At 46.1% G+C, this 144,179-nt stretch overlaps 1 protein-coding gene across 1 annotated transcript in view; it reads right to left on the bottom strand.

Moving 5' to 3' along the window:
- Window positions 1–135,036: 135,036 nt before the first annotated feature.
- Window positions 135,037–144,179, bottom strand: part of NUP133 (nucleoporin 133) — a 1,231,428-nt gene continuing 1,222,285 nt past the window's right edge. Inside the window, exon 26 of the mRNA XM_078648729.1 lies at window positions 135,037–135,278. Within this exon, the coding sequence (XP_078504855.1) occupies window positions 135,142–135,278 (137 nt within the window). The 3' untranslated portion in view covers window positions 135,037–135,141. The remainder of the gene's footprint in view (window positions 135,279–144,179) is intronic.

Genomic DNA, 144,179 nt, shown 5'->3' with positions numbered 1-144,179 from the left:
TGAGCCGCTTGCGGGACCGCTCCCGCCTAGCCGTCGACGTCAGGGCCCGGCAGTCGGAGCAGGTGCGGTCGTCGTGGTCGAGGTCTAAGCACTTCAGGCACCGGCGATGGGGGTCCGTGACCGACATCAGTCGGTCGCACTTCGAACAGGGCTTGAACCCGGGCATCCCTACCGGCACCGTTGGAGTCGAAGACTCGAGTAGATAAATGATCAAAAAGATCAAAAGTTTTAGTCAAAAAATGACTAGGGGTAGAGCTTCTCCGGATCTGCGCCAGCTGGCGCGGAAAAAAGAAGAACTGACGTCAGCGCGCATGGGCGGCGTTTAAGTACTCCGACGGCATCATTCCGGCGCTAACGACGACGGACGCGGAGCCGTAGACGACGCCTACCGACGCGCAGGGGTATTGCTATGCAAAAAAATTCCGGATCCAGTCTGACGCCTGGGGATATTCTAAGGTAAGGAATCTATCACTAACGTGCCTCTTTCAGATGGATGAAATAGAGACCATCTGGGACACTAAAAAGAATGACTACTGTAATCTTTCTAGACAAGAAAATCGGGCATTACTAGTGTTGTCACAGGATCCTTCTATAGTGATAAAATCTGCTGATAAAGGGGGAGCCATTGTGGTACAGGATGCAGATGTCTATAGAACTGAATGCCTACGCCAGCTAAACGACAGGAGGGCTTACCAACCTCTGACAACTGATCCCACGAAAAGGCTGATGAGTGAGATTCAATCACTAGTAGAAGAAGCCCTTACAGAAGGATGGATCACCTCATCAGAATCACAATTTTTACAGGCCAAGAACCTAGTGGTACCTTATTTTTATACCTTACCTAAGGTACATAAAGTTCAGAGACCTCCTCATGGTAGGCCCATTATCTCTGGGCAAGGGTCAGTCCTAGAGCCACTGTCTGAGTTTGTCGATCATTTTCTGAGACCGATAGTGCATACTATGCCCACCTACCTTAAAGACACTAAAGATGTTTTACGACTAATCCCAGAGATTGAATACAACCAGGAGACAGATATGCTTGTCTCCCTGGATGTTGAATCTCTATACACTTCTATCCCCCAGGATGAGACTTTAGACACCATTTGTTCCATCCTGGGTGAGACTGATTTGGATACCATCACTCCTGTTCCCTTCATTATGGCGTTAGCAAGAATGGCTATGAAGGAGAACTTCTTTAGGAATGAGGACAATCTGTACTTACAGATCTCGGGCACGAGTATGGGCAGCATTTTTGCGCCGAGGTTGGCGAACCTGTACGTTCATTCATTTGAACAAGAACAAATACTAGCAGCCAGTAATCCTTTTTTGTCATCAATAATTTGTTATAAACGATATATTGATGATATTTTAATGGTATGGCGTGGAAAGGAGGATTCGTTAACACTCTTCCATGAATGGCTTAACACCTGAAACAGGTTCTTACGCTTCACAATTGAAATGAATAAAGAGAGAATAACCTTTCTGGATCTCTCTATTTTTGTTACACCTAATGGACTACAAAATGAATTATTCCGCAAGCCTATGGCTAGGAATTCACTCCTGCTGTACGAGAGCCAACACCCCAAGTCACTTCGCGAGAACTTACCTTACGGTCAGTTCCTTCGCGTTCGAAGGAATTGTTCTACCACTGAGACCTATATGAGACACGCGGCTAATCTCACCAGCCAACTGCAAGCCAGACATTATCCAAAGTCTTTAATCAGACGTTCCCTGAAACGTGCAAGTAATAATAATCGTGATGCCCTTTTGGAGCCTACTATTGTGAAGCCACCTCTCACAAGACTGACTTTTGTAAGCACTTTCAGTACCAAATCCAATCTAATTCAGAAGATCATAAGACGCCACTGGCGTATTCTCAATTGTACCAATGAGAAAATAGAGCAACCATTGTTCGCTTTCAAGCGCTCGAGGGATTTGCGCGACTGCTTAGTACACACCCGTCCCCGAGGGAAACTAATAGACTCCAATGATACCCTATGGGACCGCCCACGAGTACAGGGACACCACCCATGTGGGGGCTGTTCCATGTGCGCACAAACATGTAAGACAACTCAAATCGACATAGGGACAGGTCGCCCATGGTTGCTCAAACATTTCTCGAACTGCAATAGTTCAAATGTTATCTATCTAATGACCTGCCCGTGCAATGAGAGGTATATCGGGATGACAACCCGTAAAGTACGGACACGTATGTTCGAACACAAGAGCTCTTTTAAGTGCAAAAAAAGTGTGTCTAAATTGACTAAACATTTTCTAGAACAAAAACACAGAGAAACAGAGTTTAGGTGGACAGTTTTGGAAAAGCCATACATCCCAGATCATATTGGAGATGTGACCAAGTTCCTTTTTATAAAGGAACAAAAATGGATTTACCGATTACGTTTGGATAGCCATGGGCTTAATGATGAAATACCCTGGACTGTCCTTTAAGTTCACACTAACATCTGCATTTACCTGCTTTGATTCTATACGAGTAACATTTTCATTTGATGATAAGATATCCATTATTTACACTTAGTGCATTACCATGGCCCTTCCCTCTAAACATGAGTCTGTGTGTTTGTTTTTGCAAATCTAATATTTTATTAACGGGTCTTTAAAAATCTGGGGTTATTTATTTCCCACTATTATTCTGGACTTAAGATATTTTCTTAGGGTGCCAAGAATTCTAGTAAGAGCACTCTATTTAATACTCGCTTTACGTTCATAGAAATATGAAGTGAATACATAGAGCTGCTTAAAACTAACACACGCGGGTTGTACGTCCTGATTCCATACAGAACTACAGTTAACATGACTTCGACGTCATACTGTAGTCCTTGGTTATCGCGTGACTACGTGCTAGCGCGATAGCTACGAGCGGGCTATTGCCCTTCCCGAATACATGGCGAGAAAATGGGAGGTAAGACGCCGAGTTAAAAAGTATGAATTAGTTCTGTTCTAAAGTGGAAATCACTAATGGCTAATTAAGTATCACTTCTTTAGTAACAAATAGGTTCTCCGTTTGTTACGCCCCACTCCACGTAACTGGTGAATGCTGATAGGCGGGGTCTCGTTTGAGGCATAAAAACATCTCAGCCTCCCCGAGCATTGCCTCCCCCTAACTTGGGATCTGCTCGAGGCAACGACGGAGAGGTGAGGTTCAGTAACTAAACAGCCCTCAGACAGCCCGCTTCTGCTAAAACTTGCCTGACTTCGTAATTGAAAGTCCTTCGAAGTGACTTTGTTGCTGAAAAGCCTGCTCGTATTTCCGCAATATTACTAGACAAGCATATTTTTGAGATTATCTTTTAAGGTTGAACCGTTTGTGATTTGGAAATGCACGGGTAGCAAAGATATTTGAAGCAAGGATCACAATAATACTAGTTGATAGAATGCCAGTTGGAGTAGAATAGGTTTATTTACCCGCTGCCATTCAAGAATGTGTTTCCTTATTTCTCCTAGAGCGTGGCCTCATTTAATCCTGAGTTTGAGTCCAGGCGAGGTGAGGTCCTTTCCCCGGTATAGCTGGGTGAGTGAGTTATTACATTCAAGTTAAAAAGCATGGAGTGGTATATTTAACCCCCTCCTTTCTTTCTGAACAGAGGTTTCATGTTATTGTTTGTGTTGTTGTAGATCACGTTTAGGATCCACTTACACGGAGGAGCAGTAACTAATCTATTGTATCCTTTTATTTATGTTACGCGTTATTATATGTTTCATTTATTGGTAATTTGAATTGACACTTTGCAGTAGCAATGTTTTGAACAGAGGCCCTGAAGAAAGCCTTGGGTCTTCCCCATTGAGGCTGAAACATGCTGGCCATAATGCAGTAAATTGTTCCACACTGCACTCTTGCACTGTTCTAATTGTTTTTAATTAGGAAGAGGGCATGTTCTCAATAAAATTGTTCTTTTTTCTGTCCTCTATCCTATTTTAAACTCACCACATTTCTTCTTTTTGCACTGCACCTTTACCCATCTGCTCATATTCAACTGGTCAAAAAGTGCTTGTGGGTAGTGACCCCGCTCTCTTACAGGGTAAAACTTGGTCTCAATGATCTAGAGACTTATTACCACTGTGGGGTGACCAGATGATAAAATTGATCATGCAATACTTTTATGGGTATCCTATGAACTGAGCGGGTTCTATTCACAATCACTGATATTTCTTCTGTTCAGTACTGTTTATCCCACTCCTATCATCGCTATATCCATTTAGTTCCCAATGGATTGAGGTTTCCGTGTATCCCTCAGTGTGAGACCCCTAGGTTTCTCTGTGATTAAAGTTATTGATAGGGGGTATAACCTAGGCAGGTCTTTAAACACCCCTTTGACCCTTTCTCCACTATTTTGCTATAATCTATGAAAGATACCCTAATACTGGATAACAGAGGGTCTCCATCGAGCTTGTAAGTGGTAGCAAATATTTGTTTGGCTTCTAGGGCCAGATTTAATAAGAAGTCAGTAGTGTACTTGATGCACTTAAGGTTGACTGTATGGTCATCGAACCCTGGGTCTGCTGCGCCATTGTACACATCCAAAGCAATTTTGAAAGTTAACTCTTGAGGTTGATGACCACTGTCCATTTTTTCTCCAAAGACAAGGGTGGTGATGATGTTCAATAGGGGAAGTTTGACAAAGGTATAATTAATTGAAGAAGCCCCATCATTTGTTAGACATGAGAGACCAGGCAGCTTATTCGGTAGTGTTCGTCCATTTACGGCTCTAAGGCCAAGATGTTCAAGATTCCCTTTGTAGAGATCGCCCTCTTGTCATCTTTATGCCATCCAGGGGACTCTTGAGATGGTGTGTCTGAGTCTGCATCTTGCGGGCTCTATGATCTAATTTGCAGGTAGTGCGCTCATTAGCCATATGTTGAAATCTCCTGATATCATGATGTCCTTGCTGGACTTCTCCAATCTGAGCCCTATTATGATGTGGATCAACTTATTAAAGACCTCTGTCCTTGAACTGGAATTTTGGTGGAAATAGACATTTACCAAGGTGATTCTTTTAAATTGGCCATTAGTAATTTCAAGAGATAGTTCTACTATTTGTAGTGATGGAGCAAGTAGGAGAAACAAAATGTTGTGTACCCCTTGTGAAATCATACTTCAATAACAATAATGTGAACTAATGGAATGATGTGTGGAACTAATCAATCTAGAGTAAAAATTGCACCTACACATATACACGTGGGAATTAACTTTGCTTATGTGTTGCAATCATAATGAACTAATCGTGTGATTTTGTCGTGTCCTAAATAAGCAGCTTTGAAATAATAAAATGCAGCATAAATGTGCTTTTGTTTATGTATTTGTGGCAGAAACCAAGGGATAAGTAAGTATATTACGCTTAAGTGTTGCTTATCTGCTAGGTAACTACTAATAGGGAAAACCTTAGTAAGGGGGAGGTAAACATAAGGGCTAAAATTCTAAAATTAACGCTAGTTTGTGTTTGTTTCTATGATAGTTCCCATTCTGGCCCGTGAGGCCTACGAGAAAATGGCTGCCTTAATAAACTGCGAAAGAAAGATGAACTGAGCATGTGCAGCCCAAGCCCGAGTCTGAATGCGAGCTGCCTGTGCCGGAATGAAGTTAGTTCAAGGACAGGCTGCCCTGGAAGTCCAGATGACTGCCAAGTATGATGAATGCTTAAGCTACTGAACGTAGGAAAAGACTCTGAAGTTGCGAACTGAGAACAAGACTAGGCCGGACATTTCGGTAAAACAATAAGCCCTTTGGATTTTAGCTGACTGAACAGGAACTACATTTTGTAATGATGAGGTGATGCTCATCCCCCCAAAAATTGTCCAATCAGAATTCGAATTTCTGTTGAAAGTTACACTTTTAGATAGATAGAGCTAGTGAAAAGGGTATAAAAAGTGCTGATTTTAATGAGGAAAAAACTCCTTTTCGATTTCCTCTCGAGATGCTGTCCGAATGCTGATTTTTCCTGAGATGTAAGACTTTGAATATTTTTTTTATTTCTTTAGAATGAGATTTGAACTTTAGGTGAAGTTATTAGTTAGGGAAGTTAGGAGAAAGAATGAATTTTGGGAACTATCTGTCTTTTGCTAAAATACTTGCATTTCTGCAATCTAAATAAATGTCTATTTCTGAATTTTCTGAAATAAATGAAATTAACGGTTTTGAAATAAAATCCTTATTTTCCTTTCAATATCATTTTGAATAAGGAAATAAATAAAGTGAATAAACTTTAGACATGTTAAATTTGCTTTTAATAAAAATTAGATACATGGAGAATTAAGCTGGTCTTGAGTTTTCCTACGCCTAATTTTTTTACTAGCAGATTCGTCGACCACAGTGGTGGCGTGTCTAAATAAATGTTATGTTAATGAAAACCATGGTAAAACTCATTTAAACTGCAGGTGTAAATAGTATAAATATTCAGTTATAGTTTAGACACTCCACTATGATACAGCAGCTCTCCTTTGAAACTCACCGATCCATGAAGTAGGGTGTAAGTGTTTTGTAAGTGACTCGCGGTGTCATGGGCCCCACTGTCGAGTATATGTATTGATTTTGTACTTCAGAGAAAGGTGTCATGGGTTTAGAAATTATTTCTGGAGAACCGCTGCATCAGTAGCCCAGAACAATTTCTGTCGTATTCCCTGGACTCAATTTCACTGGTAGTTGATACATATATGGCCAAACCGCCCCTACTTTACCCATACTTTTGTTGTTTGTTTGCGGGATCAAGTGGTTTAGTAGCCCTCCAGATGAGAAGCCTCATGTACCAGGGTCTCTTATAATAAAACATTTTGAAAGGAACTGAGATATACAATGGTTTATCAGTTTCCCCGGTTTATTTATGAATCTGTTAATATTCCAGGAACATATCTTGAGTCCCTGATCTGAGGGAACTATTGAGGGGCTATTTTGTCAGCATAACAGTCTAGTTTAGGTGAGGGATCCCGACAACCAGCCCCAATTGTCTCCCAACTCAGAGCCAGCTCCTGGCTTTTCATGAGGACTGCTGATTTGCTCAGTTCCAGGGGTAGGAGTTTTGCCTGGTGCACAGCTAAGGACCGAATAAACAAATCTAGTGTGAGTAGATGTTTTAAACTCTTTGGACAGGTTTTCAAGGACATACGGATGTCCTGGTTGGCATGATCCCTCGCTCTTTAAAGGTATCAGTATATGTCAAGACTTTCAGGGCTAACTAGCTGGACCTCCAGGTTACCTTGGTCTTTTCGTTGTCCTGGCTAGGCCCTGGAGCAATAAATTCAACAGAAATGATATCTTGCAATGTGACGTCTCCGAGGGTGCCCATAGATTGAAGTAGCTTGAGAATATTACCATGATTTAAAATGTCAAAAGAACCTCTGGATTTGTATTTCGGATAGAATAGTATAGTAGTTTGAGTTTGCCTAGTACCTTGGCAGCCTGCATGTGATTTAGTGAGTGATTGTACCTCTTTGTCCAAATGGACGGAGGTTACATAGTTGGTTTTGTCAAATGCGGATGGGGCAGGATGCTCGTTTCTCATGAAACCACAACATTTGACAGTTGCCCCATTTTTATTACAAGGCACCTTGTTGAGATAAATAAGGGTCCCCTCCAAAGGGATTAAGGTCAAGGCTCGGAATGCCCATTCCAGGTGGCAGGAGGGAAGATGTCTGGAATGCGTTGAGCTCGTTATGGCTGGTCTGTATGGGATCCCATTTCTCTATAGTATCCAACTCAGCAGCATCTTGTAGGGCACTTAATTTGAAATATTCCATAAAATTGATCTTCTGAAAAACAGAAATGTGTTCTGAGATTGGGTCTGCAGTTTGAGGCTCCTCTTCCAAGTCTCTTGGGGGGTTTTGTTCATTAGCCTGGGCAGCAAGAGCTGACCTTTTGCTAGTATGAAAGATTGGATAGGGCACCAGGTTATGTTTCAGAGTGAGATTTTAATTTTGGCCTTTCTATTTTTTTTATCTCCAAGATTTGGGCTCTCTATCTGCTGCAGGGTTTTCCTTGCCATGATCGCTAGGTTCAGCTGAAGAGGCAGATATGTCCTCAGGAATAATGTCCTGGGTTGATGTACTCAGACAATTACCTTCAGTGACGCTGTGCATTGAGTTTGCTTGCTGCATGATCCCAACCTCAGCTGGTGTGGCCGCATGTATGCCATCCCCTCGCCCAGCCATTTTTCCAAAATGTGGCTTTTATATCAGTTTCTTCTTGCAGCCATCCTTTGTTCTTTTGGGATTTCTCTTTAGCTACCTCCTTCAAATCTCCCACTAACTTGGTCATCGTCTCAGGAAGTGTACATAGATTATCAAGAACTGAGGAGCAACTGCAAGCCTGGCGGAAATCCTCTGCATCCGCCGGAGCCCTTTTTAATCAAATTGTTTAGGTTTGAAATCTTTTTGTCGATTCCAGCCACCTACAAAACGAAAGTGTTCAGGAGGCTGGTCTGTATGTCCATTTTGTTGGCTTGAAAGAACATTGCCTTCACAGAACTGAGCAAGATGCCAAGTGCGGTAGCCCAAAGCAACCCTTGGGGTCCTCTTCACAAGCGCCAGTGAGGCATGAATTTTTAAGAGCTTCATTACCATATGAGGTCAGCATGTTCTCTGACTCTCTTAAATGGAGATAAGATAGGTCTTTTACAATGTGAATTTTCCTCAGTGTGGGCCAGTTTTGTTTTTTTTGAGTTTGAGTTTATTGAAGAAATAAAAAATCAGAAACAGAAAATGAAGAAACAGAGAAAATCATATGCCATTAAATTACACAATAAGAAGAAGAAAACATTTTATAGTCATAAATTCAAATAGATAAATAATAAATAATAGGCAATCAATATCTCACAGAGAGAGAAACAAAGCAAGCATAATAATTTACAGATAAAAGTACAATTAAACAATGTATTAAAAGTATAATAAAACAAGCAATAATTGGTATTAAGTAAAAAGGCAATGGGAAAATCATGGGGTTTTTGTACTTCGACAGAACTAGCATCAGGGGTGGTGACTGAGGGAGTAGATGAGGAGAGGTAATTCACCAAAGGAAGCCAAAGAGGATCTCTTTTAATTGCTAAGGGAATGGGGGAGACATAGTTAGTGTCTAAGCGATGGTGAAAATAGACTGCATTCCACCACGAACGGAATGAAACGTTGGTGGCTTGTTTCCAATTGGTGGTAATGAGATGAAAGGCAATAGCTATCAAAAGGTCAATGAGTAAGTAATGTTGGTGGGATTGGGGAAGGCCAGGGGATAAGGAACCCAGAAAAATGTGGTAGGGAGAAAAGGGGATTTGAAAGTGGAAAATCTTTTGAATTTGAAGCCAAACTAGTTTCCAAAACTGGGATATGGGAGGACAATCAAATAACATATGTTTTAAATCTGCAGAAAGACAGGGACATGACCAGCAATTAGAGGGAGTGTCTGAGGAGAAAGTTGATACAACTAGTGGAATAAAGCGAATTCTATTATAAATAAAATAAAGAGTTTGGGTGGTGTTAGCAGCTCTAGAGGCTCTATGAACCTTAGACCAAATCTTATCCCAGAGGGGAATAGGCCAAACAAGTGAAAAATCATCTTCCCAGGCCAGCTCAGTCTTAGATTTAGATCTATCTGCAAGGAAACGAAAAGAGTTGTAAAGAAATGATGCAGAGGGAGAGGAATCTATTGCCGAAGATATGGATTGATGAGCGGCAGGAATGTCAGTAGAAAGCGGTAGAGATTGGGCCAGTTGGTTTGATCCATTTTCCTGTGATGTGGTGCAGCCTTTATGAGCCAAGATGTCCGGTGGTAAGAAGGCACCCTTTAGTTGTTCCGATGTCATTGAAGTGAGTCGTGACTCATATCCAGGAGCTTTCTGCAGGTTCTCCTCTTTCTCCATCTAAGTAATTAGATGAGACAAGTCTCTCCCCCAAACCGTGAAGAGTTGAAGGATGGTTGCACTGAGCCCCCGTCTTGGTTTTTAGGGCAGCCTCTCCAAGCATTCTCTCTGGCTTCTCTTGGTCAGCTAGATGCCAAGAGCTATGAGAGTGTTTTACGCCAAGATATACAGACTGTTCCTCTTCCCTGCCTGAGGCACCAAGGGCAGCAAAGGCGCATTCTTTGTGGGAGGAAGCCTACTATGAACCATGTCTGTTCCTATGATCAATTCCAGATGGGAGGCTGCTGGGGCAGGGCCCCCCTTATGAATTATCGCAGTAGGGCTCAGGGGAATGGGCAGCACTTTCAATTTGTATTACTGGAAAAAAATGACTGCCTTAGCGTCTTTACATTTTTTAAATTTGGCAGTGATTTTTGACTAACAACAGATAGTACTTGCTCCACCTGAGGTGCTGGTTGCATGCAATGTTGAGTCAGGCTGGCGACCCCTTATTGGTGGGGTGTGGGGGTGATTGGCCGCTGCTATCCTGCCACCTGAGGTCTCTTCAAAAGATTCTCGCCAGCAGCAACAACCACAGGCTGCTGGGCTGCTCAACGGTAGGACACCTCCATCACCTGTGTCTCAGTCCCAAGTGTTAGTGGGTATTAGGAGTCACTGGAAACAGTCCCTCAGCTCATTCCACTGTAAAAATCAAAGTCCAAAGTGTGCCGTCTTACCCCTCCCTCACGTTAGTGGTTGATTGCTTAGGGAGGAGAGCACGAGCACGCACAGATCCTGTTATGAAGTGGTACCCCACCACTGACCCTCTTTGGTCGACTGTGTCTCCTGCGTCTGATCTGGCAGTGGGCCTGCTACCTCAGCCTCAGAAGCCTGAGTCTCAATCTACTTGAGTGTTTAATCTCCTTGAATGCTGATGCAGAATACAGCACAATTACAAGATTACAGGTAATTTATCTGGGGGGCTTAATGTTTCTTTTCTCTCAGCCTGGGGCAGCTGATCACTAAGGGCATGTTTGTGGGGGGGGGGGGTATTGCGCTGAGGACTCCAATCACACCAGCCTAATGACGGCCACCTCGGTGTACCACAGCTAACTAAAACTCCTTCTACGCCTCCCCGCAGTCGGCTGGAGCTAGGAAAGTAAAAACTCGTGCTCACCGCCATGAAAGACTCAGAGGACTCGCGCCGGGGACGCAAGTCACCTCGATGGTGAGTGGCGGTTGGAGCCTTCAGTCCTTGACACGTGGCTACTGTCTGCCTGCCTCCCTGGATGTCGCCTTATGGTCAAAACAGGCGACTTTGGTACTTGGGAACTAGATTCGAGTTTCGGCATCACCGCATGTGTTTCTGGGCAGATCACTTAATTCTCCTTGTGCCTACAAACAATGGTGACCTTTTGGAATGTAACTGGTGCTTTGGGTCGAGTAAGTGCTATATAAAAACTACAGAAAAATGCAGACCAGTAAAAACAAAGCCTTAACATGAGGAATGACAACTAGATAGCCATTTAGTGGCTAATCGTGCAAATGACACCAGAAATACTTGTAAAGACTTTGTGATCTTAGGCAAATATTTTCCTTCATCAACACTCATTGTCTTTATTATTGAGTGCTTTTTTCAATTTTGAAGAGATTTTATCATATTGTAGTCATGTTTGCTGTATGATTCGCATAGCAAACATTTTCATGGCTCAGCTCCTCCACGGGCTCTAACAGGCACATGCATCAATATTGCTTTTTGCGATTCCTTAATTGCGAAAAATAAGGAATCGCAATTAAGGAATTGCAAAATGCAATGCATCAAGAAATCGCTAAATAAATTGCGATTTCTTAATATTCCTTAATTGCGAGTCGCAATTAAGGAATACCTCCCCATTCATTCCTATGGGCCTAGAGGCCCATAGGAATGAATGGGAAGACATTCTCAATTTGCGGTTCGCAATTAGCGAGTCGCAAATTGAGAATGCGATTTCAAGGGTGCAGGGATGTCCAAAGGACACCCTGTTGCACCCCTGAAATCAATCTGTGCACATATGTTGTGCACACACATGCCCCAAGGGCATGTGAGTGCACAACATGAAACTTTGAAAGATGCACAAAAGTGCATTTTTCAGAGTTTTCGCAAATTACCATGAGGTTCAACCTCATGGTAATTTGCTCCCCCTAATTGCGAAATCGCAATTTTTTAAAGTTTCTTGCATTGCATTTAAGGAATCGCAAAATGCGATTCCTTAAATGCAATCGCAATTTGAGAATTCACAAATATTTGCGAATTCTTAAATTGCTAGGGCCTTCACCCTTCATGCATTCCAAAAGCAGATTTTGCGATCGCAAACGGATGATTTTTGCGATTCGCACCGTTTGCGATCGCAAAATCCTTTGATGCATGTGCCTGAAAGATCCAAGCCAGAGCATTGGCTCAACTCTCCCTGTTAATTTGCTGGCTTGCCCACCTTTATTACATTTATTTTTTTATATTTCATTTACTCATTTTTTATAACAACCACAGGATAGCACATAGCTAAACATATCACTTTGCATAATAGTACAGTTCATATTATCACAAGGCCCTTGCAAACACTTTTCAAGAGAATACAATGAATAACAGATATATAACAATATGGGGGTGATGTGAAACCGTGAGCTTATAAATGTCTTGGTAGGCATGGTCTTTGACGGTAGCAGGTTATTTGACGTGGGAGTCCGGCAGCACAATGGGTGTGTGACTGCGCTAGTGTGCACACAAGTAGGTGGTGGGGATGTGGTTGTGACTTGTGCAATAGTGCATAGATAATCGCGCAGGGGTTGCCAGAAGTCGATGGGGCTTGAAGTCGGGGGTTGAAGAGTAGCATAGTCTTCACTAGTGGTGTCGCAATAGGACATGTGTTCTCTTAGCCAATAGGAAGGACATGGAGGCAAGTCTGCGCACATACCTGGGGAGCTGGGCAGCATAGCCTTGGAGTACCACTGCTGGGTCCGGCTGTATATCAACTCGGAACATAGTTTAGACATGTGAGTACACAGTAGTCCAATATAGGGATATGGTGGGGCAGTCCATGTAAGGTGCAGAAAGTCCGCTGCAGAAGCGCGGCCAAAACGTTCACCTCCATTTTGTGAGCTGCAGTTTCTCTGTGCCCAACATTGCAGTGAAACAAAGACCAGGAGGTGATAAGGAGGCAGACTAGTGGTGTCTCTTTCCTAAACTTTAAAAAGCGATTTTTCCTACCCGCAATCGCATCACTTTTTTTCCCTCTTAATTCTCTTTGCTTATGGTTGTTACAGTTTAAATATTGTAGTTTTAACCTGCACGTGATTCCATAATTTTTCACCTGTTTTGTGTTTAAACTTGTGGTTTTTACTTGGCTGTGACTGTTTTCATTTAACCTGTTGAATCGTGGTATTTGCAGTCCAAAATCTGTTGTTTTTCCCCCTCTCATTCCCCATGACTATCTGTTTTTCTCTTCTAATTTCTCCCTTGCTCTGTGCTAAGACCTGTATATTAAGCAGTCTACCCCCAGCACCCATTTTGTGTTAGCAAGTGAGTGAAACCAGCCCCCCGTTCCTCCACTAGCAACAGGTATATTCTACATCAGAGAGAGAACAGAGGGTGCTCTGGGACAGCAGTAATCTGCTGTGAGATGTTTAAGTTGTGTTTTATAGGGATTGTGCACTTGTTTTTGGCTAGGAAAGTGAGTAAAGTTTTATACAAACAGTATTGTTAGAGGACAAAGTTTGTTAGGCCCTTACCTGCAGAGGGTTAAAGTGTGGATTGAGCCCGTCTGTCTCCTAGGAGATTCTAAAAAGAGGAACAGCTTCCAACTCCCTAGCCAGCAAACCTTTTCTGGATGCTGGGACCTTATATAGTCTGCTATTGGATGGTACATGTGTGCACTGATTGATTGTTATATATGGAGTTTCGATTGGATTAGGGTTAGTGTTCTCATTGGTTGGTTTGAAAACGAGTTACTTACCTGTAACTTCAGTCATCCAGCTGGTAACTTTCATAGATTCACATGCTTAGAATCATCCCCGCCAACGAGGTGGGAGTCTCGCGGTACAATGAAACATATACATTACAGTCATAATAACATGATAGTATAGGCTACAGTAGATAGCAAAGTCAGTACATTAGCCTATCTTAGTCCTTTTACAAAAAGAACCAAACTTGGAAACCAGCCAATCAGGCAGCAGCACCCTTTTAGAACCTTCCCCACAGAGAGGCAAACCCTCAGATTTTTGTAGCACAAGTGACAGTAAGTATGCCATAATGATTAGGTAAGCCTCTCCGGGGAGGAAGGTGGGTCGTATGTGAATCTATGAAAGATACCAATACTGGATAACTGAAGTTACAGGTAAGTAACTCGTTTTCTTATCCAGTATTGGGGTATCTCTCATAAATTCACATGCTTAGAATCAGAATAGCTAGCAGTAAATACTACTCAGATGCATAGTGGATGGTGGGTATCATAAGAAAATCCAAAATATACCATGACAAACCAATGCAAAATATACATACATATCTGTATTGTATTAAAGAGTAAGTCATACACATATGCAATAAAGGTTATATGCTATAAAGAACTCTTTACAATAGCAGAAATAATATACTCGTATCATATAGGCTTACCTTATCTAAAAAGGTTTCGTAGTACTTCTTGACAAACTGCTGACTCAGCCTCTGTTGCCAGATCCAGGCAATAATGCCAAGTAAACGTGTGCACACTTTTCCAGGTTGCCGCACGGCAAATGTTTTCTAAGGACACACCAGCGAACAGTGCCGTTGATGAGGACACTACCCTGGTAGAATGAGCTTTAGGCTTATTTGACAATGGATGTCCGGCCTTGCAATGGCAGAATTGAATAGTGGATGCAATCCACCTAGACATAGTAGCTTTTGTTACTGCTGATCCTGGCTTATGACCACCATAAGAAAGAAATAACTGGTCTGATTTTCTGATGGACACAGTCTGAGATATGTAGAACTTCAAGCATCTTTTGACATCCAAGGTATCCAAAGATTTTTCTGCCGAGGAAGACGGATTAGGAAAGAAAGTCCGCAATATCACAGGTTCGTTGAGATGGAATGAAGTAGGAACCTTAGGTATGAATGTGGGATTAGTTCTTAAAAGGACATAATCATTGGTAAACTTCAAATACGGTTGTCTTATAGTGAATGCCTGTATTTCACTCACTCGTCGGTAAGAGGTGAGTGCCAAAAGGAGAGCTGTCTTCCATGAGAGATTTGTTTAATCTGCTTTGTTGAATGGGTTCAAATGGATGTTTCATCAGTTACTGTAACACCAAATTCAGTCTCCATCCGGAGGAGGAGCTTAAATAGGTGGGAAAATTCTGGAAAGGCCTTTCAGGAACTGTTTAATGAGACGATTGGAACAAAGTGATGCCGCTCCTGAAGATCGTCTGTATGTAGAAATTGCGGCCAGATGCAATTTAACAGAAGCAAACATGAGACCGGACTTAGACAATGACAATAAATAAGGTAGAACCGTATCAGGAGAACATTCCAGTGGATGTAAATTGTTGTTGCTGCACTAGCAACAGAATCTCTTCCATTTAAAGGCATAGGTCCGTAATGTAGAAGGGGCCCTTGCTCTATTCAGAATGTCTCTGCAGTCTTGAGGCAAATCTATCTCCTTGAACTCCGAGTATCCTGAAACCAAGCATGGAGCTGCAGTTGGGCTGGATGAGGATGAAGAATCTGACCTTTGCTCATTGACAACAGATTCGGTATTTTTGGAAGGCAAAATAGCTTGCACTTGGAGAGAAGGAGAAGTTCTGTGACACAGTGCTGACGTGACCATTTCGGTGCGATTAGAATCATGCCGCATGGTTCCCTTTTGATCTTGCGCAGAAGTCTCAGGATCAGGGGAAAGGGAGGGAATGCGTAAGCAAAAATTCCCGTCCATCTCATCATGAAAGCGTTTCCCCAAGAGCCCTTCTCCGGTTCCCAACTCGCAAAGGAAGGGCACTTCCGATTGTTCCTGGAGGCAAAGAGATCCAGCTTAAGCTTGCCCCGCTTCCGAAAGACGTTTTTCAGAATCATTTGATTGACTTCCCATTCGTGGCAGGATTTTGTTGTCCTGCTTAGAGTGTCGGCTAAGGTGTTCTGGATTCCTGGAAGATGTTCCCCCTTGATCACAATATCGTTCAAGAGAAGTCATTTCCAGATGCTTTGAGCTTCTTGGGACAGAATGTGAGATCTGGTACCCCCTTGCTTGTTTAAATAATGCATGCAAGTGGTGTTGTTGTTTCTGATGAGAACTGTACACCCTTGAAGTCTTGGCAGAAAACACTGTAGAGCCAGAAAAATGTCTGGAAGCTCCGGAAAGTTGATGTGTATCTTTGCCATTGCTGCAGACCATTTTCCCCTTATGCAGAGATCCTGAAGATGCGCACCCCAACCTTCTAGGGAGGCATCTGTTGTGAGGATGAAATCCAGTACTGGAGGTTGAAAAGTGAGCACTACTGAGACATTTGTGGAAACCTCCACCAAGAAAGAGTTCCTTTCATAACTGGAGTTACTTGGACTAGGTCGTCAAACGAACCCGAGATTCGAAGCCACTGTTTGTCCAGCTCCTCTTGAATTGGTCTCATTCTTTTTAAAAAAAAAATATTTTTATTAACATTTTCTGTAATACATCACAGAGACATTGATTAATAGCAGCACACAGTGGCACCTTCAGAGCGACTTCAGGGTCATATAAGAACAACAGTGGTGAATAATTTAGTAACTGTTCCATAGTCTTACACATTTGGTGGGAGCATCTTTCAGCTGCATGACCCACAAATCCAGTGCAGGAGATCACTGTGAGGCAGAGAGCGACAACCCACAGTGTGCCAACCATGGCTTCCATATTTTCCAGAACTTTTTGGGGCAGCCCCGTGCTTTATAAGTTGTCTTTTCCCCCAACATATACATATCCATACTTTTTTCCCACTCCATCAGGGACGGGATCGCCACCGCCCCCCATTCCTTGGCCAAGTCACGTTTCGCCACCACCAATCCCAATTGAAGTAAGGTTAACTTTGGTTTAGGGAGATCAATGTCGGTGGATATCCCCAGCAATATGAACTGCGGACTGAGTGGTATTGTCTCCTCCAGGACTGGAATTGGTCTCATTCTTAGCCGCGTATGAGGCACTAGCAGAATCGCTGATGACAAAATCCCCAGAAAAGATTTGATGGGGGGGCGGAGCTAGCAGGCGCTGAGAATGGCCGCGTAGTTCCCGAGCTCCGCCGGCGCCACCACCAAAATCCTGCATTATCCTGCATTGACCACATTTGATCGACACCCTTGACACCCCCAAAGTTGCCGGTACCACAGGTGACGGTCCGATCCGTCTGAGGGGAGCCTACATCGGTCCAGACGTCAGCTGAAGACTCGCTCTCCGGAGCGCTGAGTGGGCCCGCAGACCGTGGCCTCTAGTGGGACCGCCGCCCGGAATATGTAAGGGGGCGTGCGCCTGGTGAGAGCACGTCCCCCGCCGGTGGGCCCTTATTCCACAACGGGCCGCTGCGGATGCAACGAGAGGAGGCGGGCGCCACGTCGAGCGCACAGTGGCCGCTGCCCGCCGCCGCAACGCGACCGCAAAGCAAACGGTGGGCCCGAACCGCCGGGGTACAGAGAGCCCTACGGCGCCATTTTGTCGCGATCGCGGCTGTGCACAGGGAAGGCTGAAGCAACATCGCCTGGAGCGGGAGTCCTACACTGCAGGAGGGCGGAGGAGCGGTGGGTCCCTGAGACTGGGGTGGCCCGTCCTCCCCCCCTACATTACATCTACCAGGGTGGTGCGACGGTTCTGGCCGCGCGGCGCCTGTGGACTCCGCGGCCGGGACGGGGGTGACACCCGAGGCGACCCGCTCCACTACCCGACCTGCTGAGTGCCCACACCAGCTGCACTCTTGGGGGGTCGGTCAGTGTGGCCCCAACGTTCGGAGAAGGACAGCGCTACCGATGAGTGGGGCACACCTCGATCTGGAAAGGACAAACGGGCTTCTTCTCCACACTATCAGGAGGGTGAGCGGGTGATTTGGCCCATAATTTTTACTCGCTGGGGAGCCTGAGAAGCCCATGGGTGAAGGGACGATTGTTTGCACTACGACAGTCCCCTTGACACTTGCGCATCATCGCCAGCGAAGCGAGGTGGCCACAGGACACTGCCAAACATGGGGAAAGGAGACAGGACTCAGAGTAAGCTCCCCTTCTCACAGCGGCGGTTACCCGTGCAGAGTCCCCTGGCACAGCGCGACGAGGAGACGCGTACAGGGGAAACGCAAGAAGAAGACTCAGACATAAAGACTATGCTCCGCTCCATGAGCAGAATATCCAGACGAATATAGCGGCGCTGGGATCCAAGATGGACGCCATGTCCTACAGAATGGACCGCATGGCGGAACGTCTCGATAAGCACGCAGAGCGGCACAACATGGCTGAACGGCGGATCACAGAGGTAGAGGAGGCCCAGACGGAGCTGGACACGGCAAGACGGCGGGCGGAGACGCTCATCAGAACACTCCAGGATAAAACGGAAGATTTGGAGGCGAGGTCCCGTCGCTGCAATCTACGCATCATCGGCCTTCCGGAGACCACTCAGACGGGGAAGATGGAACTATTCATAGAATGATTGCACACCACCCTGCTAGGTGACGGAGTGTTCTCGGCAATGTTTGTCATGGAACGCGCACATCGCACGCTTGGCCCACAGCCCAAACCGGGGTTCCCTCTCCGTCCAGTCATAGCGAAGTTGCTAAACTACCGAGACAGAGACACGGCACTTAGGCTGGCACGAACCAAGGGGGACCTACAATACGAGGGGTCGGCGATTTCCATTTTTCCGGACTTTACGGCACGGGTGTAGGAGGCACAGAAACATTTCGCCCCCCACAAGAAACGCCTCAGAGACATGGGCCTCGATTATGCAATGTTGTACCCGGCCAATTTGCGAGTGAATAGGCAGGGCCACTCACATTTTTTCACGGACCCGGCAGAGTTGCAGAAGGCCTTGAAAACATGGGCCAGGGAGAAGAAAGATGGACATCCCGATAATCAGAAGGAGGCGGATAATAGTCGATTGGATGAACAGGAGTGAAGTGGGGAACCGACGCCTGGAGCAAAGTGGACTCATGATGAAGACTTTACAATCCTAGAGATGGGAAGGATCTGGTCTCGGGGAGGAGGCCCACAGGGACGATGTGACAGATAAGTGGGGCTGGGGTCCCGGGATGAGGATGGACTACTCTGGGTTTTGAACTCTCCTGAACAAATGCTCTGAGTGCCCATGACACATTTGCAAGCTGGCGGGTTGTGGGTGTCGCCTGTGGGGTGGTGGGGGTAGGAGGGACAGGTACGATAAAGCAGGCAGAAATACTGCAATGGTGTACAGGTTGATGTTTTGATGCATTGCTGGTGGTGTGGGGCGGGGGGAGGGGGGCTGGGCACTGGAGTTGAGAGTTGGGCGCAGAGGACGAGTTACCTTGCTACCTTTGCCCCCGAGCGTCATGCACATGGGGTTGTTGAATTTGTTGCCGGGGCGGGCTGGGTGGGATGGGGACCTGCAAGGCCAAATTGGGGTGGGTCTGCTGTGGGTGGCGGGTGGCCTGTTGGGGACTGTGACTGGGTACATGTTGTTGCTTTGTTTGACTGCCGTTGTGCTAATTGATGTCTATTGGTTTGGTTCCGCTGTGTACACTACTGCCACTTACACACCGCACCGCCTGTTCGACTACATCCCACCGGGACACTCGAGACTCTTTCGCAATTGCTGCAGCACTCTTACCGAACGACAAGGTCATGGCTGAAGCTACTATGACACAGATGGGCACTGCTCCAGATCACCTGCGGGTACTGACATGGAATGTTAGGGGCCTTAACGACTTTAGAAAACTGCGTAAGGTCCTCAGTTACTTGCGTAGACATCACATAGATCTTGCTCTCCTACAGGAGACCCATTTACCTCTTAACAGCAAAATGTTGACACACAAAGGCATAGCGGGCTGTAGTGTGGCGGCGGGCTTCACTACCCACTCAAGGGGAACACTCACATGGGCCAATCCGCGTTCCAAACTCACATTGACGTTCCTAGAGGCAGACCCTGAGGGTCGCTACGTACTATGTAGGTGTCGGGGAAAGGGGCATGACCTATTGGTGGTGAATGTATATGGCCCGAACTACGATTACCCTGATTTTTACACAGAGTTAGCCCAGAAATGCCAATCATATGACTACTCGAACATGCTCTGGGGAGGGGATTTCAACTTAGTACTCGATCCGAACCTGGATAGGTCGGCGGGACCCCCCCCCGGGGCCTATCGGCTGCCGCCACGGTAGTCCGGACTGCACTGTTGCAGTTAGATCTCCTGGATGTGTGGCGTAGTCGGCATCACTCTAGAGGGGGATACACCCACTACTCCGCTTATCATGCACTCCACACCCGAATAAATTACTGGCTAGCATCACAACAGCTCTCCAATAGTGTAAGGGACTGCCTGATACTGCCGCACACCCTGTCTGATCACTCTCCTCTCCTCCTGATTCTGGAGACGCCGGTGCACAGGATCTGCCCCTTTACGTGGCGCTTCCCCCCGTACTCCCTACTGGATGAGGTTTTTCGAGGCGAAATCGCAAACGAAATTGATAGTTTTTTTGAGAATAATGTGGGCACTGTGGAGAGCTTCCAGACACTGTGGGAGGTATTCAAGGTCTACGTGCGCGGGATAGCCATGGCCAAACACTCCAGTGTCCTGAAATCGATTAGGCAGAGACTCAAACATCTTGAAAATCAGCTCTCTGAACTGGAAGAGAGGCAGCGGGTGGAACCTGAGGGTGAAGCCTTGGAACAAATTAAACAGCTGGTGACGGAATATAACGCAGAAGCAGACTGGCCGCACGTATGGCGAAGGTGAGAGACCTGGCTCCCTCCTGGCCAAAATAGTCCGCAGCGAAAGGCGTCAATTGAGAGTGGGCGAGCTGGTGTCGAGTTCGGGGGAGGTCCTCACCGAAGAAGAGCAGATACTCGGGGAATTCAGGCAGTACTACTCCACTCTTTATAAGTCTAGGTCAACAGGAATGGAGGAGGCAATTGATGACTACTTGAGCTATATCCAAATGCCACAGCTGTCCAACTCACAGAGAGAATTCCTCATGATGCCCATTCAAAAGGAAGAAATAGTGGAAGCGCTCGAGAGCATGCGGTCCGGTAGTGCCCCAGGTGCTGACGGGCTAACTGTTGGCTTCTACAAGGCCTTTAAAGAACAATTGGTGCCCTTCCTCTCCACACTCTTTGACGACATATGCATGGAAGGCAGCATGCCTGCTACTATGCGAGAGGCTCTCATTATAACGCTCCTGAAGCCCGGGAAGCCCTCCACTGAGTGCGGCTCATACAGACCACTGTCCGTGATAAATGTTGACGCGAAGCTATATGCCAAAGTACTTGCGACACGTCTCGCATTACTCGCTCCGGAACTGGTGGCCCCGGAACAGGCCGGTTTTATCCCTTCTAGGAACCTCACATACAACATACGCACGGTACTAGGGACGATGCAGCATGTGAAGCCAGAGAATAAGGCGTTGGCAGTCTTCCTCGATATGGAGAAGGCATTCGACTCCGTAGAGTGGCCCTTCATGTCGAGAGTGCTCAGAAAGCTCGGGTTGGGCGAACCCTTCCTACAAATGATAGGTGCCTTGTACTACAAACCAACGGCCAGGCTGCGAATAGGTGATAGAGTCACGGAAGCATTTGAAATTTGCAGAGGCACCAGACAGGGCTGCCCCCTTTCACCGTTATTATACGCCCTGGTGGCAGAACCCCTAGCGTGTGCACTGAGGGAATACCATAGCCATGAAGGCGTTAGTTTCCCTACTTACAAGATATGTATCTCCACGTACGCAGATGATACGCTCTTGTACGTTAGAGACCCGGAGCTCAACCTTTCCTCCGTACTGAGGGAAGTAGTTCAGTTCGGCGCACAGCTACATCCGGATCCAGACATCTTGGTGAGGGAAAACTATGTAGTCGCCTACACTAAGTTAACTGAGGATGTGGACAGATGGTGTAAACTGCCGTTGTCCCTGTCGGGCTGCATCGCGCTAATAAAAATGATTGTACTCCCGAGGTTTTTGTTTCTCTTCAACAATATCCCGGTGATCCTCTCTAAGGCCTTCTTCAGAACGTTGACTCAGACTCTCACGCGGTTGGCCTGGGGAGGTAAGCAACCACGGGTCGAGTGGCAAGTTCCGATGCTCCCGTATGAACAAGGCGGCCTAGGGGCCCCGGACATGGAGAGGTATTACAGGGTCGCGCAAGCAACTCACTTGCACACATGGATACATGGGGATCATGATATCCCACATGTGGTCCTAGAGACCCTGTTCACAGACCCCCTCCCCCCACTGGCTACAGTATTTGAGCCGGCCACGCGTAGGGTAGGATTTCTGGATTCAATCACAACGACGAACCATGCATGGCATTCTTTGGCCAAGAGACAGGAATATGCACTACTATACTCCCCACTAGTTCCGATTGAGTGGGCCGTGTGGCTGGCGCCGCTACGGGAGAAAGGGGTCATGCGCGCCCTTAAACAACTGGGTATACTGAAGCTGGGAGACCTGTTCAGGGATGGGACGGTAGTTACTTGGGAACAGGTTGCCTCTTCCCTGACCTCAGTGTCGTTGCTGCACCGTTTTCACCTACACAGGGTCCTTGCTGCGCTTCAAGAGCTGCTGGGTCCGACCATGGCGGAGCCCCCCAAACTTCCAGAGCTGACATATGTAATAAAAACGCCCTCACCCAGCCACTTGATTTCGCGTTTATACAAGGCAGGACAACATCATAGGGAGCAGCCACTCTCGAAAGCCCGATTGGCATGGCAACGGGACCTAAACACACAGATAGACGACTCAATGTGGAAATACTGTTGCCAAAATACTAAAAAAGTGTCGCTCAATGCCAGGCACAGACTTATCCATTTTAAATTTCTGCAACGTGTGTACTACACTCCGGAACGTCTACACAGATACGGGCTCCGACAGACGTCGGAATGTGAACGCTGCCATGCACCGGTGGCGGATTTCATGCATCTGGCATGGTCCTGCCCGGGAATTAACAAATTCTGGGAAGACATTTTTCTAGATCTAGGACTAATACTTGAGCTGGAGCTCCCGGTCGACCCAGCTCTGGCGTTGCTGGGTCACACCAGGATCCTGCCACCGGCGAAACGTCGCCTGGCAGATATGGGGTTACTTATTGCTCGACGTGCGGTGGCGCAATGCTGGATGCATGGTCCGCTTCCAACCAAACACAGATGGGCCAGGGATATGCTGTACAGCTGCACCCAGTCGCAGCTCTATAGCGAGCTCCTACCCCCTATTAGCAGACCAAAAAATGTTTGGGACCTGTATCTGACTTACAGATCCACCAAGGACACCGCGGATGCAGTTCAGGAGGAGACTGAGGAGAGGCAGGAAAGGGAAGAGGGCCCAGAGGAATAGTTACACAGTACCGTATAGCCCAAGCGGGACAGTAGGCAAGATATATGGAACCCGGGGGACGCTGGAGGGGCACAAGACATATAGCTAACACTTGCATGGGGTGCATACAGAGCGGGGGGGCCTAGCGGGAGAGGGTGGACGGCGGGTGGAGAGGATTCAGAGTGGGCATAGTGGTGGGTGGGGTGGCACACGGAACTGAGGTGGCAGAGTAATAGCGGTGGTAGGCACATAGGCAGTCAGGGGGGGAGGGGAAGAGTTGGGCGGGGAGTGAAGTTAGACTCTGCTTAAGTTGGCAGACACACACACTTCACCGTATGATCCCCTACATCACTGCACCCATCCAATCCACACTTACCCAGGGAGGAGGGAGCGGGGTGGTGGGTGTCGGCATGCTTGGAAGACAGACTGGGTTGTGCACTCTAGGACACGACTCGCCGGACCTTTGGGTTGACGGTGCATGGACCTTATCTATTGTTTTTGATCTCGGTATTGCAATTGCCCTAGTTTGCTGCCGGCCCCAGGGTTGTAGGCAGGAAGCTGTGTGTGTGTACTGATGTCAAATAAAAGTTTATTAAAAAAAAAAAAAAAAAGATTTGATCATTCTCACTGAAGCGAACTTTCTTTTAAGGAGGTCTGATGCTAGAGAGACGAGGCGAGATAGTCTTTGTTAGGACAAGAATGCTTTGTCTTGAACAGTATCCAGTTTTGCCCCAGAAATTGAATTGCTTGGGAAGGATAGAGGCTTCAATTCTGGACGTTTAGGGAGAGTCCTAGAGAGTGAAAAACTTGCAAGCATTTTGCTGTTACGAGAGAAGCCTAATGAAAAGACAGAGCCTTAATCAGCCAGTCGTCCAGATACGGGAATAATTGGATGCCTTGTAGCCTGAGATGAGCTGCTACCGGAGCTAGAAATTTGGTGAAGACCCTTGGAGCTGAGAGTAGGCCAAATGGGAGAACTTTGAATTGGAAATGTGCACCTGCCACAGTAAATCTTAGGAACTTTCAATGTTTGGGATGACTTGGGATGTGGAAATACGCATCTTAAAGATCTAAAGTTGTCATGAAGTCCGCATGATCCAGAAGCTGGATGATTTCCTGGAGTGTTACCATGCGGAAGGACGATTTCTGAAGGTATTTGTTCAGCATCCTCAAATCCAAGATTGGTCTCCATTCTCCAAATTTTTTCTTTAACAGAAAAAAGCGAGAATAAAATCCCTTTCCCGTTTGAGAGTGTGGCACCTTCTCTATTGCTCCGTTCGAGAACATGGCTCTCACCTCCTTTCTGAGCAGAGCAAGATGCAGTGGGTTTTTCCTCAGAGGTGGATGAGGAGGGGGAAAATTGGTGAATTCCAGGGTGTGACCAAATCTGATTATATCCAAAATCCACCTGTCTGTGGTGATTCTTCTCCAATTTTCGAGATGCTGGGAAATTCTCGGAATTTTTTAAACTTGTGCCATATCTGGTGCAGGTCATGAGATTGTCGCTGTTTCCTAGCAGAATCTCTGCCTTGAGGTTGACGTCTTCTGCCCTGATGTCTATAAGCGGCCGCTGGGGGATATCTATAGGACTGTTGTTGCTGTTGTTGATGGTATCAAAATGACCCTGGCCACCTTGTTGCTGGTACTTCTGGTATCCTTCACAAAAGGAGTATGAGCCTCTGCCCCTTTCTCCTCGAAAAGGTGTTTTTCTATTCTGTAAGGTACCCAACGCCCTAGCAGTATCGGTGTACTTTTTTATTTCCTGCAATGCCTTGTCTATGTGTTTGCCGAATAACAAATCCCCATTAAAGGGCATGTCCAGAATTTTTGTTTGGACCTCAGGGCAAAAGTAAGTGGATTTTCGCCAGCCCTGGCGTCTAAGGGTAGCTGCTCCGGCAAGTTAGCGAAAACCCAAAGAAGCCATATCCATAGAGGTATCAATAATCTCAGAAGCAGCTCTTTCACCCTCCAGGAGAATTTTTCTCGCTTCTATTTTCTTATCATCAGGCAGATACTCTATATTAGGTGAAATGTCCGACCATAATTGCCGATCGCATCTGCCTAAAATTGCTAAACAATTCGTGGCCCGAACAGGAGCATCCGCCATGGTGGTAAAGCGTTTGCCAATGTTGTCTAAGTGCCTACCATCTTTGTCTGGTGGAGCCGTGAGTGGGGCAGAAGGATTCCGAGACTTCCTTTGCGCCGCCTGAGAATTGATGGAGTCTGGTCTAGGGTGACCTGAGAGGCAGGCAGGAGGCAGGCAGGAGCATCATCTGGTGCCTTGTATTTCTTGTCGATCCTAAGAGGATCGCAGGAATTGAAAACGGAGTCTTCATTATTTTCACCCCTTCTCGAAGTAGACGTCGACGTGATAGGCATCGTCGACAGCGATGTAATACTCGTCGACGGCGCCGTCGACGGAGTTCTCGTCGACGGTGGGATTTTCTTCGTCGACGCTGAAGATTCACTCACCTTCTGAGGAGATTTTTATCATCGACTGAGCTGTTTTCGACGTCGATGGAGGCTCAGAAAGGGATTTAGAGACAGTTTTCAATGACATCTTTACCTTTCCTCCAGATTTCACCTCAGAAGAGAAAGAGGACTTCTCTTTTTTCGAGGAAGAGTGACCAGTCTCAGAGTGAAACTTCTTCAGGGTCTTATTCCGTCTCTCAGGTGGATCTCCAGATCTAGCCATCTTCTTGGCCAGAGGGGTGGACACCTGAGGACTCACACTGTCTTCATCTCCAGATATCACATCGGATGAAGCCTTCAACTTCTCCAGACAAACCAAAAGCCGTCCTTCTCTGTCCTTCAAGGTCTTGGCAGGAAAGGTTCTACAGATCCTGTAATCCTTGACCTTGTGAGCTGGGTAAAAGCAGTAAATACATTCTTTATGTGGATCCTCAAAGTGTAACCTCTTATTTCCACATGAAGAACAAGGCAGGAACAAGCTTTTCTTTAAAGAATCAGACATCTTTTCTCACAAAGAAGTAAAAGTTAAGGAAAAAACTGATCAGAGCTCAGGGAGACTCCCTCTCACACATGGTGCGGTAGAAAATCTGAGGGTTTGCCTCTCTGTGGGGAAGGTTCTAAGAGAGTGCTGCTGCCTGATTTGGCTGGTTTCCAAGTTTGGTTTTTTTTGCAAAAGGACTAAAATAGGCTAATGTATTGACTTTGCTATCTACTGTAGCCTATACTATGATGTTATTATGACTGTAATGTATATGTTTTATTGTACCGCGAGACTCCCACCTCGTCGGCGGGGATGATTCTAAGCATGTGAATCTATGAAAGATACCCCAATACTGGATACATTTGAGGTTTGTGAGTGGTTTCTGGGTCAGTGATTCAATTAATATAGGGTTGGGGCTAGGGCTAGGCTTTCTATAGGAAGTTGGGATTAGGGTTTCCTGTGTGATTGGTTGCTGGGACTTGGGTTGGGACTAGGGCTAGGGTTAGGCCTTTTATTGGACATAGGGATTAGGGTTTTCGGTGTGATTGGTTGCTGGAACTAGGGCTATGATTGGCTGGAAGGTCTTGGTCTCCTATTGGTTCTAGAGTCTAGGGCTAGTGTTGTGATTGGATAGGGTTAGGGCTAGGGTTCCTATTGGCTGAAGGGGTCACCTGATTACTAGGGCTATAAAAGGCCAGGGTTTAGGGCATCTCAGCCTGGGCGTCAAGGTTAAGAGTGGAGAGGATAAGGGTGGGTGCCTGTTTGATCCTGTTCGAAACTGGTCCGGACCAGGGCAGGAAATGCTGGCCATTTTCCCTCAAACAGAGTAGCACACTCACACCAAATGTACTCCACTCATTTACTACAAACTAACCCTATGCTCAATTCAATTTCTCAGTACCCACTACGAAAGCACACACACCACACCTGTACACCCTTCTATCACAGCTACCACACATTTCCACCTTCACCTACAAATATTACACACCTCTGTCCTATAACACTAACCAATCCACTCATCACTAACACAACCCGATTCCACACCATACTTAACTACAACCCATCCAGATACACACTTCACACTCTAATTACTCCTAACAGACCTCCTTTCATCACTAACACACATATACTCAGCCTTCCATCATTTGTCCAACCAACACCCTCCTTTTCTTTCTACCATAATAACACAAACGCACAACACATACACTGCACAGCACCACACATTTTAACTCTTGCAACAAACCAGTCTAAGACCAATGCTCTTAACTCTACTTCATCCCTTCTTACACACAACATACACTCTACTCACAAACACATCACAACACCCTCTACCTAACAACTTCCACTCGCAAACAATACTATACAAACAAGTCCATCTCATGAAACAAGTACATCAGCACCTCCTATCACTACTCCTCAAAAACAAAACATATCACGCACACCAGCACAAGAAAATCTCTCAAGCGCAACACCTCATAATACGTACCGTTACAAAATACAAACATACACCCACCTTTCAAACTACACAAAGAAACAAACTCCAATGGTAAGCTTTCTCTCTTCCACCACGCCTAACACACATACAGCAACTCTCTTCTAACTGCCTCTTATTCTTTGGACAATTTAGCACCTTACTATATGACCTACATGCTGCACCACCACCCCTGACACGTACACCTTCCGCCCTAAACACACGCAAACAATATAAGCAACGTGCAACACTTCACAACTTCGCTTCTCCATGTCTACTGCACAACAATGTCACACCACAAAAACAACACTGCCTACCATCTCCCTCTCAAACACAGTCTCCATCACTTACACACACAGACCCATTAAAATGGCTTCTTAGCGGAACAGCTACACAATTGCTATCCTACTACAGTTAATACCAGCACTAAAAACGCACCTGCCTCAAACCCACACGATGTTGATCACTCTTCTACAAAACAAAGTCTTATTGTCACCAAAGCACATTCTCTAAACTGTCTACTAATAAATGCTCGATTGCTCTCTAAAAACAAACATCACATCTACGACCTTCTCACTGACGCAAAACCAGACATACTATTCCTATCATGGTTAGGAGATGATATGGCTCCAGTCCTGCATGAAGCCATTCCACAAGACTATCAAACGATCACCCAAAATCGCATAGGCAAAAAAGGAGGTGGCCTAGCTGTTGTGTTCAGGCAAACATTACATATCACTAAAGACATCTCCATGTAGAATTGTGAGGCTCTTCTAACCAGATGCAATCCTACATCGTCTTCCTCCTGTAACTTCCTGCTCCTTTACAGACCTCCACCCTAGCAAGGCGACATTCCCAGACACAGTTTCATACCTGATAACAATACACTCCAATCTATGCATTTTGGGTGACCTCAACATTTAGTTTGACAAACCCAATATGCCCCATCCAAAAACAACCACTATCCTAGATGCACTGAACCTGTCTCAGATCGTCCACAAACCCACACACATCGCTGGACATACCTTAGATGTCATTTTTGCTAAAAACTGAACTAGTTAACTTTCAATCTATAACTCCAGTCACATGGTCAGACCACCATTTGCTTGCTTTCCAACATAAAACAACAATAAGCAACACTCACCTAAAACTACCTTACATGCATCCACCAATCGACCGTGGAACAAACTCAATTTGGAACACTTTGAAACACAACTAATAGCTTGTACCGATCTGGGAACAATAAATTCTGTTCAAAAAAACTATATGAGTGGCTACAGGAAGCTTTTGACATCCTGATACCACTCAAAACAACAAAAGAAAAAAAAGCACCATGGGGAAACAGAGATAAAAGATATAAAACAACAAATTAGAAAGCTGCAACGTGCCTGGTTCAAAACAAACGCCAAACAAGACAAACTTCACCCACAGAAAATTAACAGATTATACAAGTCAGCTATCAAAAAAGCAAAGAAAAGGTACTATTCAGACAGAATTCAAAATACTAAATGTGCAAATAAAGAATTCTATAAAATACTCAATACATTTCGTAAACAATATTGCCTAGAAGGACTCATCCCATTACTCAGGATTTCACAGACAAACTGGCAAATCATTACACAGACAAAGCAGACATGCTGAACTTCTACTTAACCAGTCAGAGAGAAATCCCTGGGTACACACTGTCGTATGGACTTACTATACTTCCATACCCTATCTGTCTAGGCATTCATACACTCTTACACCAGCAAGGACAAACAAATCAAACGTCGTAATGGCTAAAGGTTAATTTCCACACTAAAATTGAACGTTCACAGTCTTTTTAATAGAAACATAAAAGAGAATCTACACAAAATGTCGAATTAAAATTTCAAAGAACAATCTTTGAAAATGTACAGTAAAAAACAAGTATTCATAACAATTCATTACATACATAGGCAAGTTTAATTTGAATCAAAACAAAGGAAACCATATAAAAACAAATATGACAGGCAGATATATCATTGAATCACAAAAAAAACCCTACACAATGTGGCCTTTAAATTCCTTAGCCACTGCTAGTTTCTAGATCCAATGGTCCTTTGTTAATATAAAAGTGCAGTCAATAGTACCATTAATGTATGTATATCTATTGCTCCCTGGACCCTACTTAGATTCTATACAAAAAAGGAATGCGTCGACGCGTTTCGGTGCTGTTTATGTAAAAGTCTGATATCATACACTCTTATTTCATATTGTTTTCGTTATTTTGGTGTATCTCTAGTATCCCTCTCAGATGGATATCGGGGATCTTGCAAGATCCTATTTGCGCAGTAAGCCTATGATCCCCGATATCCATCTGAGAGGGATACTAGAGATACACCAAAATAACGAAAACAATATGAAATAAGAGTGTATGATATCAGACTTTTACATAAACACATGTATCAATGTGGTAAGAGCTGTTAAACCAATGATTGTGTCACGAACCATTCCATAGTAGTGATACCTTGCTTTTCTCCCCATGTATTTACAGAGAGGGTGTTAAGTAATAGTCCTTGAAGCCGGTGACCCCAAAGAAACGGCAGTCCTGAAGAAGGTGCTACAGTATCAAGTGTCCACAGCACCGAAACGCGTCAACGCATTCCTTTTTAGGTCGAGCGTAGCGATGGACCTTTTGTTGGCGTGTTAGGGGGAATGTGAGACAGCGTACAGGCACGAGCGTCTCCGATTTACCATCGAGGGCGCGCACGGCACCGTGCAGATGCCATGCCTCAGATTCACAGGCTCACTCACGCATGCGCACAGAGACACACACTGCATATATACACACACACACACGCGCGCGCGGGCGCACACACAAATGCACGCAGCCACCCCCCACTCACCTGGCTCTTTTGTCGTGACTCCCCGTATCTCCGCCGCATCGCCTGGCCAGCATAATTGAAACGGCACCCAACAGCCATGCGCCGAAACCGAGTGGAAGCGGACGCCGCGTCCCCAGCGCACCCCTTGCCTGTAGCAGCCGCCTCTGCTGACCCGGAAACGCTCCAGCCGCCTCCCCGCCTCCGGTACCCGGATGTATTACATTCTGCTCCTTGTTGCTTTAGTTCACTAAGGGAGGCAAACCATGTGCACGCCCGCCGCCGGACATGCGATGTGCACGCGCATGGCGTCTCCCACCGCGCGCTGGATTTATTACGGCTCGCTCTCTCTTGTTTCTTCTATTAGCACAATGGCAAATCCACAGAGGAGTCCTCCGTTGTGCGCTCTGCTTTCGCAAGAGCACTCGCGTTTTACGGGCGCCATGTACATAACTTAATTTGAGGGTTAGGTTTCTGTTTGCTTCTGAAGGTAAATACTAGCATGGCTCTTTTATTCAATAGTTTTTGCTTTTACGGTGCTTTCGAAAAGCACTGCAGTAGATTATCTGAAGTGATCGGCCACTGTCCAGAGACTGTAGCTGCGGCGGCTCTGCACTGTGTCCTCAGCCCAGGCCACCCACTAGAGGGCACAGAGGAATCCCACAGTAGGGTGGGCCTACAGCGAGCCGAAGAGTGTGGGGGCCGGGAGCAAGTGCTGCTCCGCTGCCAGACTCAGCGCTGGTACCTGCTGCAACCCTCAGAGGCAGGCCCTAGCCGGGGCATAAAGGGTCAGTCTGCCACTAGACGGCACGGTGCGCACCGGGCTCCCACCAGCCCCCCCACAGTCTGAGCAATGCAATAGGTCTCGCAATTGTGAGAGTTTGAGCTATTGGCATTGTAAATGGCAATGCCTTTTATTTACGTTTTAAAAACCAACACATAAATAAAAGGCAGTGCCATTTACAATGCCAATGGCTCAAACTCTAACAACTGCGAGACCTATTGCATTGCAAATACTTGTTTGTATAGAATCTAAGTAGGGTCCAGGGAGCAATATATATACATACATTAATGGTACTATTGACTGCACTTTTATATTAACAAAGGACCATTGGATCTAGAAACTAGCAGTGGCTAAGGAATTTAAAGGCCACATTGTGTAGGGTTTTTGTTTGTGATTCAATGATATATCTGCCTGTCATATTTGTTTTTATATGGTTTCCTTTGTTTTGATTCAAATTAAACTTGCCTATGTATGTAATGAATTGTTATGAATACTTGTTTTTTACTGTACATTTTCAAAGATTGTTCTTTGAAATTTTAATTCGACATTTTGTGTAGATTCTCTTATGTTTTTATTAAAAAGACTGTGAACGTTCAATTTTAGTGTGGAAATTAACCTTTCGCCATTACGACGTTTGATTTGTTTGTCGTTGCTGGTGTAAGAGTGTATGAATGCCTAGACAGATAGGGTATGGAAGTATAGTAAGTCCATACGACAGTGTGTACCCAGGGATTTCTCTCTGACTGGTTGTCACTGTACCCTGTTCCCTGGTGATAGTGGGGTACTCTCTCTCTAGATATCTTGAAAGAACAGCCTCGTGCTGGAGAGTCAAGTTTTGTGTTGACTGACCAGTTTTTCCTCCAAAAAAACTAACAGTCGGTTATCCAATTATACAATGGATACACTAAAGACCTTCGGCTTTAGTGAGGAACAATTGAACAAAATACTTAGTTCCAATAGAGGGGGTAATAGCATAACAGTAATCCCCAACGGTGGTGAGAAATGGAACCAGCTGGTCAATCTCAAAAAGAAATTTATCAGAACCGAACTGCATGCGGAGTTCATGACGCAATACGTGAGGGCCGGTACAATACCTATAGGGCTCCAGATACGTAATGAACCAGGGCTTTTTCATTGATAATCCTAAATTTTTGGAAACCTTTATTTGTAATAGATGCAGTAGAGATTTAATGCTCTTAATAATTGAGACAGAACAGAGTACTATCCTGATAGAGATGCAAGAGATGGAAGAATTAGAAAAAACTCTATTAGACAGTAATGTGGTTGAAGATGCTAAAAAGAAAATAGAGGAAATCAATCAAGATATGAACAGGTACTGTGAATATTTCACAAACCGCAAGACACAGAAACTCAGAAAGGATATAAACAAATTCACCCAGGAAGCAGTATATCCCTTCCTCAAAAAAGATTATTACACTGAGAGGCCAGAAGTAAATAGGAGTGAAGGTCTGAGAGCAAGGTTTCAGCCTAGGAGACCGAGACATTTGAATTTTTCAGGCACATCGGAAAGTAGTGGGGAAGAGGAGGTCCATACTAGAGAGGATGAAGAATATGCAGGACCCAATAGGGAGTATGCGAAAGCTTTTTTAGATCAGCGCCCCCAGAGAGCTCGGGGAGGTTTTCGAGGCAGAGGGAGAGGCCAATATACGAGGAGACCAGCCCCAAGAGAACAGGACCAGGAATATCAACAGAACCAGGCCCCTCAAGAGTACAAACGAACCAGGAACAAGGTATACTGGCGATAGAAAAAACACCCATCATAAACCTATCCCATAGAACGTTAACAAGCATTGAACAAGAAGTTCTAGGGATGGGATTCAACTTTGTGCCCACAGCAGGTATCAACAAATTCCAATTAGAGAAAGATCTGAGAGCTTTTTTTCAAAAAATGCGCCTACGTCGTTTCTTCGAGAACAGACCAGCCAGGGAAGCTCCTCAAGACTCTGGTTTAAGGACTAAGTCCAAGTTTACCCCGAGTTTAGGGATGGTTGATAAAAATCTCGATATCTTTGAATCAATGGTGAAATTAGAGATAGGAATCCTGCTGAATAAAAAACACTTTCAGGAACATAACATTACCAAAGCCCAAAGAGATGCAGTAGACTCTCTTTCTAGAGATACGCGAATAACAATCAAACCCGCGGACAAGGGTGGAGGGGTGGTAGTTCTTGATACCGATGATTATGACCAAAGAGTGATGGCTCTTTTATCGAACAAACTACACTATACGAGAGTGCCTCAGACTAGACTCAACACTTTAAAGAAAGATGTGGAAATATTGCTCCAGCAAGCATGGACGAATGGGGACATAACGGGAGAGGAATGGAAGTTCCTCAACAATACGAATCCTAAGACTCCGGCCTTTTACGGACTTCCAAAAGTCCATAAAAGCCTAGACAATCCCCCACTTAGACCAATAGTGGCGTCTATTGACTCTTTGATAGAACCATTGAGCAAGTACGCTGACAGGTTCTTGAAACCGCTAGTGGAGAAGCAGAAATCATATATCAGGGACACCTCTGATATGATAGCTAAAATAGAAGGAATGGAATTTGATGGAGCAAATGAACTCATGGTGACTCTCGATGTAGAGTCGCTCTACACCAATATACCTCAACAAGATACGATCGAGGTGATTAGGACTCTGTTGGAGGAGACTGAAATTGTGGGAGGAAATAAGGAGTTTATAGAACAATGTGTCTCTATGGTGCTCCTTAATAACATCTTCTTGTTCAAAAAGGACCTCTACATCCAACGCAAAGGGACCAGCATGGGCGCAACCTGTGCGCCGAGCCTGGCATGTATTTATGTAAGTATGTTTGAAAACAAACACATTTACAATAAAGTAAGCCCATACTATGAGAACATCCGAAGTTGGGCACGCTTCATAGATGACATCTTTTTTATATGGCTAGGAACAGTAGAACTCCTAGAAGAATTCCTATCATGGCTGAATCTAGGGGATGTAAATATAAATGTAGTTGAGCTTATATAGCGCACAGCTACCCGCAGTGGGTTTCCCGGCGCTTGCTTAGGGAACCCGTCCTGGTATTCCCCTGTGAGATATCAGGGTATCCACAAGGTGAAAGTCAGGCATCCCGCCGCGAGAGGCCGTTGTAGAGATTAAGCAAGCTTTTGCCCAGAGTCGCAGAGTGTGAACCCGAGAGTCGAGGAGGCACCGGGGCGAGAATTATCGAGTCCGTGGAATTTTTAGCCCAAGACCCGCCGAGGCGGGGAATTGAACCCTGGTCCAGGACCGATCTCAGCTTCCGGGTCTGCTGCCTCTAACCCCTGAGCCACACTTCTTGTGAACCTAAGATTTACAGCTGCATACAGTAGGAACAAAGTAAACTTTTTAGATATTAGTATAAAGAGTGAAGACAAGCAACTAAAGGTGGAGTTATACAAGAAGGAGTCAGACCGCAACACGGTGTTGCACTACAGAAGCTATCACCCCAGGAGCCAAAAAGACTCAATCCATTTTGGGGAATTTCTCCGCCTTGGGAGAAACTGCACCACAATAGATGACTTCTATAGACATGCTGGAGAGATTAAGCAAACATTTAAAGAGAGAGGTTACCCAAAAAAACTGATTGACCATTCCCTCAAAAGAGCCCGATATTATGATAGGGACTGCCTACTGACAAAAAAAGGCAAAAATGAGACTCAGGAGAAAATAGTGATGGTGAGCCAGGATTCAGTGGTGGCCAACCAGGTCAAGAATATAATAAATCACAATTGGAAAATCTTGAATGATGGAGCTGAGACTGTTCTACAACGTCCCCTATATGCATACAGGAAGAACAAAAACTTGAGGTCCAGTTTAGTACACACCTACAGGGACGATGTAATAGAAAGTCAAACCACCTTAACAGGAACCAGAGCTGTAGGAAACCACAAGTGTGGTAACTGCTGCATATGTGAACTATGTATAGTTACCAAAAAGGTGGAACATAATGGAGCTACACAAGAAATCACCACATTAAATAACTGTAGAACAAGGAACGTAATATACTTGATCCTGTGCCCATGCAACCAGGGATATATAGGAGAGACGGGCAGAGAACTGAGGTTAAGAATAGGAGAACACAAATCAGCAATAAAGAATAACAAGGAAAATGCGCCGCTAGTGGCCCATTGGAAAGAACAGGGACACAGTGAAAAGGACTTGAGATGGGTCATCCTAGAGAGAATTAGGGAACAAACTAGACTAGGGAACAGCAAGAATAGGAGGAAACAACAAGAACAATGGTTCATGGTTAAATTTAATACCATCAGGTGTGGTTTGAATTCAAGAGAAGAGTGGGAATCCCTGATATAAGCGAGACAAGCTAGATGAAAGTTGTAGGAAGATAGTAAATAAGAAGATAGTAAATAAGATACATACTGTAAGGGACAAAAGAGGAAAAGAGAAGGCAGAACCAAGATAACATCTAATAAACATATTATAGATAAATCAGAAACCCTTTGACTGCAATGGCTGAAAAACTAAACGTGCTTAGACCAGTCAATGCAAAATATTTAATCCAATGCAGGAATAAGGTGGGATTGCTGTGAATAAGGAATACTGACAAGCAAGAGAGGGTAATCTCCGGGGACCATATGGAAAATAAAACAGCACTAATAAATGAGAGAACGTCCGAAATCATCCCCAGCCGTCCTCTTGCTAAGTATTTAAAATAATAACCAAATAATCGTAGAGACCATGACACGGGTAAGAAAACCGGGATAGTCTATAGAAGTACTAAATTAGAGTAGAACGCCGAAATAGAATTGGCAACAAATTTAGTAATTATATAATATGCACCAACTGACTAAAAATGAGTTGGTCAAATATATAGTGCGCGCTGCCATAGTGTTAAATAAAAACAACACCATTCAAAGATGGCGCAACCAAATGTGAAGGTCCCACTGGATAATGCGCAGGCGCGCGGTCCAGCTGAAAACAATTGACTCAATTAAAGCCGGCATAAATACAGCGCGCCTCGCCCCCCGGTGATGAAGGCAAGAGAACGAGGCAGAAACGCGTATTCCAAGTTGAAAAGGTAAGAGAAGGGGACGAAAGAGATATAGACGGGCTACCCGGTACTTACTCAGACAGGGCAAGCAAAGGGGTAATATGAGGGCGATCCCTAAACTAAATAAAAGAAACTATTGGCAGAAAGTGGAGAGCTAGGGGGGAATGGCCCCTGGTTACACGGGGATTAAGACATAAATAACAGCACCCCGCACTAGAGCAAGAACGGGGCGGTTGCCCAGTAGAGATGGGTCTAAATGTGTAGATCGAGCGATAAAATAAAGCCAAGTTAAAACTTTGATAGTAAACCCCTGGGGCATCACAGTATGCTTAGGTAAGCTAGTAAACGAAGTAAACAAGCACTAGGAACGCCACCGATATGAAAGGAGGGGTGGAGGAGTCCGAGTGGGAGTACATGGGGGAAAGACAGGCGAACACTCAGAGAAGAGGGTTGTAAAATAATAAGAGACAGACATACGCTCACAGACAATATATAGAGAAGGGGGATGTACAACAACAGAAGTAAGATAAACCTATGCAGAGGAGGGGGACTTAAAACAAATAAAGATACGCAGTTCCCCAACTGATATGTACATATACATATATATATATATATGTGTTTACCCCGACAGAACATATCCAGTTGACCAACGGATCCACGTTGACATATGCCCGTTCAAGAAAATTTTAAAAACTTTTAAGGTAAGAGGACAAACAATGGCCTTTACCAAAATAACTGTTAGACCTAACAACCTTCCAAGCAGATGGGAGGCATAGCCCTAATAGTGTAATGCCTAAAAGAGTGACACCCTTTGTTTAAATAGATACATATGCAGACGGATAAGAAGAGTGGAAGTGTCCTCATATACCTACAAGGAAGAGGAGAGGTTAACTATCCTTCTGCTATATACCAGTGAAGAGGTAATCAGCCCTCATACTCTGGCTTTAAAAGGATAGTGGTTAAAAGGTATAAAGGTACTTACAGTGCCTTTTGTGCCCGTATTAGGAAGAACTTCACCCTTTGCTAGAAGTGACGAACCGAGGTGGCAGACCAAACAAAACACCCACGGCGGTGCTCTGACTTACACCCACATGGTAAGAGTGTGCTTGAGTAGGAAAAGAAAGGCTTACATGGGGGGTACGACCCAATGACATTAGATAATGTATGAAGGAGATCTTTTATACCTTTGTCTATTTCCACACTAAAACGGAAACGGAGGGACAACACTCTTATATAAAAAACATGTTTGAAATATGCTGAATGAATTATATAGATGGAAATTACATGCTTAAGGGGGTAGGAGGGTCCCCACGTCCTGCAAGATCCTATTTGCGCAGTAAGCCTATGATCCCCGATATCCATCTGAGAGGGATACTAGAGATACACCAAAATAACGAAAACAATATAAAATAAGAGTGTATGATATCAGACTTTTACATAAACACATGTATCAATGTGATAAGAGCTGTTAAACCAATGATTGTGTCACGAACCATTTCATAGTAGTGATACCTTGCTTTTCTCCCCATGTATTTACAGAGAGGGTGTTAAGTAATAGTCCTTGAAGCCGGTGACCCCAAAGAAACGGCAGTCCTGAAGAAGGTGCTACATTTTCAAGTGTCCACAGCACCGAAACGCGTCGACGCATTCCTTTTTTGTATAGAATCTAAGTAGGGTCCAGGGAGCAATAGATATACATACATTAATGGTACTATTGACTGCACTTTTATATTAACAAAGGATCATTGGATCTAGAAACTAGCAGTGGCTAAGGAATTTAAAGGCCACATTGTGTAGGGTTTTTTTTTGTGATTCAATGATATATCTGCCTGTCATATTTGTTTTTATATGGTTTCCTTTGTTTTGATTCAAATTAAACTTGCCTATGTATGTAATGAATTGTTATGAATACTTGTTTTTTACTGTACATTTTCAAAGATTGTTCTTTGAAATTTTAATTCGACATTTTGTGTAGATTCTCTTATGTTTTTATTAAAAAGACTGTGAACGTTCAATTTTAGTGTGGAAATTAACCTTTCGCCATTACGACGTTTGATTTGTTTGTCCTTGCTGGTGTAAGAGTGTATGAATGCCTAGACAGATAGGGTATGGAAGTATAGTAAGTCCATACGACAGTGTGTACCCAGGGATTTCTCTCTGACTGGTTGTCACTGTACCCTGTTCTCTGGTGATAGTGGGGTACTCTCTCTCTAGATATCTTGAAAGAACTTCTACTTAAAACAGAGACAAAGCACCAGCACTAACCGTTTTACAAAACAACAACCCAAGAATAATGTAACCCAGGCTCTCCGTTCCTTCCAACACATCTCACACAATGAATTTCTGGACCTGGTCAAAGCAAGCAGGCCTGCTGGCAGCCATTCTGACCAGTGTCCACCACAAACTTTCAATGCAATTCTTTTAACAATCTCTGCTGCCACTCCAGTAAGAAGAATCATCAACGATCCCTTAACTTCCGGAATATTTACAGAAGAACTCAAAACGTCATAGATACACTTTTTACTCAAAAAAACTAACTTGGAACCGCTGAACCATGACAACTACAGACCCATTACAAATGGACCCAGATGTCACAATTCATTGAAGAGAATGTCTTACTTTCAAACAGGATTCCGCCCGGGAAGAGGCACAGAATTTCCCCTCTTTGCCATCTGGGATGACCTGAAGAACACAGTTGACCGCAACGGGGTTGCTGCGCTACTTCTCTTGGACCTCTCGGCTGCCTTTGACACGGTTGACCATGACACTCAGAAACAAAGACTCTCTGGCATAGAAGGGACTGCTCTAGATTGAATTGAGTCCTACCTCCGAAACAGAACTAATGTCATCCACACCCCACCTTCTGTCAGGAGCCCCGAATCTTCGCAGGAACAAAATGGCCGCTATTTCCCAACGCCCAACCGTCGATGACATCGCGCCTCTGACAGAGCAACAACACCAACGGAGGGGAAAGGGGAATTGGAAGAGAAAGAAGAGACACTCCAACTGCTGTCTCCGAGTAGTCTTCAGAGGCTGCTACTGGCCGTCTTATTCCCTGAAGGGATACCTAATGCACAGATGGGAAGAAACTTAAACACCAAAACTCTAACCAAACACTCTGTCTTATCTATACTCAGATCTTCATCTACTATACCAGTGCTTAATTGGAGTATTGCCTCTCTTCTGTGGTGTAGTAGTGGAACTCAACGGAACTAGTAGAGCATGTGAATTTCTGCAATGAGAAAACAATCTTAGAACTAAATATTGAATACCTTTCCTCCTACTGTCAGATATCTACTGGGACTTTTACCTTCTAGTTCTGAAGAGGATTATGTAGTGGGATATCTTTACAATTGAGGAGGAACTCTGACTCTTTTCCTATAGTCCAGGATTGACTTGAAAATGAAGTTCATACAAGGTCCTTTAGTTGACGCGCAAAGGGAACGAGGAAGGAAGGAGAGGGTAGGAAGAGATAAGGAAAAGCGCAAGGAAGGACAGGGCTCAAGGAGGACGTTGAAGTGTAGATAAAGTTCAGCGTGGCAACCAATGGAAAAGTCTTACTTGGAAAGTGGCTACGCTAAGACAGTTCCTAGCCACTTAGCTTTATAGTTCCACCTTGGGGAGTGTTCCTACGCTGATACTTCTCAGGGCACGAAGTACTCTGGAACTCTGAAGACGACTTCCTCAGACCTTGACTCTCTCACGATGACAAACTGAATTTCCGAGAGTTGAGTGAAACTAGCTCAGCCTCTCGAAAACTGAACAGCTTCTGCTGACTGGAAAATTCGTGAAACGCTCTCTCATGCACTAAGCATAGGCGGAGAAACGGTTCGGAACGTGTTGCTTCAAACAGATTCAAATTGAAGTGCGCAGTGGAATCTGTGCGCATCATCCATATAGACTAGGCTGTGAATGTAATACAAAATGGCGTCGCATTCCATACCAATGTGGTGGCCATGTTGTAACGGTCAGCTGTCATTATAAATTATACCAAAAGTTGACCATTTGTGTTTGATAACCACTCTGGGTCTTCTTTTTGAGATACAAGACAAAGGCTTGTTCCAAATTGTAGCAATCGTGTGGTTCCTGACACCTTTCTTGTCCAAACCGTACTCCACAAAAGCAGGGGTCCCTCAAGGCTCTATCATCTCGCCCATGCTTTTCAACATATACATGAAGGCATTACCGGTACTGATCATTCAATTTCACCTCACGTTCTATAACTATGCAGACGACACTTACATAATCCTTCAACCGGAATGCCCCAAAGACATTGGAAACGCACCAATTCTCAGTTGCCTCAGAGCCGTATATCAATGGATGACTTGGAGCATCTCAAATTGAATGCTTCCAAAAGGGAAATGCTCACGTGTGGTGATTGGAAACATTATGACCCACTTGCTGCCTGGCCTGATGAACTGGGATCACCACCTAAAGTATTGAAAGAAGTAAGAAACCTCAGAATGGACTCCAAGCTATCAATGAATGCCCAAGTGGACAAACTAGCAAGATCAAGCTTTGTCACTATAAAAACTCTGCGCTGAATTTTCCCCCATTTGGGATTTCCACACAAGGTCCAAGCTACCATCTCTCTTGTTTTGTCCAAACTCGATTACGCCAATAGCCTCTAACACAGATCACCTTTAACGACCATGAAAAGACTACAACGGATTTAGAACTAGGCTGCCAGACTACTCTTGCATATCAAACCGCAAGACCACATCTCACCTGCCTTGAAAGCCCTGCATTGGTTATCGGTTGCCATAAGATCCACGTTCAAGCTGCTTTTTATCACCCACAAAACGCGATACGTGGAATGGGACAGCGCTTCATCAGGAATAAAATCACCAAACACATTCAACAAAGGAACCCCTGCTCAGAGAGTGGCACCTCGCCTCAAAATCCCAAGGTACAAGAAAAAACCCATGGGTGGCACATCCTTCTCGGTTCAAGCAGACAAACTATGGGACTCTTTACCCCCCAACATAAGATCCACGGAAAAAGACCTTATCTTCATAAAACTACTCAAGAATTGTCTCTTCCCCACATAAGCGCCATACGTAAACAGAAAAATACAGCATATCCCTCTGTATATTAGCATTTATTTGTACTATAGATATGTACGTATCTGTGTATTGCTCTGTATAAACATGTATAAACATGTAGAATAATTATGTTGTTAAAAAATAAAAAAATGTAAGTACAACACTTGAAAACCAGAGTTTATCTAATGCATTTTTAATCTACAAATACTTCCTTCCTTTATGCATCCATATACCTTCCATGTACTTGGATCTATATATTTATTACTTTTCTTCTAAAAAAGCATATTAAATGCACTACCCTATTTCTCATCCTATACCTCTATCAATAGCTTTAATCTACATATACTTACCTCCTTTATGCATCTATATACTTTTCATGTACTTATGGATCTATATATTTATTACTTTCTTCTAATTCAGCATATCCAATGCACTAGCCTATTTCTCACCCTATACCTCTCTCAATATATCTTCTACCCTAACTCCCTGACTCATCTCAAACTTCTTTCTACTACTCTTTCCAATACTCTACCCTACTTCTCACCTAATACCTCTTTCAATATATCATCTACAGCCACTCTCTCATTCATCCCATCCCCCATACCACTACAATGATACCCAAAATAACCCTTTCTAGATTCTCCCCTTCTCTACCCCTCATTGCATCATCTGCCATCTTTTAGTATACCGATCCCCCAAAACAAGCCTTTTTAAACCTTTTCCCTCCACATCCCTTTTTACTCATCCCAAGCCTCCTCCTACTGCTATGACCGCCAAAACAAACAAAAAAAGTCTAAATCTTTCACTCTTCTATCCCTCCACTATCCTTTTCAATCAGAATAACAGACTAACATGTCCACTTCTCAATTTCATATTTCACTATACTAATTTACCACTCATCCTTTATGGGTTCTAGAGTAGCGTGCTACTCGCCAAAAAAGCGCTTCAACACCTCATTAAGGGTAGCAAGCACTATATAAATGCAAACCTTTTTTTCTCTTCTATCCCTCCGCTACACTTTTCTATCCAAAACACTGAATAACATATCCACTACTTAAATTACTTTCATATTTCACTATACTGATTTTCACCACTAATCCTTTATGGGTTTCAGAGTAGCGTGCTACTCACCAAAAAAGCACTTCAAACACCCCATCCGGGGTAACAAGCGCTATATAAATGCAAACCTTCTTCCCTCTTCTATCCCTCCGCTACACTGCTCTATCCAAATAGCTGAATAACATATCCACCAATTAAATTACTTTCATAATTTACTATACTAATTTAACACTAATCCTTTATGGGTTCCAGAATAGCGTGCGACTTGCCAAAAAAGCACTTTGACACCCCATCAGGGGTAGCAAGCGCTATATAAATGCAAACATCTTTCCCTCTTCTATGCCTCCGCTACCCTTCTCTTTCCAAATAACTGAATAACATATCCACCACTCAAATTACTTTCATATTTCAAAAACTAATTTTCAACACTAATCCTTTATGGGTTCCGGAGTAGTGTGCTACTCACCAAAAAAGAGCTTCAAAACCCAATCAGGTGTAACAAGCGCTATATAAATGCAAACCCTTTCCCCTCTTCCATCCCTCCCCTACCCTTCTCAATCCAAATAACTGAATAACATATCCACTACTCAAATTCCTTTCATATTTCACTATACTAATTCAACACTAATCCTTTATGGGTTCCGGAGAAGCATGCTACTCGCCAAAAAAGCAATTTGACGCCTCATCAGGGGTAGTAAGCGCTATATAAATGCAATTACAATACAATACAATAAAATTACATGGCCATCTGGGAAGATGTCTCCGACGGTGCGAATGTTATAATGTCACAGCATGCGCTTTAAAAGGGGCTCGCTGGTTAATGGTAACCACGGGTTATCCTCCAAGGAAGCATTGGAGAATAAAGACTGCCAACTCAAGTTTACGCCGCAATGTACGCCACGCCGAACATGCCGTGGCAACAGCCATAATTTCAGTGTGATCCAGGGGAATACCCCTGGGCAACAAGGCCGAGTGTGGAATGTCCTGTAGCTGATCTAGTTACGGCTTCAGATAGGGAATGCGAGTGTCAGGATGGTACCACCTAGGCGCATAGTGGCACTGAAATGCCGGGTAATATAACTGCAGGTCTGGAACGCCTAGACCCCGTCTGTCATACGATAAGATCAGGATATCCACCTCACTCGGGGCCTGTAACCCGCCCTGATGAGACATCAAGGTAACTGCATAATGTTTGAAAAAAGGAGTTTGGGAGCGGGATTGGGATATTAAGGAAGAGTTTTAAGAACGGAGGGAGTACAATAATTTTAATAATGGCTACTCGGGGGGCGTGGCCAGCAGCCGAGAGAGATGGCTGCTGCCTGAGAAAGCTCTTGCCCATCCACGGCACTTTAAATGTCCCGCAGCCGTCGCGACCCGAGTGAGCAGCCTGGACATGCAAGGACATCTATCCGGGGCTCCCCCCCCACTGCAGCGGAGTGTGTCCTGAGGGGCCTGCACCTCTGTAACGGCTAACAACTCCACAACAGTCCCGAGAGGCGGAGGGGGAAAGATGGCGGGCATCTGCTCCACCGCGAGCCGGTCCTGATGAGTTTCCCTTCACTGCGAGCCCCCCCCCCACATGTGACACGAGCAGAGACACAGTGCGGGACCTGGGTGTGGGACAGAGGAGCCAGCGGAGGCGACCCGGAGCGCTGCGGTGACCCCTTCCCTGAGGTGACGGACAGGAGGGGCTGTGGCACCGGGGAGCGTGGAAATTGAGGCCCCGGCTTTGAGGCCTAGTCGTGATCGGCGGAGGAGATCTAAGTGGAAGCCGCGGGGGGGTGAGGGGGTTTTGGATGGCCTGGGTAATCGCCGTGATGCCCTTGAATGACTGACTGCCCGCCGGAGCGTAGGCGGTGAGGAAATGAAAACCGGCTAAAGAAACATTGGGGCCCATATTGAGGTACTACATTGGCAGCAGCACGGCGCCGGGAGAGAGCCACACTCGAGGCCCCTTCTTTTGGGCCCATATAAGGTACTCAGGGTGACTGGGGGAGGACCTGCACCGCGTTTTGAGGACAGTTCAGGACTAAGTGTGCGCTGTGGGGGACAGGGGGCAGCTGATATACACCCCCCCTCCTTACTCAAGGTCGATGGTTACAGGGCCCACTGAGAGACTCTGGGCTTAGAGGTCAGGAGTCCTGGTGTAGTGTAGTTCCTATATTCCCAATAGGCTCTGCGCATTGGAATAATATAAACAGCAGTGTAGACGTAGGACTGAGGTCGACTAGGTCTCTACTGATTATATTAGACTTAATTAGTTTTGCCAGCTAGCTCAGAGGTCACTAGAGACTTTCTCGAATAAACAAGGAGGAGTTTAACTTCCCTGGATAGACAACAAGGGATTAGCTTCTGACAACCACATAACATGACAACTTTGCTCCCTCAGAATAAAGAGTGTATCTCTAGAGTCGTGTGAAAACAATAGACGGTTATTTCACTCAGTCAATCGTGCATACTTAGTTTCACCAGAGTGCAGAGAAATAGAGAGACGGGCGTTTTCAATAAAAGGTATTATTTATTGAGCAGTCTTCTTTCTCATGCAAGAGAAATGAATTGCCACAATTACAATACTTAACATAAAGTAAAGTGCGTACAGTAAAAGGAGTATTATGAAATAATACTGTAAAAGCATTGATATGGTTTTCTTAGCCATATGATACTTTAAAATGGATAAAATATATACATATATAAAAACATTGACTAACGTACTCAACTGGTGCTTCTAATCTACGCCTACCCCGGTGTACCTGACCTAAGCCTAATACGTGGGAAGGAGTAAGTAAGTTGCAGTTTAAGTTAAGTTGGTGTTTGCCAAGAATCTGAATCAAGAATTCTCTTAAGGGTTTAGTCAGCTCCGTACCTTGGTAATAGAATAGAATGTAGGAGGTCTGGTATCTCTCTCTCAGGACTCGATATCCCAGCAACCCGCAAGGGTGACTGGAAACACCGGAGCTGGATTTTCTCAGCAGGAGAAAAAGACAGCGTCTTTCTCAGTGTGTCAAAAGGGAGGGGCGGCGTCCTTCGGCTCCTCGCATCAGCTGGGCTTCCAGGCAAGTAGATAGCCGCTCTGCTCCAAACCACTGTGTGTTTGCTTAAGGCAACGTTGGTATATTTATACCTGAAAGGTGCCGGGTAAGGCTGGACATAAGACGTCACCAAGAACTAACAGTTCTTTCTGACTCTAGGAGTTCTTGTGCAAATCAAAACAAGAGCAGGGGGATTTCCCGGGCTGCTGGAGGTTTGGTTTGTTTAAAGAACGCGTTGTACTTTCTAGGAATCCCTCGTAGGTCCTCCGCCAAACCCGGACTGACAAGACTGCACTGGCTTCCTGTGAGAGACAGCATTGCTTTTAAATCCCTTTGTATTGCCCACCAGTCATTTTGGTCAATTGGCCCTTTGATTAATCGTCCCTTAATCACCCCATACCTCCCTAGCAGACAGCTGCGCTCAGCTAGTGCCTTCCTTGCCACGGTGCCCAAGGTCAACCGGGCCAGATCAGGAGGCCGCTCTTTTTCTTTGAACGCCGCTAAGTTGTGGAACAGCTTACCCCTTCAATTAAGGTCTAACCCAGATCTGACTTCTTTCAGAAAACACTTGAAAACTTTTTTGTTCAATAAATACATTTTTTCCTTTCCTGTGTTATGTGGTTTCTTAGAACTTTTAGCAATCCTAGCGCTAGGACGCCCCCGGGCAACTACTCTGCGCTTTATAAAACGCATTTTCATTTCATTTCCTTTCATAGGAGTCTAGCGGAGTAGCCTTGCCGTATTTGGACTGCATGGGCTATTACTAAATATGGATATGATTCTTCTGCCTTTATAAGGATATTATTTATTATAGCCATATAAGGGCATAAATCGGGAATATCGAATTAGGGTCCTAGATAGAAACACAACACCCACTCCACGAATTAATGTCCATCATTACAAAAAACTAAGCAATATTAACATAATCGATGCATGTGTGTTTTCCAACCCACCCCAAAATACATAAATCGCATTTGAAATGGTATATGGTAAATACACGAAAATGAGTATTGGTACTGTACGCTTTTTAAGCAGTGTCATCATTCAGTTAAATGCATATATATATCAGCTGAATGAATTGCGAAAATGACACATAAAATGGCTCTGAATACAGAAAAGAAGGTCGAGACCATTCCATCACATATTTATACAAATGCTGTACATGTGCTAGAGGCTGAGGTAAAATATTGTCTCTAGAGTCCCTAAACTAGAAGCTCTGTTCTCTAAGAATATTTCTACTTTAAGCAGAGTACTTTGTGCCAGAAAAAAGGTAAATATTTTGGAAGTGAAAAAAAATATTTTCGCTTTCAGGGGATAAAATAGTTCCAAATGTTTTCAGTAGCTGTGTTTATCAAAAACTGAAGGCCGAATTCAGAGTTCAGGGAACGCTGTGTGCTCGTTGTTTTAAAAAGTTATTCTCGTTGTTAAGGGGAGAACATCATATCAGACAGGCTTGCAAAATATTGGTCTACAACATCAGGTGAAAGTTCGACCAAGTTCGAAAATGCTGTAATTGTGGTTATGTGAGAATTATTGCTATCATCGATGTCAGGATCAGCAATGCTCACAGAAGGTTGTACCTGTTTGGTGCTGCTTTCCTCTCGTACCTCACCGCCACCTACTCGTAGTGGTGAAGTCTCAACGAATGCCGTCATCAGAATAGGTAACCGCTGGGGACAACACGATGCATGAGTCGTTACCGGACCTAGCAAGGTATCTATATCCATTGGTACTGCTGATGGTAGTGTAAGACAGACGTCCAACACGCATTCTTCTCCGCATCTCTGCATAGCAGACATCGAAGCACAGGTAAGATGCAATTTTGCCAGATTGGTCTGAATGAAAGAAACCAAGTTGTACTTAGATCTCTTAGCCGGGCAAATCCGAGGACTTTAGTGATGCGGTCCCGGTAGCGTATAGCTAGGATCGTTTCTGGAGTCTTGTCTGTGGCTTGGCTTGCCATATCGGAGCAGAAGAATCAAAAATAAAATTCCTGCTACGAGTCCCAAAAGAAGAGGCAGACCCCCGAATACAGAATGGACAAAATTCTGAAAGATGCCCAGAACTGTTTCAAAAGGTGTTACCAGTCCCGAAAAATTGTCTTAAATACATGTGCGATGCCACTGGTATCAGACATGTTTAAAATTTGGCTTAACATTTCTACGAAATGTACGGGGCAATTTGTTGATAAAAGGGAATGTATCTCTGGCGTTGTCCTTGCAACTTGCAGTTCATACGTCTCTTTGGACGAGGTTAAAGGCACAGTTGTTTGTAAAAGAATGGATTTCATTCTGCTTAAAGTATCAATTTGTATAGAAGAGATATTCAAAGAAGGCCATATTGCCGCCTCCATGTCTGGATTGCTGTTTGGATACAATACTTGCATACAGCAAGTGACCATGGAACTAACGCTCACGAGATAGGCTTTTCCTGGCACCATGCCACAACAGCTGTGGTCACTTATTAGAACGTAACTGCCGTTGGAAAGCTGTCTAAAAAACGACTCTATCTTTGTTGCAGGAGTGCCGTGCAGGTGACATGAAAGGTTATTTGAAGACCCTTCGCAGGCTCCATGCAAGTTAATACCTTGACACAGAAGTGTACCGCTTAGTGATTTTTTACAATTGTTACCACTAAGAAATACCTCCTTTTTCCCTTCACTATAACATTTGTGTGTATAAGGTAATTCCCATGTCGACTTGATGTATCCTTTACCCAACCTTTCATACAGGCCTGCTGGTATATATTTTTGGCAATACTTAAACTGCAAAGTTGTTATTGGGATTGTAATTGTCCCATGTATTATCCATTCAATGACAGGTCTCTCTGACATTGTCAATGGTAATCTCTCAAGCTTTTCAATGCTCAGAATTGTATAGTCTGCTCCTTTTTGTGCCAAACTGATTTGTTTATCAGTAAGGTTAAAGATAGAGAATAATGACGTTGTGTTGATTAAACACCATGGCACGTAGCCTGAACGCAGATTTTGCAACGTCCAGCCAAGCTGTACAATAGAACGTAATTGGGACTGACCATGTTGTAACATTAGTAAGTCCTGCTCTATTATATCAATGGCAGATGATACAATGCTGTCCAGTGAATATATTCTGGAGGACAGAGTCGTTAACCCATTGTCCACAACAGAAAGTGTTTTTTCCAAATGAATACGATCAATTTCTCGTATTTTTTCTGCTGTTTCAATTTGTGTTACTTTCCAAGCTTCGTTGTAAGCAGCGTATATACCGGCGTATATGAAACGTTTTTGACGCTGTTTGCGTGGTCCCAGTATGAAATCACGCAAGTCAGCACCGTCTTTAAGTAAAGTCAAGTGTTGCTTAATTTCAGCCAGTGTGGATTTCTGTAGCCACTCAAGGCATAGTTTCCCTACACTGTATGTTGTAACTATCCCTGGATGTTGTCTCTGGGAGTATCTAGGGTCTGGCCTGGTCTGTTTTAATCCCCTGTGTTTTGTTCAGGAATGTATCTTGACAGTTATTTGTGTATGTAGGCCAGATCAACCATTTTTTCCAATCAGGATGTGTTCTGTTTTGGTGTAAAATATGGGATACGTCTATTTCCACGTCTGTAGTGCTATTACTATCAGGTATGGGCTTCGGAATAGACGGTTTATTTAAGTCTTTTATCTTGGCTAGGCCAAGACAGGTTGTCTGTTGAATGGTGTCATTCAAGAATATTATTTGTTCTGGGATCATGCAGGCTCTAAATAACGCTTCTAAACCTTGTACCTGCCATTCTTTTGTACCCCAGATGGTTTTTGTTTCAATGTTGTTTTTCCAAAATTCAAAACCAAATGTAGTACTTTTTTCATAAAATGTTTCAGAATAAATTAATTTAGTATTTGTCAACATTGTTTTCATTCTTATTTAACATTTTAAAATAAAATGTTTCTGGATCACTGTTGTTAAACCCTGAGAAGTATTGGAATTTCTCATAAAATGTTTTCGAGCTGCCTTTAGGCGGTGTTGCACAATTTTCCCATTGGTTATAATTTAAAACATTTCTAGGCTGAGCAGATTTATGCAAGTAGTGATGACCATAATGATTATAACAGTATAACTCTTCATAATTTGACGAACCCTGCAAATAATCATGTTCTGTAAATTTTGCTGACATTACTAAATCTGACATCATATTATTAATATTTTCAAAGTCCCAATCATCAGAGAAAGTACTTGGTTTTATAAAGTCACTTAATGAAACCTTAAACTGGTGTGGATATTTTAAGAGCTCAATCGGGCCATAAATTTCATAATCCGTTTTGTCCCATGCTACCCCACCGGGTATTGGATTGGCTGTGATGTTCACTGATGATAGTTCTCTTTTCTCGATGTGAGATGACTTGTGAGGCTTTAGGACCAAGTTGATGTTCTGACTTGCTGTGTCCATTGTACTGTATTTTCCTTCAATGAATTTTCCCAAACAAAGAACCATGATGAGCCAAAGCAGGAGGAAAAGTACACCTAACACAATCCAAAATTCAATCCATGGAGAAATCAGATAGGTTTCTTTGAGTTGATGAAAGAGTTCAGTTACTTTGTCTTTGAAAGTTTTTGTTGCTGGCGTTTCTTCATGTTCACTTGGATCATCAGAAAAGTCATCGAAATTGATGAAGTAGCCAGATGCAGTTCTGTCAATTGTTGGAATTGTTTCTGGATTTTCATTTGCTTTTGGATTTTTCTTTGTTTCACTAGCATAGTCTGAGGCTACATCGTTGTAGACTGGTGTTTCTTGACAAACTGTTGCAATTTGGGTTTCAAGAGGCACAAGTTCCATGGCTTTGTTGCATGCCGCTCGTAGTCGCAGACTCTGAGGGTTAGAGGAGCCCTGTTGCACGCTTGAGGAGTTTTGGAACCCTTCACCTGCTCACCTGCCAATTGGGAACTGTGGCTGACACTGGGGCTGTTTTGCTGTCGGGACCTTGACGGAGCGGGACTGCGATGCCCAGCAGTCTTTGCAGCGCTCCATCGGCCGCACCTGGTGCCTCTTCCCGCCCCCGCCTCCCTGGTCCTTATTACGACTCGCGGCCCCCGCTTTGCGGGAGCCGCTCGTAGTCGCAGACTCTGAGGGTTAGAGCAGCCCTGTTGCACGCTTGCACGTCTGAGGAGTTTTAGAACCCTTCACCTGCTCACCTGCCAATTGGGAACTGTGGCTGACACTGGGGCTGTTTTGCTGTCGGGACCTTGACGGAGCGGGACTGCGAGGCCCAGCAGTCTTTGCGGTGCTCCATCGGCCGCACCTGGTGCCTCTTCCCGCCCCCGCCTCCCTGGTCCTTATTACGACTCGCGGACCCCGCTTCGCGGGAGCCGCTCGTAGTCATATACTCTGAGGGTTAGAGGAGCCCTGTTGCACGCTTGCATGTCTGAGGAGTTTTGGAACCCTTCACCTGCTCACCTGCCAATTGGAAACTGTGGCTGACACTGGGGCTGTTTTGCTGTCGGGACCTTGACGGAGCGGGACTGCGAGGCCCAGCAGCCTTTGCAGCGCTCCATCGGCCACACCTGGTGCCTCTTCCCGCCCCCGCCTCCCTGGTCCTTATTACGACTCGCGGCACCCGCTTCGCGGGAGCCGCTCGTAGTCGCAGACTCTGAGGGTTAGAGGAGCCCTGTTGCACACTTGCACGTCTGAGGAGTTTTGGAACCTTTCACCTGCTCACCTGCCAATTGGGAACTGTGGCTGACATTGGGGCTGTTTTGCTGTCGGGACCTTGACGGAGCAGGACTGCGAGGCCCAGCAGTCTTTGCGGCGCTCCATCGGCCGCACCTGGTGCCTCTTCCCGCCCTCGCCTCCTCCGATTTAACCACGCCCATATCCGCGGTTCGCAGGACGCGCGTTGGCAGCGCCGGGTGGGCCGTCTACGGCCGTCCAAGGCCAGGCCTGGCTACCCCCCTAACATTTGGTCTGTTTACATACTTAAGTCGGAACTGTATGTTCTCAAATATTAATCTTTCTGTGTTTTAAAGGTCAGGGTCAGCATGGCATTACGCTCATGGAAAGAGAGAACTGTTCAAGTTACAACCAAGAGTGGGGTGGTTTCGGGGACTTTAGATAATTTCTTTAAACGGGCAACAGGTATTCTTGAAAAGAAAATTGCTTTTGCTGAAAAGCGCTTATCAGTAGACCTTGTTAAGGGAAAACGCTCATCCCTTGGTGACATTGGTTCAGTGGCATCCCCCCCTACTACAAGCATCCGGGCCTCCTTAATTAACAAAGATACAGATTTAGAGCATATGGTGGCAACTCCTCTTATTGAGGCGAATTGCTCTACATTTACTGGGTCCATTACCAGTACGCCTTCAGGTAGCCCTATTGTTGTAGATACCGAGTGCTCCTTGCAATTTAGCCCTGTCCAGATAGTTCAAAATAGGGGTGATCTAATTAATCCAAATCCAATTAAAGGGAAAAGAGGGGGTGATCGTCGGAAAAGTGTTATGTAAAAAATGCTAAACAAAAGTGTTCATTACAGTCTGCACATGCCCTATCTATCCCCCTTACACTAAATGTAAATGTAAATGTGGGATTCTTGTAAAGCGCACTGTTACTCTACCCGAGTGTCCTGGCGCTGTAGACCGCTGGGGAACCCGTCCTGGTTTTCCCTGTAAGATGGTCCCTTTCTGGGTATCTCCAGGGTGAAACCAGGCATCCCCGGCGTCTCTGGGGGGCCGTTGTAGAGATGAGGCAAGCTTAATGCCCAGAGTTACCGAGTGTGTTCCCTGGTTAGAGTAGGCACTGAGGCGAGAATTATCGAGTCCGTTGACCCTGGTCCCAGACCCTGCCGCGTCGGGAATTGAACCCTGGTCCCGGGCCGTTCTTTGCTTACAGGTCTGCCGCCTCTAACCAGTGAGCCACACCACTCCACGGCCCCACCCAATTGTGCTGTTCAAGACCATACTCATAGTATAGTGGATGGCCTTTTGGGGAAGATGAAGTTCTGGTCAAATCATTGATGCACCCCCTTTTGGAACGAACGAGGCTAATCAATTCTAAACTTGATCAGCTTGAGCTGATAGTCTCAGCTAATGATAACATTCTGGACAAATTAGCAAAAGTTTTGGAATGTCCCACAGCACCACCCAAAGTCCCCCAGGCAAAAGGAACTAGTAAAGTTGTAAAGGTGACCAATCCAGTCCCTACTGCACAAATAAATAGTCAGTTAGGTCAGCCATGTTTGGGGAACCATCCCACACAAAACTGCCCTCTGGCTAAATCCAGAGGTAGGGCCCCTAAGGAGGGTGAAGGGATTAGTACTCAGTCTGGCCCAAGAGACATAGACATCCGCACCCAGCCCAAAGAGAAGAGTCAATCGGGGAAAAAGACTAATAATAATTTGAGCCCCCCTTGTGTTAATTTACCACCCTAGTCCGCTCCCTATACCATCATACTGACGGGTGTTCCAGCTATTGGGGTGGACAAAACGGAATCTTATAGGGATTTGAAAAACAAAGTCTCTTTTTGGATAAACAAGAATAGGACTCTCCCTCCCTCCTTTGGCACGGAGATTTTTAATGTTAGAAGAGTGAGTTGGGTGGGACACGGCCCTAAGGATTTAGAGGGAGACTGCATTATAACTAACTTTAGGGATCCTTGGGTGGTGGATTTTGTCCGCAGAGAGCCTAGGTTTGGTAGGGTGGGCGATGTTCAATCCCTAGGCCTAAAATACTTTTATCCCAAGGGTCTCAGTGGTCCCCCCTCACGCACACCTAGGTCTAGATGGCAAAATCCAATTGGTAATCCAATTGGTAGGTTCCTCCCTGATCGGGCACTTCACATCCCACATTATCCATACCTGTTTAATCGCTTTGAACCCCTTTCAGGCTTGGAAGGTGTGGATTGACTTTTGCCCGAGCATGATCATGAAACTCTGTCTGTTAGCTTGGGAATGATGTGCTTGGGCTCTAGTACTTTAGAGGCAGGGGTGATAAATAGTAGCAATCAAGAAGAGGGGAGGCCTATTGAGGAGGGTTTGGGTGGCCAGGTTGTTGATGACGGGGTGGACAGGTCCCCCCCGCAATCCACGCATAGCAAAGTTAGAGATAGTCCACCGAAGGCTCATGAACATAACTTACTGCCCACACAGGACTCTCTACTTAAAATAGTCTCATGGAATACCGCAGGTTTAAAGGAGAAACTGGACATAAGTGAATGGGCTGATTTTGTAGATGAGCAGGATATAATGATTTTTCAAGAAAGTTGGGCTACTGACCCTATTTTTCGTGTGGGGTTCTTAAACTTCTACAAACCCGCCATAAGGGGAAATAAAGGGAGAGCGTCTGGTGGTTTAACCATTTATGTCCGCCAGTCTCTCAACTACAGTACGGTAGACGTGTTAGTTCATAATCCTGATATTCTTGGGATCAAGCTCAGCAAAGTAAACCACCAGGACATTTTCATTATTAACATCTATGCACGGGGCTTACCAGGAGGGCGGTGTCCAGTAATTATCAATGAACTAGACCAGCTCCTTGATGGTATTGGGAGGGATAAGTTTTTAATTGTGGCTGGGGATATAAATTGTACTTTTGAACCCCTTCTCCCCAAAAGCGAGGACTTATATGCCAAAGAAGATGAGATATGGAATGTCCCACAACTTACCCTAAACCTGAAAAAAAGGGGAACCGAGGCTGCTCTACATTGGTTGGGTCTGTGCCTTGAATGGGGGTTGAGAGCAGCAAACGGCCGTTCACTTTCTGACAAAAATGGACGTGCAACCTTTGACAATGGTACCAGCACTAGCAGGATTGATTATTTTCTAATTAAAATTGAGTACTGAGCACTCTTAAATGATATGTTCGTTTCAGCACGTCCTGAAAGTGACCACAACCCATTGATCGTAACACTGAAAATAGAGGATAATCCAGGGCGCTCAATCGCTACAGATTGTGTTACAGCAGAAACTTTTTTAACTAACGATAGACGCAGAGTCCGATGGAGCAGGGTATTAGAAGACCCCGCCATTCTAGATAGGGTCTCTCATGAAGTTTCTTCTACCCGGAGCGTTATTTAAAGTCAAATCGATTCCCCAGGGCTCTTGGTACAAATAAGCAATTATCATGAGCAGCTGTTTAACACCCTGAAAGAACTTTTTACAAGGACAGTCAAATCAGGAACTGTCTCTGTAACGGGAGGGACAAAATGGTACAATACTACTTGCCGACAGGCTCATAGCTCACTGATTACAGCTATGAAAACCCGAGTGGTTGCAGACATTAGAAAGGCTAGAGTAGCTTATAAAAATGCCCAAAGGGTGGCTAGAGGACCTGGGATGACAGTCGCTGGCAGGATTTGTATGAAGCATGCAGGTCCTCAAACCAGATTAAGTTCTGGCAGGTGGTTAAATGGGGCGGTAACACAGACTCGCAAACCCTGGCGAATCATGTTCCCGCAGAGGACTGGGCAGAGCACTATGCATCACAGTTTAGGGGGCCCGAGGAGGCTCAACCTCATGTACTGGCCTGCCCCTACCCAGAGTCACCAATGCCAAGTGCGACTCTAGTATTCACGAGTAAAGATGTAGAGTTTGCCTTGAGATTGGTCCAAGGTGGGAAAGCCCCAGGCATGGATAGTATTCCGGCCGACTTGTTCAAGTTTGATCAATTGAATTGGGTACCATACATCACGATGTTAGCCAATGCTATTGCCAGGGGGGCACGGATCCCAGAATCATGGAAAGGGGCCAAAATCTTACCCGTCTTTAAAAAGGGGGACCGTTCGTCCCCAGGGAACTACCGCCCGATTAGCCTAATAGATGCACTACAGAAAGTCATAGCAAGGATGGTGCTGGCTAAAATACTGGTCTGGATGGAAAATGAGAAAATTCTTTCCCCGATGCAAGCTGGTTTTAGATCAAACATCAGCACTATCGACCAGGTATTCAGGTTTATCTTGATATATTGGAAAGTGGTGTCCCTGGATGGAGGAACCATTTATGCTGCATTCGTGGATCTCAAATCCGCGTTTGACCTTGTCCCTAGAGATAAGTTATGGGTTGCTCTGAGAAATATGGGATTGCCCAGAGAACTCCTGGACTTAGTAATCAGGTTGCACAAGGACAATTTTGAGAGGGTAAGATGGGGTAGACAAACTAGCAAGATCAAGCTTTGTCACTAAAAAAACTCTGCGCTGAATTTTCCCCCCTTTGGGATTTCCACACAAGGTCCAAGCTACCATCTCTCTTGTTTTGTCCAAACTCGATTACGCCAATAGCCTCTAACACAGATCACCTTTAACGACCATGAAAAGACTACAACGGATTTAGAACTAGGCTGCCAGACTACTCTTGCATATCAAACCGCAAGACCACATCTCACCTGCCTTGAAAGCCCTGCATTGGTTATCGGTTGCCATAAGATCCACGTTCAAGCTGCTTTGTATCACCCACAAAACGCGATACGTGGAATGGGACAGCGCTTCATCAGGAATAAAATCACCAAACACATTCAACAAAGGAACCCCCGCTCAGAGAGTGGAACCTCGCCTCAAAATCCCAAGATACAAAAAAAAAAACATGGGTGGCACATCCTTCTCGGTTCAAGCAGACAAACTATGGGACTCTTTACCCCCCAACATAAGATCCACGGAAAAAGACCTTATCTTCACAAAACTACTCAAGAATTGTCTCTTCTCCACATAAGCGCCATACGTAAACAGAAAAATACAGCATATCCCTCTGTATATTAGCATTTATTTGTACTATAGATATGTACGTATCTGTGTATTGCTCTGTATAAACATGTAGAATAATTATGTTGTTAAAAAATAAAAAAATGTAAGTATAACACTTGAAAACCAGAGTTTATCTAATGCATCTTTAATCTACAAATACTTCCTTCCTTTATGCATCCATATACCTTCCATGTACTTGGATCTATATATTTATTACTTTTCTTCTAAAAAAGCATATTAAATGCACTACCCTATTTCTCATCCTATACCTCTATCAATAGCTTTAATCTACATATACTTACCTCCTTTATGCATCTTTATACTTTTCATGTACTTATGGATCTATATAATTATTACTTTCTTCTAATTCAGCATATCCAATGCACTAGCCTATTTCTCACCCTATACCTCTCTCAATATATCTTCTACCCTAACTCCCTGACTCATCTCAAACTTCTTTCTACTACTCTTTCCAATACTCTACCCTACTTCTCACCTAATACCTCTTTCAATATATCATCTACAGCCACTCTCTCATTCATCCCATCCCCCATACCACTACAATGATACCCAAAATAACACTTTCTAGACTCTCCCCTTCTCTACCCCTCATTGCATCATCTGCCACCTTTTAGTATACCGATCCCCCAAAACAAGCCTTTTTAAACCTTTTCCCTCCACATCCCTTTTTACTCATCCCAAGCCTCCTCCTACTGCTATGACCGCCAAAACAAACAAAAAAAGTCTAAATCTTTCACTCTTCTATCCCTCCACTATCCTTTTCAATCAGAATAACAGACTAACATGTCCACTTCTCAAATTCATATTTCACTATACTAATTTACCACTCATCCTTTATGGGTTCTAGAGTAGCGTGCTACTCGCCGAAAAAGCGCTTCAACACCTCATTAAGAGTAGCAAGCACTATATAAATGCAAACCTTTTTTTCTCTTCTATCCCTCCGCTACACTTTTCTATCCAAATAACTGAATAACATATCCACTACTTAAATTACTTTCATATTTCACTATACTGATTTTCACCACTAATCCTTTATGGGTTTCAGAGTAGCGTGCTACTCACCAAAAAAGCACCTCAAACACCCCATCCGGGGTAAAAAGGGCTATATAAATGCAAACCTTCTTCCCTCTTCTATCCCTCCGCTACACTGCTCTATCCAAATAGCTGAATAACATATCCACCAATTAAATTACTTTCATAATTTACTATACTAATTTAACACTAATCCTTTATGGGTTTCAGAATAGCATGCGACTTGCCAAAAAAGCACTTTGACACCCCATCAGGGGTAGCAAGCGCTATATAAATGCAAACATCTTTCCCTCTTCTATGCCTCTGCTACCCTTCTCTTTCCAAATAACTGAATAACATATCCACCACTCAAATTACTTTCATATTTCAAAAACTAATTTTCAACACTAATCCTTTATGGGTTCCGGAGTAGTGTGCTACTCACCAAAAAAGCGCTTCAACACCCAATCAGGTGTAACAAGCGCTATATAAATGCAAACCCTTTCCCCTCTTCCATCCCTCCCCTCCCCTTCTCAATCCAAATAACTGAATAACATATCCACTACTCAAATTCCTTTCATATTTCACTATACTAATTCAACACTAATCCTTTATGGGTTCCGGAGAAGCGTGCTACTCGCCAAAAAAGCAATTTGACGCCTCATCAGGGGTAGTAAGCGCTATATAAATGCAATTACAATACAATACAATAAAATTACATGGCCATCTGGGAAGATGTCTCCGACGGTGCGAATGTTATAATGTCACAGCATGCGCTTTAAAATGGGCTCGCTGGTTAATGGTAACCACGGGTTATCCTCCAAGGGAAGCATTGGAGAATAAAGACTGCCAACTCAAGTTTGCTCCGCAATGTACGCCACGCCGAACATGCCGTGGCAACAGCCATAATTTCAGTGTGATCCAGGGGAATACCCCCGGGCAACAAGGCCGAGTGTGGAATGTCCTGTAGCTGATCTAGTTACGGCTTCAGATAGGGAATGCGAGTGTCAGGATGGTACCACCTAGGCGCATAGTGGCACTGAAATGCCGGGTAATATAACTGCAGGTCTGGAACGCCTAGACCCCGTCTGTCATACAATAAGATCAGGATATCCACCTCACTCGGGGCCTGTGACCCAAGGTAACTGCATAATGTTTGAAAAAAGGAGTTTGGGAGCGGGATTGGGATATTAAGGAAGAGTTTTAAGAACGGAGGGAGTACAATCATTTTAATAATGGCTACTCGGGGGGGCGTGGCCAGCAGCCGAGAGAGATGGCTGCTGCCTGAGAAAGCTCTCGCCCATCCACGGCACTTTAGATGTCCCGCAGCCGTCGCGACCCGAGTGAGCAGCCTGGACATGCAAGGACATCTATCCGGTGCTCCCCCCCACTGTAGCGGAGTGTGTCCTGAGGGGCCTGCACATCTGTAACGGCTAACAACTCCACAACAGTCCCGAGAGGCTCAGGGGGAAAGATGGCGGCATCTGCTCCACCGCGAGCAGGTCCTGATGAGTTTCCCTTCACTGCGAGCCCCCCACCACATGTGACACGAGCAGAGACACAGTGCGGGACCTGGGGGTGGGACAGAGGAGCCAGCGGAGGCGACCCGGAGCGCTGCGGTGACCCCTTCCCTGAGGTGACGGACGGGAGGGGCTGCGGCGCCGGGGAGCGTGGAAAGTGAGGCCCCGGCTTTGAGGCCTAGTCGTGATCGGCGGAGGAGATCTGAGTGGCAGCCGCGGGGGGGTGAGGGGGTTTTGGACGGCCTGGGTAATCGCCGTGATGCCCTTGAATGACTGTCTGCCCGCCGGAGCGTAGGCGGTGAGGAAATGAAAACCGGCTAAAGAAACATTGGGACCCATATTGAGGTACTACATTGGCAGCAGCACGGCGCCGGGAGAGAGCCACACTCGAGGCCCCGGCTTTTGGGCCCATATAAGGTACTCAGGGTGACTGGGGGAGGACCTGCACCGCGTTTTGAGGACAGTTCAGGAAACGTGTGTGCTGTGGGGGACAGGGGGCAGCTGATATACACCCCCCCTCCCTACTCAAGGTCGATGGTTACAGGGCCCACTGAGAGACTCTGGGCTTAGAGGTCAGGAGTCCTGGTGTAGTGTAGTTCCTATATTCCCAATAGGCTCTGCGCATTGGAATAATATAAACAGCAGTGTAGACGTAGGACTGAGGTTGACTAGGTCTCTACTGACTATATTAGACTTAATTAGTTTTGCCAGCTAGCTCAGAGGTCACTAGACACTTTCTCGAATAAACAAGGAGGAGATTAACTTCCCTGGATAGACAACAAGGGATTAGCTTCTGACAACCATATAACATGACAACTTTGCTCCCTCAGAATAAAGAGTGTATCTCTAGAGTCGTGTGAAAACAATAGACGGTTATTTCACTCAGTCAATCGTGCATACTTAGTTTCACCAGAGTGCAGAGAAATAGAGAGACGGGCGTTTTCAATAAAAGGTGTTATTTATTGAGCAGTCTTCTTTCTCATGCAAGAGAAATGAATTGCCACAATTGCAATACTTAACATAAAGTAAAGTGCGTACAGTAAAAGGAGTATTATGAAATAATACTGTAAAAGCATTGATATGGTTTCTTAGCCATATGATACTTTAAAATGGATAAAATATATACATATATAAAAACATTGACTAACGTACTCAACTGGTGCTTCTAATCTACGCCTACCCCGGTGTACCTGACCTAAGCCTAATACGTGGGAAGGAGTAAGTAAGTTGCAGTTTAAGTTAAGTTGGTGTTTGCCAAGAATCTGAATCAAGAATTCTCTTAAGGGTTTAGTCAGCTCCGTACCTTGGTAATAGAATGTAGGAGGTCTGGTATCTCTCTCTCAGGACTCGATATCCCAGCAACCCGCAAGGGTGACTGGAAACACCGGAGCTGGATTTTCTCGGCAGGAGAAAAAGACAGCGTCTTTCTCAGTGCGTCAAAAGGGAGGGGCGGCGTCCTTCGGCTCCTCGCATCAGCTGGGCTTCCAGGCAAGTAGATAGCCGCTCTGCTCCAAACCACTGTGTGTTTGCTTAAGGCAACCTTGGTATATTTATACCTGAAAGGTGCCGGGTAAGGCTGGACATAAGACGTCACCAAGAACTAACAGTTCTTTCTGACTCTAGGAGTTCTTGTTCAAATCAAAACAAGAGCAGGGGAATTTCCCGGGCTGCTGGAGGTTTGGTTTGTTTAAAGAACGCGTTGTACTTTCTAGGAGTCTAGCGGAGTAGCCTTGCCGTATTTGGACTGCATGGGCTATTACTAAATATGGATATGATTCTTCTGCCTTTATAAGGATATTATTTATTTTAGCCATATAAGGGCATAAATCGGGAATATCGAATTAGGGTCCTAGATAGAAACACAACACCCACTCCACGAATTAATGTCCATCATTACAAAAAACTAAGCAATATTAACATAATCGATGCATGTGTGTTTTCCAACCCACCCCAAAATACATAAATCGCATTTGAAATGGTATATGGTAAATACACGAAAATGAGTATTGGTACTGTACGCTTTTTAAGCAGTGTCATCATTCAGTTAAATGCATATATGTATCAGCTGAATGAATTGCGAAAATTACACATGAAATGGCTCTGAATACAGAAAAGAAGGTCGAGACCATTCCATCACATATTTATACAAATGCTGTACATGTGCTAGAGGCTGAGGTAAAATATTGTCTCTAGAGTCCCTAAACTAGAAGCTCTGTTCTCTAAGAATATTTCTACTTTAAGCAGAGTACTTTGTGCCAGAAAAAAGGTAAATATTTTGGAAGTGAAAAAAAATAATTTCGCTTTCAGGGGATAAAATAGTTCCAAATGTTTTCAGTAGCTGTGTTTATCAAAAACTGAAGGCCGAATTCAGAGTTCAGGGAACGCTGTGTGCTCGTTGTTTTAAAAAGTTATTCTCGTTGTTAAGGGGAGAACATCATATCAGACAGGCTTGCAAAATATTGGTCTACAACATCAGGTGAAAGTTCGACCAAGTTCGAAAATGCTGTAATTGTGGTTATGTGAGAATTATTGCTATCATCGATGTCAGGATCAGCAATGCTCACAGAAGGTTGTACCTGTTTGGTGCTGCTTTCCTCTCGTACCTCACCGCCACCTACTCGTAGTGGTGAAGTCTCAACGAATGCCGTCATCAGAATAGGTAACCGCTGGGGACAACACGATGCATGAGTCGTTACCGGACCTAGCAAGGTATCTATATCCATTGGTACTGCTGATGGTAGTGTAAGACAGACGTCCAACACGCATTCTTCTCCGCATAGCAGACATCGAAGCACAGGTAAGATGCAATTTTGCCAGATTGGTCTGAATGAAAGAAACCAAGTTGTACTTAGATCTCTTAGCCGGGCAAATCCGAGGACTTTAGTGATGCGGTCCCAGTAGCGTATAGCTAGGATCGTTTCTCCCATCGTTGCTCTTGTCTGTGGCTTAGCTTGCCATATCGGAGCAGAAGAATCAAAAATAAAATTCCTGCTACGAGTCCCAAAAGAAGAGGCAGACCCCCGAATACAGAATGGACAAAATTCGGAAAGATGCCCAGAACTGTTTCAAAAGGTGTTAGCAGTCCCGAAAAAATTGTCTTAAATACATGTGCGATGCCACTGGTATCAGACATGTTTAAAACTTGGCTTAACATTTCTACGAAATGTACGGGGCAATTTGTTGATAAAAGGGAATGTATCTCTGCCGTTGTCCTTGCAACTTGCAGTTCATACGTCTCTTTGGACGAGGTTAAAGGCACAGTTGTTTGTAAAAGAATGGATTTCATTCTGCTTAACGTATCAATTTGTATAGAAGAGATATTCAAAGAAGGCCATATTGCCGCCTCCATGTCTGGATTGCTGTTTAGATACAATACTTGCATACAGCAAGTGACCATGGAACTAACGCTCATGAGATAGGCTTTTCCTGACACCATGCCACAACAGCTGTGGTCACTTATTAGAACGTAACTGCAGTTGGAAAGCTGTCTAAAAAATGGCTCTATCTTTGTTGCAGGAGTGCCGTGCAGGTGACATGAAAGGTTATATGAAGACCCTTCGCAGGCTCCATGCAAGTTAATACCTTGACACAGAAGTGTACCGCTTAGTGATTTTTTACAATTGTTACCACTAAGAAATACCTCCTTTTTCCCTTCACTATAACATTTGTGTGTATAAGGTAATTCCCATGTCGACTTGATGTATCCTTTACCCAACCTTTCATACAGGCCTGCTGGTATATATTTTTGGCAATACTTTAACTGGAAAGTTGTTATTGGGATTGTAATTGTCCCATGTATTATCCATTCAATGACAGGTCTCTCTGACATTGTCAACGGTAATCTCTCAAGTTTTTCAATGCTCAGAATTGTATAGTCTGCTCCTTTTTGTGCCAAACTGATTTGTTTATCAGTAAGGTTAAAGATAGAGAATAATGACGTTGTGTTGATTAAACGCCATGGCACGTAGCCTGAACCCAGATTTTGCAACGTCCAGCCAAGCTGTACAATAGAACGTAATTGGGACTGACCATGTTGTAACATTAGTAAGTCCTGCTCTATTATATCAATGGCAGATGATATATTCTGGAGGACAGAGTCGTTAACCCATTGTCCACAACAGAAAGTGATTTTTCCAAATGAATACGATCAATTTCTCGTATTTTTTCTGCTGTTTCAATTTGTGTTACTTTCCAAGCTTCGTTGTAAGCAGAGTATATACCGGCGTATATGAAACGTTTTTGACGCTGTTTGCGTGGTCCCAGTATGAAATCACGCAAGTCAGCACCGTCTTTAAGTAAAGTCAAGTGTTGCTTAATTTCAGCCAGTGTGGATTTCTGTAGCCACTCAAGGCATAGTTTCCCTATTCTGTATGTTGTAACTATCCCTGGATGTTGTCTCTGGGAGTATCTAGGGTCTGGCCTGGTCTGTTTTAATCCCCTGTGTTTTGTTCAGGAATGTATCTTGACAGTTATTTGTGTCTGTGAGCCAGATCAACCATTTTTTCCAATCAGGATGTGTTCTGTTTTGGTGTAAAATATGGGATACGTCTATTTCCACGTCTGTAGTGCTATTACTATCAGGTATGGGCTTCGGAATAGACGGTTTATTTAAGTCTTTTATATTGGCTAGGCCAAGACAGGTTGTCTGTTGAATGGTGTCATTCAAGAATATTATTTGTTCTGGGATCATGCAGGCTCTAAATAACGCTTCTAAACCTTGTACCTGCCATTCTTTTGTACCCCAGATGGTTTTTGTTTCAATGTTGTTTTTCCAAAATTCAAAACCAAATGTAGTACTTTTTTCATAAAATGTTTCAGAATAAATTAATTTAGTATTTGTCAACATTGTTTTCATTCTTATTTAACATTTTAAAATAAAACGTTTCTGGATCACTGTTGTTAAACCCTGAGAAGTATTGGAATTTCTCATAAAATGTTTTCGAGCTGCCTTTAGGCGGTGTTGCACAATGTTCCCATTGGTTATAATTTAAAACATTTCTAGGCTGAGCAGATTTATGCAAGTAGTGATGACCATAATGATTATAACAGTATAACTCTTCATAATTTGACGAACCCTGCAAATAATCATGTTCTGTAAATTTTGCTGACATTACTAAATCTGACATCATATTATTAATATTTTCAAAGTCCCAATTATCAGAGAAAGTACTTGGTTTTATAAAGTCACTTAATGAAACCTTAAACTGGTGTGGATATTTTAAGAGCTCAATTGGGCCATACATTTCATAATCCGTTTTGTCCCATGCTATCCCACCGGGTATTGGATTGGCTGTGATGTTCACTGATGATAGTTCTCTTTTCTCGATGTGAGATGACTTGTGAGGCTTTAGGACCAAGTTGATGTTCTGACTTGCTGTGTCCATTGTACTGTATTTTCCTCAATGAATTTTCCCAAACAAAGAATCATGATGAGCCAAAGCAGGAGGAAAAGTACACCTAACACAATCCAAAATTCAATCCATGGAGAAATCAGATAGGTTTCTTTGAGTTGATGAAAGAGTTCAGTTACTTTGTCTTTGAAAGTTTTTGTTGCTGGCGTTTCTTCATGTTCACTTGGATCATCAGAAAAGTCATCGAAATTGATGAAGTAGCCAGATGCAGTTCTGTCAATTGTTGGAATTGTTTCTGGATTTTCATTTGGTTTTGGATTTTTCTTTGTTTCACTAGCATAGTCTGAGGCTACATCGTTGTAGACTGGTGTTTCTTGACAAACTGTTGCAATTTGGGTTTCAAGAGGCACAAGTTCCATGGCTTTGTTGCATGCCGCTCGTAGTCGCAGACTCTGAGGGTTAGAGGAGCCCTGTTGCACGCTTGAGGAGTTTTGGAACCCTTCACCTGCTCACCTGCCAATTGGGAACTGTGGCTGACACTGGGGCTGTTTTGCTGTCGGGACCTTGACGGAGCAGGACTGCGATGCCCAGCAGTCTTTGCGGCGCTCCATCGGCCGCACCTGGTGCCTCTTCCCGCCCCCGCCTCCCTGGTCCTTATTACGACTCGCGGCTCCCGCTTAGAGGGAGCCGCTCGTAGTCGCAGACTTTGAGGGTTAGAGCAGCCCTGTTGCACGCTTGCACGTCGGAGGAGTTTTAGAACCCTTCACCTGCTCACCTGCCAATTGGGAACTGTGGCTGACACTGGGGCTGTTTTGCTGTCGGGACCTTGACGGAGCAGGACTGCGATGCCCAGCAGTCTTTGCGGCGCTCCATCGGCCGCACCTGGTGCCTCTTCCCGCCCCCGCCTCCCTGTTCCTTATTACGACTTGCGGCTCCCGCTTAGAGGGAGCCGCTCGTAGTCACAGACTTTGAGGGTTAGAGCAGCCCTGTTGCACGCTTGCACGTCGGAGGAGTTTTGGAACCCTTCACCTGCTCACCTGCCAATTGGGAACTGTGGCTGACACTGGGGCTGTTTTGCTGTCGGGACCTTGACGGAGCGGGACTGCGAGGCCCAGCAGCCTTTGCAGCGCTCCATCGGCCGCACCTGGTGCCTCTTCCCGCCCCCGCCTCCCTGGTCCTTATTACGACTCGCGGCACCCGCTTGGCGGGAGCCGCTCGTAGTCGCAGACATTGAGGGTTCGAGGAGCCCTGTTGCACACTTGCACGTCTGAGGAGTTTTGGAACCCTTCACCTGCTCACCTGCCAATTGGGAACTGTGGCTGACACTGGGGCTGTTTTGCTGTCGGGACCTTGACGGAGCGGGACTGCGAGGCCCAGCAGTCTTTGCGGCACTCCATCGGCCGCACCTGGTGCCTCTTCCCGCCCTCGCCGCCTCCTATTTAACCACGCCCATATCCGCGGTGAGCGGGACGCGCGCTGGCAGCGCCGGGCGAAGCCCAGGCAAAGGGCGGGCCGTCTACGGCCGTCCAAGACCGTCCAAGGCCAGGCCTGGCTACCCCCCTAACATTTGGTCTGTTTACATACTTAAGTCGTAACTGTATGTTCTCAAATATTAATCTTTCTGTGTTTTAAAGGTCAGGTCAGCATGGCATTACGCTCATGGAAAGAGAGAACTGTTCAAGTTACAACCAAGAGTGGGGTGGTTTCGGGGACTTTAGATAATTTCTTTAAACGGGCAACAGGTATTCTTGAAAAGAAAATTGCTTTTGCTGAAAAGCGCTTATCAGTAGACCTTGTTAAGGGTAAACGCTCATCCCTTGGTGACATTGGTTCAGTGGCATCCCCCCCTACTACAAGCATCCGGGCCTCCTTAATTAACAAAGATACAGGTTTAGAGCATATGGTGGCAACTCCTCTTATTGAGGCGAATTGCTCTACATTTACTGGATCCATTACCAGTACGCCTTCAGGTAGCCCTATTGTTGTAGATACTGAGCGCTCCTTGCAATTTAGCCCTGTCCAGATAGTTCAAAATAGGGGTGATCTAATTAATCCAAATCCAATTAAAGGGAAAAGAGGGGGTGATCGTCGGAAAAGTGTTGTTGTGAAAAATGCTAAACAAAAGTGTTCATTACAGTCTGCACATGCCCTATCTATCCCCCCTTACACTAAATGTAAATGTAAATGTGGGATTCTTGTAAAGCGCACTGTTACTCTACCCGAGTGTCCTGACGCTGTAGACCGCTGGGGAACCCGTCCTGGTTTTCCCTGTGAGATGGTCCCTTTCTGGGTATCTCCAGGGTGAAACCAGGCATCCCCGGCGTCTGTGAGGGGCCGTTGTAGAGATGAGGCAAGCTTAATGCCCAGAGTTACCGAGTGTGTTCCCTGGTTAGAGTAGGCACTGAGGCGAGAATTATCGAGTCCGTTGACCCTGGTCCCAGACCCTGCCGCGTCGGGAATTGAACCCTGGTCCCGGGCCGTTCTTTGCTTACAGGTCTGCCGCCTCTAACCAGTGAGCCACACCACTCCACGGCCCCACCCAATTGTGCTGTTCAAGACCATACTCATAGCATAGAGGATGGCCTTTTGGGGAAGATGGAAGTTCTGGTCAAATCATTGATGCTCCCGCTTTTGGAACGAACGAGGCTAATCAATTCTAAACTTGATCAGCTTGAGCTGATAGTCTCAGCTAATGCTAACATTCTGGACAAATTAGCAAAAGTTTTGGAATGTCCCACAGCACCACCCAAAGTCCCCCAGGCAAAAGGAACTAGTGAAGTTGTAAAGGTGACCAATCCAGTCCCTACTGCACAAATAAATAGTCAGTTAGGTCAGCCATGTTTGGGGAACCATCCCACACAAAACTGCCCTCTGGCTAAATCCAGAGGGAGGGCCCCTAATGAGGGTGAAGGGATTAGTACTCAGTCTGGCCCAAGAGACATAGACATCCGCACCCAGCCCAAAGAGAAAAGTCAATCGGGGAAAAAGACTAATAATAATTTGAGCCCCCCTTGTGTTAATTTACCACCCGAGTCCACTCCCTATACCATCATACTGACGGGTGTTCCAGCTATTGGGGTGGACAAAACGGAATCTTATAGGGATTTGAAAAACAAAGTCTCTTTTTGGCTAAACAAGAATAGGACTCTCCCTCCCTCCTTTGGCACGGAGATTTTTAATGTTAGAAGAGTGAGTTGGGTGGGACACGGCCCTAAGGATTTAGAGGGAGACTGCATTAAAACTAACTTTAGGGATCCTTGGGTGGTGGATTTTGTCCGCAGAGAGCCTAGGTTTGGTAGGGTGGGCGATGTTCAATCCCTAGGCCTACAATACTTGTATCCCAAGGGTCTCAGTGGTCCCCCCTCACGCACACCTAGGTCTAGATGGCAAAATCCAATTGGTAATCCAATTGGTAGGTTCCTCCCTGATCGGGCACTTCACATCCCACATTATCCATACCTGTTTAATTGCTTTGAACCCCTTTCAGGCTTGGAAGGTGTCGATTGACTTTTGCCCGAGCATGATCATGAAACTCTGTCTGTTAGCTTGGGAATGATGTGCTTGGGCTCTAGTACTTTAGAGGCAGGGGTGATGAATAGTAGCAATCAAGAAGAGGGGAGGCCTATTGAGGAGGGTTTGGGTGGCCAGGTTGTTGATGACGGGATGGACAGGTCCCCCCCGCAATCCACGCATAGCAAAACTAGAGATAGTCCACCGAAGGCTCATGAACATAACTTACTGCCCACACAGGACTCTCTACTTAAAATAGTCTCATGGAATACCGCAGGTTTAAAGGAGAAACTGGACATAAGTGAATGGGCTGATTTTGTAGATGAGCAGGATATAATGATTTTTCAAGAAAGTTGGGCTACTGACCCTATTTTTCGTGTGGGGTTCTTAAACTTCTACAAACCCGACATAAGGGGAAATAAAGGGAGAGCGTCTGGTGGTTTAACCATTTGCGTCCGCCAGACTCTCAACTACAGTACGGTAGAAGTGTTAGTTCATAATCCTGATATTCTTGGGATCAAGCTCAGCAAAGTAAACCACCAGGACATTTTCATTATTAACATCTATGCACAGGGCTTATCAGGAGGGCGGTGTCCAGTAATCATCAATGAACTAGACCAGCTCCTTGATGGTATTGGGAGGGATACGTTTTTAATTGTGGCTGGGGATATAAATTGTACTTTTGAACCCCTTCTCCCCAAAAGCGAGGACTTATATGCCAAAGAAGATGAGATATGGAATGTCCCACAACTTACCCTAAACCTGATAAAAAGGGGAACCGAGGCTGCTCTACATTGGTTGGGTCTGTGCCTTGAATGGGGTTTGAGAGCAGCAAACGGCCGTTCACTTTCTGACAAAAATGGACGCGCAACCTTTGACAATGGTACCAGCACTAGCAGGATTGATTATTTTCTCATTAAAATTGAATACTGAGCACTCTTAAATGATATGTTAGTTTCAGCACGTCCTGAAAGTGACCACAACCCATTGATCGTAACACTGAAAATAGAGGATAATCCAGGGCGCTCAATCGCTACAGATTGTGTTACAGCAGAAACTTTTTTAACTAACGATAGACGCAGAGTCCGATGGAGCAGGGTATTAGAAGACCCCGCCATTCTAGATAGGGTCTCTCATGAAGTATCTTCTACCCGGAGCGTTATTTAAAGTCAAATCGATTCCCCAGGGCTCTTGGTACAAATAAGCAATTATCATGAGCAGCTGTTTAACACCCTGAAAGAACTTTTTACAAGGACAGTCAAATCAGGAACTGTCTCTGTAACGGGAGGGACAAAATGGTACAATACTACTTGCCGACAGGCTCATAGCTTACTGATTACAGCTATAAAAACCCGAGTGGTTGCAGACATTAGAAAGGCTAGAATAGCTTATAAAAATGCCCAAAGGGTGGCTAAGAGGGCCTGGGATGACAGTCGCTGGCAGGATTTGTATGAAGCATGCAGGTCCTCAAACCAGATTAAGTTCTGGCAGGTGGTTAAATGGGGCGGTAACACAGACTCGCAAACCCTGGCGAATCATGTTCCCGCAGAGGACTGGGCAGAGCACTATGCATCACAGTTTAGGGGGCCTGAGGAGGCTCAACCTCATGTACTGGCCTGCCCCTACCCAGAGTCACCAATGCCAAGTGCGACTCTAGTATTCACGAGTAAAGATGTAGAGTTTGCCTTGAGATTGGTCCAAGGTGGGAAAGCCCCAGGCATGGATAGTATTCCGGCCGACTTGTTCAAGTTTGATCAATTGAATTGGGTACCATACATCACGATGTTAGCCGATGCTATTGCCAGGGGGGCACGGATCCCAGAATCATGGAAAGGGGCCAAAATCTTACCCATCTTTAAAAAGGAGGAGCGTTCGTCTCCAGGGAACTACCGCCCGATTAGCCTAATAGATGCACTACAGAAAGTCATAGCAAGGATGGTGCTGGCTAAAATACTGGTCTGGATGGAAAATGAGAAAATTCTTTCCCCGATGCAAGCTGGTTTTAGATCAAACATCAGCACTATCGACCAGGTATTCAGGTTTATCTTGATATATTGGAAGGTGGTGTCCCTGGGTGGAGGAACCATTTATGCTGCATTCGTGGATCTCAAATCCGCGTTTGACCTTGTCCCTAGAGATAAGTTATGGGTTGCTCTGAGAAATATGGGATTGCCCAGAGAACTCCTGGACTTAGTAATCAGATTGCACAAGGACAATTTTGAGAGGGTAAGATGGGGTATACAGGGTCAGGTGACTGCGCGATTCCCTGTCACTCGTGGTGTCCGACAGGGGTGCGTACTCGCACCAACTTTGTTCTTGTTATTCATCAACCAAGTTGTGCAGTTCCTATCAGACACACCCACAGATGCTCCAGCTTTGAGTGGCACTAAGTTTCCGCTTTTAATCTTCGCAGATGACACTCTTATCCTCTCTAAAACTAGAAAGGGTCTCCAATTAGCGATAGACAAGTTTGAGAACTTTTGCAAACTTAACGAGTTACACGTGAACGTGAGCAAAACCAAATTCATGGTCTTAACGAAAAACAGGCCATTGAAGAGCCACGTTAGAATGAATGGAACTGAACTCGAACAGGTGGAAGTGATGACCTATCTTGGGGTGATATTAGATTATAGGTTGCGATGGAAACCACAGATTGATGCACTCTGTCTCAAATTAGCCAGGTTAACAGGGTGCCTATTAAAGGAACAAAGAACATCCCTAACCAAAAGGATAATGCCAGCGCTAAAAATCTATGACGCTAAAATAAGTTCAGCAATCCTGTACGGTGTGGACTTATGGGGCTTCATGGACTTATCCCCATTGGTTAGAATTCACAACAAATTCTTACGCAATTTAGTGGGGGTTCCTCATTCAACCCCAATGAAACCCCTCCGCCTGGATATGGGCTGTCACTCCATCAAAGACTTAGCACGATATAGGATGGTAGCACTGTGGAGAAGAATATGGTCAACTCCGGAATTACCTCTTTTTGCTAATGAGATTTCGGATCTTAGATCAATCACAGGCTCTGGTAATCTCCCGTGGTTTAGAGAAGTGAAGTCCATATTGGGGGATATGGGCCTGAGTTTGCATTGGTCGGACCCCAGAAATAATGTTTTTCCAGCTAAAGATGAATCTAAAACTCTCTTCTGGGCGTCCGTTAGATATCACTCCGCAGTGAAGACAGAGTCATCTACCTTGTCTGGTCGGTTTTTGGCACACAAGTTAGATCCCCATCTAGAGGAATATTGGGACACCATCACTAGAAGTAAAGACAGGAAGCTTTACCATCAGTTTAGAGTTGGCACACTTCCTGTGAGGTCCTTTACATATAAGTGGAGGGGCCAGACATCCGAAAACTGTCCTTGGTGTATTGATCAAATAGAATCAATAGAACACATTTTCTTTGTGTGTCAAACTTACTTAGCCCCCCGGAGAAAATGGCTTAAACCAGCATGTCTCAAATTGAGAACACGTGTGAGTGCAGAGGCGCTATGGCTCTTAAAAACCAACACATCGGAGCTTGTATCGATAGCGGTAGCAAAATTTCTGGGTTGGGTTTGGATCATTAGAGCAAGACCATCTGAAAGCTAGTTGATCTACCGACCAGATGATAGTCTTAGTCTTTTCAATTTCTGTACGTCTTTAACTATGGATTTAATCATGTTTTATTATCTTTGTCTGAAGAAATATTTTATGTCTACAAGCTTTTATCAATTATGGGAAATGTTTTTATGCTGGAAAAATGTGCTTATTATGTATAGAGTAATGTTATGGTAAAAATTATTTTTATATATGTTGTCTTTTATGATGAAATATCTCGAAATAAAGACGTATGAAACTGAAACTGCATAGTCCTTTTTTATTCACTGCAGGTTTAACAAAAGTGATTAGTCTTTCAGTTTGAACCTCTTGGATTGTAGCAAGATTTGGTCTTCTGCTATTTCTTGGGAGTCCACTGGGCCTACTACTTATTATTGGCCACATGATTGTGGTTTTACCAGGTCGATGGATACAACTCGGTTCTCCTTTTTACCAGCAAGGGGCGGTAGTACTACTGATCTTGTTCAGCTGATAGCTAAGACAGGTACTGCTTTTCTGTAAGAAGGCCCAAATTCCTTCTTCACCACGATCTTTTCTCTGACCAGATCCCCAATCTTTGGAATCCAGACAGGTCTTGCTGGTACAGGTGGTTTCTCTTCAGTGGCTGTTGGCTTTAACTTTGTGTTACTAAGACTTCTTCTTGTTTCATTTAAGTCCTGTAAAACAGCCAAACGGTCTTTGATATCAAAAGCTTTTTCTTCTACCACTGAAGTCTGAATATCTAAGTCCTGGATATGCATTCTAGTACCGAACAATAGTTCGTATGGAGTGAGACCTTTTAGAGAACTTCTTGGCAGATTATTAAGACTACGTTGGACACTTGTTAAATGTTTGACCCACCCATCACCCGAACCTAATACCCTCGCCGTTATAGATTGCTTTATGTCACGGGTTTTTCTTTCCACTACCGCATTTCCCTCAGGATGGAAGGGAGAAGAGTACCGCAATGCAATGCCCATGCTGGTCATGGCCTCTTTGTAAGCTCGAGAGCTAAACGCAGGACCCTGGTCTGAATATAGCATGCCAATTGCGTATATGCCGATAAAGACTCGCAAATCTTTTATAACAGTTCTGGCGTCAGCCGAGCGCTGGTGTCTGCATTTTAAGTGAATCTAGTCTTAATATTTATGGGATCGCGTTTCTCCTGCTGGATTTTTGCGTATAGATAGCCTTATGTTATCTAATAGAGGTACCCTGGCACTAGTCTGGTCCGGTTCACGACTGCGATCTCGGTTGCAGTCTGGACAATCCTTTGCAAATTTGTAATGTTGCAAGTTCATCCCCGGCCACCAGTATTCTGATTGCAATTCTTTTAGAGATTTCACGATCTCTAGGTGCCTTAGACCCTCTCCGATGTGTGCGTCTGCTATTAATAAGACTCTCCTGTTCGTGTTTGGAATTACTCTATCCCCCACTCCAGGGATTTGAGCAAAAGGAACGGAGTTTGCATCTATTATGTATGTATAATTGAGTGGATAGCCGAGAGGTAATGCTGCATAGTTACCTTTCAATGAGGCTTTTACCGCTAGCATAGTTTCTCCGTCTATGTATTTTTTAGAACGCTTTTTTGTGGCTACGGAAGCCGGTTGAACTGCTTCCGCTGTGGCTCTGTTAGCCAATAAATTCCCTGCAACGTGAACGCCATCACGTTGATGACTCAGTGTATGTATCACGTGAGTCTTTCGCAGTTCTTTCTGCAAAAGAACTACCTGTTCCCAAAGCTTTTTATGCTTTATTGTGGCACCTGTGTCATCTTTGAAACCGTTTTGAATCCATGTCTGTATGTCATTATTGTAAGACTTGACGCAGTAATGCGAATCGCACACTATTAGTGTAGGGAATTTGCTATCGGCATTTTCAAGCGCAATCTTTAAAGATCTTATTTCAGCTCGCTGAGTTGAACAGTTTCTGAGTGATTCAGTTTTGGTAATTAATGGTCTGAATTTACCAAAGAGCCAGCGACCTTTAACAATCGCGCACGCTGCGTTGTAGGATTTTTTCTCTACATCGTAGTGTTGTGCAAATCTGTCCATGTAGATTACACATGTGTACTGTTCGAGAAGCAGAATTTCGATTGGCAGAGGATATTCTTCTTCATATTCTAGATCTTCTAGTTTTTTTCATTTTTGGGTCAAAATAGTATTTCACGTCTTCTGCAGCAAGAGAATTTTCCCATTGTATCCATTTTGGATCTAATGCCACAGCATTCAAATTGCGTGGGCTTGTTAATGCCTCAAGGGCTGATTCTGCTGTTAAAACAGTTATTCTTCTGCCTTGGGCTTGGGCTCTTTCTTTTGCTACAGCAGTTTGAACCACAGTTAGAATTTTTTCAGTTGAACTGAATTTCATTTCAGCTTGTGTGTGCAAGTGAGATTTGTAAGCTATTGGTACCGTTTCTCCCTCATTAGAGGTCAGGTACGTGAATCCGCATCTTCCTGGGATGACTCGGATTACAAGGTTGCGTATGTTTTCGCGAGTTTGCAATTTTGTTTTAGCTAACATGTCTGTTTGCAATGATCTTAAAATTTCTGTGTGTTTCTGAGTCCAATTTATTGGTTTGAAATCAGGTTTTATTAATTCATAGAGAGGTTTAACCCTCTCTGCATAATTTAGAATGTATGTCCTTCCGAAATTCAGGAAACCTAGTATTGATTGTAAGTTCTTCAGCGTTTTAGGTGCTTGGAGTACAGCACACTTCTCTAAGAAGTTGTCTGCTAGGCTTTTGCCTTCACTTGATAATTCATATCCTAAAAATAGGACAGTTAGATGGGCAATTCGTGACTATTTTTTTTGTAACTCTTTTTATTACTAATGAAACAAACAAACAAGGCAACAAAATACAATACAGCTGGATATGCGTTCAGAGAGGAAGGAAAGTGCATTACAATTTAATACAAATTATCAATGCGAGGGGGGGCAGAGGGGAAATCGGAGACATAACACATCGAGGCTAAAACAACACTAGGAATGTTGGGTCAGCGGGAAAGAGGAACATCCAGAATATCAGCGAGGGGAGGTGTACATATATCACCCCGGTAAGAGTTCCATTGTCCCCAGATTTTGCCCCACTTCTTAGGTCTGCCACGCACCACATACACAGTCTTCTCTCTAAACATACACCAGTCCATGTTCTCCTTCCATGCCGAGACCGTGGGCGGCCTCTGGGAACCCCACAATTGTGCAATACCTCTCTTGGCAACCATATTCCCAAGGGTCGCCCACTGAGTCTGCGCCACATCATAATCAGTCGGTCCCCAAATATTCAACAGACAACGCCTGGCTTCAGGCAATAGCGCAACACCCGTGACCTCCTCCATCACAGCATGCACTAGATTCCAAAAGACTACCATTTCCGGACACTCCCAAATTATGTGGAGGAAAGTACCAGTTAAACCGCATCCACGCTTACACAACCCATCAACAGAATAACCCATACGAATCAGGCGAGGGCCGGTCACATAAATCCGATGCAGGATCTTAAGCTGTACGAGCCGGAGACGGGCCGGAATCGCGACCTCCTTAGGTGAGGATATCGCCGATTGCCAGTCCTCGTCATCCAACTCTAGACAGTCACTGGTCCAGACCTCCCTGAGGAGCGCCAACAGGTCAACGAGATCGATAATCAATTTCTTATAAATCAAAGAAATAGTGCTGTCGGGGACATATACGTCAAGCACACGATCTTCGAGTGGAGATGATTCAGGGATAACAGTACCTTCAGGAAAAACCGAACTTAAAGCGTGGCGAATCTGTAAATAACGGAAGAACTACTTGTCACTCAGCTCGTATTCTACCTTCAACTCCTCAAAGGTCTTAATCCTAACCTTGGCCCAGAGATCACTCACCCTGCAAATACCGATCATATACCACTTCTCAAAGCCTGTCGTCTGCCACAAGCTGCCCAGTCTGTCCGACGCATAGAGCGGAGTCGCCTGGGTCAATCGATCCCTCCATCCCATTGCCGCATTCGCACATTGCCACACTCGCATCGCTATCTTAGTGGGTCCCGAAAGTATCCGTCCAGCAGATTTGGAATAAAGCGCCCTGTTATAATCACCACCCGGTAGCAGCCACTTATCCATCGCAAACGCAGGGTTTAAAGCAGGACCGTACATGGCATGATTAATCGCCCCCAGCTGAGAGGCCCAATAGTATCGCCTGATATCCGGAAGTGCGATACCGCCGTCATACCAGGGAAGCATCAGTTTGGCAAGGGCGATACGCGAACGCCCATCCCATATCAAACGCCTCTGCAGACTCTCCACCTCCAGGAAATAGCTCGCCGGAATGACATCAAACGTGCTCTGAAGCGCGTATAAAAACCGCGGCAAAGACATCATTTTAAAAAGAGCTGCACGCCTGAGGGGGGACAGAGGCAGTCTGCGCCAGGCCACAACGTCAGATTTTAACCGTTGGAGCGGAGGAAGCAGATTGCGATCATAACGGACCCCGGGGTCTAATGTAATAAAGACCCCCAAATACTTAAATCCCATCTGCGTCACATGCATGGGGCAACCGCGCGGCAATGAGGGAGCATCACCAGAGAGTACGTAAACACAGGACTTGGTCCAATTAATCACAAGGCCGGAGTTCCTCCCAAACGAGTTCAGCACATCAAACAGTACAATCAGCGACTTTCGAGGCGACGTGAGATACAGCAAGATGTCGTCTGCATAGAGTGATATTCGATCCTCAAAGTCCGGGGTCCACTGAATACCCCTCATCGATGGCTCCCACCGCAGCCAGGCCGCGAGAGGTTCCAAGGCGAGGGCAAAAAGAAGTGGAGACAACGGGCATCCCTGCCGCGTGCCCCTCTCAAGAACAAAGGAATCAGAAACTCGACCATTCACCACAATCTGAGCCAATGGTTCCGTATACAAAAGTTTCACACAGCCAATGAAACCAGAACCAAAACCGAACCTTGCAAGGGCAGCCTAAAGATACGGCCATTCCACTGTATCAAAGGCCATCGTAGCATCCAAGGAAGCCAAGATGGCCGGTTCACGCAGCGACACCGCTCTCGCGAGAACACCATGCAAGCGCCGCAAGTTCAATGCTGTATTACGATGTGGAATGAATTACCTTTATCAAGCGGTTAGCAAGCAACTTTGCGAGGATCTTGGACTCCGCATTTAGAAGCGAAATCGGCCTATAAGAAGCACAGCGATCCCGCGGCTTCCCTTCCTTATGAATCACCACAATGGTCGCAAGTCGCTGATCACGGGGGAGGGAGCCGATGTCTCACGATTCCAGAAACATATCACGAAGATACGGTGCCATTTTGTCAGGACGCAGCTTGTAAAGCTCAATGGGGAGACCACTTCTCATTCTTGCTCCATCGGGCCACCTTCAGCTCCTCCGGATTGTTCCGTGCGATCACGCTGCGTAGGCAATGCATCAAGCCAGTCACTCACACTCTCAGGGCGATCAAAGAAAAATGTCTGATCCTCGTATTAAATACGTAGCCGAGTTGGGAAAAGCAACGCGTATTTCATACCCATGTCCCTCAGTCGTCGCTTCACCCCCTGAAACCCCATCCTTTGCTCCTGAACGAACTGGGTGAAGTCTGGGTAGAAGCTCACCGTTGTGTTTTCAAACTTCGTGGAGCCGCCCACCCGAGAAGCCTGCAGGATAGCGTCTCTATCTCTGAAGTCGAAAATTCTGGCGATAATAGGCCGCGGAAGGGCACCCTGCTTCGGCTTCCCACCTGGCACTCTGTGCGCTCGTTCCACCGCAAAGAAGTTGCTCAGGCCTCTGGAGGCGAGGTGATTTAGGATGAGGTCCTCGACAAGGAGATCCGCAGCTGGTTCTTCCGATTTTTCAGGGACCCCAATAATACGTACCTTATTGCGTCTGGCCCGACTTTCAAAATCCTCCAGCCGACGAGCAAAGAGATCATTGGAGGATCGTAGGTTGCGAAGCTCAGTCTGTAAATCGGACACATTCGTCGTAAGGCTGGAGGTCCTCAAATCTAAGGATTTGACCTTTTCGTTGGTCATAGATAAGTCCACCCTGATCAGATTGACGTCGATTGCCACAGTGTCTAGCTTGAGGGCCAGAGCCTCATATTGCTGGCCAATGGAGGTCTTCATACCAGCAATGGCGCCCATGACATCCTGTAGAGTCAAATCATCCGGCGCAGCTGAGCCGTCACCTGCCACTTCCGGAGACCTACTCGCCCCTCCGGGGGACCCTTTAGGATGGGTATAGCGATCCATAACATTCGATTGGATAGTGCCCCCCCGGGGAATGGTCTTGGTCTTTCATTTCTCGCTATCGGGTTTGCCCGTCATCGTAGGTGTTGCGCCCCAGAGGGGCCTTTGAGACCTGGTAAAAATGGCTCCACACTATTCACCCACCGGGATCTCCAAAAGCGAAGTTCAGCAGGATTTCACCACGACCATGAACACTCAGCAATTGGCCCACGGTGGGGTTGCGGGGTCCGGCTGTGACCCGGGCTACCAGAGCGGTCCTGAGATAGGAGGAGGCCAAGGAACCAAAAACGAAACCGAAAGTTAACTCCAAGGTTGTAGACAGAGCCCCGCAGGCCGATGTTATTCAACTACTGCCTGGGCACCATAATGACTCGAGCCCCGGGCAGCTCCATGGAGTGGGCCACAAATGTTCAAAGTATCGTAGTTGTGGTTCCCGGTATCCAATTCGATTTCTGGAAGCAGCTATTATATCAGCTGTGTTGCGTCTTCAATAACCCGTCGTCGTAATCAGGATAACATTCAGGATAGATGCGGGAGGTGGCAAGGGTCTCGGGAGCCCTGTGCTCACGCGGCCATCTCGGATGCGCGCGAGGCTCCTCCCTCAATTCGTGACTTTTTAAAGTTGAATTTGTAACCCTCAGCTGCGAAACCAAGTATTATGGTGTTAACTCTTTTCAAGTGAGTCTCCAGGTCATCATCTGTGAGATAGATGTCATCGACATAAGATAATGCCTCATCATCATATATTTGTAGTAACTCTGTTACTCTCGCTGAGAATAATCCTGGGCTATCCCTGTGGGAGTCGACAGAAGTGTTTTTGCAACCCCATTATTGAGAAAGCGGTCAAATACCTGCTTTCAGGTGCAATGTTTTGACAAAAGAATACATTAGAGATGTCTAATGTCGTTTTATATTTTTGGCGCACAATGTTATTCATTAGTGCTGCACTGTGTGAGTTTTGTACTGCAAATGTTTTGCAGCAGGAGTTTAGGTGTCTGTAGTCCAAAACTAGACGATATGAATCATCTGGCTTGGAGACAGGAAACAAAGGATTGTTCATTTGTGAGGTGCATGTTTCAATCACCCCCTGATATTCAAGTTGATCTAAGATCTCCCTGACTTGCTTTTTAGCTTCTTGCTTAACAGGATACTGTCTTTGTGCAGTGGGTTGATTTTTTTAACTGGATTTTGTGAGGAGGAGAATCCTCATCCCATCCTACCTGATTTTTATATAAAGCAGGAGCTTGGGCCACTGCCCATTTTCTTGCAAATGTGTATTTTTTATGAATTGGAATATGATTTGAGAAGACAGGCATAATCATTTCTTCGCCATGAGGGCACTCCCTGACAAACTCTGGTGGCCAGTCTTTCTAAGCTAACAGGATGTCATAGCCTTTCGAAAGGTTATCCCAAAAGAGACCCCTTACTTTCCTAGTATTGTCCCCCTCTATACGTAATGTTATTTCGTATAACTTATGGGGTTTGCTAACTCTGGTGTCTGAGGTTTCCACTTGAATGTATTCATTCGTGTCCACTGTCTCCAGAAGATTCATCAGGATCTTGCGAGCTATGGTCACTTCTGCTGCGCTGTCTAGCATTGTCTGGGCCCACTCTCCGTTTTTCAGTTGTGTCCTCAGTATCCTCGGCATGTTTTATTACTTTAATACTGGCTACCTTCTTTCTTGGAAATTGTAATTTTTTACTTTGATGAGCAGGTTCCTTGTCTTTGGACTTGACGTGCTCTTCCTTTTGTTCTGACCGTCCTCTTCTTTCCGATTTCTGTGAGGAAGTCTGAAAAGATCCAGAGGGACGTGTATCAATATCTTGATATCTATCAGGTTTTCTCAATTTATCCCTATCTCTAAGATTGTATCTTTTCTCAGAGGGCTCCCTCTGGGGAGACTTGTGTGGTCCGGAGATCTTTCTCTCCGTTGAGGAGACCTTTCTCTGGACTGGAAATGTTTTTCTTTGGGAGTGGATTGTTTATTACCATCCCAACTCTTTTTTGGAGTGTTCAGATTATTTTTAATAAAAGTTTTTTCAGGATTTTCAAGTTGTTGGGGTTTTACTGGTTTCCCACCCAAACTATCTCTACCTAGTTCTTCATGGGATTTTTCTATGATTCTGGCAAGTTCAAAAGGTTGTTCTGCTATATCTGTTTCTTTCAATTTCTGGTGGATCGCCACAGATGCTGCTTCTCCTTTTATGTTGGCTAATAATATAGCCGAGACCTGCTTGAAGTCTTTCAGTAATTTCATACCCAGAGTTAAAGCAGGTTCTGGACCGTATTAATTTTGAATCTGTCTTAGTACGTCTGGTATAACCGCCATGGACGGAACACCATGTGTTTTTGTGTAGATTGAAGCAAAGACTGTGCCCCAAGTGTCACAGTCCTCCACATGTGGTGCGATCCCCATTGGAAGACAGATAGTCAGAATTCTGTGTTTCTCAGTAGGTGTAGTATCCGGAAATACTGCCTCTATTTGAGTTATTTTCTGTGCTAACCAGAATGGAATTTGTTCCCAATTTGCGGGTATTTTGCCAATGGCTGATTGTATATTCTGTGGTGTGATTTTATTTGTGTTCCCCTGGTGAGGGGTGGTCTGTGGAATTTTTATTGCTGGTTGGACTGTTGAAGTCCGCATTACATATTGGACCAATTGTCTATGTATTTTAATTAGCAATTTTAGCTGTGCTAAAAGTTCCTGGTCTGACATTGTTTCAATGTCTGGATGTGGGGTGTAGCTGGCTAGAACCGGCCCAGTGGCTCCTGGTCTACCTAGTGGACCGGGCCAGGTGATGTGATTTTGATGTTTTAGGGCGCCATTAAACCAGAGCAGGTGCTCTTGGTAAGTTAGTGGGATTTCAACGTCCTCGAAAGGAGCGTATTCATCCGGAGGTTTCCCTATTTTGTAATAGTGGAATTCGTGTGTTACAGCGTTTGCTGCTGGAAAGTTTATCCATGAATAGAATACCTCTGTCTGCCGATACTCATGGGCCTCTACCACGAATAGGACTGTACCACCTCGTGGTGATACTCCATTTTCTATAAGTTTTTAGTTATAGTTCTTCTTACATTTACCCGAATGAAAATAGAATTCGGGTCTTCTTCATTTAACCCTGTAACATCGAAACCCGGTTGATTCGCATCTACTGCAGCTTCCCCGGTTTCGTTGCTTTCGCCGTTAGTTGACATTGTTGTAATGAAAGTTTGCAGAGCAGGTTTCCAAGGAAACAAAGATTAGGTGCACAATATTTTGGAACACTGTATCCTTCAACGTTGACTAAACCAAAAACTATACATAGGAATCTCTTCCTACTAAGTTCCGGCGGATTTTAACCTTTTACCCACTCCAGACGTCTTTTGGAGTATTTACGGGAAAAAAGGGTCTGTGTGAAAAAGCACGACTGAGTTACTCTGTTTTGCGTTAGATTATCGCCTTACCAAACGTTGGACGCCATGTAGTGTAGTTCCTATATTCCCAATAGGCTCTGCGCATTGGAATAATATAAACAGCAGTGTAGATGTAGGACTGAGGTCGTCTAGGTCTCTACTGACTATATTAGACATAATTAGTTTTGCCAGCTAGCTCAGAGGTCACCAGAAACTTTCTCGAATAAACAAGGAGTTTAACTTCCCTGGATAGACAAGAAGGGATTAGCTTTTGACAACCATATAACATGACAACTTTGCTCCCTCAGAATAAGAGTGTATCTCTAGAGTCGTGTGAAAACAATAGACGGTTATTTCACTCAGTCAATCGTGCATACTTAGTTTCACCAGAGTGCAGAGAAATAGAGAGACGGGCGTTTTCAATAAAAGGTGTTATTTATTGAGCAGTCTTCTTTCTCATGCAAGAGAAATGAATTGCCACAATTGCAATACTTAACATAAAGTAAAGTGTGTACAGTAAAAGGAGTATTATGAAATAATACTGTAAAAGCATTGATATGGTTTCTTAGCCATATGATACTTTAAAATGGATAAAATATATACATATATAAAAACATTGACTAACGTACTCAACTGGTGCTTCTAATCTACGCCTACCCCGGTGTACCTGACCTAAGCCTAATACGTGGGAAGGAGTAAGTAAGTTGCAGTTTAAGTTAAGTTGGTGTTTGCCAAGAATCTGAATCAAGAATTCTCTTAAGGGTTTAGTCAGCTCCGTACCTTGGTAATAGAATGTAGGAGGTCTGGTATCTCTCTCTCTCAGGACTCGATATCCCAGCAACCCGCAAGGGTGACTGGAAACACCGGAGCTGGATTTTCTCGGCTGGAGAAAAAGACAGCGTCTTTCTCAGTGCGTCAAAAGAGAGGGGCAGCGTCCTTCGGCTCCTCGCATCAGCTGGGCTTCCGGGCAAGTAGATAGCCGCTCTGCTCCAAACCACCGTGTGTTTGCTTAAGGCAACGTTGGTATATTTATAACTGAAAGGTGCCGGGTTTGACGTAAGGCTGGACATAAGACGTCACCAAGAACTAACAGTTCTTTCTGACTCTAGGAGTTCTTGTGCAAATCAAAACAAGAGCAGGGGGATTTCCCGGGCTGCTGGAGGTTTGGTTTGTTTAAAGAACGCGTTGTACTTTCTAGGAGTCATGGGGAGTAGCCTTGCCGTATTTGGACTGCATGGGCTATTACTAAATATGGATATGATTCTTATGCCTTTATAGGATATTATTTATTATAGCCATATAAGGGCATAAATCGGGAATATCGAATTAGGGTCCTAGATAGAAACACAACACTGGGACAGTGTCCTGTGGCTTTACTGTCTGGCCTATGCTGGAGATATTATGGTGACCTGCCTGATTCCTTAATTTCTGCGTATGTTAAGGCAGAGCTAAGCTAACATTCGACCTGGATTAAATATCACCCAAAAGAACGTGTCCCGCCCCTGGAAACAATCTAGATAATTTACTGCCCCCCTGTGCCAATATATGATCCGATAGCCATTTTTTAAAAATAGATAACTACGAGGTGACTTTCTTTCCTGACTTCACGGCCAAGGTTCAGGCACAGAGGAGGAGTTTTCAAGCGGTAAAACAGGAGCTGAGAGACAGGGAGGTTAAATATGCAATGTTCTTCCCAGCGAAATTGAGAGTAGAATCAGATGGTAAATCACGGTTCTTTGACTCACCGGATGCAGTATGGGACTGGATGGAGGGTGGAACCGGAAAAAAAATCATCCTGACAGACCTGGGATGAAGAACGATACTCGAATGGAGGCGGCGGAGTCGAGTAGTCTGGACGACCAGGAATAATTCAGCTTTGTGTTCTGCTGTGGGACATGACTTTGTACAAATGCGCAAGTAGTGGTATCACGGGGGGTGGGATTGGGATCCATTGATTCATAAATGTACTGTGTTCTCTGCTATGCTCGGGGTGTATGATGTGAATTATCTGTTGACTATAAGGATATGAGGATATGACATGACGTGGCTTAATCTTAAATACTGCATTGACGGCTGTGGTTATTAATGAAAGTATGGGATATTTGTGGATGGGGGGTTAGTTCCCTCTGCGTTTCTAGCATGTTCAGGGGGTGAGCGGCACTCTGCCATGTTTGAGGGTGGGTAGTTCTAAATCCACAGGCAGGGAGCAGGGTGGGGGAGGTGTGGGAGATAGAGGGAGAAAAAGGGGGTTGGAGGGGGGATTGTTTTGGTTGCCAAACTATTGTTCATCGTGCATGTTTCTTTGCCACGGATCTGAAAGACAGACTTTGTAATAAGTGTAATATATTGGTTCATTTTTTATGGTTCCCTTTTAAATGACAAACTGATGACTAGTTCTGATCCCGTGACTTGTAGAATGTTTAAGATACGGTTGCCTTTGTTTTCGACCTATACAATGATATTCATTTCAGTGTTTGATAATGGCTGACCGCAAATCTGTGCTCTCTGTCCTCACTTGGAATGTCAATGGGCTGGGAGACAAAATTAAGAGAGGAATAGTTCAACAATACCTAAAGCGACAATCTCCAGACCTAATGCTTTTGCAGGAAACTCATTTAGTAGGTAATAAAAGTAAGGCCCTAAACAGATGGGGGTATAAGCTCCTTGTGCACACTGACTACACTACTGGCTCCAGGGGTACGTGTTTCCTAGTTAAGAGAAATGTCCCCTTGATAGTTTTTAATACATGGAAGGACTCTGCGGGGCGATTTGCAGTGGTTGAGGCTCAGTGGGAGGGGAGAGCCATAAATATAGTCTCAGTCTATTTGCCACCTGCGCTGAGCAAGGATGCACTGGCAGAGTTAGGTCGGGTGCTAACTGATCTTCCTGATGGGACCCTAATAATGGGGGGAGACTATAACATTACAATGAACGACCTGATGGACAGACACCCCAGGAGACAAGGGATGAGGTAAAATGAGCTTATGGTAGACTTTACGACGGCGTTAGGGCTTTCAGATGTAGGGCGTAAGTTGCAAGGTGTTCCTATAGACTTTACTTACCTCCCCAGTGTGCATGGCAGTCTCTCCTGGATTGACTATTTCTTAACCTATGCAGCCTCGGTAAGCAACTTCAGGCGGCCCAGGACGTATCCTCTGGGCCTCTCAGACCACTCCCCAGTGGGAATAGACTTCACACATGGTGCTCGACAGCAAAGTCACACCATAGTCATTAATTCATGGCTGCCTAAAATCCCAGATATCAGAGAAGAGCTTGGTGTGCAAACTGGCTATTTTCTGGAAGAAAATGTAGGATCCGTCTGTAACCTCAGATCACATGTCAAGGAGGCTGTCTGAGTTGGAAGACAGGAATCGTAGGGGGAACCTACGCATCTTTGGCATACCGGAAGGTTCAGAGGAAGCCTTCAACTCCTGTGTTTCCTTCCTGGAGTCATGGTTCTCGCAAGCAACTAACCTCACTTTTCACCAACCGCTTGAATCCGACAGGGGGCACAGAGTTCCCAGCAGAATCACTCCGAGCCAAAAAGGCCCCAGGCCAATTGTCTGCAAACCCCTAAGATATCAACATGTCGAGGAAATTTGATCTTTTGTAAGTATAAACAACCATATCCTATGGAAATCCAGTAAGATTTTCATTTCACAGGATTACAGCAAGGAGACAGTTGATATAAGAAAGGCCTTTCTTGCTCTCCTCTCTGAAGTTACGTTCGCTGGGTTACCAATTTGGATTTGTGGGTCCAGCAAAGTTTCGAGTGGTCATCCAAGGTACTCCTCAGATATTTATGGATCCTCAGAAACTCAAAAGGTTCCTTGATGGCCCGGAGGAACTCCGTATGGACACGACGACGCCGGATCCCGCAGATGCTGCTACACGAGTATCCTTTCCATTGTACCAGTCCTGGTTTCATAGGTTAAAAGAGTATATCTACGCTTCCTGATTAACACATTTTTAATGAGTCTTGTTATTGCCTCCTGTAATTGCTTTCAATGACTGTCGACTAATCTATGTACCATGACTGTCTACCAACTATGTGTTTGTTGCGGCAACGTCACCGCCACCTTCTGCTCTCAATTAATGGGTTCAGCCGTAATATCATTGTCTGATGCACTGGTGTAGGTTCTGCTAACTTTATATACCTGCCATTTGCTATCTACGTCATATTATATATGAATATTATAGTCACCCATCTGTTATTGTCTTAATCTGTTACTGACATAGTTACTTGCCTGCGGGACTGTGATTAGCGATGACGCAGTGGAAAGATGCCTTGCCTTACTTGTGTCACAATTAATTCCGTTAGAATATACTAGTTTATGGTCACACTCATCTATGCACTAAATGTTATTGAAATAGCCTGTTACTGATATAATCACACTGCCTTATGTGTGTCACAAATTACCTTGCTTACGAATTGCCTTACTTCTGTAACAAATTAATCCCGTTAGACTGTATTGGTTTATGGTTGCACTTATTTATGCACCCAATGTTCTAAATGTTGGTCCAGTTTTCAGATTCTACTATGGCTTTTGTTCACTGCCATCGTCACCATGCCCACTAATTTCACTCAGGATGGGATGGGAGGGTTGGGAGGGGATGGGAGTTGGGGAGGTTTGGGGAGGAGGGTGGGAGGGGGTAGGGGTTTGACTTTGACTTTGTTTTTTCTGTATGCCATTATTGTTTGCTGTCTATCGTGGTTGACTGTTCATATTCTCAATGCTCAAGTGCCGCTATTTACTGCTTCACAGGTAATAATTGCCTTATGCCCGTTGATATTTTGCTTTCGTTGTATGTTGTCGCTACCTTTTGCTTTTTCAGGTCCGTATGTTGCTATTTGCACTATACAAGCACTGTTACATATTGCTCTATGATCTGTATCTACCTCAGGTCCTCTGGTTACTCTGACTATCACGTGTCCATGGGAGGGTTTACAGTTGTAATCCACTAGGTCTCCTGCCTCTCGACTGTCCTGTCATTAACATGGAAGCACATTATTATTGTGTCCGCTATTATGAGCAGAATTAAGTGTCTGACTGGATCTGATCTTTCAATATATCTCTATGACACACTCCGCAATTAACACACCACTCAGCATCGCCAAGGTGGACAACCTAAAAATACTTTCACTTAATGTCAAAGGTCTTAACCAACCAGTTAAACGGCAGAAGATCCTGGACTACCTCCGAAGACAAAGAGGAGATATTGTCCTGTTGCAGGAAACTAAGATAGATGCTAAACAATTCAACACACTTAGGAATAAATTCTATGTAGAAGTGGTAGGGTCTGAAGCAATAGGCAAGAAGAATGGCGTTTTGACACTGATAGCAAAAAAATAAAATGTTGATCTGCTCTCTTTCACAGCTGATACTAATGGGAGGTGGGTCACAACTAGGTTGCTTAAAGACAACACGGAATTTTATGTCACGAATGCCAGTGGCTTGAGTTTCTGGACAGATCTCACTAAACAAATCAAAACTATTCCCGATTCGGCTGTACATATCCTGGCAGGTGATTTTAATTTACCCCTTGTCCCAACTCTCGACAGGGACTCCAGATGCACTTTCTGTGGCAATAAATCTCACAAAGCCTTTACTAACCTTTGTACTCGCTTTAACTTAGTGGACTCGTTGCGGCTGCAAAACCCTGCGGGGAGAGAATACACATTCTACTCCCCTCCTCACGGTTCGTACTCCCGCATTGATTATCTCCTCATTACAAAGAATGGCATCCCCAGAATAGAAGAGACAACAATAGAACCTAGAGTTCTATCTGATCACTCGTGTATCTCACTATCCATCTCTAATGTGAAACCGTCTACCCGTCAATCTGTTTGGCGGCTAAATGAGGAGGTACTGGAGATAGAGCAACATCGGTCTGCCATAGAATCTGCCATCGAAATGTACCTGGAGCACAATAAGAGAGGGGACACTTCTGACCTAACTCGCTGGGAGGCTTTGAAAAGTACTATCAGGGGAGTTATTATCAAAATCAGATCAGCCGTGAATAAGGAACACAATAAGGCCCTAGAAGACTTAGAAAGAGAGATATCAGCTCTAGAAAACAGGCACCTGCTAGATCTGAACAATGCTACACTAAATAAGGTGGGCAATAAGAAATTTGAATACAATAAAATAGTAAGCAGAAGAGCAGAGGTCTGGTTAAATAGGAGGAAAAAGTTTAAACTTTGTGAATCAAACAAGGCGGGCAAGAGCCTGGCCGCATACTTAAAATTTAAGGTGCAGAAAAACACGATCAACTCCATTAAAGATCAAGCCGGAGTGGCCCACTCAGACCCTGACAAGATTGCCGAAATATTTAAAGACTGTTATGAAAACCTTTATGCAAAGAATAAAGAAGTAGAAGAAGCCAAAATCCAAGATTACCTAGAGGAGTGCGACTTGCCATCTCTATCCCCTGATGAGCAATCGGACCTTAACAGTCCAATCTCGTGCTTGGAAATAGAGAAAGCAATCAAATCGTTAAAATGCGGGAAGGCCCCGGCCCAGATGGGTTTAGTGCTAGATTCTATAAGTGCTTCCCTTCTCTCTTATCACAACCACTCCTACACCTGTTTCAGGAACTCAATGACACGGGTGAGCTACAGGGCACACTGTCTGAAGCCATCATTGCCGTCTTACCTAAGGAGGGGAAAGATCCAACGCTCCCTAAAAACGATAGGCCTATCTCCCTTATCAACCTAGATTGTAAGCTTTTTGCGATGATCCTGGCCAACCGTCTCCAGAAAGTTCTAGCCAAGCTTATCCACCCCTCACAAGCAGGCTTTTTAAAATACTGGCTATCCAGTGACAATACCAGAATACTAGCACATGTACTTGAGAAGGCGAAACCCCACAGCAGCGATAACGCTTGATGCCGAAAAGGCTTTCAATAAAGTGGACTGGACGTATTTAGAGGCAGTGTTAAATAAATGTAATCTAGGGAAGACCTTTACGAGAATGGTAATGTCCTTTATTCCTGCCCTTCGGCCAGAGTTAGGGCCGGGGGGCTGTTCTCCTCATCTTTCCGACTACAAGGAACCAGACAAGGGTGCCCCCTCTCCCCCTCATTATTTTTACTTGCAATCGAACCATTCCTTCATCACATACGGAATAATGATGGCATTTCGGGAATCCCCTTTAACGGCTGCACGATAAAGCTAACCGCCTATGCAGATGACGTTTTGGTTGTGCCGGAAAAGGCCGAGGAGGCTATACCTGCCCTCAGTTCTCGCGGGTATCAGGGTATAAATTAAAAAAAGATAAAACTGAAGTTAAACTATTAAATAATCTGGGCAACAAGGAGGTGTTGGGTAATTCTGGCCTAACCTGGCAACCGAACTGCTTCAGGTACCTAGGGTTGAACTTTGACAAGGACTTAATCTCTACATTACAAATTAACGAAAATCTGACTCTAAAAAAAATCTCCACACTGCTAAATGGGTGGTCTCCTGAATACCTCTCATGGTGGGGCAGGGCCGAAACCCTGAAAATGATGGTGATTCCGCTGGTAAATTACCTAGCAAGTATGCTGCCGATGACCTTTTCGGAAGAATTTTTAAACAAGGTTGACAAGCTTTTTGGTCATTTTCTTTGGCAGGGGAAGAAACCCAGGATATCAATGACAAAGTTACAGCTATCTAAAGAAAAAGGTGGCCTGGGTCTCCACAACTTCAGAAATTACCAGACGGCGTTCCTATGTAAACAGCGTGTAAGGGTATACTCAGATGTGAGTCCCTTGCTCATTGCACCATCAGGATTCAAGCAAGCCGGGCCGAAGACGCCTGAAATGGCAGAAACCGGTCCCCGGAAGCTTGTTTCCTTCCCAGTATAAGAATTGGCTTGGTAGTTTGGTTTGCCCTGTTCCCATCATGCACTGGGACAGGAACAGACTAATTTGCATATAGCCAAGTTCTGAGCTGGGATGGTGCAGTGAGCTAAAAAACGGTGATGGATCAAGCCCTGATCTTTGGACTGGGTAAGAGTGGTCTGCTTAATTCAGGCACTCTGTTCATCACCACCCCCTTTTCTGAATCATTTTGTCCACCATAAGCGTGGAAGGGTATACTCAGATGTGAGTCCCTTGCTCATTGCACCATCAGGATTCAAGCAAGCCGGGCCGAAGACGCCTGAAATGGCAGAAACCGGTCCCCGGAAGCTTGTTTCCTTCCCAGTATAAGAATTGGCTTGGTAATTTGGTTTGCCCTGTTCCCATCATGCACTGGGACAGGAACAGACTAATTTGCATATAGCCAAGTTCTGAGCTGGGATGGTGCAGTGAGCTAAAAAACGGTGATGGATCAAGCCCTGATCTTTGGACTGGGTAAGAGTGGTCTGCTTAATTCAGGCACTCTGTTCATCACCACCCCCTTTTCTGAATCATTTTGTCCACCATAAGCGTGGAAGGGTATACTCAGATGTGAGTCCCTTGCTCATTGCACCATCAGGATTCAAGCAAGCCGGGCCGAAGACGCCTGAAATGGCAGAAACCGGTCCCCGGAAGCTTGTTTCCTTCCCAGTATAAGAATTGGCTTGGTAGTTTGGTTTGCCCTGTTCCCATCATGCACTGGGACAGGAACAGACTAATTTGCATATAGCCAAGTTCTGAGCTGGGATGGTGCAGTGAGCTAAAAAACGGTGATGGATCAAGCCCTGATCTTTGGACTGGGTAAGAGTGGTCGCTTAATTCAGGCACTCTGTTCATCACCACCCCCTTTTCTGAATCATTTTGTCCACCATAAGCGTGGAAGGGTATACTCAGATGTGAGTCCCTTGCTCATTGCACCATCAGGATTCAAGCAAGCCGGGCCGGAGACGCCTGAAATGGCAGAAACCGGTCCCCGGAAGCTTGTTTCCTTCCCAGTATAAGAATTGGCTTGGTAGTTTGGTTTGCCCTGTTCCCATCATGCACTGGGACAGGAACAGACTAATTTGCATATAGCCAAGTTCTGAGCTGGGATGGTGCAGTGAGCTAAAAAACGGTGATGGATCAAGCCCTGATCTTTGGACTGGGTAAGAGTGGTCTGCTTAATTCAGGCACTCTGTTCATCACCACCCCCTTTTCTGAATCATTTTGTCCACCATAAGCGTGGAAGGGTATACTCAGATGTGAGTCCCTTGCTCATTGCACCATCAGGATTCAAGCAAGCCGGGCCGAAGACGCCTGAAATGGCAGAAACCGGTCCCCGGAAGCTTGTTTCCTTCCCAGTATAAGAATTGGCTTGGTAGTTTGGTTTGCCCTGTTCCCATCATGCACTGGGACAGGAACAGACTAATTTGCATATAGCCAAGTTCTGAGCTGGGATGGTGCAGTGAGCTAAAAAACGGTGATGGATCAAGCCCTGATCTTTGGACTGGGTAAGAGTGGTCTGCTTAATTCAGGCACTCTGTTCATCACCACCCCCTTTTCTGAATAATTTTGTCCACCATAAGCGTGGAAGGGTATACTCAGATGTGAGTCCCTTGCTCATTGCACCATCAGGATTCAAGCAAGCCGGGCCGAAGACGCCTGAAATGGCAGAAACCGGTCCCCGGAAGCTTGTTTCCTTCCCAGTATAAGAATTGTCTTGGTAGTTTGGTTTGCCCTGTTCCCATCATGCACTGGGACAGGAACAGACTAATTTGCATATAGCCAAGTTCTGAGCTGGGATGGTGCAGTGAGCTAAAAAACGGTGATGGATCAAGCCCTGATCTTTGGACTGGGTAAGAGTGGTCTGCTTAATTCAGGCACTCTGTTCATTACCACCCCCTTTTCTGAATCATTTTGTCCACCATAAGCGTGGAAGGGTATACTCAGATGTGAGTCCCTTGCTCATTGCACCATCAGGATTCAAGCAAGCCGGGCCGAAGACGCCTGAAATGGCAGAAACCGGTCCCCGGAAGCTTGTTTCCTTCCCAGTATAAGAATTGGCTTGGTAGTTTGGTTTGCCCTGTTCCCATCATGCACTGGGACAGGAACAGACTAATTTGCATATAGCCAAGTTCTGAGCTGGGATGGTGCAGTGAGCTAAAAAACGGTGATGGATCAAGCCCTGATCTTTGGACTGGGTAAGAGTGGTCTGCTTAATTCAGGCACTCTGTTCATCACCACCCCCTTTTCTGAATCATTTTGTCCACCATAAGCGTGGAAGGGTATACTCAGATGTGAGTCCCTTGCTCATTGCACCATCAGGATTCAAGCAAGCCGGGCCGAAGACGCCTGAAATGGCAGAAACCGGTCCCCGGAAGCTTGTTTCCTTCCCAGTATAAGAATTGGCTTGGTAGTTTGGTTTGCCCTGTTCCCATCATGCACTGGGACAGGAACAGACTAATTTGCATATAGCCAAGTTCTGAGCTGGGATGGTGCAGTGAGCTAAAAAACGGTGATGGATCAAGCCCTGATCTTTGGACTGGGTAAGAGTGGTCTGCTTAATTCAGGCACTCTGTTCATCACCACCCCCTTTTCTGAATCCTATGTAAACAAGGCGCACACTGGCTGACTGCGAGCTGGGCCTATACCCCCTTTTGGCTGGACATTGAGAAATAGCTTATCGGTAATGTTCCTCTCCCTGCCCTACTCACTATGGATCTCTCCCACCTGTCTCACTCCAAATACATCCTGCTTAACACAAGTCGTGCTCTTTTAAGACTAGAACAGTCCCACAAATCCAACTTAAAAATCAAAAAATCTACCCTGGTGGCCTTGTGGCGGAATCCCTCCCTTAAGATCGAGGGGAAACCTCTTCACTGGGAATCTTGGTCTGAGAAAGGCATCAACCTAGTGAGTGACTTATTGGACGGGACACATCCTTTACCGTTCTCCTCGCTCCAGTCTCTACATAACCTAGCACCTATAGACTTTTATCACTGCCTGAAACTGAAAGTCTTCCTCTCGACGCGCTCCTTCAATCCCTATAACCCCTGGCTTCTGACTCAAATACCACGCATCATGGAAGCTGGTCATTTTGTTTCTAAGGTATATAAACTCCTCTTCCCTTTACCTAGGAAATTACATAAACAAAACAAACTTAAATGGGAATCGGATCCCAACTCCACAGGCTTGTCGTTTGATTGGGACATGATTCATAACACTGCCTTCTCGAATAAAATCTCCCCAATCCTGTCCCAAACCAAGTACATGTTACTAAAGAGAACGTACTGGACACCAGATAGGCTTTTCAAACTCCGCCTGAGAGATAGCCTTCACTGCTGGAACTGTAACTCAGCTGTTGGGGATCTGGCTCATATGCTTTTTAACAGTACCTCTCTGAAACTATACTGGGGGAAAATCTTTGACTGCATAGAACACATTTGTAGTTTTAAACCTGCGAGGGAATTCATATATGTTATACTAGGTGTTCTCGATCCAAACCTAGTTAACGCATTTGACCGTCAATGGCTTGACCTATTGCTCACTCTGGCTTGTAAAGTAGTATTATGTAAGTGGAAGAACGCTTCGGAAGTGTCCTTTAAAATCTGGCAAGAATGGTTATCCTTTTTAAGAAGAGCTGACAACCCTGCGTTGCATTCCTCCGCCTGGCGTACATCCCATAAGAAACTTTGGAAATCCCTTGATGCATCATCATTTTCATTTGATCCCCCGTGATGAGCTGTATGTCCCCACAGTGCGATTTTGGTGCAATTTGGTTGTGCACTCTACATTGTGATGGGTGGAATATTATGTATTATGTATTGGTTTGCTGGATGGGGCAACAACCGTCCCTATACACTACCACTTTCGCATAGTTACACATGGTGTTGGGCCTAATTGGAGACCTAGGGACCTGGACAAGGACATCTCATCTTGTACGTAGTATTCATTTTACCTATAACAACTGATCGACCTGTTTTTTCTTTGTGTTGGACCTATTTATTTGCTTTTTGTGAATATTATGTGTTTATCTGTAATATTGTGAGATTATGTATTACCCTGCCCTATTTTATATTTCTTTCATGACAGCGCATGTAGCTCATGTCATGTACTTGTTGATTTTGTGTCTATTCCTTTGCTTATTTTCTTTTTCAATAAAAATGATTTGAATTTAAAAAAAAAAAAGAAAATGGAGGATCCGTTACATCGGCACAAACGATATGGGAGGCATACAAGGTGGTCATGAAGGGATATGCCCTCTCGCTGAAAACAAAATACGTTGCAAAACGACGGGAAATACTGACGCAGCTAGAGGAAGCTCTTAAACGGCTTGAGGCACAATATGCAATCCGGCCTTCAGATGAGACACTACATGGCCTAGTGCTCAAGTGGGAGGAATATAAATTGAAAGCCTGCGAACACATGCTAGCCAAACAAACTGCTACCCACCACAGGCTATACGAGCTGGGTGATAGGGCGGTGAAGACGCTGGCCTGGCTGGAGAGGAAGAAGCAGTGTTCTAGGTGGGTGCCCAGATTACAGACGCCTACCGGAGGGATTATATCCTGCCCAGATGCAATAGCAGAGGCATTTGCTGATAATTTCGAGGGGGTGTACTCGCCTTCCGCAGTATATACTGCGGCAGAGTCACGTCAACTTTTGGCAGAGTGCGATGTGCCGGCTATATCGGATGAGGACAGGGAGTTATTAGAGGCCGACCTCACTGATGAGGAAATCCGAAAAGCCATGGGCCAAATAAAATCAGGTAAGGTGATGGGGCCGAATGGTACTACGATAGAATTTCTTAAGGCTACGGCCTCCCAGGTGGTCCCACATTTGAGGGGCATGTATCAAGAAAGTTGGGAAAAGGGTATCCTACCCCCCAGATCAGCGACTGGCGAGCATTGTCATTATATACAAGGCTGGTAAACCGGTGGAGGATTGCCGTTCCTATAGACCGATTTCTTTAATTAATGTGGAAGCGAAGATTCTGGCGAAGGTGCTTGCTACGCGGCTGGGGACAGTAATATCTTCTCTGGTACACCCAGACCAATCGGGCTTCATGCCAGGACGGAATACGGCCCTTAATATTCGTCGACTTAACAACGTGCTGGCTCGACAGCGCTACATAGAAGAGGACACAGTCATACTCTCCCTTGACGCGTCCATGGCCTTTGACTCAATTGAATGGTGGTATATGTTTGAGGTCCTGGAGAGAATAGGATTGGGCCCTAAATTCAGGCGATGGGTGCGGCTACTATATACTGACATATCGGGACAAATTAGAGTGAATAACAACACATCTAGACGTTTTTTTCTCCGCAGAGGCACCAGACAGGGCTGCCCTCTGTCGCCACTGTTGTTTGCTCTGATGTTGGAACCCCTGGCGGTGTGGGTACGGCGAGATGTCATGACCAGGGGCCTGCGGTGGTCACATGACTATGAAGATAGAATATCACTGTATGCAGATGATATAGTGCTATATTTGACGAACCCTTACCGGTCTATTCAAATGGTCATTGATATTTTTACCAATTTCGGAAAGTATTCTGGTTACGCTATTAATTTGGAGCAAGTCAGTATTGTATGTCCTGCATGTACATATCCCACGTCTACCAAAAGATTGTGCCCTACGGGTTGTGCAGGACGGTTTTAGATATTTGGGGATCTTTGTCACGCCTGATCAGGCCCTCTTTCATGGTCGCAACCTAGCGCCAGTGTTGACACGATTGCGAGCAGATGTCCAACATTGGAGATCCCTCCCATTGTCATTGATTGAGCGTGCTGCCCTCTTTAAAATGCTCGCTCTGCCGCGGTTCTTGAATATTTTACAAAATTGCCCACATAGAGTTCCAGATGCCTATTTTACCGCGGTAGAAGGTGAGGTGCGTACACTGCTGTGGGATGGTAAGGCCCCGAGGATAGCGCTTCAAAAATTAATGAAGGGGTGGTACGATGGAGGTATCGCATTGCCTGACATACCTCTATATTACTGGGCCTCGCAAGTGGTGACGGTAAATAGATGGAGATATGCCCCACCAGATGAACCGGTGTGTGCTTTAGATAGATATCAGATGGATAGAGCTGGTTACCTAGGGGCGCTCTATACTAGTTCACGAAGAAAGCAGATCATAGGGCCCGCAAAACACACACTGCAGATATGGAGACTGGTTAACTCCTGATTTGGTTGAACAGACAGACTTACCAAAATTACGCCGCTGTGGTATTCAGAAAGGCTGGGTATGCTCTGCCATCATCTTGGATTTGACAAATGGGACATGATTGGTATTTCGACGGTAGGAGATATGATTAAGAAGGGTAAGATCCTTTGATTTGAAGAGTTACAGAAGACTTACCAATTGGCGCCAACCAAGATCTTTCGTTATTTGCAAATAAGGCATGTTTTGATGGCAGCATTCCCCAACTGTATAGACATACCGGAATCCTCTCCGTTAGAGGATCGTCTGTTAGATGGACAACTGCACACCAAAGCGATCTCCCTCACCTACAGGAAGCTTAGCAATAATATACCAGACTCTTTCGGACAGCTCAAGGAGAAATGGGAGGGTGATCTGGGGGCCATCGAGGATGAGGATTGGAGGCAGGCGCTGATGTCTCCCAGAGAAGCTGCCATCACACTTAGATACCGCCTTGTTCAACTTCGTGTTTTCCACCGCTCATATATGACTGGAATCATTCTAGCAAAGATAGGGACTAGGACTGACGACCACTGCTTCAAGGGCTGCGGGCAGCCAGCCACCTTCTACCACATGGTATGGGACTGCCCAGCGATACAAAGCCGATGGGGTAGAATTACAACACATATGCATTCTGCCCTGGGGAAGGCAATTACCTTGACTCCACGATTGGGCCTGCTAAACATCTGGGAGGCGACAGATCTAACAGAAACGGAACAACAATTTGTAACGTTGGGCTTCACGTTATTCAAACGAGAAATCGCTAGGGAATGGGGGGGAGTTAAGCAACCTGAAGTAGCAGTGTGGAATAGGGAAATGGATAAATGCATGATAGCCGAGAATGAAGTATTTATCGTAAGGGGGTGCCCAAAGAAATGGGACAGGAAATGGTCCAAATGGAATCTGTACAAAGGAGAGATCTGTGTGTCACCAATGGTAGAGTTAGAACTGAGGAGAACTGGGAATGGAGCACAAAATATGTAAAATATACCTTTGATTGAACTTATTGTACATGTGAAAATAACTGTATGTGACATGTTGGGATTATTTGCATATGAGTGAAATGTTTGTCATTTCTTTAAATAAAAATATTTTAAAAAATAATAATAATGGCTACTCGGACTGCCATTGAGAGTGGCAGCTTAGTCCACCTCTCAACTTTGATTGCCACCTCTATTGGACATGACAACATTGGAGTATATTGGGCACCTGCTGGTCCACTGAAACCTTATTTTGCAGTCTATGCAACTCATTTTTTAAAAGTCTTTGGGAAACCTATGCATAAGATGTTGCAGTAGTCTAGACAAATCACCACCAAAGCTCTTCTAAGTCAGGGAGAATAACAGTTTTGAATTGCGTAGAAAATGGATGTTCCTTAACTTTGATATAGAAGATTTATGCCATTTTCTGACTCGGCTTTATTGGCCATTGAGATGCTAGCCTGCTATTTAAAATGGGAGCCGAATATTTTGACTACCGCTGCCCCAGACTTAGAAGCCTTTCAGAGGTGCACCTGGCATTTGATGAACTCTGCACTTCCTCTACTGCCTTGTTTGAAGAGAGCCTACCCTTACTAGTCCACGATGAGCAGTGTCTGAGGTGATAGACTGTGTGTGGCCAGCCTATTTTTTCTTGGCCTCAGAGTTGTCAACCCTGTGGCCCATTCTCATGTGGGGAACCTTCAACCAGTCCCGGGCTTGCAGCCAAGAGCACCTTTAAGACAGTTTAAAAAAACTATAGTTGTAATGTTACACAAAAACTACAATACCCAGATGCAGTGCTGGATAAGGTGTCTCAAATGGAACAAGTGGCCCTCAGTGACCATGTTCACGGTTTTCTTCTCATGGCCACATCGCTGTTTAACTTGCGGAGGCCATCCACAGCCACTGGAATACTAGCGGTCATTGAAAAGTTTGGTGTTATGACAAGTTGCACTTTGGGAAATGGCTGCAGTGATTTAGCCCAGTTTCTTACTACTTGCGTGGCATCTCCCCATGCAGGCAAGGCACGGTTACCCTGTGCCTCATCGGCTGCTGGTGCTTGGGATATCAATCCAAAGGCATGAAGTTTAAGAAACTGCTGCTTCCTGTCACGGAGTGCTGAGAACATAATAGTGGGGCAGCTAGAGAAACAGCACCCGCTAACAGGGGAGCAGCTCACCAGTACTATGGCTTACTGCTCCCAAGCGCAACACTGGCTCAGAACCATATTTCACCACCACATGTTGCTTCTTTTCTCTGTGAGCCAAACCTACTTGAGTGCAGCAGTAGAAGCATCACCAGCCACACAGAGCACTGGTTGCATCTGCCTCACCACTGCCATGGCTTGATGTAACACTTGGCCACCCCAGCATCAGCATGACAATGGTTTCATATGCAAAGAAGATGCAATGCCGGCATGAGCCCAACATATATGGTGGGCCAGGTGGCAGTGCTGCAGACCTGATGAACAAGTTACTTCTGACAGCACCTTTTCTGGTAGAGACTCTAACCCCAGATTCCTACCTTAAAATATTCCCCAATTGAGGTCACATTTGGGCATCACAAAGGGAGTAAGTGGGGAAACAATGTTGCATAACCTTTAACAGTGCTCAGAGCAAGGCCTTGCACGGCTAAAGACAGAGCAAATAACAAAACCTCAGCAGAGAAGCAGAAAGGGGGTAAGCATAGTGCTAGGAACACCAAATCACAAACTTATTCAAATGGCAAGGGTATACAGTTTTAGTGGAAGTACAGCTGGTGGACAAGCAATGTTCTCTCTAATTTTTTTCCTCTCTGGGCGGCAGTGTAAGGTCTTTATGCACTGCAAACAAAGCTATGTGCACCGAGAACCAGAACGCGCGTATGCGCTGCAATTAACATGAATACTCCAGCCCTGCCAAGTAGCACGCATTAGGCATGGACTGCAACACCACAGTAAAATGCATTAATCTCGCATTGTTAGCATCATGACAATGCCTGTGTAATAGGAGTCAGTGAGCGTGAGTGTTGGGGCTGAATTTACAGCAGTGCAGCAAGTGTTGGGCATACAGTGCTATAGATGGGACACTGGCGAATGGAACGAGGGGCTTCCTGCTTGTGTCATTGTTTCAAGTAAGCATTTTATGTCCTGTCCGTTTACTCCGCTCTGATGTTGTGAGGCCGAGCGTGGGAAGCGATGTACTGTGCATGTCTGCCTTTGAGAGGGTTCCTGGTGAACGCTGTACGCACTCACAGATAAAAGCATGTGACTTGGCACAAGCCCCTAGTAGCCCTGTCTGGCATCAGGCACTGACAGGTGTGCGTTGGCGCATGCGCCCCACGGATCCCAGGTCCAACGTAAGAAGAGGGGAGGGAGCGGCTCGCGCCCACAGGCCGTGCACCGTGAACAGGTAACCTCGGAAAGCATGTTTCCATCTGGGAGGGCCCAATGTTAGGGCTCCTGCACGCACAGGAACGATGAGGGGAATGCAGGTTTGTAAAGAAAGGTTCAACTTTAAATACAAAAATGTGTGCATCCACAGGAATGCTGAGGGGGATACGCAGATTTGTAAAGCGTTGTACTTTAAATACAACAAAATGTGCATGCAGAGGAATGTCTATGCACAGTATAATGCCTATAACAGACCGGGGAAGGCGATACACAGCAGAACTGAAGCATTGCACATGCACAGCTTGTTTGTTGCTGTGTGTCTTCTTTATGCTGAAGGCCCAGAGCTGCCCTGCTCAGCGATGCTGTATGTGACTCCTGACTATGGCTGAGGCTGTTAGCAACACCGGAGTGTGTCATTGAGATAATAGGAATTTATAGGATTAAAGCAGAGGAGCGGAGGGTGAGGCCTGATGTCTCATGCTCCCACCCACAGATCCCAGAGAAAGTGCTTTCAGCCTGCCACTCCACTGCACTTGTGGTGTGTGTGGGTCTGTCAATCTCAGTGCTGTGCGTCCTCCCCACCCCCTTTTGGCTGGGCATTCTTTGGTGTCTTGTCTCGCCAGGGTGCACAGTCACAGGTGACGCCGAGATCTGCACGAGGAGGTGTGTCGGGGCATCAATGGAAAGATTAAAATAACACCCACAGCTGGCGCTGAGCCCCTCCCAGCCCTTGTGTGCTTGTGTCACTGCACCTGCTGCACCTCTGTTAGCTCCGCCCCTGACATAAATACACTTAATGTTCCCATTTCCGGGACACCTATGCACCGCCTGCACTTCGAGGAGCTATCCTTCTCTGGCAGATAAGACCAGCCTCTCTCTGATACCTCCCTGTCCAGAGCTGACAGGGCCTCCGAGTTATCAGAGAGTTGTTCTTCTCTGGTGAAGGAGGGGGTTGCACAGTACAAGCAGGGCACACACTGCAGAAATATCCTCACAGGACCCGGGCAGGATCTGTGTGGATCCTCCCTCCCTCCCCCCACCCCCAGCAGCTGTTAATACCACCTTTATTAAAATAACTCCTCTGTTGTTTTCAGGTAGGCTCCCTTTGCCTTTCATTTGGTAATTACCTTTAAAGACTAAAATGGCAAGAAGGTTTTGCGGTTTTCAATGTGAGAAAGATAGTAATTACTTATCTTTTGTGATGGCGAGAAACCTTTGAGAAAAGAGTGGGCAAATGGTGCATTTTCAAGTAAATTTGAGAACACAAGAAGGTTAATAAAGCAATTGTGAAAGTGCAGTTATTACATTAATGAAGAGAAGTCATATAACATAGGTATGTGCTTATTCAGTGTAACCACAGAGCTTCATAACATTGGTGGAGTATTGGGGGTAGGGCGGGGGTCAAAGCATAACGAAGTGCACATGGCTAGCAGATTGTCGATTTTTGTCAATGATGGGTGTTATTTCAAAGCAAAACAATACCACCCTTCTTCTCATGTGACAGAAATTGTTATTGTGTCCCAGAATGGGATGTTGAGTGGACCAGGAAGCATCGCCACCAGACAGTTACCCTGCACCCCTGCCCTAGCTGGCACGTGAAGAAGATACATAACGTGTTGATCTGATGGTTGCACAGAATGGGCAGTGGCTCGACATGAAACAGCGGAGGAAGGGGAGGGCGGACTTCCTGTCTATGCCCAGACTAGAACCCCCCCAAACCCCCACCCTGGATGGAACACCCTATCATGAAGGAGCGGAGCTCCCCGCCACCCCTCACATGGACACATGACTTGTTTGCACCTTAAAGGGTCCGGGCGGGGTCGAGAGGTCCAAGGACCGCTTGAGTTAATGAGCTGACGGTAAATCACTTAATAGGTGCACGAGTCAGAAATCCTCTAGCTGAAAAGAAGAATAGAGTTTATAAATATAATAATTGTGTCATTGCCGTAGGCACAACAGCTGTAGCCTAGGGTGAAACATCGAAGCAGGGCACCCTCACCCCTGTTTACCCCACGTGGAATGAAGGCTTTCTTTCCCTGTTAGAGCTTCTGAGACGTTGGGTGCATGTAGCGCACATTAGGGATCGATCATTAAGGATTAGTTTGGCGCTACATAAACTTGGTAGAAAGAACAGTGCCACAAATCGCTCCCATGCCCCCCTCACGTGCCCACCCAGAGGCTGAGGCTGATCCGGTGTCCACAGGCACGAACCAGTTCTGTTGCCAGTCCTGTTCACAGAGTGCCAGGTGCCAGCCTGCCCCTTCACTGCGGGCTAGGAAGCACCTCTTCCAGGAGGAGTGGGGGCCCAAGAGCACTAGAGGGGGAGGATGGAGCGAGTGGAACAGGGGGTCATGTGCAAGGCATAAAATTTAGGTGTAGTGTATGATCACAGCCCCAAAAATATGGCCCTATTAGTCTTCCACTGCGAGCCTCACTCGGAGGCTGAAGAAACAGGAGGGAGGAATAAGAAGGGGGTTCATGGGAGATGGACAGGGACAATGGGGTGGGGAAAGAGACATGGGAGGTATGCATGGGAAGAAGGATAGTTAAGAGAGAGCGGAGCAAAGGAGAGGAGGGCTATAGAAAGGATGAGAGAAAGCAGATATTCATTGCAGGCAGTAAGCAGATTAATGGGACACTGAATAAAAATATATCTTAAAAAGTGAGAGGAAACAGCGCATCCTGGAAGAGGGGGAAAAAGGCACGTACATACTAGATATGCACAAAGACATGCTCTCACAAGCACACATATACGCACTCAAACGCACGTGCACACACACACACACTGGCAAAAACAGACATACAGAGGTACACTCAGACACATTTACACAGGCACGCACATTTACACAATCTCACACGCAGGCACACTCACTCACATAATATACACTGAGGCCAGTCCTTTCCCTGTTCTCGTGATAAATGCATTTCCCTAAGACTGAACAGGCTTGTCTAAAACATGCCAGGAGCGCGTGTGGCCCCATCACATTCCGTGGAATTCGGACCTGGCAGCAGCGCTGGCCCGTTGGTGGGGGTGGGGGGCTGAGCCCCTGGCTCAGTGGCTGCCTCCAGATGTATGCCTCCCCACAGACTGTATGTATAGCAGGCGTACCCCGGCACACTGCACAGACAGGCAGGTGCCACTTTACAGGTACCCTGCCCCCCTCACCCCTTAGTCGAAGGTCAAAAACACAAGACCACCAGGCTGCACTGCTCCATCCCCCAACTCCCGCAGCGTACAGCGACTGCCAGATCTCCCAGGGAGCAGGTGGCTTTCCTGAATCGGCTACAGATCTCCCTGCCTGTAAATGTGACTAGCAAACATGAGAGACTGGACACACAGCTCGCACAGAAGTAAACCAGACGCATAAGCTCCAAAGAGCCAGGCTGGAAGAGCGAAAAGCACAAACTTGCCCTTACCTCCTGGAGATACTATTCATGTTAATTGCAGCACCTGTGTGCGCTGCAATTAACATGAATACTATTTCAAAGTCCCACAATCAGCCCCGCAGCTGTGCCCTATTAATAAAAGAAATGCAGAGTCTAAAGCAGGACGTGTGCTTTCAGACTCTGAAAGCACACGTCCTGTTGGAGACTCTGCATTTCTTTCCTTAATAGTGCTAAGTGCGGGGCTGATTGAGGTCCTTTGAGAATGCATTCATTCTAATTGCAGCACATGAAGGCGCTGCGATTAACACAAATACTTTCACAAAGGCCCTCAATCAGCCCCGCACATTAGCACTATTAAGGAAAGAAATGCAGAGTCTCCAACACATGTGCTTTCAGAGTTTGAAAGCACACGTCCTGCTTTAGATTAGCTGCAATCCTGTTCTTAATAGTGCGTAGCTGCAGGGCTGCTTGAGGGTCTTTGAAATAGTATTCATGTTAATTGCAGCGCATGAAGGCGCTGCAAATAACACAAATACTTTCAGAAAGGCCCTCAATCAGCCCCGCAGCTACGCACTATTATGGAAAGAAGTTGAGCAAGTGTTAATCCCACTTGCTGGTGAACGGGAGCCCTACCGAACCCCACAGACACCTGCCGCTCCCAGGATGTGCTGTGTGTGTGTAAAATATTGGACACTCGGGCGACTTCAGTGGGTGCGCGGGCACGCGCGCACGTTAAAGGGAACAGTGCTGACAAGATTGCATCATAAATGTGGGGGGGGGGATTGAGAACCCTCAACTGTCTCTGCTTAATCTCCATACATGAAGGCGGAGGGTATGCACGTTCGGGTGCAGGATCCAGCCCTGTTGTGACCGGATATCCTCCAGAAGGGGCAACCTGACTGGAGGACAGATGTTCATGCTCAGGAGTTCTGGATACCATACTCTGCGTGCCCAATCCAAGGCCACCAGGGTGATTTGGGCCCAATCGGTCTTGATCTTCCTGAGAACTCGGGCCATGAGTGGTACTGTTGGAAAGGCATACAGAAGCCCAGAATATCACTCAAGATTAAATGAGTCTCTGAGCAAGATCCGCTTTGGAAACTTCAATGTGCAGAAGTGCTGACTGCGTGTTCTCGGAGGTGAAAAATCGATCTAACCAAAGTTATCTCCAATGTCGGAAGAGACCTTGCACCACCTCTTAATGTAGATGCTATTCATGATCAGAGAGGCATGGACTTCCGAGTTAGTCGGCCCTGGCGTTCAGTGACCCCACCAAGTGTTGAATGATCAGGAAAATGTCCAGATGTTCCTGCCAAGTCTAGATGCCCAGAGCCTCCTGTCACAGGGTCCACGACCCCAGATTGTTGCAATACTACATGGCATTGGTGTTGTCCATGAACATCTGAACCAGTCTTCCTCTGACACATGAAAAGAAGGAGTTCTATACCAAACGAATCGCCCTTAGCCTCAGAAGATGGATGTGAAGCCTGGACTTCATTGGAGACCAGAGTCCTCTAATTTCCACCTCTCCCAGATGGCCGCCCACAACTCAAGAGTGATACATCCGTAACCACTGTCAGCTCTGGAGGAGGAAGGGAAGGTTCGTCAGCCACCACTGCAGTATGTTTTCACATTGTTAGCAGTTCCTTCTGACGCCTGGACCAGGTTGAAGAGATTCTCCCCATCGAGACTTTAAGTCCCAGTGCAGAGCCCACATAGGCCAGTTGGAATGCTTCATCTGCAGGATGCAGGAGGCCACGAGAACCAAAGCAGCAGCCTCACAGTCAGTCTCACTGAAGTCCAGCATACAGGCCATAACATCTGATTCTTAGTCTGAATATCCCGGACTCTCCACTTCAGGGGATAGGTTCGGAAACGCGCTGTGTCCAGAATGGCAACGATGACAGGAAGAGTCTGAGACAGAGTCAGGAGCGAATTTGTCTTGTCGATAGTGAACTCAGCAAATGCAAAACGCCAGATATAGTGTGAAGGTGGGCAACGACTGCCTGGGGCGACCTGCTTTGAAAAGCTAGTCGAGCTAGGGGGAAGACTGGTACACCTTACCTCCACAGATGGGCTGCACCCACTGCCATTACTTTGGTGCACATCCAAGGGGCCGAAGGGGAGCATAGATGAACTGGAGGTAATGCCTGTAGGATGGCAGGATGGGGATTTGCAAATATGCATCCTATCCAGTCTGGAGGATTCAGGGCAGACAGAACCTTAGTCAATGTAAGCATCTTGAATTTCTCTTTTTTCAGGAAGACATTGAGAGGGCTCAGATCCAGTATAGGGCTGAGGCCTCTGTCTTTTTTTGGCATCATGAAGTAGCGGAAATATCAACCACACCCTACATCTTGTGCAGGCCCCGGAGACAAACCAGGTGGGGGTCGGACACAGACATCTGCCTGTGACAATCTCCACAAGGTTTGAACCCTGAGGGTTTAACAGAGGACATAATGCCCTATGCACACTGGGAGCAAAACTAAAAATATAGACAAAAAGTTGGTCTAAAAGCTACCACGGTAGTTTTCCGTATTTGCATTGTTGGAGCAGAAGAAATGAAACTGATGTCAACATGCTGGGATGGCCCCTATATAGGCACTGTGACGATACTTCCAACACAGACAATAACGAGTGACACCACCTATAGGCATGCAGAGGTACTACTCAAAATTTTCCAGATCCAGTCTGATGCCTGGGGAATATTCTGAGGTAAGGAATCTGTGGTTATAAGTGTATCAGAAGCACACATTTCCAACTCAACTAAAAAAAGAAAAGTGGTCATATCTCCCTTGGTGGACTTGTCTTACTGCTACACCAATGAAATCATGAAATTAAGTAAATTTGGTGCTAGGTCAAAATTCCATACGTCAAGAATGAAAGTTACACAAACCAATAGCTGATGAATGACTTTTCCAATCAATCAATAGCAGACTTCAAGTATTAAATAGAACACAAGGTCCTCCGTAGAATTTTGTATGCAGCTCAGTCCGCTTCCCGCCAATCTCGAGTGCCACTATACAATACATACACAAAAAGCTGCAATCATTTGTGAAATAAATAAAAGGATAGGCCTCAGGAAGACAACCATTTACCAAGGGACTGAGGATAGAGACTTGCGTTTCCCATATATAGGTAGTTATCTCATGGCGGTGCAAGTAAGTCCAGCTTTAGAATGGATGCTCCAGTTATGACCAAGACATGGGGCAATTTCGAACGCACAAGTTACTTACCTTCGGTAACGATATATATATGTAAGAAACAGTAGTTAGTGTTAGATTCCTTACCTTAGAATATCCCCAGGCGTCAGACTGGATCCAGAAAGTTTTGCGTAGCAGTACCCTTGCGCGTCGGTAGGCGTCATCCGCGGCTCGGCTTCCGTCGGCGGCGGTGCCGTGATGACGTCGTCGGAGTACTTAGACGCCGCCCTCGCTTGCTGACGGCAGTTCTTATACATAGCTTTTCTGCGCCAGAAACGCAGAGCCATGATAAAAACCGACGCGGGTGCCATGAAACTAGGGCCCTCAAAGGAATTACCTTAACCCTAGATATCGGTTCGCAGAACGGGGAGGATGGGTGGGGCGGTAAGGAATCTAACACTAACTACTGTTTCTTACAGATATATCGTTACCGAAAGTACGTAACTTGTGCATCTGAAAGAAACAGATTAGTGTTATATTCCTTACCTTAGAATAGATACCCCAGCAATACCAACTCCGGTGGTGGGTCTGCGAACCAAGATCACACCAGAAAGTCCTGGAGCACGGAACGGCCAAAGAAGCCATTTCTCCGGACTTGGCTGGCCAGGCAGTAGTGTCTAGCGAACGTGTGCAGCGAGGCCCACGTAGCTGCCTGACAGATGTCCTGCAAGGGGACTCCCCGACCCAGGGCAGTAGTAGCCGCAGTGGCTTGCCAGAGGCTCCTTCTTAGCCAGAGAATAACAGGCCCTAATGCACAAAACGACCCATCGAGAAATGGTGCGTTTGTACACTGCCCGTCCCTTCTTAGCGCCCACGTAGCCAACAAAGAGCTGCTCGTCCACCCGGAACTGGCGTGTGCAGTCCAAATAAAATGAGAGCGCACGTTTTGGGTCCAGACGGTGGAGCCTCTATTCCTCTTTTGAGGGATGCGGAGGCGGAAAGAAGGTGGGCAAGGTGATTGACTGCCCGATGTGAAAGGCTGCAACAACCTTGGGCAGGAAATAGGGACGTGTTTTTAAGACAACTTTATCCGGATGGACAGAAAGGAAAGGAGACTTAGAAGAAAGAGGCTGGAGCTCGCTCACCCTCCTGGCAGAGGTGATGGCAACGAGGAATGCAGTCTTAAGAGTAAGAAGACGGAGAGGACAATTGTGAAGTGGCTCAAAGGGAGCACACATCAAATAAGTTAGAACAAGGTTCAAGTCACACTGAGGCATCTCGAAAGGAACAGGAGGAAACATGTGAGTGATGTCCTTCAAGAACCTATTTACAACAGGGGACTTGAAAAGAAAAGGCTGATCAGGAAGCCTTAAGAACGGCTGAAAGGGCAGAGAGGTAGCCTTTGATAATGTCCAGAGCAGAGCCCTGCTGGGCAAGTGAAAGAAGAAAGAGGAGAACCTCTGAAAGAGGGGCAGATAGGGGATCCACAGCCTTTGCTGTGCATCATGCCACAAATCTGTTCCACCTGCAAGTGTATACCGTTTTTGTGGAGGGACGCCTGGCTGCCAGAATGACATCACAGACCTCAGGAGGCAAGTCAAATGGCCTCAACTGCCACCACTCAATCTCCACAGATGGAGGTGGAGGCTGGACAGGTTCGGGTGGAGGACCGTCCCCTGCTGCTGCGACAGAAGGTCCTCCTGAAGAGGCAGACGAATCGGGGGATCGACTGACATGCAGAGTAGCTCGGGATACCAGTATTTTCGTGCCCAGTTCGGAGCCACAAGGATGACTTGGGCCCGGTCGCGCCTGATCTTCTTCAGCACTCTGGGCAGAAGTGGTATAGGCGGAAAGGCGTACAACAGACCGCAACTCCACTCGCGACGAAAAGCGTCACCGAGCGAGTGCCGCCTTGGAAATTCCAACGTGCAGAACTGATGACATTGCGCGTTCTCTTCTGTGGCGAATAGATCTAACCAAGGCTCACCCAACTGCCGAAAGAGACCTTGTGCCACTGTGGAAATAAAATTGACAATTGTGCCCCATCATTTCCCTGTTTCTGCCTGACAGCCATTTTTCTCAGACAAACACCCATTTTGTGTGTGACATGCTCTCAGCAATTTGTCTGAAAACTGTCCTTCACATCCCCATTGAATCTTGCACAACCCCCTGCTCCTTGTGGTCGAGCCAATTCCAAGAAGCCTGTCTGTGTGCCCTCCCCCAGTTGTGCCAGAGACTCAGCCACATCCTGTCCATTGTTGGTAACTCAGCCTGTCACACCAACTGCCCTGTGACCACCCCCAACTGACAGAGGAAGCACGAGGTTAGGCCCTGAAACCACACCAACTAATAGAGGAAGCACAAGGTTGTACACTGTGAACACACACATTTCTGTGGTTCTGCCAATTCTGGGAACCAGCAGCAGATAGCTCCTGTTCTTAACTGTAAGACACCCTGCACCTGGCATCTTAGTTCATTGACCACCCCTTCCTGTGTTTCAGCCAATTCCCAGAACCAGCAGATAGTTCCTGTTTTAAGAAATAGTTACTGCAAGCCAGAGAGCAGATGGTCTCTGTTTTACACAAGATAGTTCCTCTTTTTGACATGAAGCACGAGCACAAACCCCAAATGAGGAAGCCTCCCCCTTCCAACTGTCAGACTATTTCACATCGCAAGTCCCCTCACGAAGCCTAAGACACGCCCCCATTTCTTCACAATCTGCTCCTCTTGCTAATTTTTGTTCCTCTATCTGCCATGACCTGTTTGTTCCTCTATTTTGCCTCATGACCAAGACTGTATAAATGTCCTGCTGTTGAAAATAAAGACACCCCACTTCAAGAGAGGGACTTGAGAGATTGCTCCTGTGCCCGCTTGGCGCTGGAAGCGCTCCCCTTAACTCGAGTTATTGGTCTCCTCCTCCTTCATTTGAGCACCACGGACTCCTCGCTTTGCATTAACAAGAAATTATGATTTATTAAGCATAGAAATTCAGAAATGAGGTAATAAGTAAATTTAATTTACCACATTAATTGGCGCCCGGAACAGGGACATTCCCTTTCCCCCACGCGCCGGCGATATTGGACCCGGTACTGTCCCCTCCTGACCGTTGACGGACTTCAAAAGTGCACAACGCGGGGAATTCCCGCTAACTCCCTCGAGGCGAAGAGGGCGACCGACTGCGGCCCAGCATCCACACGAGGCGGTGAGGAAATAGCGGAACGTCCTGAACCAAAGCTCAACCTGCGAAGCAGACGAGTCCGAGGTTCTACAAATCCCACCTTGAAACTGCGCGCCGCGTTTTCCCAAAATCTTCAAGAGGCCTTCCAGTTATTTTTTGGTGAGTACTGCTGAAAAGTATAAAAACGAACCCACAGCTTTTGTGGGGGCGTTAAAGATACGCGTTTTGTTGGTTTCTCACCTATCTTTGGTGAGGACTACTAAAACTAGTATAAAAGACGGACTCACTACCTTGTGGGCACGGTAAAGATACATGTTTTTGTGTGTTTCTCACTTATTTTGTGAGGACTACTAAACTAGTATAAAAGACGGACTCACCTCTTTCGTGGGTACGGTAAAGATATTTGTTCTGTTTGTGTTTTTCTCACTTCTAAAATCTTTGAAAGTCTTGCCATCATGCCTATTTTCTCGAAAATACGTAAGATGGCAACCAAAAGGAGTATTCTTGAGAAGGAAATTCCCCTTCCTCCTCGGGATACTCCAGGACACTTCATGTATGCAAAACATGGTGTCGGTGCACTTATTTATTGTGATTTATGGGTGGATTATACTAAAGACCTAGAACACAGATATAGATGGCCTGAAAATGGTACTTTTGACATGGAATGTATTATAAAATTAGAGGAACAGTTATGGAAGAAAAAGAGAGTCCGCCAGTCACAGAGTGGCTCAGTAGAATTATGGAGAAAAGAAGCCCATAGGAGGCAACAGAAGGAATTGCATAAAGTTGAAAAGGGTAAGAGAATGTCAGAGCAGGCCAAGAAAGAACAGTTACAAGAAATAGGGAAATAAGTAGTTAGTGAAAGGAATAAAAGGGAACAATCAGCCATTTCTACTGGTTTTTATCCTGTATTGCCATCTGCACCTGAAAACATTAACATTGCATCAGCACAGCCTACAGCCCCACTACCAGAGGATACTTTCACCAATTTCCTCTTAGATACTCCACCTCCATATGAGGTTCCAGTAATTCAACACCCTCTGCCTTCTCTCAATATAAGATATATGACAATGATCTCATAGCCCAACTTTTTCTAGCATTACCACGCTCACATCAAAGATTAGCAAGTCTCTACATGGTACAACATCTCATCACACTCAATGACACTCATTTTAAACATGATCCAAGACTCGAAGATTTTCTGTCTGACTGCGCTGATAACATGTTCCTCCACAATAGTTCAGTTTTTCTCAACACATTTATAGATTTTAGACAGAAATACCAGAAAAAGACTGAATATAAATCTTTCAATAATACGTGTGGATCAACTAATAGACTCCCTCAAACACGCCAGTTCCCCATAAGAGAGGTCCACCCCAGAATTGACACAAATGGAGCGCTACAACGCGTCTTCATTTATGTACCCTTGACAAAACTTTAGTTACTAAGGATAAAAGAGATGGTTCCCTCCCACTCAAAGGATCCTGCTGGATTCTTTAAGGAATTAGGAGATGTATTAATGATGGGAACATATACTCTTTCTGATATCACAGCAATTCTGAAATTATTGTTGCCATCAGGTATATATGACAAACTAAGAGAAAAGGATTGGGAAGTAGCAGGTGAACTTCAGAATGACGAAAATACTAGAGTAGCAGGTCAAGGTATAAGAGACAGACTAAAAGCACTTCCTGGCACTATTTTAAAGGTGCTACCACAGTTACTAACAGTGAAAAAAGAGGACTGGGATGCCATTTCCTCCTGCAAACAGAAACATGGTGAAGACATAGGAGATTATTACACCAGACTTAAAAAATGTTTTGCGGTAAATAGCGGCCTTACGCCGACAAGTGAAGCTTACCCGCATCTGTTTGTTTCCAAATTAGTAGATAACGCCTTGCCAGCCATTAAGGACAGAGTACTAAAAGTAGAAAGTACCTGGCAAGCACATACACCTCCACAGGTGTTACAAATGCTACAATATCACCAGAATCGCATTAGGGATGAAGAAGAAAATGATAAGAAACGCATGAAAGACACAAAGATGAAAGCATTAGTAGCCCAAACTGCACCCCAGCGTCAACAGACACGAAGTAGCCATACAAATATAAAAAGCACTTGTAATTATTGCAAAAAGATGGGACACTTCGTTAAAGATTGCCCTGTCTTAAAGCACAATTTGGCTACTTGTAAGACCCAGCCACGCCCATATCAGCCAAAACAGAATGGTTCATTAGACAGTTCAACACCTTCAGTTCCACTGACAATACAAATGGCCCAAATGAATATTATAGACAGCGCCTACACTGAATATTACCCAGATTTCTCATGATGTTGCCCAGAGAGAGAAGATGACAAACTGCCCCTAATCCCCATTCCAGTAGATCAGACAGGTCCATTTATAGAGGTCCGACTTCTTGGGGAGGACAGGAAATTTCTACTAGACACTGGGGCCAGTAAAACAACAATAAGCCATCAAGAGGTCCCAGAGGCTCCTCTCTCGGGTTCAAAAAGTATTTCTCTGGGTTTCTCGGGACAACCTGTGACAAACGTCACGTCAAAGCCACTGCCCTTGCAGGTTGGTCCCCTCATGACAACTACATATCTTATATTGACAAAATCATGTCCAGAAAACTTGCTTGGTATAAAAACATTGAAAGAATTAGGAGCTATCATTGTTTGCTCACCTACAGATGTCAGACTATTTCTGCGAGATTTCAAGGGCCACTACACAAGTAGAGAATTAGATGAGCATTTGAAAGATTTGCCACACACCCTGTGGGCCACTGATTCCACCACAGTAGGATGTATGGAAATAACACCTCACAAGGTTACACTGAAAGAGGGAGCCCAACTACCACGCATAAGGCAATACAAAATTCCACCTCAGGCTGAACAAGCATTAATGTTAATTATTCAGGACCTAATACAGTCAAGTGTGATTAAGGAAACAACTTCTAACATTTGCAATTCCCCTGTTTTACCAGTCCATAAAAAAGTGGAACCAGGAACACCACCTGTCTACAGACTAGTGGTGGATTTGAGAGAGCTCAATAAATGTGTCGTTCCACAATACCCTGTGGTTCCAGACATCTCCACCCTACTCACAGCCATAGATGCGAAAGCATCGCATTGTTCAGTCATTGACTTGAAAAGCGCATTCTTTAGCATACCTATTCACCCAGACAGTCAATACCTTTTTGGCTTCTCCTTACAAGGACGAAGTTTCCAATTCAATAGAGCTCCTCAAGGTTTCACAGAGAGTCCAAGCGTATATAGCCAAGCATTAAAAAGACAACTAGATACTGTTCAAATGCCCACGGATACAGCCATACTACAATATGTTGATGATATCCTCATTACGGCCAGATCTGACGCAGCATGTGCTGAAGCATCACTACTAGTACTAGAATTCCTAGCTGCAAATGGCCATAAGGTTTCCTCTGGTAAGCTCCAATTTTGTTTACAGCAAGTGGCATACTTAGGGCACTTGCTGTCAAAGGAGGGTAGGCAGCTTACACAGGAACGCATCCAGCTCATACTACAAATACCACAACCAACAGCACAGAAACAAGTTCGAGCCTTTGTTGGTCTCACCTCATATTGTAGACAGTGGATCCCACAATTTGCACTCATTTCCAAACCGTTAGTGCAGCTGACAACACTCGAAGCTGGCGCTACTCCACAATTACCCTGGACAGATGAACACACGCAAGCCTTTCAGTCTCTTAAAAAAGCTATGTGTCAAGCCCCAGTGCTGGCAACACCTAATTACACCAAAGATTTTACATTATTTGTAACAGAAAACTCAGGTACAGCACTATCAGTTCTGACCCAACTTCAAGCAGACAAACATAAACCATGTGGTTATTTTTCAAGCACATTAGATCCAGTAGCACAAGCATTGCCTGCATGTCTAAAATCAGTAGCAGCTACTGCACAAGCTATTAGACAAAGCGATTCTATTGTATTGGGACATCATCTGATAGTTCAGGTCCCACATGCTGTAGAACTTCTGTTAAACAGAACACAAACACAGCATCTGACAATAGCCAGACTCACCGGATATGAGATGACACTTTTTCAGCCACACATTGAGATTAGACGCTGCAACATTTTAAACCCAGCAACACTGTTGCCACTGACCTCTCCTACTGAAGAAATTCACGATTGTATTGACATAATTGATTTAGTGACCAAACCAAGACCAGATTTACAAGATACTCCCCTTGCTAAGGCAGAAATGACACTCTTTGTTGATGGTTCATGTATGAGACTCCCCACAGGAGAATTAGCAGCAGCCTATGCCGTCACAAATGGTACAGACACTTTAGAAGCACACAAGATAGAGATACTGTCGGCACAGGCAGCAGAACTCATAGCCCTAACACGAGCATGTCACTTAGCAAAAGGAAAGTCAGTTAACATCTACACTGATTCACAATATGCCTTTGGAGTTGTACACAACTTCGGTACATTGTGGAGAGAGAGAGGATTTCTCACATCACATGGGTCCAGAATACAGCATGCTACACTCATCACTGCCCTCTTAGAGGCCAGTCAGTTACCAGAGAAAATCGCAGTGCTAAAATGTAAAGCGCACACAAAAGGAACAGATGAAATATCAAAAGGAAATGATTCTGCAGACAGTGCAGCCAAGTTAGCAGCAAACACAGAATTAAGTATACCACACCGCCAATATACAATACGAGACCCCTTTTCTGACATCCAGGATGTCCAAAGTCACGCCACACCACAGGAACTGCTAAAATGGAAGGAAAAAGGAGGGGTCCTTACAGATCAAGGCTGGATGACACCTGAAAGAGCAGTATGGTTTTTACCGGATGCCATGGTACAGGTTATGGTAAACACCATACATGGACCAGCGCATCTGGGAGAAAAAGCAATGTTAGACAGCATACAGAATATATGGCACAACAAACATTTGAGAACTGCAGCCAAACAAAAAGCTAAAACGTGCATGATTTGTAATCTGTTCAACCCAGGAAAAGGCACAAAGGTGGAACAGGGAGGATTCCAACCCCCTGACCATCCATTTGAAGTTCTCCAGATGGACTATATCCAGATGGAGAGATGTAGAGGTCCCAAGTATGTACTAGTTGTAGTGTGTGCTCTGACCAGATGGACAGAAGCCTATCCCGTCCCAGATTACACTGCAACGACAACTGCTAAACAATTAGTTAGAGAGTTTTTCCCGAGGTATGGGTTGCCCCGTGTCATCTACTCAGATAACGGCCAACCTTTTTCCTCTGAACTCATGAAGCAAGTGTCTCTTCTGTTAGGGTACACTTGGAAGTTTCACTGTGTAAGACATCCTCAGGCAGCAGGTCTAGTAGAAAGACACAACCAAACTTTGAAGACAAAATTGGCCAAGATATGCACTGACAAAGGCGTGGACTGGATGGTAGCCTTACCGGTTGCCCTCTTTTACATGCGTATGGTAGCCCATTCCAGAACTGGCTTATTTCCATATGAAGTGGTCTTTGGCATACCACCAAATATGTGGGGTACGCCAAGGCCTAAAAGAATAACTGATGTTGACAGTACTATGCTGACTGACTACCTGGCTTCCTTGATGTCTGCACTCCAATCTTGTCGTTCTCAGGTTGCTGCCACCTTCCCCTGACAAAACCAACCCGGAAGAACACGCCATCCGACCCGGGGACTGGGTCCTCGTGAGGAACTTCGACCGGACCAGCCCCCTCCAGCCCAGGTGGAAGAAGCCAAGACTCGTACTACTAACAACACGGACAGCAGTGAAGGTCAAGGGCAGGAAGGGCTGGCTCCACGCAAGCCACTGCCGGAAACATTTTGGACAAAAAGACACTGTTGCTGATGGCCCTGCCAATCCCACTGACATTGTGACTGAACAATCTTTATTGCCTTTGGAACTAACCCCACAACAGGATTACAAATCAAAGTTAAGGTCTGCCATTCGGACTCTGGCTAATTAAGTCCATTGGGCGTCGGTCCAGTGGTGAAGCGGTTGGAGCATGGGAATGGATTTTAACACCTTGACTATGTGGGAGAAAGAAAAAATGAACTCTAGAAAAAGACATAATGGTCCTATTATATGTTTGACAGTATTATTTTTCTTCGTGGCAGTTATGACGTGTCTTGGTTGGATTCTCCACACTGTTTTTCCTCCAACACAACACACCTCTCATACACCCAACAGCACTCAGGAACACACCTATCACGACCTACCCCCTCATGAACAAGCCCATAGACTAGCCTTGCGAAACAATACCTTCATACAGATGCTACACCACACTCAGCAGGCCAGTAATAGCACCAATTGTTGGATATGTGGCCGCATTCCACCTCATCAGAACAAGGGAGGGATGCCTCTTTTTCCTTTCCCATTCACTTATAATGGAACTTGTGATGCCTGTTTCGCCCTAATAACAGCTGACGATACTACCCCCACCTCCTGCCCTGACGGAAATAATTCATGCAAGAATGGGTGGCCTTGGGGGGATTTAAACAAGGTACTCAATACTGCCTGTTACCCTAATAAGGAGGGAGATCCTCAGGCGACAGGTACAGTCCTAGAAAGTGAAGAATACAAGCAAGGGAACATGACCATGTCCTACAAGATGTTAAATACCAAACCTAAAAAGAATGCTGGTCCCCCTTCCATCTCGGTCTCACCAGTAAAAGGACACCTGTGCATCCAGAAAAATGGCTCTGTTCCATTAGGACACAGTGACTGTCATACCACTATAAGTTTTGAAGACAGAGGAAAGTCCTCATTCCTAGCATCTCGCCATACTTATTTTGTCTGTGGCCAAACGGCCTATGTGCAGCTGCCCTTGAACTGGGGGGGAACTTGCTATATAGCATTCCTGTTACCCCCTGTCTTTGTGGCCCCATCCACTTACCACCGAGACCTCCTAGTGCCCCATGTCAGATCGTCCTGGGGATGGCAACTGCTGTCAGCAGCAGGTATAATATTCTTGATAATAACTGGATGCTGCCTTTGCATCCAATGTGGCCCTGCCCTGTGCGGTCTATGCGCTGCAAACTGCATTCCTAAACCACTTGTCCAGCAGAGAGAAAGGGAAAGAATCATGCTACAAGAATGTATAAATGATCTCATGCAAATTGAGATATAATGTAGGTACACTCTGGGGCAAGGAGGGAATGTGGAAATAAAATTGACAATTGTGCCCCATCATTTCCCTGTTTCGGCCTGACAGCCATTTTTCTCAGACAAACACCCATTTTGTGTGCGACATGCTCTCAGCAATTTGTCTGAAAACTGTCCTTCACATCCCCATTGAATCTTGCACAACCCCCTGCTCCTTGTGGTCGAGCCAATTCCAAGAAGCCTGTCTGTGTGCCCTCCCCCAGTTGTGCCAGAGACTCAGCCACATCCTGTCCATTGTTGGTAACTCAGCCTGTCACACCAACTGCCCTGTGACCACCCCCAACTGAAAGAGGAAGCACAAGGTTAGGCCCTGAAACCACACCAACTAATAGAGGAAGCACAAGGTTGTACACTGTGAACACACACATTTCTGTGGTTCTGCCAATTCTGGGAACCAGCAGCAGATAGTTCCTGTTCTTAACTGTAAGACACCCTGCACCTGGCATCTTAGTTCATTGACCACCCCTTCCTGTGTTTCAGCCAATTCCCAGAACCAGCAGATAGTTCCTGTTTTAAGAAATAGTTACTGCAAGCCAGAGAGCAGATGGTCTCTGTTTTACACAAGATAGTTCCTCTTTTTGACATGAAGCACGAGCACAAACCCCAAATGAGGAAGCCTCCCCCTTCCAACTGTCAGACTATTTCACATCGCAAGTCCCCTCACGAAGCCTAAGACACGCCCCCATTTCTTCACAATCTGCTCCTCTTGCTAATTTTTGTTCCTCTATCTGCCATGACCTGTTTGTTCCTCTATTTTGCCTCATGACCAAGACTGTATAAATGTCCTGCTGTTGAAAATAAAGACACCCCACTTCAAGAGAGGGACTTGAGAGATTGCTCCTGTGCCCGCTTGGCGCTGGAAGCGCTCCGCTTAACTCGAGTTATTGGTCTCCTCCTCCTTCATTTGAGCACCACGGACTCCTCGCTTTGCATTGACAAGAAATTATGATTTATTAAGCATAAAAATTCAGAAATGAGGTAATAAGTAAATTTAATTTACCACACCACGTCCGAGTTCAGACGCCATTCGTGATCCATCATGCACCGACGGCTGAGTTCGTCCGCCCTGGCATTCAGGGAACCTGCTAGGTGTTGAACCACCAGGGTGACGCCCTGGTGTTCCAGCCATTGCCAGAGGCGCAGAGCCTCCTGGCAAAGGGTCCACGACCCCACCCCGCCCTGTTGCAGTACCACATGGCGGTGGTGTCGTCCGTGAACACCTGCACCACACTTCCCCGGACAGAGGGAAGGAATGCCTTCAGTGCAAGCCGGATCGCCCGCAGCTCCAGAAGATTGATGTGGAAACGGGACTCCGCCGGAGACCACAGGCCTCTGATCTCCGTCTCTCCCATGTGGCCCCCCCAGCCCAGGAGGGACGCATCCATCACAACTACGTGCTCCGGTTGGGGTAGAGAGAGGGATCTGCCGCTGACCCAATCGCGGTCCGTGAGCCACCACTGCAAGTGCCCTCCGAGATCAGGACATGGTCGGACAGGTTGCCCTGATGCTGGGCCCACTGAAACTTCAGGTCCCACTGCAGAACCCGCATCCGCCACCTGGCGTGATGCACCAGAAGGATGCAGGAATCCGCAGCGCCAACCTGACCGAGACCCGGGATAAAGGCTGAAGGATCGGAATCAGAGCCTGAATATCCCGAACCCGCTGTTCGGGAGGATAAACCCGAAACTGCACCAAATCCAGACCCGCTCCGATGAAGAGGAGCCTTTGAGAGGGACACAGGTGTGACTTTGGCACATTGATGGAAAACCCCAGCAAATGCAGGAGGTCGGCCGTAGTCTGGAGGTGGCTGACGACTGTCTGGGGCGAGCCCGCCTTCAATAACCAGTCGTCGAGATAGGGAAAGACTGACACCCCTAATATGCGCAGATGAGCTGCGACCACCGCAATCACTTTCGTGAACACCCGTGGGGCGCTGGTAAGGCCAAAGGGGAGCACGGCGAACTGAAAGTGCTCGTGGCCTACCGTGAACCGCAGGTAACGCCGGTGGGCCGGCAGGATGGGTATGTGAAAATAAGCGTCCTGCAAGTCCAATGCTACCATCCAGTCTCCGGGGTCCAGGGCAGCTAAGACCTAAGCCAAAGTCATCATCTTGAACTTCTCCTTCCGGAGGAAGCCGTTGACATTCCACAGGTCCAAGAGAGGGCATAGGCCCCCTTTGCCCTTCTTGAGAACCAGAAAGTAGTGGGAATAGCAACCACACCCTACTTCTGTCCCAGGAACGCGCCCAATAGCCCCCTTGGCCAAGAGGGCCGATACTTCCTCTTGCAGAAGTTGCAAGTGATCCCCCGACACGCGGTGGTACTGTGGTGGCATGGCTGGAGGGGTCGCCTCGAAGGGGAGGGAGTAGCCCCTTCGGACGATTTGCAGCACCCACCTGTCCGAAGTGATGTCGCGCAAGTGGAGGAGGTGATGGCGGACCCTGCTCCCCACTGGCGTCAAATGGGCCTGAAAGCTCAGACTAGGAGGGCTTTGAGGCAGATGCTGCGGGGGTGGATGTGGGCTGGTCTTGCCGTTGTCCCCTGGCACCGCCACGGTGGTTACCACATCTGCCGCCGCGCTGGATGTTAGACTGCGTCCCGTGGCTGGCAGGACGTGAAGGGGCGCCCCTTCCTTGGCCACGAAAGGAGCGAAAGGCAGAAGACGGCTGACGCTGGCCCGACAGGCCCAAGGACTTGGCCGTAGCCCTGGAGTCCTTGAAGCGTTTAAGCGCATGAGCAGCCTTGCCACCAAAGAGGTGGCTGCCATCGAACGGCATGTCCATGAGGGTGTTTTGGACATCAGCCGAGAAGGTGGCGGACCACACAGGCGTGGCGGCTAACCGCCACCGTCGTTGACATCGCCCTGCCCAGCGAGTCCGTGGTATCCAGCCCACATCGAATGGAATACCGCGCTGCATCTCGTCCCTCCGCAAGGGCTTGAGCGAGCTTTGCTGGGGCCCCCTCCAGGCACTCAAGCAGCACGGCCGCAACCGTATCCCACAGAGAGTGGGTGTAACGGCCCAAAAGGCAAGTGGTGTTGACTGACCGCAACCCCCAACTGAGGGAGGAGAACAGTTTCTTGCCAAACTGTTCATGCCTTTTGGATTCCCGATCTGGAGGTGCAGTCGGGAATGCGGACTGGGAAGTAGAGGCCTGGATAACCAGGCTCTTGGGGGTGGGGTAGGTGGACAGAAAACTAGGGTCGCCCGGGGCTGGGCGGTTGCGCCTGGCGACGTTCCTATCTACAGGGGAAAACTGTAGCGGACCTGGACCAGGTGCCCAACAGGACGTCCGTGAGAGCCTCATTAAACGGCAGTAGAGGCTCTGGAGAGCCTGGCTGCGGTTTAAGGACCTCAGTGAGGATGTTAGACCTCACAGTCGAGAAGGGGAGCTCAAGAGCCAAGGCCTTGGCCGCCCTCGTCAGAACCACACTATAAGCAGCCCCCTCCTCCGTAGCCACGGTAGGTCGGTAGACAAAGCCAGTGTCAGGTGAAGTGTCGAGACCACTCTCTTGCCCTAGCTCGTCTGTCCAGTCCTGAAATGACTGACACGCCCGTGTCAGAGGGTCCTCAGACCACTCCCAGCCACCCTCGCCCTCCATCTCCTGAAAATCAGGTGCAAAGGATGGAGCCGGATCATGGAAGAATTGCTTTTCTGCCGGCGTCGAATACGGCATCGAGCGACGCCGGTCCGACGCCGGATCCGGACCGAGGGAAGAACCAGGGACGGCGCCGGGGGCGACACCCTAGGGGTCAACGCCTGCGGGGTGGTAAGGTGGACCAGGATCCGGAACTGGATCCAGCGGGGCCCTGCGGCGCCGGGGCCGAAGCACCTGGCCCGCTTGGGCTCCCAGCCGGGACCATGGGGCCCAAAGGCGCCGCAGAACCCGACGGAGGAGAGAGCGACCTCATAGCCACGAGGAAGGCATCGATCTTTTCCGGCGTCGCGTTCGGCCCAGGGACCGGTGGGTATGGAGCAGGCCGCGACGCCTGCGGCTCCGGTGGGCGGTGTTGCCCGAACCCCCGGCCGCGTCGGGGGGAGTCGGAAGAGCGATGTCGCCTCTTCGACTTCTTGTGCCTCTTACCGGAGGACTTGGAGCCTGACGAATGGTGACAACTCGCCGAGCTTCGACTGTGGCCCCACGACCGGTCCCTCGACCCCCTCCTGGACCGGGAGCGTGAGCGGCACGGGCCGACTGGCGGATCTCGAGGCGCTTACGAGACTGCTCCCATTAAGCCTTCGGCGTCAGAGTCCCGCTGTCGGGGCACGACTTGCCGTCGTGGTCGGCCCCAAGGCAATAGAGGCACCGGCGGTGGGGATCGGTAACCGACATCAGTCGGTGGCAATCGGTATAGGGCTTGAACCCGGGCATCCCTACCGGCACAGAGAGTCGTAAAGACTCAAAGAGAGATCAAAAAGGGTCGAAAAAAGTTTAGTCAAAAAGTGACTAAAGTACTGCTTTTTCCGGATCTGTGCTTGCCGGCGCGGAAAAAAGAAGAACCGACGTCAGCATGCGAGGGTGGCAACCAAGTACTCCGACGACGTCATCACGTCACCGACGACGGACGCGGAGCTGCGGACGACGCCTACCGACGCGCAAGGGTACTGCTACGCAAAACTTTCCGGATCCAGTCTGACGCATGGGGATATTCTAAGGTAAGGAATCTAACACTAACCTGTTTCTTTCAGATAGGACTATTCAGATATTATGCGGAGATATTCCCGTTGGCTTCCCCATACACTTCATCAGGCTGTCTCTGTCCCTAACAATTAGGGACAATCGAAAAAAGACTTGCAACACCTACTATTCCTCGAATGCTGAGAGACTTCTATGATCAGGGGGAAGTGTGGGTTCAGGAATGTTGGTCACAGTTGAGGCACAGGGCAGCTACCTTGGTGGAAAAAAAAAGGGGGCTCAAGAGAATGTATTCTACATGGAAGCAGTATTAGAACAGGGGGTGGGAGAAAGAATCAAATCTCACTGTTCTATAAGGAGTTCAACTTGGTTAGATCTACTAGGAGTAATGGGTACAGGTTAAATGGGAGACAGATACATTATGTCCATCCCTGAAGATGGGCATAAGATTATATGGTGGAGGGCAGCTAGCACATCTATATGCGCATGTTATAAAGAGAATGCTTATATGATTTTGCTGCACTGGTATATGACCAGAGTGTAGCAGAGGGCGAAGCATGGGTGCTCCAAAGACGATGGAAGTGGTGCGGTTTCAAGGGTACGCTTGCACACTTATTATAGTGTTTCCCTAAAATTCAAACATATTGGGAGGAGATGTAGGTCAAGAATCTTTCTGATCTCTATACCAGTAGACCCCTTTTTGGTACTATTTGGTTATATGGGGGATGAGAGAGAGTACCAACCACTATCCACAGTAAACAGGCTGGTGACTTGAGACCTGCGGCGCACTTCTGACGCACCAGCTTGCGCCCAGAGGCACTACAAAAATCACAAGCGCACCACGCAGCGCGGGACGCGCAACACTTGCCTTTTCCTTAATCTCGGATGCCGTGAGGGGAACAGCCTGCATTTCTGGTGTTGTGCCGTGAGGGGAACGGCTGGGCTTCTTCCTACACGCCATGAAGTAAACGGCCAACGCAGGATAAAGACTTCAACTCCCAGCAGTCCCTTGAGACCTGCGCCGCACTTCTGACGCGCCAGCTTGCGCCCGGAGGCGCTACAGAAATCACAAGCGCACCCCGCAGCGCGGGACGCGCGCAGGCGAAACCCGGGCCAAGGGTAGGCCCGTCCTTGCCCGTCACACAAGTTACTTACCGTTGGTAATGATATATCTGTAAGAAACAGTAGTTAGTGTTAGATTCCTTACCTTAGAATATCCCCAGGCGTCAGGCTGGATCCGGAAAGTTTTCGTCAGCAGTACCCTTGCGCGTCGGTAGGCGTCGTCGGCGTCTTGATCGCCGGGATGACATCGGAGTACTTAGACGCCGCCCCCACGCGCTGACGTCAGTTCTGTACATAGCTTTCTGCGCCAGGAACGCAGAGCCATGATAGAAACCGACACTGGTGCCATGAAACTAGGGCCCTGAAAGGGATGTCCTTAACCCTAGATATCAGTTCGCAGAACGGGGAGGATGGGTGGGGCGGTAAGGAATCTAACACTAACTACTGTTTCTTACAGATATATCGTTACCGAAGGTAAGTAACTTGTGCATATGAAAGAAATAGGTTAGTGTTAGATTCCTTACCTTAGAATAGATACCCCAGCAATACCAACCCCGGTGGAGGGTCTGCGAACCAAGATCACATCAGAAAGTCCTGGAGAACGGAACGGCCGAAAAAGCCATCTCTCCGGACTTGGCTGTCCAGGCAGTAGTGCCTAGCAAACGTGTGCAGCGAGGCCCACGTAGCTACCTGACAGATGTCCTGCAAGGGGACTCCCCGACCCAGGGCAGTAGTGGCCGCCGTGGCCCGAGAGGAATGGGCGCGCAGCCCCACGAGCGGGTCTTTTTTCGCCAAGGAGTAGCAAACCTTGATGCACAAGACGACCCACTGAGAGATGGTCTGCTTGTGCACCGCCCGTCACTTCTTAGAGCCCACGTAACCAACAAAGAGCTGGTCGTCCACCCGGAACTGGTGTGTGCGGTCTAGACAGGAGAGCGCACATTTTGGGTCTGAGAGGTAGCCTTTGATAGTGCCCAGAGCAGAGCCCTGCTGGGCAAGAGAAAGAAGGAAGAGGAAAACCTCTGAAAGGGGGGCAGAGAGTGGATCACAGCCTTTGCTGTGCACCATGCCACAAATGTGTTCCACCTGCAGGCGTATACCGATTTTGTGGAGGGATGCCTGGCTGCCAGACTCACATCACAGACTTCAGGACGCAAGTCAAAAGGCCTCAACTGCCGCCGCTCAATCTCCACGCATGTAGGTGGAGACTGGACAGGTTTGGGTGGAGGGCCGTCCCCTGCTGCTGTGACAGAAGGTCCTCCTGAAGAGGCAGACGAATCGGGGGATGGACTGACATGCTGAGTAGCTCGGGATACCAGTATCTTCGTGCCCAGTCCAGAGCCACAAGGATGACTTGGGCCCGGTCTCGCCTGATCTTCTTCAGCACTCTGGGCAGAAGTGGTATAGGCGAAAAGGCGTACAACAGACTGCAGCTCCACTCGCGAGGAAGAGTCTATGGGCGAGTGCCGCCTTGGAAATTCCAACGTGCAGTACTGAGAGTTGCGCATTCTCTTCGGTGGCGAACAGATCTAACCAAGGCTCTCCCCACTGCCGAAAGAGACCTAGCGCCACGTCCGAGTTCAGACGCCATTCGTAATCCATCATGCACCGACGGCTGAGTTCGTTCGCCCTGGCGTTCAGGGAACCTGCCAGGTGTTGAACCACCAGGGTGATGCCCTGGTGTTCGAGCCATGTCCAGAGGCGCAGAGCCTCCTGACAAAGGGTCCACGACCCCACCCCACCCTGTTTGTTGCAGTACCACATGGCAGTGGTGTTGTCCGTGAACACCTGCACTACACTTCACCGGACAGAAGGAAGGAATGCCTTCAGTGCAAGTAGGATCGCCCGCAGCTCCAGGAGGTTGATGTGGAGCCGGGACTCCGCCGGAGACCAGAGGCCTCTGATCTCCGCCTCTCCCATGTGGCCCCCCCATACCAGGAGGGACGCATCCGTCACCACTACGTGCTCCAGTTGGAGTAGGGAGAGGGATCTGCTGCTGCCTCAATCGTGGTTTGTGAGCCACCACTGCAACTGACTCGCAGTGCTCTCCGAGATCAGGATGTGGTCGGACAGGTTGCCCTGATACTGTGCCCACTGAAACTTCAGGTCCCACTGCAGAGCCCGCATCCGCCACCTAGCGTGACGCACCAGAAGGATGTAGGAGGCCATCAGCCTCAGGAGCCGCAGCGTCAACCTGACCGAAACTCGGGATAAAGGCTGAAAGATCGGAATCGGAGCCTGAATATCCCGAACCCGCTGTTCGGGAGGATAAACCCGAAACTGCGCAGAGTCCAGAACCGCTCCGATTAAAAAGGAGCTTCTGAGAAGGGCACAGGTGTGACTTCGGCACATTGATGGAGAACCCCAGGGAGTGAAGGAGGTCGGCCGTAGTCTGGAGGTGGGAGACGACTGTTTGGGGCGAGCCCGCCTTCAACAACCAGTCGTCGAGATAGGGGAAGACTGAAACCCCTGATCTGTGCAGATGAGCTGCAACCACCGCCATCACCTTCGTGAACACCCGAGGGGCGCTGGTAAGGCCGAAGGGGAGCACGGTAAACTGAAAGTGCTCGTGGCCTACCGTGAACCGCAGGTAGCGCCGGTGAGCCGGCAGGATGGGGTTGTGGAAATATGCGTCCTGCAAGTCCAACGCTACCATCCAGTCTCCAGGGTCCAGGGCAGCTAGGACCTGAGCTAAAGTCAGCATTTTGAACTTCTCCTTCTGGAGGAAGCCGTTGGCGCTCCGGAGGTCCAAGATAGGGCGTAGGCCTCCTTTGCACTTCTTGGGTACCAGAAAGTAGTAGGAATAGCAACCACGTCCCACTTCTGGCCCAGGAACGAGCTCGATGGCCCCCTTGGCCAAGAGGGCCATAACTTCCTCCTGCAGAAGTTGCAAGTGATCCCCCGACATGCGGTGGCATGGCTGGAGGGGTCGCCTCGAAGGGGAGGGAGTTACCCTTCAGACGATTTGCAGCACCCACCTGTCCGATGTGATGGAGCGCCAGTGGAGGAGGTGATGGCGGACCCTGCCCCCCACTGGCATTGAATGGGCCTGAAAGCTCTGACTTGAAAGGCTTTGAGGCAGATGCTGCGGGAGCAGAGGTGTACTGGCCTTGCTGTTGTCCCCGGCACGCCACGGCGGTTACCACGTCCGCGTTGAGGCTGGTTCTGCTGCCTGTGGCTGGCAGGACGAGTGGGGGTGTCCCTTCTCTGGCCACAAAAGGGGCGAAAAGCAGAAGTTTGCTGGCGATGACCAGACCGGCCCAAGGACTTGGCCGTAGCCCTGGAGTCTTTGAAATACTCAAGCGCACTGTCTGCTTTGTCGCCAAAGAGGCGACGGCCATCGATGCGCATGTCCATGAGCGTGGCCTGGACATCGCCCGAGAAATTGGCGGACCACAGCCAGGCGTGGCGGCGAACCGCCACCGCCATGGATATCGCCCTTCCCAGCGAGTCCATGGTATCCAGTCCACACCTGAAAGAGTAACGTGCCGCATGCCGCCCCTCCGCAAGGGCTTGGGCGAGCCAGGCCCGGATCTCCTCCGGGCACTGGGGCAGCACGTCTGCAACCGTGTCCCACAAGGAGTGGGTAGAACGGCTCAAAAGGCAAGCGGTGAAGCGGTGTTGATAGACTGCAACCCCAAACTCAGTGAGGAGAACAGTTTCTTGCCAAACTGATCAAACCTTTTGGATTCCCGATCCGGGGGGGGCGGTCGGGAATGCGGTCTGGGACGTAGATGCCTGGATCGCCAGGCTCTCGGGGGTGGGTTGTACGGATAGAAAGCTAGGGTCGCCCGGAGGCGGGCGGTGGCGTCGGGCCACGTTCTGATCCACAGGGGGCACTGTGGAGGGCTTGGACCAGGTTCCCATCAGAACGTCTGTGACTGTGACACTGAATCCAGTGTTGGGCGTAGTGTCCAAACCACAGGCCTCCCCTAGCTCATCTGCCAGTCCTGGCTCAACTGGCACTATTGTGCCAGAGGGTCCTCTGACCCCTCCCAGTCTTCTCCTTCATCCGTGTCCTGGTATACAGGCTGGAATGACGGAGGTATCGCAGGTAAAAGCCTCACCCATCGACCCCGGAGACGGCGCCGGACCCGGACCGGGGCTGAAACTGGGGCCGGTGTCGTCTGAGGAGGACTTGGAGCCCGACGAGTGATAACGATGACTCGTCAAGCGACGACTGCGGCTCCGCGACCGGTCCCTCGACTTCCTCCTCGACTGGCGCGGAGCCGACTGCCGGATCTCGAGAAGCTTGTGAGATCGCTCCTGCCTAGCTTTCAAAGTCAAGGCCCGGCAGTCGTGGCACGACTTGTCGTCGTGGTCGGCCCGAGGCAGTAGAGACACTGATGGTGGGGGTCGGTCACTGACATCAGGCGGTGACAGGCATCGCACGGCTTGAAGCCAGACATCCCTACGGCACCAGGAGTCGAAGTCGACTCGAAAAGAGATCCAAAACAGATGAAAAAGTTAGTCAAAAAATGACTAAGAGTACTGCTCTTCCCGGATCTGCGCTAGCTGGCGCAGAAAAAAGAAGAACTGACATCAGCGCACGAGGGCGGCATCTAAGAACTCCGACAACGTCATACCGGCGATCACGACGCCGACAATGGACGCGGAGCCGCAGACGCCTACCGATGCGCAAGAGTACTGCTGATGAAAACTTTCCGGATCCAGCCTGACGCGTGAGGATATTCTAAGGTAAGGAATCTAACACTAACCTGTTTCTTTCAGGTAGGGACCGTCAGAGGCTGGGCTGGGCCACCCCCCTTTAGTCTTTGAAATACTTGCTGGACTGAATATTTTGTAAAGCCCAGGAATCAGAAAGTACTGTTGCGAGTGTTTTCCCATTCATATGGTCTGTGTTCAAGTATATCAAGCGAATACTGTAAACAGACCAATTCTGTTAGAGTCCAGGACTTGGTTTGAGGAGCTTGGGCAGTAACCGAAGACTGGGTTCTGTGGCGGTTAATTGCTTTTAAAGTGTCTTGTGTCGTGTTTTTGTTTTCCCCTCCCTTCTTAAAGCTATTGTGAAGGATTTTTTATAACGAATAGGGGCAACTTTTCCACGGGGCGGGGGTTGGTGGAAACCTTAGATGCGTTCCTAACAAGGGCAGAGTCAGCGTTAATTCATGAAAGTCAGCTAACTGATCACAGACTCTCGTTGGAACACAAAACCACACAGTAGGACCGGTGGCAATCCCCCCGCAATTGTAATCCCCCATAATAGTAATGATAGCAATGCATGTATAACTGTAATGTCTCAATCTATTGTAGAGGACCCAGAGGATGTAGCTCCAACAGAGAACCTAGTACGAAGAGGCCCTGCCCAAATGTGACCACTAGAGGCCAAAAGGCGAAATCCACTGAGTATAACAGACTTACGCCACCACCTAAAAAGAGAAAGGGACAGGGTTTAAATAAAATTATAAATCCTGCAAAAAATCAGGACGGTAAGAGCAAGTCTGTGGGGAAGCCATCTAACCAAGAGCAGGCCCCCACTATATGTGATGATGATAGTTTATGGCCAGGACCACAGTCTGAATCTGGGTGGGAGGATTTTCTGGTAAAAATTGAATCATCAGTGGAACTTATGCTGAACCCGTTAAAGCAAATGCTCTCACAAATTAATGAAAGGTTGGCATCACTGGAGAGCTCTTTGAATATTAACCCGACGGTGTGTACCAGCTGTAGCCAAACAGCCCTCTCGAGCTCAAAAACAGCAATACAAGGCAACTATGCTTTAGCGAGCCATGATAATGGGGTGGTAAGTCATCAGCAGACACAACAGGTTGTAACACTTCAAATGCTCGGACTAGATCAGAGTCGTTGAGAGGAAGAGCACTTAATGCCTCTCTTAACCAAGTGCAGCCAATCCAGGTTAGGAAAGCCATATCACCAGGGCCAGGGTCAGGGAGAGGGAGGCTGGCGGAGAACTTTATGCCGACCAGCAATATAGTGAATATCCCTCCAGCTACAACAGGCAGCCTAACATCAAGACAGGAATGTCCACCAGAATCTTGGAACTTGTCCCTCCCGCCCGAAGCAACTCCATACACCATTATCTTAGCGAATGTTCCCCCACTCGCAATAGAACAGTTGAATACTGGACAACCCTGAGAAACAAGGCCCTACATTTCCTGGGGGCAAGGACAGGACTTTCTAGTACTCTGTTCACTGAGTTTAAAATGGCCAGACGAATTGCCTGGGTAGGAGGATCAGCTAAATCCTTGCCCGGCGATTGTATAGTGTTATCTTTTGGGTCGCCCAACCTGATTAAAACCATTCTGGAGAGAGTTGGATCCAGTTATGTCTCTTCAAGGGGTATAAATGTCCTACCACCGGGTTTTTCCTATCAGGCGCCTACAGTATCAGAGGGAGAAAGAGAACGGTTTTGGAGGTTTTCAACAAAGATTCAATATTCCAACTAGCAACCAATTTGAAGCCTTAAGCTCCCTGGGGGAAATTGACTGACTGAATGCAGGGGTACATCATCCCGCAGAGAATATTGAGGCAGTAAGGACCTTTGGGGAGGTTCGCTCACAATCTGGGTTGCGTAACATGGGGTTAGAAGGCAGCGAGTTTGTAAGATCAGGGGTCGAGCGAGTGAGGGGTCGAAAAGATGGCAACAAGGTTCCTTTCACTCTTAAAACTGCTCCTACTTCGCAATCATTTGATCTTCCCTATACTGGGGCTAGCATTAGCATTAGGAACACGTCACTGTTACCGCCTGTGTACGGTGAAGTGCCCCTCTGCGATATTATCTCATGGAACATTGCAGGATTGCAATCAAAAATAGATAACCCAGAATGGCATAAGTACATTCGGGATAGAGATATTATAGGGTTACAGGAAACCTGGGTTAATGAGCCAATCCATATTAATGGGTTCAAAACTTTCCATACACCAGCCGTGAAAGGCCGGGGGGGCAGGCTTAAGGGTGGCCTGAGCCTGCATATTTCTAATAAGTTGGTAACTGTTAAAATACAGGCTTTTTTGAGTACCAGCTTTTATCAGATAATTAAGATGTCCATACTTATGAATCAATGACTAATACTAGTGAATTTTTATAATAATGTGATTTCCACAGAACTTTGCCTGGTTTTAAAAAATTTAAGTAGAGAGCTACACACAATTCGTAAGGCCAGCTCTGCAAATGTTGCGATAATTATGATGGGCGATTTTAATTATGCAAGGTGGTCCATTGAGGATTGGAGACTGTGTGGTCATTTATACGAGGAAGCAACTCATCTAAGCCATTTTTGTCATTCCATGGCGGGAGAATTGTTTAATGAAGTCTTAGCTACATTTGACCTAGGTTTTGTGAATGAGCTTGTGGAGCCCCCAGTAATGATGTCTTACACCTATAATGGAAGAGGTGCCTCTATAATTGATTATATATTAGTCTCCAATAACCATGTTTTAAGATTACTTCGTTTTGGGGTTGATCAGAATTCCTTAGGTGATCACTTCCCACTACACGTGGCTGTTGCTCTACCGGTAAAGAAGGTATCTAATACAAACAAGGACAAACAGGAAGCGGGTGAATTGGCTCTGGACAAACCTAATGGGTACACACTCAAATGGGCAATGGTGGATCCCTCAGATATAACTAGATCTCTTCTGTTTAATTGTAAGACAGCAATCGAAACCGGCCTGTCCGAGATAGCACCGGCAGAACGTATAGTTACATCTTATGCGGAAAATATCACAAGCCCTCAAGAACTTATTAGTGGTGCAGTATCGAAAGAAAAACAAGGATTCAGGCTGGTTTAATTATAGATGTACCAAAGCGTACTGTAATTTAAAAATAGAATTACATAGGCATCCTAGAATAGTGGAAAATATCAGACTTGCAAGGATGGAATATCGACAGGCTCTAAGGGAAAGGAAGAATACCTTGAGAAACGAAGCATGGGAAGCCCAACATATAGCGGTAATCCTGAAGGATAGTGCAGCTTTTTGGAGGGCGGTGAAGCTACCATTCCGAACCACTCTAGAAGGTCCATCAATAGCTATTGCTATTACAGAGGAGTGGATAACCCACTTTGTGCAGGTATACAATGGCACTGATGCTACCCTCCTACACCTGTCGCGGAATTAGAGAATGACCACCCAAAATTGAATTTAAATTTCACTTTAGATGAAGTGATTAGAGCATTGCACGGGAGTAAGTCAGGCAAATCACCCGGCCCGGACGGCATCCCAATAGATTTGTTTAAATTCAATGTCACACTATGGGGGCCCATTATAACACAGGTTTTAAATGCAAGCTGTCAAACTAAACTGCCAGAAACCTGGGGTAGGTCACTAATAGTACTGATTTTTAAAAAGGGAGATCGTCAGAATCCGGGCTGCTTTTGACCGATCTCCTTATTAGACTCAATGGGGAAAGTGGCTGGGCGAGTGATTTTAGAACTTTTGCAGGAATGGTCAGAAGAAAATAAAATTTTAACTGACCTACAATATGGTTTTCAAAAGGGGCTTGGAACTATAGAGCAGTGCTTAAACTTATCCCTACTCATAGGAAAATATACGAAGGCTAAAAACAGTAGATTATACATGGTCTTTGTTGACCTAACTGCTGACTTCGATTCAGTGAGACATGTAAGATTATGGGAAATCCTTGAGGACTTGAAAGTGGATCCCCAAATTATTCTTTTTCTAAGAAACCTCTATAACAGCGCAAAGGCTAGTGTGTGTTATGGAATAGGAGGGGAACATATAGCCAACTATCCCGTTAGAAGGGGGGTGAGGCAGGGCTGCGTGCTCACCCCCTTTCTGTTTAATTTGTATACAAATGGATTAGGGGAAGCATTGACAAAAACTACACATGATTTTCCCTATGTTTCCGGTCGACCCATCCCGGTACTTCTGTATGCGGATGACGCAGTTATGTTGGCGAGAACTCAAGTTGGCCAGCTAAAAGGTCCCTAACGGATTCTTCGTTTTTATGAAGGATCTAGGCCTTAGTATCAACATCTCGAAGACATACGTAATGAGATTTGGTCATGGACCCAAGCAAGTGAAAGATATCTTTGTAGAGGGGCAGAAACTAAATTCAACCAAGAGTTTCTCGTACTTGGGCATTTTGTTTAATCAAAACGAATTGTGGGCCCAACCATAACTGCGAAAAAACTGACTCTTATCCGGACCTCTAACGCCCTGATGGGGTTTTCAAAGAAACTGGGCAGGAAACCCCCTTCGGAGCTGATCCAACTTTATAAAGCGAGGTTTATCAGCTCCACGATGTATGGAGCAGAGGTTTGGGGTCTAACAAATACAACACAGCAGCAGCAAGTGGAGAATTCTTTTTTAAGATTTATTCTGTCTGTTCCCCTCGAGTACGTCAGCTTTTATTTGCCACAAAGAGTTGGGCCTTTCTTTTTTATCCGATTTAATTAAGATAGAACCAATACTATGGTGGCATAGTGTCTGGGTTAAGGAACAAACACAGTTAAATAGGGATATTATTGCTGATCGCCTCCAACTTGACGGAGTGCAAAAAATACCATGGATTAGATACGTGCAGGACTTTTTGACCGATTTGGGCCACGCCAAGTATTTTACAAATCCTAGCTCCATGAGAAAATCTTGCGGGAAGCATTAAAAAGGGAGGGGCTAGGTATGTTAGAAGAGGCCAGATTGTCTAGCGAACTCACTAAACCTACTGTTAACCAGCATCAAATTATTGTAACTTCTTTTGGAATGGAGCCTTATTTGTCATATGTTCCTGCTACGTTTGATTGAATGTTATTGATTAGATGCAGATTAAATATATTTCATAGAATGGTTTCGTGGCCCAAACTGAACGATTGGTCAAGACATCTCAAACTGTGTCCATGTGAGTACCACTCATGCCAGTCTACAATCCATACTGTTTTTTTCTGTAAATTTTATTCTGAATTGAGAAAAGTGTGGCTGGTCCCGCTTGTAAAAGGTTATGGAGAAGACAGTGTCGCCTCGCTTTTTTAAAACTACAGCAATTAAAAAATGATCATGCCATATGGAGACTTGCCATGTTCATAAAGAGAGCATGTTCATAAAGAGAGTATTTTACCTAAGGAAAAGACTAAGTAATACTGTTAAATTATAAATTTTTATTTGAATGATCTTTTTTTAAATCTTTATAGATCAACCTTGTTCGCTTTTGATGATAGTGTTGTTTGCACAGTACAAAAGCTGTCACTCTGTAAACATTTTTAAAAAAAAACCTGTTTGTAATATAATGATTTTTAATCTGTGCTTTTATTATTGTAATTTTGTAACAATCAAATAAAGCTTTATGAATTGAATTGATCCCATCACCAAGGGTGGCAATAGCGTAAATATGGAAAGATTCAGAGGCCACTCTAGTGTCCTTATGTTGGACTAAGATGTGCCATCTGAGGACTAGGTAAAACGTGTCAGCCCTGGTACACAAAAAAATTGGGAAAATATGATAAAATATGGACTCATTGAAGACCTTTCTCAATAGCGATTTCTTAGCAAGGCACCCCGCAATATATCAATCTGAAACACAAGGCTGGCGAGACTTGATTTGGAATCATCGAATGATGCTCAAGATCAATCCTCATGTTCTTGCATGAGTTTTGAGAGTTCTTCCTTTTCTCACCCCCATCCCACCACTACCCCTCTTGCCGGACCTTGTGGCCTTCACCCAGTTCATAGGTTAAGTCAATTGTGATCATTTATTTCCTTTGTTAAAAGACCACCCCTTACACAAAAGGAACTATTGTGCCAATTACTATATTGCTGTCCACACCTCCTCTCAGTAACACATTTCACTCTATATGTTTCCTTCTTTTTTCTCTTCTTGCACTATTTGATGCTCACTCATACAGGCATTTACCCTGTTTTCTCATTGTAAACCCTTTAAATGAAAACTTAAAGAATATACCACTGTTTGACTCGGCCCTTTTTGCAGGTTCACCCCTAAACTTGTTGCATTTCTCCCAGCCTTTTTCTCTGTGTAGTGTTAGTGGTTTTAGGCCGCTGGGCACTTTAGCCCTGTGGTCCAGTGTAAAGCGCGTTCGCACTCTGTTACATTTAGTGGGAGTGAGAGTGGCCTGCTCTCCCATAGGAATGCATGGGGGATTCCCTGCTCAGTGTGTGTCAGTGGTAATTCCTGTTATGAGAGTCGCAGTATGGTCAAGTCTGGTATGTATGAAATTGTGAGAATAAATGCTGCGCAATGGTGTGCGCAGATCTATTATGACTATGTGAGAAATGCCACTTTTAGAAGTTGGCATTTCTGTGTGCTATGTGTCTGCCTGCCTGATGTGAATTGCATGTCTGGTTTTTGGAGGGACAGGGCAGGCTGAGCCAGACGTGGGTTGAATAGAGAGATCTGCAGTTGGGAGTATGGTGAGGGGTGAACCTTTGATCTGAGCAGGGCTGTGCCTAGCAAGGTGAATGATGGCTCCACCTCCCACTGTGCGGCTGATGGCAGACCCCCCCTTCCTCAAAGGCAGGATGCAGCCTTATAAACAAAGTGCTCCAGGACCACACCAAACTGGTTCTGGCTCGGTTCAGTATTTTGGTGGTATAAGTAAAGGGGCTGTGACCCCATGAAATTGTCCAGTTCCATGGTGCTCTTCTAGGATGATGTGCTTTTCCTAATCCTGCTGGGGCATGCTGCTGCTGGAGCCCAGGAGGAACTGCCATGAGGGCTTGCCTCCCTAGCCCCTGCATTGCCCCCTTGATTGCGGAGGACTTTTGCTTTTGGAGCTATGGCTCCCTGCACCCTGTGAGCGCTATATTTTAATTCTTTCCTGGAGGAAGAACATGTTACTTCTGGATGTCAAGTCGAACCTCGGTCCGTGTAACTAGAGGGAAAGGACTCTGAAACTTTCATCCTTCTTGCTGAAGCAACTACCCACGGGCCTGGTTTGAGCTTGCCTCCTGCCGAAGTGTCAGGGACATTAAACTTCACACATCAGCCGTCCAATTCCTATTTGAGGGGGATTCTACTCGCAGGTGAGGTCTCTGTTGAGAATTCCAGAGCCTCTGGTTCTACTGCGGGGAACGCGGGCTGAAAGTCATTGCATCGCTATTGGGGGCCGCCGCAGCTGAGGAGCTGTTGCAACTGAGAGCCCGTATTTGCCTGTGTTACCAAAGTCATCGTTATCTCTATTGTGGGCCGCCGCAGCTGAGGAGCTGTTGCCGCTGAGAGCCCGCATTTGTCTGTGTTACCAAAGTCATCGTTATGGCTATTGTGGGCCGCCGCAGCTGAGGAGCTGTTGCCGCTGAGAACCCGCATTTACCTGTGTTACCCAAGTCATCGTTATCGCTATTGTGGGCCGTTGCAGCTGAGGAGCTGTTGCAGCTGAGAGGCCGCATTTGCCTGTGTTACCAAAGTCATCGTTACCGCTATTGTGGGCCGCCGCAGCTGAGGAGCTGTTGCCACTGAGAGCCCGCATTTGCCTGTGTTATCAAAGTCATCGTTATCTCTATTGTGGGCCGCCGCAGCTGAGGAGCTGTTGCCGCTGAGAGCCCGCATTTGTCTGTGTTACCAAAGTCATCGTTATCGCTATTGTGGGCCGCCGCAGCTGAGGAGCTGTTGCCGCTGAGAACCCGCATTTGCCTGTGTTACCAAAGTCATCGCTATTGTGGGCCGCTGCAGCTGAGGAGCTGTTGCCGCTGAGAGGCCGCATTTGCCTGTGTTACCAAAGTCATCGTTATCTCTATTGTGGGCCGCCGCAGCTGAGGAGCTGTTGCCACTGAGAGCCCGCATTTGCCTGTGTTACCAAAGTCATCGTTATCTCTATTGTGGGCCGCCGCAGCTGAGGAGCTGTTGCCGCTGAGAGCCCGCATTTGTCAATGTTACCCAAGTCATCGTTATCACTATTGTGGGCCGCCGCAGCTCAGGAGCTGTTGCCGCTGAGAACCCGCATTTGACTGTGTTACCAAAGTCATCGTTATCGCGGGCCATTGCAGCTGAGGAGCTGTGCCGCTGAGTGCCCGCATTTGCCATACTATGAAAATCATCGCTATCGCTGTTGTGGGCCATTGCAGCTGAGGAGCTGTGCCGCTGAGAGCCCGCCTTTAAGCCCCGTACTTTCACAGCTGTGCAGCACTTACTGCCAGTTGCAACGTTTAGGTCTGCGTAATTGCGCACATGGATTCTGCTGCATTAGCAGCCGTCCTGACACTTTGGACATAGGGCATTTTGAGCTCCTTTGAGAAGGCCAGTTGGCCAGGGGGACTGTTAGGTTTGTAGGGCGCCAGACCCTAATGTGATGGATGTGGTACTAGGAAATGTGATTTATGTAGTATGATTTACGCACCCTGTTTTATGCCTCTGAATGTGGTTTATGATTATAAGGTTTTGCATACTGTATTTATGTTTGAGTTATCCTCTACTGTGGTTTATGCTAGTGATATTATTTCCTAAGGTGAGCTATGCTTAGGAGGTTATGGTATAATATGTTTCGGCTTATGAGGTTGGCGCAGGATATATTTCACGCCTAATGTGATACTGTGCATAATATGATTTATGTTACAGGATGATGCTGAGTCCACTGTTTGTCAGTAATTACTGGCTGTGTTCTATGCTTATTATATGTTCTCCGTTTACTATCTTTACTAAGTGATGATTCTGACAGTGGTCCAAGTGGCCCTGTCATGTGTATATAATCCCCTGTAAATATTGCCCAGTGCCAGTTGGCACAAAGTATATTGTGCGATTACTATTCTAATGTGTTTTATGATAATACAAAGGCTATTTTTGATATAACCTAGTGTGGAGTTCCTTTTGTGGTGTGCCTAGTATGTTGTTGCTGTGAGGGTTGCGCAAATGCTTTATACATGGCTTCCGGGTTAAGCCTGACTGCTCGTGCCAAGCTACCAAGGGGGTGGGCAGGGGTTATCTTTGGCGAGTAACTCCCTTGCCCTGACTAGAGTGGTGGGGTCTGCCTGGCTTAGGCGCAAGCCCTAGCCAACCAGAAATCCTATTTCTAAAAACCACAGAGATGGAACTCTGTATAGATTACATCTGCACGATGAGACGTCTAAAGTTGGCTTGGTTAGTATTCTCTGTTAAGAGTGGCTTACCTGCATTCATTAAAGATGAGTGATGAGGTAGACTTTATATGAAAACGTGAATGCTATTTATGAAAAACACTGGTTAAGCACAAATATAACCTTTCAGGTAAAAAAAAAATCACAAAACAAAATCGCTGCTGTACAGAATATGCTTTATTACAAAAGTAAATGTAAATGCATGAATCTAACTGACACAATTTTCCTAGTCACTAAATGTCTGAAGGGTAAAATTCTAGTAGCTTATGATTGTCCCTGGGAATAATGTTCATAATTTGCCTTAAGCACAAATTCGAAGTAGGGATTCGATCTTAGGTTTCCAAGTTCCTCTGCTTGTAACACGTCTTTCACTTCTGGCAGATATTCTTTAAGCACAACCCCTGCAACATAAAAACACATTGTATGTAGATTACATACATATTAACACACACAAAATATGCATTTGGGCAAGCTGCCTGACACAATGGTAAGTAATATGACAAGGATAAGACGTCTTTCAAGTCAATAAGTGACGGTGCTCAGTGCTCAAAAAAGGGTGCAGAGATCGGTGCAACAATGACAGCTACTGCCCAGAGTTTTTTTGACTGGGTAACATAGGAAGGAAAGTACAGCAGACAAAAAAACTTTCTACGGCAGGAGTGTCTTACATGTGAATATAGCTATGATTAGAAAATATCTAGCCCTTCAAACGTGCTGAAAACCTAAACATATATGCAAACATTGGACCAAGGATTGGGGTTATATGTAATGACACACCCATCCCTGACTACAAGAGTGGACTGAGCTACACTAAATAGCTTGGATTTGAATGCAAACACCCGGTAATGAAGGTGTGGGCCACCCACAAATACCAAAAACTCCACCCAAAAGTGGCAAATCAGTATGTCTTGGCATTTAAATGCTGAGCTACTGACTTTGCCATGGCTTTTTTTGCAATCGTATGCATGTGGATATCTGAAGGAGTGCACACATGCATGCAATGGGGATTTCGGAATGGGTTTCCTAATGAAGAAAACCCATCCCAAGATACCCACCGGCATTGAAACGCAAGCACACAAGGCGTGAACCTGCATCTTGAAGCCGATGGCCATTTAATTTGCCAACCTGACATGATGGGAAGCCTTGTTAGATCAGTAACTTGAATATAAAAAAACCAGAAAGGAAAAAAAGGCATATAAAGTGTAAAAGTGGTTTAGAGCTGCCAGGCAATGCTTTGCAGCCCTCTTAAAAAATAACATTATATATACACATCAGAGCCAACCATCAACAGGAATTCACAGTGAGGATCTTGTAGAGCAGGTGCCAGCCAATGGAGAAAGCCGCCACTTTCCCCACATACATACAACAAGCCTTTACAATGCAATGATCTCGTCTTTGTTAAAGTTAGAGCTATTGGCATTGCAAATGTTATTTTTTTCATTTATAGTTTTTTTTTAAACCGATACATATATGGTATTGTCATTTACAATGGCAATTGTTAAGCATTAAAGAGTAGTAGAGAGTATTAGCAGTGATTAATTGTTAGTAGAGAGTGACTAGTTGATTAATAGAGAGTATACTTGTATAGAGTAGTGTAGGAGTGAGTTGTAGGCAATAGTAGTTAGTGAGTAGTGTAGATTAGTAGAGAGTCGTATAGAGTGAGTAGTAGCTAGTGTGTAGAGAGCGTGTAGGAGTTAGTGAGTAGTAGAGAGAGTAGTAGTGAGTAATGAAAAGTAGTAGATAGAAATAGATGTAGTGTAGTGAGTTATAGATAGTATATGGAGTAGTATATCAATTTAGTATAGTGAGTAGCGAATGACTTAAAATAGAGTATATATTAGAGAGCAGTAGTTAGCACTTTTTAGTATTAGAGTGTAGTAGAGAGTAGTAGAGAGTGAGTATACAATTGTGGATAGTGTAATTTAGTGAGATGTGAGGAGTGTGACTTGTATGTAGAAGAGAGTAGTTAGAGGGTGTATTAGAGTGTTATTAGTTGAGTTAATAGTAGAGTGTGATTTGATAGTATTAGAGAGTACTAGAGATTGAGTAAAGTGTGAGTAGCTTACAGTAGTAGTTGAGTGAGTAGTTAGTAAAGTATTATAGAGTTTTAATACAAAGTATTATAGTGAGTATTAATGAGTAAGTAGGAATTTGTAGACATAGTTATTAGAATAGTTTTAGCAGGGCATTATAAATTGAGTATTAGAGAGTTAGTGGTAGAGTGAGTACTAGTGAGTATTAGATAGTTTTATATAGTGTGTAGTAGAGTAGTAGTAAATACCATAGAGTAAATAGGGATTAATAGTGTAGAAAGTTATTAGTATAATTATTTATAGTAGTAGAGAGTGTGTAGTAGAGAAATATTAGTGAGTAGAGTAGTGGAGATTATTAGGATTAGAGTATTATATAGTATTTTATTGAGCAGTATAGAGTATTTGAGGTGTGGCGAGTTAGTAGTATATTGTAGATATAGTTATCAGTATAGTGTGAGTAGGGTATTATAAAATGAGTAGTAGAGAGTTAGTAGTAGAGAGTGAGTTGTAGAGTGATTAATAGTGACTAGTAGATATTTTTATTTTAGAGGAGTATAGAGTGTGTAGTAGAGTGGTAGTGAGTACTACAGAGTAATAGGCATTAATAGGGAGTATTATTGAGTAATACAATTTTTTTTAGTAATTGTGTAAGTAGTAGTGAGTTGAGTTAGCTGTATAGAGTGAGTAGACAGTGAGTAGTGGACTTTACAATGCAGCAGTCTCGCCTTTGCAAACGTTAGAGCTATTGGCATTGTAAATGACAAACTTTTTATTTATGGGTTGGTTTTGAAAACAGATAAATAAATGGAACTGTCATTTACAATGCCAATAGCTTAATCGCTCACAAATGCGAGACCTACTGCATTTGCACACACACCCAGAGCCACACACACACGCTGAGCCACACACACACACACAGCCACACACACACACACACACACACACACACAGAGCCACACACACACAGAGCCACACACACACACAGAGCCACACACACAGACCCACACACACACACAGACAGAGCCACACACACATAGAGCCACACACACAGAGCCACACACACAGAGCCACACACACACACACACGCACAGAGCCAAACACACAAACACAAAGCCACACACACACACACAGAGCCACACACACAGAGCCACATACACACACACACACAGAGCCACATACACACACACACACACAGAGCCACACACACACACAGAGCCACACACACACACAGAGCCACACACACACACAGAGCCACACACACACACACAGAGCCACACACACACAGAGCCACACACACACACACAGAGCCACACACACACACACAGAGCCACACACACACACACAGAGCCACACACACACACACACACAGAGCCACACACACACACACACACACACACAGAGCCACACAATCTAGGTATCCTTCTGGAATGTTCCTTAGTCACATGATAGCATGCTGCCCTTTACGTTACTCAGTCCCATGAATGTTTGCTGCCCGTGTCATAAATGCGAACACTTACGATATAAACAGTCTCACAACCATTAGAAACGCCAATTTGTCTTCCTCGGTTTTGAGAGTCTGCAGCAGGCGGGGTTGTTGGCATCAAGTAAAACTGTTCAACCGTATCCCAAGTGTGTCATCCTTTACAGTCTGCCGCATTCCTCGTAGTGTCCGCCTTAGAGCTCCCTCTCCCAACCCCACAAGGACTATATGCTGCAGCTGGATGGAGGCTAACCCAAAATCAAGACTTTTTAATTATAACAAGGGAACCCAATGGATACCTTCGGACCATGGGCGGACAACTTATTGTAGAAAACAAAGGTCCTAAAGCTAATTCAGTTGTGTACACAATGAAGTTATAGACTTGAGTCAGTGCTATATCTATTGTTCCTGTACCCAGCCGGGTCAGGGAATTTTTATTCAAATTGATCAAAAATAATTAAGTAACCACGCAGAGGGTCAATTTCAATATTTGATAGGGTACAAGCCTGTACCTATCCAAGAGTCAACTAACCTACAGTTTAGAGAAAGGTAGAAATAGGAAAAACACACAATATCAGGCAAGAAAACGTAGGAGCCACATGTCCCTTGCAAGTAGTTAACTAATGCGCAAGTTTAGACAAACAGTCACTGCAATCACGATAAACTCAATGGATATATTGCAGAACTGTTTAAATTGTCGACGACGTTTCGATCCCCTGGCTCCTAATGAACCGGGATCATCATCAGGACTTTGTGATTAGTTGCCTGTTTAAATTTGATACGCCTGTAGGAATAAAGACAGAAAAAAGGACATAACAAAATAAATCAGAATTCTCAAATTACAGAGATTATTAAAAAAACGTACTCCAAGTGTCAAGCCAGATTCAAAGGTGTGCCACATGCTTGGCTCTTATTCTGTATATAGCAACACTTCTTCACCTGGCCATGCGTACATTGATTGAACATAATGGCAAAGAACCGTCATTGTGCTGGCTGTTGAAAACTCCGGGGTGCACGGGCAATTTCGAAGTGCGTTGTGCTAGGTGCCACACGGTGAGATATTGCTACTAGAGCACGTCGTAGTGACTTCAATCCATGCGTCGTTTGTGACCATGTGCGCGAATGCATCTATGTGACCCGAAGGGTCTCGCAGGCAATACTATTATTGGTCTGGGGTTCACTGGTGCAGATCGAGTGAGTCAAAACATAGTAAAATATAGTGCGTGCACATAACACTAACGAGTTATGAAATCGGCGCAGTGTTGAGAAATGGACTTGTGGGGAACCGATCTGCTGACCTGTGGGTTTCCAAAGTGGAACGTTGGTCGGATCTTTGAGCTTGAGAATGCTCCGTTTGGCGCGAACTTTTTGCAAGTCTTTCAAAGCCTAGGGAATCAGAGATTAATTAATTGCTATGTTCGCCCTCACAGTGGAAAGGTACAGCGGCATGGGAGAATTAATTATTACCTCTTGCTACGGTCTCAAAACAGAGATGGGTATCGAGGACCTCGTGTGGGCGCCCTCTTAGTAGGGGGGGGCGTTTTGGGGTTGATGTTTTTTACTGCTGAGGGAGTACGATGCTCCCGTTGCGCGGCAATACCTCCAAACCAGCTGAAAGAATAATATACATAAATCAGAGGAGGCTGAGGGAGAGTCGTAGGCAAAGTGCCAACATGGCTCTGCAATGGCCGGGGGCGTGGTGTGCTTACCTTCCGTGGTTTGGTGGCGAAGCCACGGTAAAGCTCCACGAAGCCACGGTAAAGCTCCACAATCGGGCGATATTCTGAACGTCGGTGGACTCGATGGTCAATACACCCGACAGCACGGAATTCGTGTGAGGCTATCTATGAACCCGGAAGTCTTTTTGAGGTATACCAGGTGGCTGCGTGTAGACAGCGAGGGGGGACTTGGGAATGGGTTGCGCGGCGGCCATCTTGGAATGGGGTCGTGTTGGAGACCTGGCCTAGTGGTGACAGATATGACGAAAACCGTCAGTGAGAAGTTCCATGCTGTTTAGAAGTGCCAAAAATTGGCAGTGCGACGTAACAGAAGTGTTCATGCTCCGTGGGCAGCCCAGAAATATATACACATTACACGCAAGGGTTTCCTTATTCCTAAAACACACAGTACAACATTAAAAGCAACAATTGGTGAAATTAGAAACATCATAGTTCGTCACTGCTCATGGTTCAGTACAGTATTAAGAACAACAATTGATGGTATTAGGAATGTCATAGGAGGGAGGAGCCTAGCCTGGAAACATGATGGCCGCCTAAACTCTTAGCTCCGCCACTTCGCTCTTCTTCCCTCCGTACCGCTGCACATCCTGTTACCTATCCGTTCTTCCTGAAGCGGTATCGGACCTGGGAAGTTGCGCTGATTCCAGCGGTGTGTCTCCCGTTGTGATCCCTTCGGCAGAACTGATCGAATGTCCCTGTTTTCTTTCTGCTGTTGATGGCGGCGACCTTCTCTTTGTTCTTGGAGCAGACGTGCTCCGGCCACCCCGACGACGGCCACGGACGGCGGTGCGGAGTCGATCAGCGGGACGCGGCGACCGCTTGGACTATCTGCAGCGACGCGCTCTCCTTCATTTTCACCTCGGCACTTGATTAGTCTCACAGCTGCCGGTGCTACTTTTGTATCCCCCTGTTCCTTCCCTTTGCGGAGCAGTGAGGGGGGGCCATTTTGCACCGAGTGCTCCGCGATTGTGCTGGGTGGCTTCACCAACTAATGAGGGTGTTTACCTCGGCCGATTGCACACTACGCCCGTGTGCCGCTTTGGTATGGACCTTGCTGCCCATGTCCCTGTGACCTCGCTGTTCTTGCCGGGGCGCCCATGGGATGACGAACTGCGGGAAGGGGATGCCGGCATGTGGTCTCGAGGACCGGCCCTGGTCGTTGACCCTCGTCTGCGTAGAGCTACATTATCCTACTCTCCGGAGGTTCCCCTCCAGATCGCTTCGATTCTGGGCGCCCTGGCTGCCTTGCGAACTGCTTGGGTCGGTCACACCCGGGACCTGGGGGGCCGCTTGGACTCCATCTTGTCTACGCTATCCTCAACTATCCGAGATGGAGAACGTATGCAGAGCGCTTCGCCATACCCTGAGCCCGAGCACTGTGAGCTATCTATCCTGATGTGCATTGAGACGCTGGAGGTGCGAGAATTGAATGCCGCGGCGACGCTGTCTGCAACTATCGTGGAGGAAGGTGCGACTCCTGGACTGGCGCAGCTGAGGGGAGGTCAGCATTGGGCGCCATGTCTTACACTTAATTCTGGACCTGCTGCTGCTTCTTCCTCTGGTGTCCTGGGTGCGCCGCTTCTGCTCCCACTGTTCACTTATGGAGGACTGATATTGAGCACGGCTCTTCTTGATTCGCCGATGGCCCACATGGCTTTGTGTTGGACTGGCCTTCGTGTACGACGCCCTGTCCGGCCATGGCACTTGCAGCGGTCCCTGTTACTCTGGTGGGCGGTTTTCTTCTCGATTTTCGCTGCCACGCTGGATCGTCAGGGACAAGGTTGACAATCCTTTTCGCTTTGTTTACTGCTGTTTGCTTACTGGGACTGTGATGTATGGACACTGGATCTGTTTTCATTGGGGTTCGATGGGTTGGGCGGCCGCGAATATCCTGTTGGTTTCTTTTGAGCTGCGTACATTTGGCCCTCCTCCGGTTTCACATGTGTGTAATATTTCTTCTTTTTCTTTCTCTTCTTTTTAGTTCTCTATATTTCGGGTTTCTATGGGCGACAGGCACGCTGCTAGGGGGGTGGGCCTTAGTCATACGCAGTGGTGCAGGGTGGGGGGATGTTGTTATGTATTGTTTTATGTTCCTATGGCCCTCTTTTTTCTCTTTTGCTCTTTGCTGTCCCCTTTTTCTTCCTTTGTTTTTCCTTTTTTGTAATTTTCCTTATTCTCGTGTGTTTGGATGGGGCCCGGGGCCGGGTGGTGTTCCTTTTGGGTAGGTTTTGTACTTTGTGCTCCTGAGGTTCACGCAGCTTCTGGGACTTTGTGTGTCTGGCGTTGATGATAGTACGTAACTGTTGCCTGTTTGCTTCTCCTGCCTTCTCTTCCTGACAAAATTGTGGTGAGTGTTTTCCTCCTACATGGCTTGTTCCCCATGACAGTCCCTTTATTGTATGACGCCGGATCCTTTCTCTCTGCTATAAAGCGTGCCCTTTCATTTTTTTTTTTTATAACATCATTTTTATTGCATCACCAGTATAAATGTACAGACATGGTATGCATCAAAAGTAGCATGACAAGAGCCGACATCATTAAAGACAATTGTTCTCCATCCGGGGAAGTCATCCCGCTCTTGAAATGTGTGGCTCCATAACCATTCTGGTTCCGTTCTTTTTACAGTGTCTGACCGCTTCATTATGCATACATCCCTGGAATGCTTTCGCAATTTACTCCCCCCCACCACTCTTAATTTCGGTACCCCAACAACCCTCCAATCTAGCTTCCTACCCACCCTCCCCCGTGGTCGCGTTGCGCTTGGGCAATCATGCATTAGTGCCCGGTGTGTCAAGGAGGAAGCAAACATTCACTAAGATGTGTTCTCCTGTGTAGTGTCAGGGTCCGCTCCATCTAGTTCGCTTTCGCCTTCCTGCCCCCCATCGTCTACATCCCTGAGCGCCTGCACCATCACCTCCCATGCAGTCGCCCTTTCCAGCGCTTTCTCGTCATTCGACCTCCAAGCCATCTGGTATCGTAAGGTACTATCACATGCGGCCCATCTCAGACACTCCCCATACCATCTTTTATACGTGGGCCCCACTTTGGACTTCCAATTACGTGTGATCTCCCGCTTGGCTAAGATAAGCCCTAAGTCTATGAATTTACTCGACAGCGTATTCCTAGGTGTGTGTGGGAACCAGTGAAGGATGCCAACAGCTTTGGTATAGTGGATATTCCTGTCCGTCGCGCCGTTAAGGGCCCGCCCAACTTCCTGCCAATAGTCGCCCAACGTAGGGCAGTCCCACAGCATATGACATAGGTCCGCCCCCGCTGTAGTACACCTGGGGCAAGCAGCGTCGGTCGTCCCAAAGTACTGGCGGAGTTTCCCGGGCGTGAGATACGCCCTGTGGACAACATAAAAGTGGATCAATTGAAACCTTGCATTCCTCGAGCTCTTCCGCGCCCTCCTCAGCAGTTGGCCCCAGGTCGTGTCTGGTATCTCCATCTGGAGGTCCAGCTCCCACTTGGCTTTTAGAGCTGCTAAAGGCTGTAAGGCCTCCCGCTGCATTCTCGAGTACAGGCACGTGACGGCCTTAAAGGTTCCGGCTGCCATCATGGCGTACTGGCAGGCCATCGCGGTGCCCGGTTCTTTCAGCCCATCCCCCCAATGGGCTCGCATGGCGCCCGTGACTGCCGCGTGCAGCAGGTAGTCGCCCCTCGGTAGGTCAAATCTCTCCTGCAGGTCCTGAAATGGGAGTAACACCCCATCTTCGTAGAGGTCTCCGAGCACGTGCACTCCCGCCTCCTCCCACTCTAACAAGCGTGACCAATCACCTCCATGTGGGAGGGCAGTGACCATTCCCAGCGGTATTTCGGGGGCATACATAAGGCGGACACCCGCCCGTTTACGGGCTCGATCCCAACATAGACGGAAAGTCCGTTCCTCTGTCGTCAGGTCTCCCACTCGGAGTTTCTGGTGTAGCGTAATATAAGCTAGAACGTGTCGTGGGGTGCCTACGGCTCTCATGTCTTCGGGGCCTCTATACGCTCTAGCCACTTCCTGAGTAAAAGTCTGCAGCTGCGCGGCGAGGTAATAGCCCTCGAAGT

This window comes from Lissotriton helveticus, chromosome 6 (genome assembly GCF_964261635.1).
Source record: "Lissotriton helveticus chromosome 6, aLisHel1.1, whole genome shotgun sequence".
NCBI lineage: Eukaryota > Metazoa > Chordata > Amphibia > Caudata > Salamandridae > Lissotriton > Lissotriton helveticus.
The sequence above is the reverse complement of the archived record's forward strand: the minus strand, read 5'-3'. Positions and strand labels throughout refer to the sequence as shown.